General features: G+C 40.1%; 4 protein-coding genes across 11 annotated transcripts in view; all 4 read right to left on the minus strand.

The window, feature by feature from the left end:
* Nucleotides 1–14989, minus strand: part of CCL28 (C-C motif chemokine ligand 28) — a 16803-nt gene extending 1814 nt beyond the window's left edge. The window contains exons 1-2 of the mRNA XM_065905364.1: nucleotides 14832–14989; nucleotides 1523–1649 (exon numbers count right to left, since the gene is read on the minus strand). Of these exons, the coding sequence (XP_065761436.1) occupies nucleotides 1523–1649; nucleotides 14832–14901 (197 nt within the window). The 5' untranslated portion in view covers nucleotides 14902–14989. The remainder of the gene's footprint in view (nucleotides 1–1522; nucleotides 1650–14831) is intronic.
* Nucleotides 14990–36080: 21091 nt separating this feature from the next.
* On the minus strand, nucleotides 36081–54063 carry TMEM267 (transmembrane protein 267). 5 transcript variants are annotated; one of them, XM_065905561.1, is made up of 5 exons: nucleotides 53841–54051; nucleotides 52329–52452; nucleotides 44986–45165; nucleotides 41116–41504; nucleotides 36081–37976 (listed from the first exon to the last, which is right to left on the minus strand). In XM_065905561.1, the coding sequence occupies exons 4-5, from the start codon at nucleotides 41425–41427 to the stop codon at nucleotides 37641–37643; spliced, it is 648 nt and encodes a 215-aa protein (XP_065761633.1). In that variant the 5' UTR covers nucleotides 41428–41504; nucleotides 44986–45165; nucleotides 52329–52452; nucleotides 53841–54051; the 3' UTR covers nucleotides 36081–37640. The 5 variants fall into 5 exon arrangements, with proteins under 5 accessions (XP_065761633.1, XP_065761636.1, XP_065761634.1 ...); XM_065905560.1 differs by lacking the exon at nucleotides 44986–45165 and having other exon boundaries at nucleotides 36082–37976; nucleotides 53947–54050; XM_065905559.1 differs by lacking the exon at nucleotides 44986–45165 and having other exon boundaries at nucleotides 36082–37976; nucleotides 53841–54050.
* Nucleotides 54064–54968: 905 nt separating this feature from the next.
* Nucleotides 54969–86570, minus strand: C14H5orf34 (chromosome 14 C5orf34 homolog). 2 transcript variants are annotated; one of them, XM_065905505.1, is made up of 14 exons: nucleotides 86243–86570; nucleotides 83026–83334; nucleotides 82657–82890; nucleotides 82415–82504; nucleotides 79405–80051; nucleotides 75953–76054; nucleotides 72910–73033; nucleotides 67268–67359; nucleotides 66228–66297; nucleotides 65410–65580; nucleotides 65229–65323; nucleotides 63577–63675; nucleotides 59908–59948; nucleotides 54969–56612 (listed from the first exon to the last, which is right to left on the minus strand). In XM_065905505.1, the coding sequence occupies exons 3-14, from the start codon at nucleotides 82849–82851 to the stop codon at nucleotides 56419–56421; spliced, it is 1920 nt and encodes a 639-aa protein (XP_065761577.1). In that variant the 5' UTR covers nucleotides 82852–82890; nucleotides 83026–83334; nucleotides 86243–86570; the 3' UTR covers nucleotides 54969–56418. The 2 variants fall into 2 exon arrangements, with proteins under 2 accessions (XP_065761577.1, XP_065761576.1); XM_065905504.1 differs by having other exon boundaries at nucleotides 54970–56612; nucleotides 82657–83334.
* Nucleotides 86571–92553: 5983 nt separating this feature from the next.
* PAIP1 (poly(A) binding protein interacting protein 1) lies at nucleotides 92554–121491 on the minus strand. Of its 3 annotated transcripts, none has more exons than XM_065905255.1 (11): nucleotides 121358–121491; nucleotides 119878–120047; nucleotides 109652–109837; nucleotides 107374–107486; nucleotides 104794–104905; nucleotides 103196–103321; nucleotides 101910–102016; nucleotides 99787–99904; nucleotides 99003–99057; nucleotides 94319–94412; nucleotides 92554–92922 (listed from the first exon to the last, which is right to left on the minus strand). In XM_065905255.1, the coding sequence occupies exons 2-11, from the start codon at nucleotides 119974–119976 to the stop codon at nucleotides 92829–92831; spliced, it is 1104 nt and encodes a 367-aa protein (XP_065761327.1). In that variant the 5' UTR covers nucleotides 119977–120047; nucleotides 121358–121491; the 3' UTR covers nucleotides 92554–92828. The 3 variants fall into 3 exon arrangements, with proteins under 3 accessions (XP_065761327.1, XP_065761325.1, XP_065761326.1); XM_065905253.1 differs by lacking the exon at nucleotides 121358–121491 and adding an exon at nucleotides 120636–121162; XM_065905254.1 differs by lacking the exon at nucleotides 121358–121491 and adding an exon at nucleotides 120885–121157.
* Nucleotides 121492–121896: the final 405 nt, after the last annotated feature.

Consider the following 121896-nt stretch of genomic DNA (forward strand, 5'->3'; position numbering starts at 1 on the left):
CTGGTGGGCATTGAGCCCCTCAGTTGTGAATTTCTAGGTGAAGAGTTTGATGCTAAGAAACCACTAGGCTGATCTTTCGATTTTTCTTTTTCTACACATAAGAGTAGCTAGTGACAGTCCAGTGGATTTTGAAGGAAGGCCCTGCCATAGATTATAACTATAATTGATCCCTAAACTTTATTTCTTTGCCCATTTCTCTAAGTACAATAGCCTTTCAACAACCATTTTTGTAAAAGTACTCAAGCCTCCCAAACAACTTTATTCAATAATTCTAAATTTTCTTCCTAACAGATAACGTCTATGTGATTCAAGAAAACTCAGCCCTCTTCCCAAGATATACACCTTTGTGTTTTGTTTATGTGTAGAAAGAGCTAGAAACTCTTTAATGAAGTCACTGTAGACAAATTTTAAACAAGCAGACTGCTGTCTCAGACATCAGCTATTACAGTGATTGTGTAAAGGGTGTGAAAAGAAAGGACCTATTTCTAGGCAGAAAAGGACAATGAAATAAATTTGGTGAAATAAATTTAACTCACTGTGAGTTAAGTTGTATTAGTTAATTGAGATTAATAATGCATACTATTTCGGAATTGCCATTTCAATGCTTGCAATGGTTTCTGCATCTGAAACACTTATCTCAAACTTTATAGTCTTTATACATATTCAAAGTCAAGGGAACTAATGTTCAAGAAGAGCAAATTAAAATTGAGATGACATACCACTAAACACACTAAACTAAAATTAGGAAGACTGGGGGCACCAAAAGTTGGAAAACGTTGAAAAAAACAACATAGTTAAGGGACTACATTTTGGGTAAGTAAAAACATGTTCTGTAGTAAAACAATTTGGAAACAGAGAACATTTAACTTTTTATGTCGAATGTAAGGAAACACAAAAGAGATGATTTAACATGTAATCATGTAACTTATGATTACAAAATAAGACATAGTCCAATTTCATCTTACTTGAGAAGTAACCATCTTACTAAGTCATAAGCACTCTATATCTTTCAATGTCTTATCAGCACAGAGGTGTCAATTTATAAAACTGTACTTGAATGAAGTTTTTTTTAGATTCAAATGATTGGCTTCATAGTTTCCCTTTAACTAAAATTGAGTCCTTTTTAAAATGCTTTTGATCATATTTTCCATTGTTGAAGTGAAAACCTGTATCGTTTCTGTTCCTATAGAGAATCATCTTCTGTTTTCATTTGTTTTTTTTTTTTTTCATTTTAATCTTTCTCCACTCAGAACGTCCCTCGTTTGGCTGAGGAAAGTCATGCACATTGTCTGGTGACTAAAATTATTTCGCCTTCACCAGAGCACTGCAGTGCAGGATGCGGAGGGCTAACGTGGGGCTCTGGACATCCTGGAACTGAGAGAGTGCATTCACACCAGCCCCCCTCTCTTGTTCAAATAATGATCTGTATGTTGGGTAGCAGGCAGAGTCTCCCCAACCTATGGTTCACTGGTGGAGAAATGGTCATTCAGCAGGTTTAGCCCTCCTGCCAAAGAGCACTCACATGACAGCAGCCAAGTCACAATCCCCATCAGCTCTCTGGATGCGACATGTCGTCACTCTTTCCAGAAGCCTTCTGGAAATATGATGGGAAACCTCGGTGCAGCAGCTGGAGGCAATGGGAAGTATGGCTGAAAGAAGAAAAGAAAGAAATGTGAAATCGTATGGTTTATAGAACACATGTTGCTCAGTCGCCAACGCAGGTCCAACTCTGCAACCACCATTGACTAAAGCATGCCAGGCTTCTCTGTCTTTCACCATCTCTCGGAGCTTGCTCAAATTCATGTTCATTGAGCCAGTGATGCCATCCAGACATCTCATCCTCTGTCGTCCTCTTCTCCTCCCACCTTCAATCTTTTCCAGCATCAGGGTCTTTTCCATTGAGTCAGTTCTTCACATCAGGTGGCCAAATTAATGGAGTTTCAACTTCAGCATCAGTCCTTCCAATGAATAGTCAGGGCTGATTTCCTTTCGAATTGACTGGTTTTATCTCCCTGAAGTCCAAGGGACTCTCAAGAGTCTTCTCCAGCACCATAATTTGAAAGCATCAGTTCTTCGGTGCTCAGCCTTCTTTATGGTCCAACTCTCACATCTATTCATCAGTACCATAGCTTTTCTTATGGTTTTACCATAGGAAAAGCCATAGTTTTGACTATATGGACCTTTGTTGGCAAAGTAGTATCTCTGCTTTTTTATATGCCATCTAGGTTTGTCATAGCTCTTCTACTAAGGAGCAAGCCTCTTTTAATTTTGTGGCTGCAGTAACCATCTGCAGTGATTGTGGAGCCCAAGAAAATAAAATCTGCCACTGTTTCCACTTTTTCCCCATCTATAGAACACTGGCCTGGCTTTATCTTGGAGACTCCAGAGAAACAGAATGTTAACCTGCTTGAAGGAGGAGCAATCACTTACTGGGGGCTTTGTGTACGCAGACCACAGAGCAGGACACGCCTCCACCTTCCAGAACTCACATTGTATTTTGAGGAGATAAAACTAAGCACAAACAAAGACATAAAGCAAGGAAACATGAGGGTAGTGGTGTTGCGACCGGACTTGCTTAAGGAAGCAAGATTGATAGAGTGTCCCAAAAACTCAGAGGGGACCAACCACATGGGTCCCTGGAGCAGATTTGAAATTAACTGCCCAGGAAGGACTTAACTGAATCTTTGAGGATTTGGAGGGACGGCAAAAAAATGGAGAAGACTTGTCTAGGCTAAATGAAGTGCACGGTCAAGAGTTCTGAGATAGGAAAGTACAGGGCACACTTAGGGAATACAGATAAATAGACCTCTTTGTCTGAACTAAGCTACTCAGAAGCTGATTGATGAGGGATATGGTTCAAAAGATAGACTGACATCACATCATTGATGCCTTGAATGTTAGTCTAAGGAGGTTTATCTTTTTTGAAATGGACTCCATTAAAGATCGAGAAATGAAAAGAATGAAAAAAAAAGATCGAGAAAAGAGAAGGGTTTTGGAAAAATTTGTCTTGCAGTGATGAGCAAGTGGGGATAAGTGGGGTGTGATTAGGGCAGGAAGTCAAGTTAGGAGAAACTATGTGACCCAGATAAAAGGAGAAAAGGGCAACACAAATATGAAAGGAAACCTAGTCCCCTACTAAAATGTGTATCCGCAAATTCCTCCTGCACATGCTACCTGCACGCAATATTCTATGCTTCCCATTCCTCCAAGTGGGTAATACATTTTTTAAAAAGTTAGAAAATATGGCTGCAAGTGGCAGTCTTAACAGACCGAAGTTAGCCCCTAAATTAGGATTAAAATCCCTCAGTTGTGTCAGCTCTAAGCCACAGAGGTCTCTGATCTTGGGACAAGAAGAGATTATTAGTGAAAGAAATCAGGTTTAAAAAGCCATATATGGTATGATCCCATGTATATGAAATGTCCATAGATAAATCCATAAAGACATAAAGCAGATTAGTGTTTGCCAGGGGTGGCAGTAGGAGGGAATGGGGAATGACTGCTAACAGATACAAGGTCTCTTTAAGGGGTGATGAAACAGGCTGAAATTAGATAGCAGTAATAGTTGTACAATTCTGTGAATATACTAAAAATCACTGAATTGTATACTTCCTTTGTTCATTTTTGTTTTTGTTTTGGCTGTGCCTCACAGCTTGCAGGATCTCAGTTCTCCCACCAGGAACTGAACCCAGATCAAGGTAGTGAAAGCCCTAAATCCTAACCACTAGACCACTGGTGAACTCTCTACATTAAATGCCATTTTTTCTTGGCCACTCTGAACTGTGAAGCAAGGCCCATGACAGTAAAGCACTGAATCCTAACCACTGGACTGCCAAGAAATTCCCTATTTCAATTTTTTTTTTTTTAAAAAAGGGCAATGGGAGAACAGAACGCTGGTTCTCACATTTATTAATGCATTGATTTCCTGAAACTAATAGTTCCTTTCTTTGGCTACACTGTGCTCCTATTCTCCAAGTAAAGTTGTTTTAATACCCCAAACAAGATTTTGGACTTATTCATGTAACTATCCATTCATTCACCCATCTTACTATATTACTATGTGAATTCTATCTATAACTGTGTCTCCAAGTTCTTTTATATTGAATCAGTATGTTAGACCCTGGGAGGAGAAAAATGAACAGTTACTATTACACAGAACCCTCTATTAGTTGTCACGACTCTTTGTGACCCCATGGATATAGCCCACCAGGCTCCTCTATCCATGGGATTCTCCAGCTAAGAATACTGCAGTGGGTAGCCATTCCCTTCTCCAGGGGATTTTCCTGACCCAGGGATTGAACCTGGGCCTCCCACATTGCAGGCAGATTCTCTGGCATTGAGCCACCAGGGCAGCCCCAGTTGTGACCCAGACAACTATAAAATCTGAAATGGACTTGAAGAAGGAATTCATAGGGCCTGGACTCCATCTCAGGCCTGTCCGTGCTGATCGTGCTCGGCTGCCTCTCCAGTGGACTCTGAACTCTCTGCTTAGTGCCTGTGGGAACGACAATGGAAGGATAAGACCCCCTCCGGACAGGGGAACCTTGAAGATCATATCCAGGTTACTCATCGCCTAAGAGAAAAGAGACACTAATCACCCCTGACACTATCTATCAGAATGTAAGCACAGGCTTATCGGTTATTAACTGTTTGGAATGTAACTGCGGGCTGATTGATTATTGACTGTTTGAACACATAACACGGGAATGATGGGGTTATTGTAGTTGTATTTACCCTGCCTTTGTTTATGTAAGTCTCAAGGGAATTGAGGTGGTGGGTTTGGACACGTACACATGGGGTAGGTGGTGGGTTTGGACACGTACACATGGGGTATAAAAGATTTTCACAAATGCTGGACGGGGTCCTTGGCTAAGAGGTGACTCTGCCTTGGGCCCGCCGGTGTAATAAACTGCACTCCACTATCTGCATTGTCCTTCTGAGTGAGTCTGTTTCCCGGAAAGCGTGGCTATAACAGACTTTTAAAAGCTATGTGGGAATTAAGAATCATAGGTGAACTTATGTGTTTAAGAATTCGAGTTATCTGAATGCTGACATCAATTAAAAGCACAGTTTTAACCCAGAAAAGCACCGGGGACCTATATGTACTTAACAAACTGGATGACATTTCTCAGATATAAAGGTAAGACGGACTCACCTGGAGATCACTTAACCTATCAGATTAACTATCAAAAAACAAGAGGCAGGCAAGCATATTTGGTGTTTGTAGCTGTGACTGGTGCCCTAGTGAGGCACCTGGAAATACAATAGGCCAAGAAAGACCAAGAATCCTTTGAAGAGTACACAAGTTAGGCAATGAAGCTTGTGGGATGGTTAGGACTAGGGCGAAGGTAAGATTCTTGTAGATAACATCACCCCCCAGAGGTTTTCTCCTGCAACTTCCTGTCAGAATATTTCCACTTTTAAAGAACAATCCATGCTTCCCTAGCAGTCCAGTGATTAAGAATCCGCCTTGCAATTCAGGGGACACTGGTTTGGTTCGATCCCCGGTATGGGAAAATCCCATGTTGCCACAGAGCATCTAAGCCCAGGAGCCACAGCTACTGAGTCAGTACTTAGAGCCTTGGAGCCGTGCCCCACAACCAGAGGCCCGCACAGCACAACTAGAGAGCAGCCCCGGCTCATCAGAGCTGCCTGCTCACAGCCATGAAGACCCAGCGCAGCCCCCAAAAAGAACCATCAGGAATGTCCTCTGATTTCAATAATTAATGTAACTATAAAATCATTTTTATTTTTGCATTTTTATATTTTTGCATCTATGCTCATAGAAAAGATTAGTCTATATTTTAATCCCCTGAAGTCATCCTTGAATGTTTTGAGTGTTAACATTACATTAATCACCAACAATGCATCAGTTAGCTTTCTCTATTTTTCTATTATTTGGAAAAGTTTGTGTAAGACAAGAATTGCCTTTTCTTTCACTGTTTGGTAAAACCTGTAAAACCAGCTAGGCCTGGTGTCTATCTGAAGAAAAGATGTTCAACTCTGACTCAGTTTCCTTAAGAGTTATGTGTTTATTTAGATTTTCTATAACTTCAATCAGTTTTGATAGTTTTCTAAGAAATTGTCCATTTCATCTAAAATTTTTAATATTTTGTCCCTGAAAGAATTCAGAACACATGACCCCGAAGTATTCCATTCTGGCATGTTGATTATTTTAAGTTAAAGCCAGAAAAAGAGCAGATGCAAAAAGGGCACTCTGACCTTCCTAAAAGCAAGATACAAAACTTCCAAGTAAAAGGTACTCTCCCTGCATGCAGGGAGCCAACACACGGGACCCCGCCGCCCTTGGAAAGGCCATAGGGGAGAAAAACCTTACGGGCAAGGCGAAAACCTTACAGGCAAGGCGAATCAGGTTATCAGGGGTTTTTTGAAAAGGCCAGCTCACGAGATCCCACCCATGACAAGGTCATGAGGAGAAAGCCTGATAGGCAAGGCAGATCAGGTTTTCAGGGATTTCGGAAAGCTGCCCCCGGCTCTCACCTTAAAGATGATATCTGTCTTTCTGATGCCTGCCTCAATGGACTACTCCCTAATTTCTCTGACACAGGCAGGAAGGCCTTCCCCGATCTCTTCCCAAATAAGAATCAATTTAGAATTTTAATCAATAAGTTTCCCAGGTGGTGGTATTTTATGAAATTATTTAGGGTGAAAGGAGTGTTTTAATTCAAACTCCTTTGCTGGTAGTTTTGTTAGCCAAATGCATTTATGCGCTTGGTACTAATATACATGATTGCTTATAATATCCTAATCATAAAATAACATAAAGAACCTGATTATATAAAAGCCCTAATAGATATAGAGCCCTTTTAAGGGGTAAAGGAGTCCTATTGGAAAACATAAGAAAATTATTCTATAGGTGGTTATTGGGTTGTGATTTGCTGGCTATGTTTTACTTGCTGTGTTTTGCTTGCTGTATTTTTGCCTTTAATGTGCTAAGGTTGTGTTGTGGAGACCACTGTTAATAAAGTTAAAGATCTAGGGAAATAAGAACTTAGCCCTAGTGTGGTAACAATGAGATGGTTGTTAATTGTCAGCCAGGAGTGCTAGGTAGAAGCTGCCTAACTGAAGCCGCAGAGTCTGTATGGGGTAAACTTCTTAGATAAACGCAACTGACAACTTTTGCAGAAAGATTAATTTTTGTGTTAACAAGAATATAATTCTACTCTGTACTATTGCCCTATGAGACTGCTACCTTTCAGTTAAGGTCACCATAGAAACAGAAAATAGGTTTACAATCACCTGACCTGCAAAACTGTTGATAGGCCCCAAGGCCAAAAGATAATGTACAAGACCCTCATAAACAAAGAAGTATGCAGAAAACACCCTGGTTTTGTGAAGAACAAGCTGATGTAATGTTAAACTATCTTCCCCTTAGAAATGTACTAATGTAGGGTATAAAAGCCACGGTAAAAAATAAAGCATTGCCAGACTCTGCCAGACTCTCTGCTCTCTCTCTCTCTCTCTCTCTCTCTCCCTCCCTTGCAGACTTGGCCCTATCAAGGCTAGTCTCACGTCTCTCTCTCTCGCCGACGCCGTTCATCCTGAGGGTACCCCCTGGATCCTGCCGAGGCTGGACCCCGGCACCTGCACCTGGGGAAGAAAGAAATTTTTAGCATTTTCCAACCTTCTGGGTGAAATGAGATGGTGTCTCCATGAGACATGAAGTTGCAGCCAAGGAAAATCTGTACAAACTTTGTTAAACTAACCCTTATCTTCCTCGTCTCTTTCCCATGCTTAACTGCCTTAGTTCAAGTTCATTTTCTCACATTTTCACAAATTACCACTTTGTCCAACTTTATATAAAAGCCATGACTCAAACTGCTTCTTTGAGTCTTCATTTCCTTGTGAAGGCACCCATTAAATAAACTTTATGCTTTTTTCTTACTAATCTGTCTTTTGTTATAGGGGTCCTAGTAAAGAACCTAGAAGGATGAAACGAAAGTTGTTTTTTCCTCTCCCCTACATTACACCATTATTTGTAGTTAAGAGTTCTTTTTCCATTATATAGAGTTTTTAATAGGCAGTTCCTGTGCAAAGTAACCGTTTAAAAACTTTGATCTAAATAATAATGTATTTATAAATTTACAAATACCATTTCCTCAGAAACTAAAAAAATACCTTCAACTCATAGGCTAAATGAGAATCACAAAATATTAATTCTGGAAAACAATGGAAATGGTATTTATTATAATGGTGGGACAGAGCTAAGTCTAGCATAAGTGTATTTATTTAAAACACAAACAGGATAAAATAATTGAGTGTCAGCCACAAATTGGCACCTGCCATGGGTGCTTGCCATCTCCCTCTACAAGGATTAAATCCTGCTGGACTTCAGCTGCTGACCTCCAACACCCCTTGAAGGAGTTCAGGGTGGAGGGCAGAAGTGAGGCACTCCGCTCCAGGAAACTGGCAGGACAGGTCTTCAGAGAGATATTCTCAGGAGCTGATTTTATGAGTGCAATTCTTGTGGATCCTCATGTCTGGAAAAGCACTAAAATTCTTCATGGTGACGATTGTTTCTCACGTCTAGCAGAAGTTGCAGGAGTCCAGCAGAAACTTTCCACAAAAACTATGTACTTGATTGCATATAGTCCGCCTTTACCAAAATCACATACAGACTGTCTTCCCCCTACCTCTTTGGAACAGTTTCTCAGAGCTAGCTGAGGTGGTGTCTCCCAGGGTACAATCCTCATACTGTCCCACATGAAACGTAACTGGCAACTCTCAAGGTATGCATTTTCTTTAGTTGACAGGTGTTCCACTCATGTCCCTAGAAAAGCAAAATCAGAGGAAAAACTAAAACAAAAATGGGGAAAAGACACAAGCAGAACGGCGTCCCAGCCTTGACGGCTGGCCCAGCACACGTGTCTGCAGGCGAGGGCGCCGCGGGTCGGGAGGCTGGGTGCTGGAGCGGAGCGCCCAGCTCAGGGAAGGGGAGAAGCGGGGCGGAGCGCCGGCGCTGGGCAGCGGGTGGCGCCTGCAGCTCCCCTGGGCCCCGTCCGGCCGCTTTTCCGGCTCTGCGGCTGCGCAACCTGCCGGGCGGCTTTCTGTCTCAGCCCGCGTTCGGGAGAGCACCGGGAGCGGAGCCCCGGTCAAGGATAACAAGGACTGCGGCTGGAGGAGGGTGGGGCCCTGCGGCCGGCGAGGCTACTCCGCCGCCGCCATCCCCGGGAACCGCAAGCACCTGCGCCCTCCGCCGGGACTTCGCCGCCTCTGCCCCGCAGCTCCAGGGGACGCGTTCCGGCGTCCGGGGCAGCCCTTCCTGGAGCTGAAGGGGAAAGCAGATGTGTTGGGCATGTCTTTCCCACCTCCGTTAGTTTTGCTGTTGTTGTTGTTGCTTGATCTACCCGTTTCTGATGCACGCAGGTTTAAAAAAAAAAAAACCAAAACTTACACTGTTGAGATTGTGTCAGGTTTCGGGGGTTTTGTTTTGACGGTCTCCTTTTACAGGACATCGCTTGGGTTCAAATGCAAACGAATACTCTCCTCACCGGGGTCCGCATCTCATTTAACCATCATTTACCATTACCCAAGCCAGAAACTTGTATATCACTACCTCTTCCTGCAGTCCACAGCCAGTCACAAACACCTGTAAATTTTACTCCCTGGACATTTCTCAGATTTGTCTTCCTGCTTTTCGTCGCTGTTATCACTGCCCAAGTTCCAGACGTCATCAGATAACTACGGAGCATCCCAGTTGCCTTCTTGCTCCCAGTCTTGCCCTTTCCCCCCATGGATCTGAGGTCTTATGGTGCCATGTGCTTTTCTGGTTTTATATATTTATATATGTATAAATTTTAGGGTTTATATGACTATGCCTTTTGACTGTGAACTCCCTCGGCATATCTTTATGCCCACACCACATAGCACAGTGCCTGGCGTTAGTGCTTTTCTTTTTTTAAAAAATAAGTTTTTGGTCAAGGTCTTATATCCCAAGTGTCCTAAAACTGCACAGTGCTTTTTAAAAAACATGCCATCCTCCCACCCTCAAGTAATTAGGGGCTAATTCAATATGATAAATCATTTGTATTATATTTAATATTTTAAAGATGTTATTAGTATCTCATTAAAAGTATTATATTTTACTATAGTGTTCTTGCCAATGTTCCTGTTGCTTTGGGGTTGTCATTGTTGTTTCCAATATTAAGTGTCAGAGAGTTAAATGGTTAATTTGCTGCAAATGTCTGTCTCTGATTTGACTTTATGTCTGTGATGCAATTTTGGTCACTAAGAGAAGGCTTTAACTATTTCCTTACTCAAGACTTTATAAGACCAACAGTAAAACACTGCAAATTCGTGATATAACAATTAGATTCTGAGCTTTAAGGATTCTGTTACTGTAGAGGGTGACCCAGCTTCCTCTCTTAGATGTATGGCTACTCAAAGTGTGGTTCTCAGAGTTATGGTATGGTGTCCCCTGGGGGCTTATTAGAAATGCAGTTTGGAAAACACCAATACAAGTAACACTTTAGAGAACACAGTAGAATGGAAACAGAACAAAGGCACATGCCATTGTTAGAGAAATATTCCCAGGATAAAGCTGAAAATGATAAGAAAGATTCACTTGGCTTCTGTCAGTATCTCAAGTCTACAAGTACAATTTAAAAATGGCAATAGGTATTAAATTTTTTAAAGTGAAAAAAAAAAAACAGAATGACAGCACTTAAATGTTCCAATTATACTTGGTTGGGGACACATTTCCGCTTCTAGTGAATTTCATACTTTAATGGAGCCAAATCATACGTCGAATACCTACAAACAAATGTGTCCACTGCTGCACCACATAGGCAAGAAGGACTCACTAAACCATGATGCACGAAACTGCTGTGTCCAAATAAAGTCCTCTCAGATACTTCTTGGAGCCCTGAGATAATGTTTGTGTAACAGGGAATGAATGAAAGTCGGACACGACTTGGTGACTGAACAACAACAAATATATATTTATATATATGTATTTAACATACATAAATTTATAATTATAAATTTATGTAAATATATAAATCTATTATGTTTATAATAAATTTATTATATAAATTTATATTTGTATAAATATATATTTATATATTTGCTGTTGTTCAGTCACCAAGTTGTGTATATATGGGGTCTATGCCTGGTTTATATTTATACATCAAGTGATGTAGTAAAATAATTTATATGTCATCATTAAGAATAAAAAGAATTTTTTCTTTACAGGAGTCCATATATGACTGAAATTTGAGACAGTTGCTACTGTGTTATAAGAAGTCACTCTGCTTCTCTAGACATAGAAAAGAACATAAAAAAACCAAATATGAGGGGAGTTTAAGAGGGAGGAGACATATGTAAGCCTATGTCTGATTTATGCTGATGTGTGGCAGAAACCATCACAACATTGTAAAGTAATTAACCTCCAATTAAAAATAAAATTAGATTAAAAACAGAACACACTGAAGGGCAAACTTGAAGAGAAACCAAGGTTACTGGGCATGTCATGTCTGGCCTCTTGGGGACCACTCCTGATGCAATGGAGAGGCCCAGTTTACAAGCACAGATGTATATTCTTGGCAACCCTCTGCAGTGAATCTGCTAAAACTGAAACAAACAAAAGATAAAGTTTTCTTTCAGGATTCAAGCAGCAAGTCCCTAGCACATATCTCTAATCAGGAGCCATCCTACTCTGAGAAGGCAGATTATCAGAAGAAACTTGAAGAAAGCCAATTTGGAACTCAATGAAGCAAAATCCCCCAACTTGTATCTGCTGGACAAAGTGGACATTTAGTCTTTAATGTAAAATAAAAACAGTAATATCCACAAACCTTGGGTTGTGACTTCAAAGAATCTGGCTTTTGGCCATTGAATAATAGACATTTTTATGGAGTCAGAATTGATTTCTGGGAATTGGCAGCCACCTCATTGGGGGTGGAGTATTGCCCTATCTTTGGGTAGAATCCAAGACTTTTAATTATGGGTAAGTCAACCGCTTCCTGATTTATACAGAACATTTGGGGAATGCCAGTTACTAAGCCATCACATCAAGATGGCCACTGTAGGCACCATTAAGATAATGGAACATTTAATGCCTTAGGAAACAAAACATATTTTCCAAGTCTCAGACTGACAGAGACCACTTCCTTATTTCCCTGAGCCCAAGGCAATAGCCATAGGGAGTGTTCACCTCCCTTCCTCCCATCCTGACCTTCCTCCCAGCCTGCATTCCTTACAACCTCCACAGGGTACTTGAGACACACAGACCCTTGAATGGAAGCTTCCTACAAAAAGCACTGGACAGTGACTGCAGTCATGAAATTAAAAGACACTTGCTCCTTGGAAGAGAAGCTATGAAAAAACTAGACAGCATATTAAAAAGCAGAGACGTCATTTTGCCGACAAAGGTACATCTAATCAAAGCTACAATTTTTCTAGTAGTCATGCATGGATGTGAAAGTTGAACCATAAAGAAGGCTAAGTGCCGAAGAATTGATGCTTTTGAACTGTGGTGTTGGAGAAGACTTTTGAGAGTCTCTTGGACAGCACGGAGATCCAACCAGTCAATCCTAAAGAAAATCAATCCTGAATATTCACCAGGACTGATGCTGAAGCTAAAGCTCTAATACTTCGGCCATGTGATGTGAAGAACTGACTCATTGGAAAAGACCCTGATGCTGGGAAAGATTGAAGGTGGGAGGAGAAGGGGACGACAGAGGATGAGATGGTTGAATGGCATCACTGACTCAATGGACATGAGTTTGAGCAAGTTCCAGGAGATGGTGAAGGACAGGGAAACCTGGCATGCTGCAGTTCATGGGGTTGCAGAGTCGAACACAACTTAGCAAGTGAACAACAATATATATTGGGGTGTACTTTTAAGGTTAACTTAATATTAATACATGTCCCACCAAAAAAAGGAAGGTACATCACTTATTTCTAAACGGCAGAAACTTGGAGATTCCCAGACAATGTGATTTTCCTGTGACCCAAACTGCGTTGGCTTCCCTGGTGGCTCAGATGGTAAAGAGCCTGCCTGCAATGTGGGAGACCCAGGTTCAATCCCTGGGTCAGGAAGATCCCCTGGAGAAGGAAATGGCAACAAACTCCAGTATTCCTGCCTGGAAAACCCCGTGGACGGAGAAACCTGGTGGGCTACAGTCCATGGGGTTGCAAAGAGTCGGACATGACTGAGTGACTAACACACAAACCACCTTAGGAGAAGCCCTGAGACTAACTCAGAACGTTAGTCACATCTCCTCAGCTCTTTCTTATCATCACCAACTGTTCCTTTTCAAACACCCCAGTGTTTTGTTGTTCCACCCACTTTGCCAGAACTCATTCCCAAGCAGACCTTGGCCTTGGGTCTGGCAGGGCTTTCCTCATCACCCTGCTCCCTCTGCCTGCCCTTCCCTCCCGCCTCTCCTGGAGGAGTGCTGCTGCTGCCTCTGCCACAGGGAAGGCTAGAAACAGGCCAAGAAGCTGATGGGGGAGACATATACACCTTTGTTTCAAAGCTTCATGTGAAAAGAGAAAAAAAATCGCATTGCCAATACTAGGAATGAAGCCTTAGCTGGTAGACTTTTGGGAAACAATGGATCTGAGTCCTAAAATCTCCATGGTGAAATTTTCTGAAAAATTTACAGAAACATAAAATGAAAACCTTTTTGCCTTGATAAAATAGAAGGATAGAGATGAAGAACTGTGCTCATTAGTTAAGTTCTGCACATTGGGGTGCTATATTGGGAGTCCCTAAGCAAATGCCTACAGGAGCCAAGCAGTTAATAGGATGTTAATAGCCAAGCAGTTAGTAGGATGTCCTTCTCTCTGTCCAGAGAAGGAAAGAGGCTAGTCTGCTTTAGCTGTTTGTTTGTTTGTTTAACTTTTTATATTGTATTGGGGGATAGCTGATTAATAAGCCATGTTGTGATAGTTTCAGGTGAATGGCAAAGGGATAGTATGCTCTATTCATTCTTGCCAGAGAAAGTGGAACCAGTGTTCCCAGACTTGATTTTTCAGGAGAAGCCCTAAAATCCAGTTTTTATGTGTGTACACACCACTATGTGTGTGTGAAACCGTCAATTTAAAATGCTGCCTGAAGTTTTCAAAAAGCAGACCAAACAAAATTTACATTTTACCTCTGTTCTGAATTTAGAGAATCTATTCAGGGTAAAGTTTCAGAAAAGAAGATAGTGGAAAAGAGTCAAATCAGTCAAGTATTAAATACCTATATTTAGGGTTTCCTAAATACAGTAGAAAAGATTGCCTCCAGTCTAAATGCAGTTATAATCTTCATTATAGATGCCAGCAACTCAAAATAGAAGTTCTCTCTGATATAATTTGTATGGTTCAATCTCCTTTTTCCTGAGTCCCTTTTGTAAGATCAGACTGAAGTTTTGGTTTTCAGTATCCATAGGGCTGACTTTGGTCTGAAAGCTTGCAACTTGCCAAATCCTAAACCAGAGGTCAAGTTTATCTTTCTTCCAGGAATGTGCACACTTGTATTTAGATAGTTTAGCAGGTAGAGTGAGGGGGAGATAGCTGAAGACAGCCTTTAATAGGCTCTCGTTCAGCCTCTACTGGGGGATTTTCTAAGATAGTATCATCAAAAAAAGGAAGCACTGCTCAAAATTACACAGGTGGCAAATTACTGATATTCCTATTCAAATGAGGTTCCTTTCTGAAATTGCCTCTTGGAGATGAGGGATTGAAATGTGTGCCATTCTCATGGAGATAACTGGAAATTCCTGCCCCTAACTGCTGGCGGTACCTCGTTCCTTCCAGCTCCATCTTGGAGGGCAGACCCCCTCCTTCCATTGGAGGCTGAGATAGCCGGACCCCCCACTCACCTTCCGAGGGGCGAAAAGCCGCACAGGCAGCCAAAGCCAGGAGGGCAAGTCCTGTCTGCTGCATTCCCATCTGCCCCCGAGTGCAACAGCAGCAGAGGCGAGGCGGTGAGATCAGGAAATGAGGCTAAAAGAGTCCTTGGGTGCAGAGAAAGAGCGTGGAGGAAAGCAAGCCAGAAAGCCCCGCCCTGGGAGGTGCCAGGGTACCTCTTTCTCATGTTTCTTTCCTTGAAACTGGGCTCTTTCTCAGGACCAGAGCTGTTTTCCACCACCTGGGGCTCAGGCGATGTCAGTGGTGATCTGTGATCTGCCATCTGGTGAGGTTCTTGTGAGTTTGGAAGTGTGCCCCAGAACTGGGAGACAATTAAAAAACACCTGCCCACATGAATTCCTGCACAGAGCTATAAATCAAAATTTTGGAGCAGAGGCCCAGTAATTTGAGTCTTAAGAAAAGCTCCATAGGGGATTCTGAAGGACACCTCTACTGAGAACCGCTGCATAAAGGAATCAGGGTTTTTAAGTAGTTTGTTGAAACTGAGCTTCTAGGGACAAAGGTGGCAAGTCATAAAAAGCATTATCTGGTGGAAAGATGGGAAAATTCAACTCCACTCTGGTCTTGGTTGGCAGCCAACGTGTTTCCAGTGAAGCTGTTAGCCTCACTATTTAGGAGAAAGGTAATATGACAGGCAGAGGGGCCATGCTTGATTTAAAAAAAAAAGGGCCCCAGCACAGGTGTGAGCCAGGAGTGGGGTTCTAGTCCAACTTTGTCACTAATCAGCTTTGTGAATAAAACTATAGGGTAAACTGAGACTGTTGGATTCTACTCCCACCTTTTCTACTCACTGGTTGTATAACTTCAGCAAATGTTCTTAACCTTTGTGTAAGTAAGAAATCCACTGGATGGTCTCTGAAGTCTGGCCAAGCTTCCTCTGACTGCACTGTGTCATGCGGTAGGCCCCGTTTTTTAATTAAAAATATTTATTTGGCTGTGCTGGGTCTTAGTTGTGGCAAATGAGGTCTAGGTCCCTGACTAGGGATCGAACCTGGGCCCCCTGAATTTGAAATACGCTAGTCCAAATTCACACAAGCTACAAGTGTAAAATACACACACAAAGTGTTAGTGACTCAGTTGTGTCCGACTATTCGTGACACTATGGACTGTAGCCCACCAGGCTTCTCTGTCCATGGGATTCTCCAGGTAAGATTACTGGAATGGGTTGCCATTCCTTTCTCCAGGAGATCTTCCAGACCCAGGGATGGCACCAGGCCTTTTGCATTCCAGGCAGATTCTTTACAATCTGAGCCACCAGGGAACTCCTATAAAATACACACTAGATTTGAAAGATTTGGTACAAAGAAATATAAAATATGTTGTCAATAACTTTGTGTTGATTATATGCCAAAATGGTATTTGGATATATTGAGCCTGGTATTATAAAGCAAACCTGATGTCTACCAGCAGATCAGTTTGACTGGCGTGAGGGCAAAACTGAATGATGGAATTTCTGTCTGGAGAGAATATGGTGCAAGCTGGGATTATTGGGCGCCTGGGTCTCTGGGTCAAAGGGTATTTATCAGGCAGCCATGGGCCAGAACTCACTGGGAAGGTGCTTCAAGAGCGGGTTCAGACACACATGTAAGAAACAATCTTCCGGTTGTGGTCATTTTCTGGTGTTTATTCCTATTATGGAAATGCTGCGATAATCAGTTCTATGTACTTTGTTCACTCATCTCAAAATTTTTTAAAATTCTTAGAAATGGAACTTCTCAAACAGTATGCACATTTTTAATATATATTGCCAGCTTATCTCACACTGTTGTAAATACGTGTGTGCCTCTGCCCTCCAATAGACTGGGACTCAGTGAGGGCTGGGCCTGTATCCTACTCATCATTATACCCCTAGTGTCTCACTCAGCGTGCAACAAATAGTGGAGGCTTTGTGTTGAATGAATAAGAAATTGGATTATTCAAATAAGCCTTCATTACATGGGCAAAATCTTGCCAATGTGGTCACAGAAGTCCACTGTTAGTACTTGTGGCCTCTTCTGAATATCTGTAGTCCAACTAGTAATAATATTTCAAATGGTCATTTCTCAGAAGGAGAAGGAATTATTTTTCTATACCATACTGAAAAGAAAAATTATGCATTGAGTTTTCCTTAAAGCATGGAGGATGGTTAGTTATTAAAAACCACTTGAGGACTTCTCTGGTGGTCCAGTGGTTAGGAATCCGCCTGCCAATGAGGGGGATATGGGATCAGTCCCTGGTCCAGGAAGTTTCCACGTGCCTCAGGGCAAGTCAGCCTAACGCACCACAACTACAGAAGCTGTATGCCCTAGAGCCACGCTCCCCTACATGAGACGCGCTGTCTGAGCCACAAGGGAAGCCAGAACATATATATATATATGTATAGCCTGTACACACACACACCCACACCCACACACACACACACACACACATATATATACACTTATTTATTTATTTCACCCACCAGGGAATTTGTAGACTTGAAACAAGGGCCAAGTATGGGTAACTGACTGAGAGAGTGAGTATGTGATATTCCAGAAATCTGTATTCTTTAGAAACCAGATAGAACATCTTTCAGCTGAGATGGTTCTAAGGAGTGCAAGGCTGGGTCTCTTGCAGCGCGGCAGTTTCTGACTTGGGCTCTAACTAAAAGTGTGCCGCGGCTGGGCGTCAGGTATGCCAAAGTAAACAGAACAGAGAATGCAAATGCGGGACGAAGTGGAAACCGTATGACCCGGGAGCCTCGGTAGGGAAATTCCCTCTCACTGGATCCTTATTCCTGGTTAACACTGTAGTTTCTGTTCCAGACTTCAACTTATAACTTTTCTTTTTTAGCATTCATGCTTTCCATATATATAAATAATCCAGATTCAGTCCAATAGCATCCGTTTTTTATGATGGTGACATATAGAAATATAGTCACTTGCCTCAGATCGGTCAATAAATTGGGAATCAGAGCAGAATAGTAACTCTAAGAAAAACAGAATGTCCTCCAGAAAACCCGAAAAAGAACTGTGAGTGATGACTAGCCTTTCTGGGTGTTGAAATATATTGTAAATCGACTCTCATGAAGAGTTATCGTAGGGACTTCCCTTATGGCTCAGCGGTAAAGAATCCGCCTGCCAACACAGAAGACACAGGTTCCATCCCTGGTCCAGGACAATTCCACATGCTGTGGGTCAGCTAAGCCCGTGTCCCACAAGTACTGAGCCTGTGCCCTAGATCCCGGGAGACAAAACTCCTGAGCCCACGCGCCGCAGCTACTGAAACACACCTGCCTAGAACCTGCGCTCCATGGGAGAGGGCACCACAGTGGGAAGCCCCCGCACCACAACTAGAGAAAAGTCCATGCGCAACGAAGACCCAGCACAGCCAAAAGCAAATAAATTAAACAAAAGAGATTGTAAAGAGTCAGAGCAGACACAAGACACCAGTGTATAAATCCAGAAAATAGAATGTTGTATGAATTTAACACATAGTAAAGTTAGCATTTTACTTCAGGAAAAACTGAATTACTCAATGAAATGTTTGCAGCAACTGGTTAACCATGTGGGAAAGATAAAGCTGAAGCTTTAGATTCCAGATGTACTATGTATCTAATGTAAATAGTTAAAACATAAAGGTATCCAAAGGAAATACAAACTTTAAAAAAATGGAGCAGCAAATGACTTTCTAAGCATAAAAAAAGACTCATAGAATAACACTCAAAAATAAGAAGCATGAAAAGTTTTACTGTATAAAAAGTGAAATTCTTTCACAGAAAAATAAAATTCTGTAAAAGACAAATGGCATAAAGGTGCATGTGGTGGGGGTGGGGGGTGTGACATTTGTAAGACAACAGACAAAGGGCTATTATGTAAAGAGATCTTGAGTATCAATAAGGAGAGGCCAGTGACTTAATGGAAAATCTGGCTACGGATATGAACAGGTAGTTCATAGAAATAAGACTTATAAACGTTACTCAGCATTATTCAACATTCAAAACTACTTAGGCAAAAAGAAAGTAAAGTGAGATACATTTTTTCACCTATGAAAGTGGCAAAGATCAAAGTGTGTAAGCTAGTGTTTATCACCAGTGGTTAGGAATGTAATTTGGTGCAAAGTCTTAAGACATTAATTTGGTAATACTTATCAATTTAATGTGAAGCTATTCTTTGACATAAGATTTTTACCATCAGAGTTTATTCTACGATACAGACCACAAGTATGCAAAGATGGACGCATAAGAATCTCATTTTAGCATTTTTAATAGCAAAATATTAAAGACACCCTACACACCTATCAGTCATATCCATAGGGTATTAGAAAAATAAATTATGCCACACCACACAATGGACTACTGCAACAGTAAAGATAATGTATTGTAAGAAAAGACTTGGGATCTGTAAGTGAAAGGAAAAAAAACTGCAAAGCAGTGGAAAATAGTCTTTCCTCTCTGTTTGATTTGGCAAACTGATGCTCAACCCCATCGCACATTTAATTACAGACTGTAAATCATGAAGCCACCTAAGCACTTAAAAGGACTTAGCCTGGCTCTCCTAAAAGTCATTTCAGCTGCAAGATGTTTTATACTGTTTCTAAAGAATGCAGATTTCTGAGATAACACATATTCACTCACTGCCCTTAGCCTAGGCTTCAAGGATATTATAAATCTACATCTATAATATCTTGTATGTATATCTTGTATGAAATACATATGCATGCAGACATTTTAACATGCATAGAAAATTTCTGGAATGAGGAGGGCCAAGTTCTTCCAAGTGGTTGCCACTGAGGAAGGTGAATGTCTACAATGGTAGAAAAATCTACTTTTCATTGTATGTACTTTTTTATGGTTTGAATTTTTAATTATATTTGTTTTTTTTAATTTGTTTTAAATCTTCCTTATTTTTGGCCGTGCTGCACAGCATGTGGGATCTTAGCTTCCCAACTAGGGGTCGAACCCATATCCTCTGCAGAGGAAGCATAGAGTCTTAACCACTGGACCAGCAGGAAGGTCCTTAATTATGTGTGTGTGTATATATATATATATATATATATATATATATATATATATATATATATATTTAATTGCTGAGCAACATTAGCACAAACTTAGTTTACTTAAGACAACATCTGTTTATTGGCTCACAGTTTCCATGGGTCAGGAGTCAGGTATGACTTCCTACCTGGATCTTCTGCTCAGCTTCTGACTCCCATTAATATGTCCGCAGGGGCTGCACTTTCTCCTGAGTCTGCACTTCCTTTCCTCACTCACATGGTAGTTGACTCATTTGCTCACAGTTGTTGCACTCCTTGTGGCTGGCTTCTTCAAGGCTAGCAAGAGGGTCTGATCTCTAGATTCTCTTTTAAAGAGCTCACCTCATTACGTGAGGTCCATCTAGAAGAATCTCCTTTTTGATTCACTTAAAGTTAGTTTTAGGGACTGCACATCTGCAAAGTTTCTTTGTCTTTGCCATGGTCGACTAGAAGCAAATGACAGAATTCCAGGAAGCCAGAGTCACTGGGGTCTTAGAATTCTGTCAAACACACCAAGATTACCAACTATAAAACCATTATCACCACCAAAGCAATATCTAATCCTTGTTGTTCAGTTGTTAAGTCGTGTCTGACTCTTTGCGACACCATGGACTGCAGCACTCCAGGCTTCCCAGTCCTTCACTCTCTCCCAGAGCTTGCTCAGACTCACATCCATCAAGTCAGTGATGCCATCCAACCATCTTATCCTCTGTCATTCTTCTCCTTTTGCCTTCAATCTTTCCCAGAATCAGGGTCTTTTTCAATGAGTTGGCTCTTCGCATCAGGTGGCCAAAGGATTGGAGCTTCAGCTTCAGCATCAGTCCTTTCAATGAACATTCAGGGTTGACTTCCTTTAAGACTGACTGGTTGGATCTCTTTGCTGTCCAAGGGACTCTGAAGAGCCTTCAGCACCACAAATGGAAAGCATCAGTTTTTCAGCGCTCAGCCTTCTTTATGGTCCAACTCTCACATTCATACATAACTACTGGAAAGAAAACCATAGCTTTGACTATATGAATTTTTGTTGGCAAAGTGGTATCTCTGCTTTTTATTATGCTGTCTAAGTTTGTCATAGCTTTCCTTCCAAGGAGCAAGTGTCTTTTAATTTCATGGCTGCAGTCACTGTTTGCAGTGATTTTGGAACCCAAGAAGATAAAATTTGCCACTGTTTCCACTTTTTGCCCATCTATTTGCCATGAAGTGATGGGACTGGATGCCATGATCTTAGTTTTATGAATGTTGAGTTTTAAGCCAGCTTTTGTACTCTCCTCTTTCACTTTCATCAAAAGGCTCTTTACTTTCTCTTCATTTTCTACCATTAGAGTGGTATCATATATATATCTGAGGTTGTTGATATTTCTCCTGACAATCACGATACCAGCTTGGGATTCATGCAGTCTGGCATTTTGCATGATGTACTCTGCATATAAGTTAAATAGGCAGGATGACAATATACAGACTTGACGTACTTCTTTCCCAATTTTGAATCAGTCTGTTCTTCCATGTCTGGTTCTAATTTTTGTTTATTGACCTTAATACAGGTTTTTCAGGAAGCAGGTAAGGTAGTCTAGTATTCTCATCTGTTTAAGAATTGTCTATAGTTTGTTGTGATCCACACAGTCAAAGGCTTTAGCATAGTCAATGAAGCAGAAATAGATATTTTTCTGGAATTCCCTTGCCTTTTCTATGATGGAACAGGTGTTGGCAATTTGCTCTCTGGTTCCTCTGCCTTTTCTAAATCCAGTTTGTACATCTGGAAGTTCTCAGTTCAGGTACTGCTGAAGCTTAGCTTGAAAAATTTGGAGCCTTATCTTGCTAGCATGTGAAATGAGTGAAATTGTGCAGTAGTTTGAACATTCTTTGGCATTGCCTTTCTTTGGGATTGGAATGAAAACTGACCTTTTCTAGTCTTGTGGCCACTGCTAATCGAATCCTTATTTAGAGCTTATTCCACAGTGGGCACAGTTCCAAACACTTTGCACATCTTAAGCCCCCTAAATAATTAGCATCATCCCTATGAAGCAGGGACTCTTACTACCTCCATTTTACAGATAAGAAAACAGGCATGAGGTTAAGTAATTTATCCAAGGTTGACAGCTATTAAATATTGGAGCTAGCATTGGAACCCAGGCATTCTATGTTCAGAGTTCTGTGTTCCTTACTACACCATGTATATATTTTTCAAATGTTCTTATTTAGTCACTCAATCGTGTCCAACTCTTTGTGACTCCATCAACTGTAGCCCACCAGGCTCTTCTGTCCATGGGATTTTCCAGGCAAGAATACTGGAGTGAGCTGCCATTTTCAACTCAGGGATTGAACCTGTGTCTCCTGCATTGGCAGACAGATTCTTTACCACTGAGCCACCCGGGAAGTCTCACAGCAAATATGCCAACACTGGTGGCTTAAACAACCACAGTATTGGGGAATTCCCTGGTGGAATTCATGCTTCCAGCTGCAAGGGGCATGGGTCGGATTCCTGGTTGGGGAATTAAGATCCCTACAGGCGGTATGGAGCTGCAAAACAAACAAAAGCACACCCCAGCATTTTGTTTGCTCCTGAATCTGCATTTGAGGAAGAGGATAACTGACATCTGCTCCAGTTGGCATAATCTGGAGTAATTTGGAGGCTGGGAGCCTGAATGCTCTGGAGGGCTCACTCCCGTTACGGGGTAGTTGAGGCTGGCTGTCAGCTGGGGACCCGGTTGCTGTCTGCATGGGCCTCTTCACGTGACTGTCTTGTCTTTCCCACAGTCTGGGCGCTGGCTTCCAGGGCAAGTATCCCACGAGTGAGAGACTGAACCGGATGGAAGATTTATAGCCTTTTACGACTTGTCTTGGAAATGTATGCAGGCTCGTTTTCACTGCATTCCATTAGTTGGGGCAGCCACGAAGTTCTACACAGGATGAAAGAAGGAGAAACAGACTGTCCCTTTCAATGGAAGGTGGGAAGGTTCCGGAAGAGCATGAAAATCTGAGAGATTGCTGTCAGCTGCCTCTAAAAGGGAGATTAATGTATCCCTCTGTCTCACATCTAGCTTGTACCCAAACCACCCCAATAATTTAGCAATTATTTAAAAGCATCAAAAAAGACCCCACAATTTTAAATAATAAAAACATCAAAGTAATGTCCATCTTTCTTTTTCCTGTGTTTGGATTCCTTGATCTCCTTTCCCCTTATGTCTTCCTTAGGGTGGAGAACAGATGAAATTTTAAGCTCCCATCAGGTCTTTGGTGCTGGCTTTGAAACTTTTAATTATATTTTCCTTTTTTTTTTGGTTGACATTTCAGGAAAGAACCTTGAGTTACAGCCAAGACATGTCAATGCCTATCTTCTAAGAAGATAGTGGAAGGTAAAATTGATATAACCATTCAATCAACAAAAATGCACAGGCATACCTTGGAGATACTGAGGGTTTGATTCCAGACTCTACAATAGAGCAAATACAACAATAAAGTGAGTCAAGTGAATTCTTTGGTTTCCTGGTGCATATAAAAGTTATGTTTATACTACAGTCTGCTAAGTGTGCAATAGCATTATATCTAGAAAAACAATGCACATACCTTAATTTTAAAATACATTGTTGCTTAAAAAAATGCTAACCATCATCTGAGTATTCAGGGAGTTGTAGTAACAGCAAAGACCACTGATCACAGGCCACCATTGTTGTAGCTATGCGTTCCGGGAAACAAACTCACTCCGAGGGACAATGCAGATAGTGGAGTGTAGTTTATTACACTGGCGGGCCCAAGGCAGAGTCTCCTCTTAACCAAGGACCCTGATCAGTTTTTCTGAAAACCTTATATACCCTAAGTGTATGAGCCCAAACCCACCTCCCCAAATTCCCTGAAACTAGTCTGAACAAAGGAAAAGAAAGATACAATCAAAGTTAACCCATGATTCATATGCCTTAAGCCTAGGTAGTTAACAGTGGACAATTATCAATAGGCCTGTGGTCATACCCCAGTAAGCATAATAGAATTTATGACTCTATTCAGTTACACAGATAATTAGGGTATTCTTTTAGGCAATAGAGAGTCTAGGTACGAGCCCTGGGGCTCTTCCATCCAGGGGGCCTGGTTTTCCAGTTGGTATGTCATTTCCATACATACTGGGCATCTAGTTCAAAGTCCACAGTCCAGCCCAAGACGGAGTCCTGCTTTCAAGATGGAGCCTGTTCTGTCTGTTTCCTCCTTCATTCCCGTCTCTTGATGCTTTTAACTCATAGTATGAGCATCATTCATAGGGATATATTGCACCCTGACTCTCTGACCTCCAATTTGGGAGAATGACATCAACCTTTGAGTTACAAAGTTCATAATACATTGTAAAATAAAGGGTCCACAAAGCAGAACTATCATGGCAACTATAACAATGGTAAATATAGTTTTCCACCAATCACCCTTCACCCAAGATAGGACCAAAGTCCAAACAGGAAGATTATCATCAGACATAACTTTTACCTGACCTTCCATGTCATCCAGGGTGGCTGATATATAACCAGATAAATCAGGAATATATACACAACATCCAACTTTAATTATAGCACAGGTCCCTCTTTGTTCTGAAACTATGGTAAGTCTCAGGATGATACCAGCAAGTCCTTTAGCAGCAGTTGATTGTAGAGCTTCATCCCTTTTTCTTCTTTAAGATGATCTTGGTTTCACGGGGATCAGTGGGGTCCTTTTGTGTAGTCCCCTCAGCGTCCTCCAGGTCTGCATGGTATGAGCTCTTCACCCTCATGCGGTGATCCAGGGAGTGACACCTGCAGTCAGGCTGGTTAGAACAACAGTATAAGGACTCTTCCAATGTAGGGCCAAGGAGTCGTGTTTCCAGTCCTTGACCACACCTGATCCCCGGGCACACATTCATGAATCTGTTTCCCAAGGGGAATGGCACCCTTTCTTGTACAAACTTACTTACCTGATTTATTACCTTACCCAGTTGTTCCATCTGCTGTGAAATCTTATCTCCCCTTACCTGAGGCAAATTTGTGGACACCTGTTTTATTATGGGAGGGGGCCTCCCATACACAATTTTGTATGGGGAAGAGCCTTGGGACTGTGGGGTTATCCTGAGCCTGAGCAGAGCCATTGGAAACACATCCATCCAGGAGCAATCAGTCTCTAAGATCCACTTGGAGAGTCTCTTTAAGTGTCCGGTTGGTTCTTTCCACCATCCCAGAACTCTGGGGCCTATATGCTGTATGTAATTTCCACTTGATGTTTAACGTTTTGCTTACTTGTTAAACTAAACCAGCCACGAAAGCCGGGCCATTGTCTGATCCAATGCTGGTAGGAAATCCAAATCTGGGAACTATCTCCCTAAGCAGGCACCAGGCTACTTTTGATGCTCTTTCAGTCCGGGTAGGAAAAGCTTCTACCCATCCTGAGAAGTACATACTATAACCAGCAGGTAATGGTAGTGTTGGTGAGGTTTCATTTCAGTGAAGTCCACTTCTAGGTGTTCAAAGGGAAGCGTGCCTTTTAGCTGAATCCCTGGAGGTTTCTGGTCTGTGCTGAGAGGCAGCATTGACCTGTGAGCAGGCAGTGCAGTTCTGAGATTCTGTCCTGCATAGGGAAGAGAGGCGGGGAACCAAGAAATATTTTCAAATTAGCTCTTCCAGTTTATCATGGCCTAGATGGGTCGCTTGGTGTGTTTGGCTTACCAGAGTGGGTGCCAGCCCCTCTGGTACCAATAATTTGCCTCTTGGCAATTCCCACCTTCCCTTTTCAGTCTTGATGGCCCCTTCTGTTTGGCTAGTTGGTTTGGGGCTTCAGTGTATTTTGGAGAGTCTAGGGTTAAGTCAGGCAGCTCCGCCAATATGAGAGCTTTAATAGGGGCTTCACTTGTCACCCCCAAGCCCTTGGCTGCTTGTTTAGCCGTCTTATCTGCCAGTCTGTTCCCTGAGCCCAGGGGGTATCCTCTTTTTGATGTCCTCAGCAGTGTATGACTGCAACCCTTTCAGGTTCCCAGGCAGCATCTAATAGGGTCTTAATTTCTTCCTTATTTTTAATTGCCATTAATATCTTTCCCTTTCCCTCTGGATACAGAACCTTGTCCAAGTAGGAGGGTCTTGAGCTAACCCTAGCCATGAGTCAATATATGGATATTGATCCTGGTGTCCTCGCTCGCCTGTGACTACTGTAGAGACTGCTTCCACTATTTTTAAGTTCATAGTGTTCTCTGGTGGCCCTCCTACTCCCATAGTGGGCCATTCGACCTCACAGAGTACGTGGAGGCGGTTAGGCCTCATCTTCACCCCATAGTCTCCTCCAAATCCCTTCTTTAAATTTTTAATCATGCACTCCAATACAGTTGCCTTAGATTAACTTCCCCCCATCTTGCTTATCTTCTTGGACCTTCTTCTACTTTTCCTTTTCGTTCTGTCTATGAAGTTCTCAGTACCCTATGTACTTCTGATATTTCCACTCAATGACACTTAAATAGCCATTCTGCCTCCTTCCTAATTGGGGTGAGAACAGTCTTACCTGCCAGACCCCAGAAGGAGACAGGGGATCGGCGTGTCTTCACCTGCCGGTCAGCACAGCTGAACCAGAACACCACGTGGTCCAAGACTGTTTCTCCCTTAACTTTTAAAGTCCATTCTGCCTTGGTAGGCTTGATCAGGTGCAGATGAAAATACAGATGGGTTAAATATTCCACGTCCCAGGCCATCTCCGGAAAAGCCAATTCGTACTCACTTATGTATCCCCCTCCTTCTAGCCTGACAGCTCCGAGGGGGTCAAGAATTTCATAGCAGACAGGACACCTCCTTGGGGAGGGCAGATTATGAGTACACAAAGACGTTTCTTCTCCTTACAATCCCCTGGCAATGTTTGGTAATAATTTTCCCCAAGACGGCAAGATGGCGTGGACACCGCCTCCTAAATGACCTTCACAAATTTCTTTCCTAAGCCCTAACACACTCATCAACCTGTGTACCAAGCAATCATCACCACCTGCCTATTCCAGGCTCCTGTGGGTCTGTGCCCCTTCTAATCCTTCCCAGGGGGGTGATCAGGCCCCCTCTTCCACCCTGCCAGGTGGGTTCCTCTGCACCTGAGCGCTCAGTTCTCCTGCTGCCATCCACTACCTGCTAACGTGAAAGGTCCAGGCATTGAGAAGCAGAATCTTTCCAGAAGGGTGAGGCGCCTTCCCCCCTCTAGAAGATTCAAGCCGCAAGGGCTCGGAGTAGTCCCAAATGGGACTTGTCTCCTCAAAGTGAGGAGTTTCCCGGGCCTCCCGCGTGGCAGGCAAGAATTCTACCACTGAACCACCCATGCCAATGCACCAAATGTTGTAACCACGAGTTCCGGGAAACAAACTCACTCCGAAGGACAATGCAGATAGTGGAGTGTGGTTTATTACACCGGCGGGCCCAAGGCAGAGTCTCCTCTTAGCCAAGGACCCCGACCAGTTTTTCTGAAAACTTTATATACCCTAAGTGTATGTACCCAAACTCACCTCCCCAAACTAGTCTGAACAAAGGAAAAGAAAGATACAAAGTTAACCCATGATTCATATGCCTTAAGCCTAGGTAGTTAACGGTGGACAATTATCAATAGGCCTGTGGTCATATCCCAGTAAGCATAATAGAATTTATGATTCTATTCAGTTACACAGATAATTAGGGTATTCTTTTAGGCAACAGAGAGTCTAGGTACGAGCCCTGGGGCTCTTCCATCCAGGGGGCCTGGTTTTCCAGTTGGTATGTCATTTCCATATATACTGGGCATCTAGCTCAAAGTCCACAGTCTGGCCTAAGACAGAGTCCTGCTTTCAAGATGGAGCCTGCTTTGTCTGTTTTCTCCTTCACCATAACATATAACGATGAAAAAGTTTGAAATATTGCAAGAATTACCAAAATGTGACATGGAGACACAGAGTGAGCAAATGCTGGTGGGAAAATGTCACCAAGTGACTTGCTCAATGCAGGGCTGCCACGAACCTTCCATTTGTAAAAATACACAATACGTATCTGCAAAGTGCAAGAAAGGGAGGTATGTCTGTACTGAGTCCCCACGTTGTGCAGGTCACAGCTCTAGGGAGAGAGTAAGAGATGCAGATCGTGTCTTTGCCCTCAAGGAGTCCTTGCTGGTGGAGGGAGAAAGAAAACCAACAATTTCAATGTTAATTCCCAGGATAGGCTCCATCCTATTCTGTTCCGTGGAGCAAGCCCTTGGTTACTCTGAAGTGGGGAAAATAAAAATCATCAGCCTTTCAGGGCTCGATGAATCTTTGTCCTGTCTGGAATGGGTGCTTCAGAGAACCCAGGTCCTCCAAAAGAAGGCTGCTGTTGCATTGGTAATGTAGTCCTCAATGTGTGTGCCAAGGCCCACCCAGATGCTGAAACTAACTCTTAGGGATGGCGTGGGATATTCTGAATCATCAAGAGACACACAAGGACAACTCTCGGACATCACACAACTACTACTATTAATCATTTGGATCTAACCAAATAACAGGAACTGTTTGGTGTTTCTTTTGGCCTAGTGGTATGTTTAAAAAATTACTGCAACATTAAGAACATCAACTGTAAGCCAAGAAAGTTTGGGGACCTTGAGTACCTCATCTGTCAACTTTCCTGATACTTCCTGACATTTTTCTGCACAATGAACACATACCCTTTGAGCCATTCTTTCTCGGGGGCAAGCAGGGACTTTCCCCTGGACCTTGGGAGGGCATCTTCAGGTGGGCATCGTTTCCCATCTCAGAACCACCCACCCCAGCAGCCTTCTCCCCTCAGTGCTTTGCCATTTCAGTGTCCTCCACCCAGGGGATGGCACCTCGGATGGAACTCTCTCACCGGTGCCTTGTGACTTGCAAAGTTTGCATGCCTGTCGTTTCCTCCTCTGCCTAGTCACTGACGCCCAGCAAAAGGTAAGTGTGAGGGAGAAACTGCAGGGTTATGGTAGGTTCAGAACCATTAATTCCCATGTGAACCTCTGGTGAGATGACAAAGTCCTATCCCTTTCACCGACATATCTTTGAACTGGTTTCTTGTTAATTACTATCCGGGGACTGCTATACTAAGGGCTTCCCTGGTGGCTCAGACGGTAAGGCGGCCGTCTGCATTGTGGGAGAGCCGGGTTGGATCCCTGGGTCAGGAAGATTCCTTGGAAAAGGAAATGGCAACCCACTCCAGTATACTTGCCTGGAGAATCCCATGGACAGAGAAGCCTGGGAGGCTCCAGTCCATGGGGCCGCACAGAGTTGGACACGACCGAGTGATTTCACTTACTTTTCACTCTCACTATACTAAGGTAGTGTTTGCCTTGCCGCGTATCCTGCATTGGTTATAAATGGTGCATATCCGGATCTAGTTTGCTTTTTGTTCTTTTTGGCCTCACCCTGTGGCATGTGGGGTCTTATTTCCCCCATCAGGGATTGAACCTGCACTCCCTGCGCTGGCTAAGTGTGCAAGCCAGAGTGTGCAAGGCAGAGTCTTAACCACTGCACCACCAGGAAGTCCCCGAATCTGTGCAATTACAAGGCTCCTCTAGCCTTTGTAGTGGTGGTGGGTGGGGGAGGGTGAAGCACCTGAATAAGGATAGGAGAGCGTAGTGTGATAACCGGGAAACAGAAGAATGCAGAACACTTCACTGAAGTGGAGCCCTTGCTCGACCTTGGAGGGTGGATTGAGAGGATTTAAAATGATTTACTGACAGGACACAGGGCTTCCCAGGTGATTGAATGGTAAAGAATTCGCCTGCCCATGCAGGATGACGCAAGATAACGTGGGTTCTGATCCCTGGGTTGGGAAGGTCCCCTGGAGGAGGGCATGGCAACCCACTCCAGTATTCTTGCCTGGAGAATCCCATGGACAGAGGAGCCTGGTGGGCTACAGTCCAAGGGGTGGCACAGAGTTGGACACGACTGAGCGTACACACGCAGGCACCTACTCGCACCTACAGGACACAGTTGAGGTGAGTCTTGAAGGCAGAGTAAGAGCTACCCTGACACTTAAGTGGGGAAGGAAAAGGCTTCTAGTCCAGTGCACAAAGCTGACTAGAGCACAGTTCATTCTAGGCACTGCAGAGAATCCAGTGGTCCATGCAGAGCTCAGACCTGAACCAAAGGGCTGCAGTCAACTGGAGAGGGACCACGTCCCTGATCTGCTTAAGGTAGGGGTCATTTTGCTTACATGGTATTTCTAGTGTTTTATTCTTAGATTATGAATAGCCAGATTCAGAGGCTAGTGGTACTGAGTACATAAACTTCTTCCTGCTGCTATGCCTCTACCTCCGAAGTTCTTCATGGAAAGTCCACACAGTTACATGATAGCCATTAAAACACAGGCACTCTTGTATCTAACTCCCAGTTAAGAGTCTCCAAGAAAAAAAGGCAAAGCTGATTATGCCAACTTCAGGCTTAAATATTTCAATGCTTCCACATTGCCCTCAGGATAAATTTCAGCTCCTTAACAGGTAAACAAGGTTTTCAGCTGACTGCCATCAACCCTCACCACCCTCCGCCATCAAACACCCTGCTCCAGCAAATGCTGAAATTATCTACAATCCGCAATCTCTCTAGGCTTTTGTGAACACTGCTTGCTGGTCCTTCCCCCAGCTAGTAACACCTCTCTCATCACCTCACTCTCTCTCATCACCTCACTCTCTCTCATCCTTCCACCCTCTCTCATCACCTCACTCTCACCTTCACTGGGGCCCTCCTGCTTTTCATTTGGTTTCAGGGAACTCCCCTTCCTTCCCTAGTGGGACGTCAGAGACCCTGCACTTGCTCACAGCAGCACTTACCACGCTGTACTGGAAAGTCCTGTCTCCTGCATGCCCCACCACTAGCCTTGCTGTTCTTTTAATACAGAGATAGTGTCCTTTTCACCATTAGAAGATTAGTTTTTAATGCAAGGCCTGCAATACAGCAGGGACACATTAAGCATTTGTTCCACGGCTGACTGAACCAGTGTTATGTGAGGGCTGGTACAGTGTTCATTTTCACCCAGAGGAATGATGAATGTTTAACTGGCCAAGACTTTTATGAATTAAACAGTTTTTTTTTTCACGGAGAATACAGAAAGCATTTGTATGAAGATTCGGTAGTTCTACATGGAAAAAATAAAGAGAAATAACAATCAGAGGTGTTACTAGGTGGGGGGAAAAAGGCCATTATTATCCCAAGGTTAAACTTAACTCAGACAAGGCAAGTTGGAGGTCATTTCCCCCAGGAAGTGAGGATACCCACGATTAGGACAGGAGGTGAGGAGTAGGGGAAGTAGAGCAGGGCTTCCCTGGTGGCTCAGGGTAAAGAAGCCACCCGCCAGTGCAGGAGACACAGGTGTGATCCCTGGTCCAGGAAGATCCCAAATGCCACGGAGCAGCTAAGCTTATGTGCCACAACCATCAAGCCTGTGCTCTAGAGCCCAGGAGCCACAGCTACTAAAGCCTTAGTGCTGAAAGCCTGTGCTCCACAACAAGAGAAGCCACTGCAATGAGAAGCCTGCGTACTGCAACTAGATAAAAGCCCACACAGCAAGGAAGACCCAGCACAGCCAAAACATAATAAATAATGAGATCAGACATTAAAAAAAAAAGAGCAGAAAGGGGGTCTTGGAAAACACCTGGCCTGTCACTGATTTTTAAAAAGGATGAATGGCTTGTTCAAAGACACCAGGGCTCAGTTCAAAGGGCAAGCAGAATAATGGTCCCAAAGATCTCTATGTCCTAATCCCTGAAACCCATGAGTGTTACCTTATGCAGCAAAAGAGACTTCATAATGTGATGAAGAACTTTGATGAGGAGGTTAGCCTGGATTATTTAGATGGATGCAATCTAATCCCTTGGCCCTTAGATCGGAGAATCTTCCCCAGCTGTGGTCAGAGGGAGACATGACCATGGACAGAGGAGCAGAGGGGTGCAGTGTGAAAAGGAACCTGACCTGCCATTGCTGGCTTTGAAGACGGGCGGCGCCATGAGGCAAGGAGTGCAGGTGGAGCCTAGAAGCTGAAGGAGGCGAGCGAACTGCTCCTCCCCTGGAGCCTCCAGGTGGAAGGCATCCAAGCCAATGTCTGGGTTGCAGCCCAGTGAGAGCATATGGGGTTTCTGACATACACAATTGTAAAGTAATACATTTGTCTGTTTTAAGTCACTGAGCTAATGGTAATTTGTTATAGCAGCAAGAGAAAAGTAATACAGGCTATACATATCATACACAGGCCAGATAGGCAGGCTCCCCATCTCTACTTTCTTCTCACTCTTCTGCAATATTATTACCCTTTCAGAGACCTTTGGGGGTTATTTAATCCCATCTCACTTGGGTTGATCTGTCAAGATAGGAACATATGGTTTGCGGAGTGGTTTGCTCTGTCTCACACGCTAGAAATGGCAGAGCCATGACTCACCTGGGGATCCAGTAAGTGGTTAAGACTCCGAGCTCCCAATGGAAGGGGCCTGGGTTCAATCCCTGGTCAGGGAACTAGATTCTGCATGCTACAACTAAGAGTTTGCATGCCACAACTTAAAAAAAAAAAAAAAAAAAAAAAGATATGGCATAGCTGAATTCATTAATCAAAATACATTTGAAAAAAGAAATGTGGCAGAGCCCTTCCCAGAAGGATTGGCCTGGGGCTTGTGCAACACTTTGTGAGGCCAGATTGACCAAGAACAGCCCTGTGCCAATCAGTTTAGAATCTAGAGAAACGACATAGTCTTTGCTGGCCATGGGACAGGCCTAACACTGAGAGACTATTGTTATCGACTGGGCAAACAGCCATGAAGGTCCAGGAAGAGGGAACTGTGATATTTGCACATGGCTTTCCAAGAGCAGGGCCTCTGCATTGTGGTCCTGATAGGATTTCTTATGAATGCTTTATATTACCCCTGTGTATCAGTTCAGTTCAGTCGCTCAGTCATGTCCGACTCTTTGCAACCCCATGAACCACAGCACACCAGGCCTCCCTGTCCATCACCAACTCCCAGAGTCCACCCAAACCCATGTCCATTGAGTTGGTGATGCCATCCAACCATCTCATCCTCTGTTGTCCCCTTCTCCTCCTGCCCTCAATCTTTCCCAACATCAGGGTCTTTTCAAATGAGTCAGCTCTTCGCATCAGGTGGCCAAAGTATTGGAGTTTCAGCTTCAACATCAGTCCTTCCAATGAACACCCAGGACTGATCTCCTTGCAGTCCAAGGGACTCTCAAGAGTCTTCTCCAACACCACAGTTCAAAAGCATCAATTCTTCTGCGTTCAGCTTTCTTTATAGTCCAACTCTCACATCCATACATGACCACTGGAAAAACCATAGCCTTGACTAGACGGACCTTTTTTGGCAAAGTAATGTCTCTGCTTTTTAATATGTTGCCTAGGTTGGTCATAACTTTCCTTCCAAGGAGTAAGCAACTTTTATTTTCATGGCTGCAATCACCATCTACAGTAAATTTGGAGGCCAGAAAAATAAAGTCAGACACTGTTTCCACTGTTTCCCCATCTATTTGCTATGAAGTGATGGGACCAGATGCCATGATCTTAGTTTTCTGAATGTTGAGCTTTAAGCCAACTTTTTAACTCTCCTCTTTCACTTTCATCAAGAGGCTCTTTAGTTCTTCTTCACTTTCTGCCATAAGGGTGGTGTCATCTGCATATCTGAGGTTATTGATATTTCTCCCAGCAATTTTGATTCCAGCTTGTGCTTCCTCCAGCCCAGCATTTCTCATGATGTACTCTGCATATAAGTTAAATAAGCAGGGTGACAATGTATAGTCTTGACATACTCCTTTTCCTATTTGGAACCAGTCTGTTTTTCCATGTCCAGTTCTAGCTGTTGCTTCCTGACCTGCATTCAGGTTTCTCAAGAGGCAAGTCAGGTGGTTTGGAATTCCCATCTCTTTCAGAATTTTCCACAGTTTATTGTGGTTCACACAGTCAAATATTTTGGGTGTGGTCTGTTATATAACCTTTATACCACACTTTATACTTTATCATCACTTAGATATTTATGGAAATTTCATTTGACTTCCACTTCATGAGCATAGCATCAATACTGCTGATCTGAGAACCTGGACAGTGCTTAAGTCAAATGAATACTGAATGAGTAGGGATGTGTGAATTCAGATGGGTGCTCTCTAGGTGAGCTCACACAGATGTCTGAAGAAGATTAGAGTGTTAGAGCCCTTATCTGACATTCCCCTCCTATTCAGCCTTGGGCCTGATGGGATTTGAATGTTGCCAAGACCTTGAAGCAGCATTAATTGGTGCTGCTGGGTATGTAAGCTAAATAACTCCTTGCAAGGTCAGTCAAAAGGGTAAAATGCTTCAGAAACCCTTTGGTTATAATCATGATTCCTGGGAAGTAAAAAAATGCCTAGGGAGACATGTGGCAATACCTTGGACTTATGCAAACTAACTGTGGAGATTGATTATTAACAAGAGTTTCTCAGATCAGTGGAATGCTTTGAGCCTGGCTTGTGGTTGCATCTACATGGACAGATATTCTGAGCCTTGGCTTGTCCAGTACAATATTTTGGGAAAAAAACTGTTGGGCAGTGAGCAAAGTACTAAATACCCAGTTGAAGTTAGTTGGCATGAACTGTAGTCAGCGTGGTTCCATAAGTACTTTAAAGACATGTGATCTTAAGGAGAAGGAACTGGGGAAAGCAGACTAAGGATTATTCTGGGTTGACTAACTGGATAGTACACAGGGAAGTCTGGAGTATTAGGGTGTTGCAATAGTAACTTACAGCATTGCACACGTAGGGGTCAGGACAGAATTAAATGTACCTAGCAACTACCCGCTCCGGAGTATTCTGGCCTGGAGAATTCATGGGCTGTAGAGTCCATGGGGTCACAAAAGAGTCGGACATGACTGAGTGACTCACTTCACTTTCAGCAGCAGGCTAGTGGACCTGCTGATAAAGGAAAGTTAAGAAAAAAATTAAAGGTATCACTGAAGAGAAGGGATGGGAAGAAAATGAAGTTAAAGAAACAGGATGGGTCTGGAGTAGTGGCTCTTAAAGGATGGTTCCAGAACAGCAGCAAGAGCTGCTGGGAGCTTTCTGGAAATGCAAATTCTGGGGTGGGTCTTAAGCAGTTCCTGTTTTAATAAGCATCATAGGTGATCTTGTTGTATGTTAGAAAACAACTGGTCTAAAAAAGGAAACAGAGTTGGAGATCTCAGAGGTGCGTGGTGTCACCTGAAAAAGAGGCACGGAGGCCTACTGCCCTAGTCGATGGCTGATGTGATGTGGTGATGAAACTCAGTGGCACAGAAGAAGAGATACTGAAGTCTAGCTTTCTGGGTCATCTGAAGACTGAGGATAAAATCAAGGTTAAAATAAAAGGAAAAAAGTGATCCAGTTGCTCATATCATCAAAGCAGGTGAAGCTTGAGTCTTAAAAAGGTCGCTTGAGTGAGTGAGGAGGATTTGGAGCAAATAATATAATGAGATATCAAATGAAGCAGACTGAGAATTGTGATGGATAAAAAGTTTAGCTGTGACAGTAGTGAGCATGTACCAGAACAGCCCCTATTCCTCTCTCCTTCAGTTGGGAAAATGGGAAAAAACTAAGTAATTGTTCCACCAGCCAAAAGAGAAAGGAGCCAAGAAGTATGTGCCTGATTGGGAGGAAGAGGATGCCTGGGAGAAGAGAGGTCTAACTTAAAGAAGGGAAGTGAGGATAAATGGGAGTTTTAACCCATACACTACAGGGGTTCCTAGTCTACTGCTAAAAGAAAGTAGCCCTGGGATGAATAGAAAACAGTTCATTGGTGGAAGTTCTCCTGAGTAGCCAGCATAATGGAAATGGCTCAAGAAAACAGTAGGCTGGGAGGTCAGATCAGTGATATAGTCGAGAGAAACATTACAAGAAAGGAGAATGTCTAGAGAATAGAGAAAACACACACGTACAACGAAGACAGAACATAAGTTGTGTTGACACAAGCTCTTCCACTAAGAGAAGGAACAAAATGGTGGCATGAGAACTTGGTCACTACATCTCTACAGGTTACAACCACTGCTTTCAGAGATCACTCAGAGGACAATAAATGTTTCTGATGGTAGAGGTAGGAACAAAGATAAACCCACACTTAAAATCTGAAGTTATTGTTTAAGCAAGGAGACATGGTCAAAGTGAGTTCCCACTCTAATAAAGTTAGGACAACCCCCAAAATGCCCATGTGACATTCTTATTTAAGGCCCTATATTTTTATGATATTAATTTGTTTAATACAGGGAAGGGAAAAAAGGGAGAGTTTTGTAATTCAGTCAGAAAAATCACACAAGATAACTTTATTTCCATGGATTTCTAAAATCATATGCTTTTAAAAAATCTCTTACCTTAATCAATTTACCCCAATTATATAATGTATACTATTAAACCAACCAAATTGACACAGTAATTACTCTGGAAAGACAAGAATGGGTTGTAAGGGTGAATTATTTTATAAAGTATAACAGATTGCAACCAATTAGTTAACAAGAAGAAGAAAAACTAAACAGCCTGACCCTTTATAACAATTTACAGAACTCTGTTTAACTTAATAAGAAAAATCTGCTTTGGATTAGGCATCGCTTCATCACTTCTCAGAGATTAAGGCACAAAATCACCAGCATTACAAACTCAAATGTGTAAGAAAATCTGAAGACAGCAGCTGGTACAAATGCTACAAAAACAAAAACAGGTGCTTTGGGGGCACTGACTTATATCAAAGTAACATTAAACTGCAAATGTAAAACTTACAGCAACTCAATTTTCCTTCTCCAATGAAGGTTAATCATTTTTAACAGAAGATCAACTTAAAGAACAGAGGAAAAAGCCAATCTCTTAATACTCCTTTTTTGGGGGGGAAAAAATTGTCTCTCAGTATCAGGCAAATTTAAAAAAAAATGATTTAGCTGGTATAGATTTTAGAATAGCATATAAACAAACTGATAGCAACTAAAGCAATTTTAATGGCACATTCAGGAGCTTACATTTGAAATGACATTATTGGTGAGGTCCTTTCTTGTGAATTCTATGGTGATGGGGTCAAGTATCAATATTTTGTTAATGTTAACTTTAAACAAATATTTTGTTAAATTTAGTTATGTTTTTCAAAACAGTTAAAACTCCAACACATGAGATTTGAGGGCAAAGATACTGAAAAATAATACTTCAGTAGACTGTTACTACAGCCAACATGTTATAATAATTTCCCAAAGTTATTTCTGAAATAATAACCTAGGTCTAATGCTATTGTCTTTTAAGAATATTATAAGTGCACTAAAGCAGTTTCTGCCAGTAATCACAACACACTAAAGCACTTGGCAAATGAGTCAGGATCAAAATATATGAAATGAGGAAACGTTAGCATTCATTATACATCTTATTCATAATCTCATTTACTTTGCCCATTTTATTGTTTCAATATCTCAGGAAAACTTGGATCCAAATAGCATGCTAACGTTCCACAAATTAATTATCCTAAAATTTGAGCTGTTTTTCATCAGGAAATGAATTACCTTAAAGGTATATTTCCAGAAAACTTAATTGGATGTTAATCTAATAACATTAGTAAAGCCAGATAAACAAAAGAAATAATAAAATATACCACGGAGTGAATGAAACTCTGATATGACACTCCAGTGTTATAGAAGAAAGGAATACAACAAATACAGATAATTTTTTAAGAAATGTACATGCCTCCTGACCAAGAGGATTTAGGAATTACAATAATTAATATAAGTACCTAATATGTGTTTTAAATTCACTTTAATGTTGGTTGTCATTGTCTCAACCAGTGGTTCTCAAAGATTGCCATGTGGTTATGTCACACATCAATATGAATTCCATGTTTTGAAGACATCATTTGTCTGGTCCCTGTGAAATACATAACGAACGAACAGATGTGAGGTAGAGATGATGTGATTATTACATAAAGCCAAAATGGCAAAGGAGAAGTTTTTCCAAATGGGCATATCCACAAGCCATGGCGAATTCCATCTCGGATGTGGTGTGAGGTCCAGGATATAAATAACATCCAGGGGAGAAAGCACCAGGAGTCTTTGAGCTTGAAAAAGTGCATTGTAAACTTCAGGGTCAGGGCCACAGTGGGGATCACAGTAGAGCAGTGAAGGAAAGGGCGTCGCGGGAGACTCAGAGCAGCCTGCAGGGAGAAAGCAATGGCTAGCGTCATCTCCTTCTTGGCAAACAACACTCTGTAAATGCTGCCTGACATCATAAGTACGTGCTTTCCTGCGGGCTACTGGGAATGCAAAGGGAACATTTTCTATGTCACCTCCAAATACACTTTGCACTAAAAATGAAATCAAGATCTAAAGAACATATGACTAACTTTTTAAAGTTCCCTACTATGTGCTCAGAAAAGTCACAATACAGTTTATATCCTAAATGTATGGTTAGAGTAAATTTGGAGTTTTAAAGAACTGTTTGGGGCCTCTAAGAGCAATGAAAAAGACTCACATTTGAATAAAACACTCTTCAATTAAACATAAAAAACTGTGACATATAGTTGATTTACAGTGCTATATTAACTTCAGATATACAACATAGCTATACAATATTTTTATTGGTTGTATTCCATTTAACATTGTTATAAAATATTGGTTATATTTCCTACTCTGTACATTACATCTTTGTATTTTAATTATTTTATACTTAGCAGCTTGTACCTCTTAATCCCTTTTCCCTATCCTGCTTCTATCCCATTCCATTCTTCAATTAATAAATGCATAAAAGGGGAATATTTTTTGTTGTAACTATTGTATATTAGCCTTGAATACTTTCAAATTTATTTACAAAAGCATTAGAAAGAGCATTGAACATGATTTGAAAGTTGAGTTAAATAAACCAATAGAATTTCTAAACCATTGTAAAAATGTAATCAACATCTAAACAAATAGAAGTTTTTCAGGCTTAATTCCTGAAAGATCCATGGGAAACTCTTGGAGATGATGAAGGACAGGGAGGACTGGCGTGCTGCAGAACATGCTGTCGCAGAGTCAGACATGACTTAGCGACTGGCCAACAACAACTTGCTAAACATCAATCAGAGTTTGTTTATTCTACATTCTTATTCCCGCTCCCTTCTCCCTACTTTTAGTTGCCTATTTCTATTTTGTCAAAACATAAAACATTTCTGCATTATGCCATTTTAGTCTCTACCTTTAAGTTCTACGCTCTGCTGTACTTAGCAGCTCAGTTGTGTCCGACTCTGTGACACCATGGACTGCGGTCTGCCAGGCTCCTCTGTCCATGGGATTCTCCAAGCAAGAATACTGGAGTGGGTTGCCATGCCCTCCTCCAGGGGATCTTCCCAACCCAGAGATTGAACCCAGGTCTCCTGCATTGCAGGTGGATTCTTTACCATCTGAGCTATCACGGAGCTACTGGAGAGAGTAGCCTATCCCTTCTCCAGGGGATCTTCCTGACCCAGGAATCAAACCAGGGTTTTAAGTTCTATGCCCACAGCATAACATGCTCCCCAACAACAGGGTGGGATGGGGGCACCTATGGTAGTCACTGCTTGGAGGAGAGCAACAGCCTCCTGTTGAGATGATTAGTAGTTATGCTCTGGATGTGTGGACAGATATTGACTATTCACACTTTCATTTGTGAAGCCTATTTATATTAATAGTTTCTAAGGAAGAAACTTCCCTGGTGGTTCAGACAGTAGTCTGCGTGCAAGGCGGGAGACCCAGGTTCAATCCCTGGGTCGGGAAGATCCCCTGGAGGAGGAAATGGCAACCCACTCCAATATTCTAGCCTGGAAAATCCCATGGACAGAGGAGCCTGGCAGGCTACAGTCCATTGGGTCGCAAAGAGTTGGACACGACCGAGCGACTAACACACACACACAAGGAGGAAACAAGATACTTCTGTTGCTTGCCTGATTCCTAAAATATTCATGCAGAACCTTTATTCATAGGTAAATAATAAAAGAAGGATATATCATAAAATATAGAAGTAAAAATAGATAGGGCTTCCCAGGTTGCATCAGTGGTAAAGAACCCACCTGCAATACAGGAGACTTAAGAGATCCAGGTTCCATCCCTGGGTGGGGAAGATTCCCTGGAGAAGCGCATGGCATCCCACTCCAGTATTCTTGTCTGGAGAACCCCATGGACAGAGGAGCCTGGTGGGCTACAGTCCGTAGGGTCACACAGAGTCGGATATGACTGAAATGACTTAGCTCGCATGCAAAAATAGGTAAATTCCTACCAGTCCTGCTCTAGGACATGATTTTTCCTGGTTCTGTTCTTCACTTAGTTCATATCCTGTGCTTGTCATTAGTATGTGAAATGCGGCTCCGGTATTATTCAATTAGCATTTGTCTTTATATTGCTGCCCTTGCTTACTGCATATGTCACTTACAGAAGCAGTTTGAGAGGCTCTACAGGGCTGGAGAAACCATGCATTCAGGAGGCCTGTGTGCAGCTGGTAACACCAGATATATGCCTTATGAAGGCAGTCAGGAGACAAATCTGTAGGTTTGCTTCTCCACATTCTGATACCATGAGCTAATGAGAACAAGGTTTAGGGGGTCTTAGTGTGCTAATGGGCTTTCCAGGTGGCTCATCAGGTAAAGAAATTGCCTGTAAAGCAGAAGATGCCAGAGATATGGGTTCGATTCCTGGGTTGGGAAGATCCCCTGGAGGAGGGCATGGCAACCCATTCCAGTATTCTTGCCTGGAGAATCCCATGGACAGAGGAGCCTGGCGGCCTACAGTCCACAGGTTGCAAAGAGTCGGACATGACTGAGCAACTGAGCATAGCACAGCACAGAACTTTCCTTCAAGACTTGGCTAATGGATAACCAACAATGTCCTACTGGATAGCACAAGGAACTCTATTCAGTATCCTGCAATAAACCATAATGGAAAAGAATATCTTTTTTAAAAAGAATGTATATATATATGCTTAACTGAACCACTTTGTTGTACAGCAGAAATTAACATTCTAAATCAATTATACTTCAATTAAAAAAAAAAAAAGACTTGGCTAAAACATCTCCTATAAAGCCAGAATGGAACCCCTCAGTTACAATTACTGAACCTTTGCTCTGGGCACATCCACGGCACTTTGTGATGTGATATGCTGTGGTCAGTAACATATCTGAACCCTCAGGAAAGTGTTTGGTGCTCAAAAAAGTTGGATGAATGGGCTTTCTTATTTTAAAATAAGGCTAATCTTCTCTAGCTCAAACTAAACTGATGCTATAAATATCAATATCATGGCGTCAAAGAAATCAAAGGCCAGAAAAATTAAACATATAGGCTTCTTACCTTTAAAGACAGGGATCCAGATAGCAAAAAGTGGTCTATATCAATAACAGAGGCTAAAAACCCAGCTAAAATGATTTCTCCAAAGTCAGTCTTCTTCCTGATTCCAATGACTATTGCCCATGACCACATGCCAATCACGAAGTGTACTGAGTTATCTGAAAGTGCACGAAGCCAGGCATTTTGTTGAATTACGGGAAACTGAAGAAGTCTGTCAGCTACTGCACAGAATAAGCCCAGACCAAGGCTGGAAAGAAGAGATTCAGTGCTGCACGACTGGAGTAAAGCATGAGACTTCTCCGTCTCCGATGCCATCGCAGAGCAGTATGTCAGTGCATGCTAAGAGCCATCACAAAACAGACAGCCCGTTCTTGTGTACATTCCCAGTCATCCTAAAACAGAAAGGAGAGAAAAATACTAATGAAGACTATGGGATGCCATATGATACATACATTTAAAAATACCAGCAGTAATTCTAGAAGTATAAAGTCAAGTTGTAAAAATTGGTATTTCTTCTCTTTAACTGTTTGCTTATTTTTGGCTGTGCTGGGTCTTCACTGCTCCTCAGGCTTCTCTCCAGCTGTGGCGAGCGGGGGCTCCTCTCGAGTTGTGATGCAGGGGTTTCTCACCGCGGTGGCTGCTCTTGTGGAGCTCAGGCTCTAGGCACAGGGGCTTCAGCAGTTGTGGCAGCTGGGCTTAGCTGCTCGGCAGCATGTGGAATCTTCCCGGACCAGGGATCAAACAAGTCCCCTGCATTGGCGGGTGGACTCTTACCCACTGTACCACCAGGAAAGGCCTTTTTTCTTTAACTGTTATCTGTAATTTCATCCCCCCCCAGCTTTATTGAGATATAAATGATACACAGCACTGTGTAAATTCAAGCTGCAGAATGTGATGATTTAATATACATATATATTGTGAAATGATCATAATACAGTTAGCATATCCATTACTTCACATGGTTACCTTTGAGTGTGTGCAGTGAGAACATTTTATGATATACTGTCTTAGAATCTTTCAAGTATTGAAAGAAATAGTATTTCTTAAGTTTACATATAATAAGCCACGTGGCCCAAAGAGAACAGACTAGCCTTGCAGGAACAACCGTTTAGATGGTCGCGTATATCAAGGGAAATTTAAGAAAACCCGCTGACTAATCTATTACTTTGAAGTCATCAAATCTTTCTTTCAGCAATGTGTACCAGAGTGGTGGGCATCCACCCCAGCAACTGCTTTCCATACTTTTTTCTGATAACAACATCACCTTCCTTTGGGAAAAGTACTCATCACAATACCAAGACTCTGGAGCTGATCAATTAGAACTGTCTTCCTTACTAGTAGTAGTGATTAAATAGCAATGAATAATTAGTAATAATTTTATAGTAGTGAATAGTAGTGATTACTCTGCTGAAGAAGGTGACCCCAGCTGGGCCAACTGGGCTCCTTATCAGAATTTTTCCAAGTGGAGCTGATGGAGAAAGTTCCTTTACTTCTTATAGAGCATGGACTCAACTACATGGAAGAGCCTAGGAAAAACGAATCATAAGGACATCAAGTTCTCAGGACCAATCTCTAAGGTTCTTAGAGCTTCCCTGGTTCCTGCAAATCACCTTTTACTTCCATGAGCTACTTCAGGATTTTCTCAGTAAGTCCCCTTTTCCTTACTGTCACCTCTAACCAAAGGATCTTAACTGACATAAAAAGGCAATCGTAATTCTGAGTGCTCACCTGGCATACAATATTGAGATCACTTATCCAGTTAAAGTTATTAACATTGTGTGATACCTGAAGTTTTTGCTTTGTATTGTTGTGTCTTAGTTCTGAGCATTAAAGACTAACTAAATGATTTATTGAGAATGATTCAGCTTCCATTCTGTAATGAAAACTATACAACACAGATCACTGTATATATTCTAACAATTTATAGAGAAATGCAAAACACCTAAAATAGGACCTTTAAAAAGGTCTAAGTTGAAGGACTTGCACCATCTGACTTTAAGTCTTACTATAAAGCTACATAACCAAGAATGTGGTACCATTATGAAGATGGACAAGTGAATCAATGCAATAGAATAAGAGAATGGGTTCACAAACAGATCCACACGCATGGTCAACTGATTTCTGACAAATATGCAAAGGAAAGTCAATGGAGAAAAGACTCCTTTCAACAAATGGTGCTAGAACAACTGGATATCCATATGCAAAAATAATGAACCTCAGTCCGTACCTTCCTCCCCATGCAAAAATTAACTCAAAATGGATCACAGACCTAAAAGTAAAACAAATCTATAAAACTTCTGGAAGAAAACACAGGAGGATATCTTTGTCCTGGGTTATATAAACAGTTCTTGGTAGCAGTATCAAAGCTCCATTGTTTAAAAAGTTAATAAATTAAGCTTCATTAAACTAAAGAACTTCTGCTCTTTGAAAGACAATGTTAAGAGAATTAAAACACAAGACATAGATTGGGAGAAAATATTTGCATATTTCATATTTGATAAAGGATTTCTACACAGAATAAAGAATTCTGAAAACATGATAACAGAAAAACAGGCTGATATAAAGATGGATGAAAGATTTGAAAAGGTACTTTACAAAGATGATATACAAATGGTCAATAAGCACATGAAATATGCTCAATATCATTAATTATTAGGGGAAGGGAAAGTAAAACCACAATGAGATTCCAAACATAACTATCAGAATGGCTAAAATTTAAGGCTGATCATTTCCAAATGTTGGCAAAATGTGGAGCAATCAGAACTCTCATACATTATTGGTGGAAATGTAAGATGATACCACCACTTTCCAGTTTCTGAGAAAGTTAAACATGCTCCTACCACATGACTCAGTCAGTCCATTCCTAGGCATTTACCTAAGAGAAATGAGAGCAAACATCCACACAAAGATGTGCACAGCAATGCTCATAGCAGCTTTGTTTTTAACATTAGCTTCAAACTGGAAGAACCCAACTGGATAAACAAAATATGGGGGGAAAAAATAAATTAAAAAAAAAAAAGCCTACAGTAAAAGCCCGTAGGGTGCTTTCTAGGTGGCACTAGTGGTAAAGAACCCATCTGCCAATGCAGGAGGCCTAAAGAGATGCAGGTTCCATCCTCGGGTCAGGAAGACCCCTTGGAGGAGGGCACTGCAACCCACTCCAGTATTCTTGCCTAGAGAATCCCTTGGGCTGAGGAGCCTGGCATACTATAGGCCATGGGGTCACTAAGGGTTGGACACGACCGAAGCAACAGCACAAAAACTTATAGAACTGTACAAAGAGTGAACCCTAATGTAAACTGTGGACATTAGTCAATAATAACATATCAATACTTGTTCATTAATTGTATCAAATGTGTGTGTGTAATGTATGTGCATGATCAGTTTTGTCCAATTCTTTGCAACCCGTGGACTGTAACCCTCCTGGACTGACCCGGGAAGATCTCCTGCATCTCCTGCATTGCAGGCAGAGGCTTTACCGCGGGGCCACTGCGGAAGCCAAACAAACAGGCCACACTCTTGGAAAAAGTTAATAATAGGGAGAGATGTGTAGAGGAAGAATGGATATATGGGAATACTTTCTACTCTGCTCACCTTTTCTGTAAACCTAAAACTGTTATAAAACAAAGTATTTTTAATAAGCAAATAAAGTATGGGAAAATGTTATAATTGTTACATTTAGGTAATGAACATACTTTAGTTCATTATACTCTACTTTTATGTTTGAATTTCTTTATCTAGAAATGTTTTTTAAAAAAAGTACCTAGTATGATCCCACTTATATAAAATTCTAGAAAATGCAAGAAAGGAGGGGCAGGAAGGATTAAAAAGGAGCGTAAGAAAACTGGAGAGACAGATTCATGACTTCATTACCTTGATTGTGGTGAGTTTCACGGTTCCTAGTTTCATACCCATACCAAAATGTATCAAACTGCACATTTTAAATATATGCAGTTTATTATATGTCAATTATACTCCAATAAAGATGTCAAAAAGTTAGGAAAATATACTTTATTGTCAGTAACAATAGCAGCCTTTCATGTAAGGAGCAATCTGAAAACAAGAAAGAGATTATGGAAATAAAAAACCTGACTGCCCAAATAAAAAGTCAATACAAGCAATGCATAGTAAAATGAATGCTTCAAAGAACACAATTAATAAAAATACATTCAAAGAATTTTCTAAAAGCTTGAGGGTGAAAGAAAGGACAAAGAGTTGGACATTGAAAGAAAAAACACACACACAAAAAAGAAAGAAAAAACAAATTCAAAAAATAAGGAGAGGGACTTCCCTGGTGGTCCAGTGGCTAATACCCCATGCTGCCAATGTAGGGGGCCCGGGTTTGATCCCTGGTCAGGGAATTAGATCCCACATGCTGCAACTAAGATCCAGAGCAGCCAAATTAAAAAAAAATTATAAATATTAAAAAAATAAATAAAGAGAAAATCCTTAAGACCCAAAACAACAACAATAGTTATCTGCAAAAGAAACAGAATGCAATTAACACCAACACCAAACATTGTTGGACAACAATTACAGAGCTCTGAGAGAATGGGATTATGACAACAGGAACTCTAAACATAACTAAGTTATAGCATCTATGTGACAATTATAAATTTTAAGATTTTTACCTTAGAAATTGTAACACTTTATATAATGTTTTGGGAAAAAATAATCAAGGAGCAGGTCTTTTAAATTTTTATGGGAAGAAGAGAAAAATACATAAAACTTGCTCAATATAGCAAAGTAGAAAAGTAATCTATGAAGAAGAAAATTTTACTCCCACCCTTACACACCAAAAATAAAAAAGAAAACAAACATGTCAAACACAAATACTATAATCGATGTGAATGTATTAAATTTCTCTATAAAGAGACAGCTTGGAAAAGAAAGAAACCTCTATGAAGTTACTGTTCATAAGAAAACATCTCAAACAAAAAGTCTCAGCAATATAGAAAATAAAGAGCTGAGAAAATATCTATCTAGAAAACACAAACACAATGAAGCAGCAGTGGTATTAGGCTGGTGCAAAAGTAATTGCAGTTTTGCACTGTTGAACTTTGCCATTTGATGTTGGAATACACTCTTAAATGTGGTTATGTTATATACCATTTTAATGTACATCTCTCACTTTATGTTTTTCACCAATGACTTATTACTCGCTGTTTCCATTCACTTCAGTTCAGTTGTGTCCAACTCTTTGTGACCCCATGAACCATAGCACGCCAGGCCTCCCTGTCCATCACCAACTCCTGGAGTCCACCCAAACCCATGTCCATTGAGTTGGTGATGCCATCCAACCATCTCATCCTCTGTTGTCCCCTTCTCCTCCTGCCCTCAATCTTTCCCAACATCAGGGTCTTTTCAAATGAGTCAGATCTTCGCATCAGGTGGCCAAAGTATTGGAGTTGCAGCTTCAACATCAGTCCTACCAATGAATATTCAGGACTGATCTCCTTTAGGAGGGACTGATTGGATCTCCTTGCAGTCCAAGGGACTCTCGAGAGTCTTCTCCAACACCACAGTTCAAAACCATCAATTCTTCGGTGCTCAGTTTTCTCTCAGTCCAACTCTCACATCCATACATGACCACTGGAAAAACCACAGCCTTGATTAGACGGACCTTTGTTGACAAAGTAATGTCTCTGCTTTTTAATATGCTGTCTAGATTGGTCATAACTTTCCTTCCAAGGAGTAAGTGTCTTTTAATTTAATGGCTGAAATCACCATCTGCAGTGAATTTGAGTTCCCTTAGGGCTCAGGAATTCACAATGGAGAACTGGAGCAGATGATGACTGTGATATCCTTGTTTACTAGCAGAAAATACTCCGTTTCTTGGGGCTTCCATCTGCCTGCAATGCAGGAGACCAGGGTTTGATCCCTGGCTCAGGAAGATCCCCTGGAGTAAGAAATGGCAACCTACTCCAGTATACTTGCCTGGAGAATTCCATGGACAAAGAAGCCTGGTGGGCTACAGTCCATGGGGTCACAGAGAGTCGACACAACTGAGAGACTAACACTTTCACTCCATTTCTCAGAAGAGAGAGAGGGAGGGAGAGTGAAAATGTATCATTACACTCCTCAGGAAGAAAAGGAGAATTACATTAACTTTTAAGTGAAATGACTGCCTATACAAGATAATAAATTGAAAATTGTTAGAATTTAGAGCTTCCCAGGTCTTGCTAGTGGTAAAGAACCCGCCAGTCAATGCAGGAGACATAGGAGATGCATGTGGGTTGGATCCCTGGGTTGGGAAGATCCCTTGAAAGAGGGCATGGCAATCCACTCTAGTATTCTTGCCTGGAGCAACCCATGAACAGAGGAGCTTGGCAAGCTACAGTCCACAGGGTTGCACAGAGTTGGACACAACTGAAGCAACTTAGCCTATCCTAGAATTTAAGTTGCAAAAGGTGGCTTAGCCAAGCCTAGAATTTCAGTTGCAAAAGGTGGCTAATTCAAGATAAATTATTAATATACCAGCAATAATCGAAAGGGGAAACTACCAGAAAATGAACATTCATAACAGCAATAAAAACTCAAATATCAAGGATAAACAGATAATGCACCGCATGTGAAGAAAATGACAGAACTGTATTATGTCAATCAGCTATGCAGAGCTCTTGTGGCTTTGTGCTATGTTCCAGCTAAGCTGGAATACACTTCCCAGAATCCCCTTCCTTGTTATGTGTCGTGCTGGCTACAGGAGCCTCTGTACTTGGAACCTCGAAAGCAGAAGTGAAGCAGCGGCCGTATTTTTTTAACTCTGGAGGTTGGTGCTGGACGTGGGGCTTGCACGTGCTGTTGCTGATTTGTCAGCTCACCTTGCTGGCATGGACAGGCTAGGCCTGCAGCTCCTTCAGCTCCCACCACATCTTCCTTCACCCTCTCCAAGTCGTGGGCCTCTCCTGCAGGTCACCCACAGCATCAAAACTGAAGCTGGTGAGAAGTCAATGCAGATTGCAATGTCCTTGTTCTCACCCACATCCACCTTCCCTTCCCAACTGTCTGGCTGACATGCTTCAGGCCCAAAAACAGACTCAAAGGCAACAGCCTGCTCTCCCAGTCCCTACAGTTACAGCAGCTCTTATTCGTTAGCATGCAAAGTAGTTTTGCTTTTTTGATGGAACTTCACTGAAAACAAGAGCCAGACCATTTTACTAAGGATACCAGATGGTATTACTGTCCTCAAATTAATCTAGAAATTTAACATATCTCTAATCAAAATTATAACAGGGATTTTCTTTTAGCAGCTTCACAGAATGTTTTCAGACTGGCATTCAATCCCAGGTGGCACTAGTGAAACAGAACCTACCTGCCAATGCAGGAGACAAAAGAGAAGCAGGTTTGATCCCTGGGTTGGGAAGTACCCTTGGAGAAGGAAATGGCAACCTATTCCAGTATTCTTGCCTGGAGAATTCCATGGGCAGAGGAGTCTGGTGGGCTACAGTCCATTAGGTTGCAAGGACATGACTAAATAGACTTAGCAAGCAAACTTGCAAAAGCAGAGTGATATGAACACTGAAAGGTGAACACAAAATCTGAGACAGATCAAGTGTGTATTTCCAGAAGGGGAAATGTATGTACCATTCCAAATTGGTAAGGAACAATTATTATTTTACTCAGATCCTGTGTCAGTTAGGTTTCTTGAGTGCATGGAACAGAAAGCACTCTGGCAATAAAAGCAAAAAGCATTTATTAAAAGGATATTGGGAAATCACAGTCTTGCCTGGTTTCAAGAAACAAGTTACAAACTATGCCTCGAGCACCTGAGTGCACATGACACCAGACACCTGCAGTGAAGACCTCTCTGCCCCTGAACCCCTGAACCCAGCTTGCACTGCTTAACCCATCACCAGATATTATCACTGGCATTGCTGCTAGTTCTGTCTTATCTGCTGCTGTTATAAAGATTCTTGGAGTTCTGTTTCTTTGCTCTCAATACAAAATTCAGAGTTGGGCACTGGCTGGGCCTAGATCACATGCCCATTCCCTAGCTGCAAGGGAGGCTGGAAAAGATAATATTTGGCCTTTTCAGCATAACTAGTAGAAACTGGTTCTTTTCTCCTTCTACACGTTAGAAGAAGAATCTCAAAAGTATACTATGTTGAGCAGGATAATGACCAGACCAGTCTGCAATGGTAATGGGTCTGTTACAAAAGGCTTTAATTGCTAAGTAGTACTGAAGAGTCAATCATCAGGTGAAACCTGAGATTGGATCATCTGTGCAATGCTCAGTTTATACGGCAGAGTTGTCTAAACAACTTTAGATTTCAAAATGTCACATTCACAAGGATTAGAGTTTTATATTAATAATACAGACTATTTCTCTGGTTAAATTAAGAGAGAGAATCAGTTTGACTGACTAGATGCCTTGAGATTTTCCACAGTCAAGACAGCTTTTGTAATCAGTTTGGTATCAAACTTGGGATATTTACATGAATTTGTAAACAGACTTCTACAAAGTCCAACTGGCTAGACTTTTAGAGAGGAGCTCAAAAATATTTTAAAAATACTGATAGACATGACTGTATAAAAATGTAAACTCATGCATGGCAAAGTTAAACACTAATACATGGAGGAAATTTTGAACATTTATGATGGAGAAAGATAAGAAGCCTTACTTTACAGAGGGTTTTTAAAATTAATGAGAAGGTGGGACTTTCCTGACGGTCCAGTGGTTAAGAATCCGCCTTGCAATGCACGGGATGCAGGTGAAGTCCCTGGTCAGAGGGAACTAAGATCCCACATGCCACAGAGAAACTGAACGCCCATGCCACAGCTGCTGAGCCTATGAGCTCTGGTGTCCGCACACCACACACAGCTAGGGTTTGTGAGCCACAGTGAAAGACCCCACGAGACACAGGGAAGACCCCGAGGGCTGCAACGAAGACCTGATGCAGTCAGATAAAAAAGAAAAAGTAAGTATCTCAATAATAACATGGCTATGTCAAAGAAAATGCAATTTGGAAAAGGAAGAAATACAAAGATCAAGAAAAGCATTAAAATATTTCAACTTTATTGGTAATCAATTGAATTTAATTTAAAACAATGAGATTTCAATCTAAGATTGACAAAAGATTGCTAATGATCTGTTAGTGGTGGGGAAATGATCACCCTAATAGAGTATCAGCAGTTGCATAAATTGGCATAACTTTTCTCAAACAATTTGACAATATGTACCAAAAATGATTAATAAATGAGCAAATACTTTTGACTCAGCATTTCCATTTCTACAAAATTATCCTAAGAAACTAATTAGATAAATACAAAGAGTTACACATGGATGTTCAGCATGGCATTGTTTATAAGGAAAAGTTAGAAACTGTGTGCCCAAAATATAGGACTACTGAAATAAATTCCATATTATTATGCAGTCATTAAAAAATACTTATTCCCCAATTTATTGACATTAGATATTAAAATTTTAAAGGTATCCTATAAAATCATATATAAAATATTAAATTTTTGTTAAAAATACATACATACATGTAAAAAACCTGGGAGATTGTTCATTCGGCTTGTCTGTCACTGGTGGGCTTACATGTGATCATTATTTTTTTCCTTTCTTTGATTTCCCCCAAATTTTCAATATCATGAACATAAAACCAATAAAACTCCTCTGAAAAGTTAGTTTGAAGTAATTAAACTCAGACCACAATGATAAACTCAGCTTCATAAAAGTGTAATTTTTTAAAATGTAGAAATATATTTATAACATTATAAATATTAATAAAATATTAGAATATACATTAATAAACATTAATAAAGTTGTATGCATGCATGCATGCTGTCACTTCTGTTGTGTCTGACTCTGTGTGACCCTATGGGCTGAAGCCTGCCAGGCTCCTCTGTCCATGGGATTCTCTAGGTAACAATACCAGAGTGGACTGCCATGCCCTCCTCCAGGGTATCTTCCCAACCCAGGGACTGAACCTGTGTCTCTTACATCTCCTGCACTGGCAGGCAGGTTCTTTACCACCAGTGCCACCTGGGAACCTGTTAAGTTATATGCAAATCTCCTAAGTCCAATTTATAGTACAATATAATGTATTCACATTTATGTATTAGTTGGCACATGAAGTCTATATGAAAGAGTTCCATATCTCTAGATGAAATAAATTTATGAAGGTTCCATTAATATTTTTAACAGTGTGAAGAATACTTGCTTTGTAGATAACATTTTTTTTTTGATAACAACTATTTTGTTAATGATATTGGACCCTACAACAATCCTCAAATTCTTTTGTTGCTGTTTAGTCCCTAAGTCGTGTCTGACTCTTTTGTGACCTTTGTGACCCCCTCATGGACTATAGCCCACCAGGTTCCTCTGTCCATGGGATTTCTCAGGCAAGAATACTGGAGTAGGTCACCATTTCTTTCTCCAGGGGATCTTCCCAACCCAGGGATTGAACCCTTGTCTCCTGCATTGGCAAACAGATTCTTTACTGAGTCACCAGGGAAACTCTTTCAAATTCTTAATCATTTGCAAAAATGAAAAAATGAAAATTATTCTCTAAAGCACAAAGATTGAGTTATAGTCTACAGATTCTTCCAGGATTAGGAAATAATGATTTCAAGGTATTTTCAACCAAGGGATACAACCAAAATGCAAAAGACCTCCAAGGTCATGAATCCTTTCTATATACCTTAAGATTTATAGCTCCATAAGTCATGAATCATTTGTGTCTACTTTGCAAAGTAAGCATTTGACACCTGAATGGATAAAGAAGTCAATGGGTTTAAAGGCTCAGTATATATAAAGTTTATAAAATATTCCTTGAACCAAAGATAACATCATTATCCACTCAGCTGGATGGAAACTGGGACACACGAAGCTTGAATTAATGACCAGGCCAGAGAGGTGCCACACCATCAACATCGCCCTCCTTCAGTAAGCTGTGGCCTGTAAATTAGCCCTGAGGACAAAGGCGGCCAGTCAGGTTCTCCAGACGAGTGTGAGGAGAACGTAGACTGGGCACAGTATACACAGAGGCCTAACAAAACAGCTCTTCTGCCATTCAAACTTTGCTTCTATATGCATTTAATTACAGATTCACTGTCAAATCTCATCCCAGAAAGCACACAGAAATAAAAGGCCATCATCCACCTAACTGCAAATTGCATGATGTCTCTGTAAAGCCATTTCATTACATCTATCTTTTTTTACTCACTAAACAATTTTCAACCATCAATAAATATATTTAAATATTACTCACCGTATATTTTACTTGATGAATTCAGATACAAAAATGACCAGGTAGCTAATAAAGTGTCATGAGCAAAATAAAACAAGAAAAGATCACTTAAAGTATTTAAATGATGATCCAAATTTAAAGTGATCTGAAAAAGAAAAAAATGTTTACAAAATAACTATACAGTAGTTTATGAATAGGAACAGATACACATAATAGGGTGACACAAATTGCATTTTAAATGGAAGGTGTAAACAGCTTGCTTGATGAGAGAGAAATAAAAAGCACACTTCAGTAAACTCCGAAGCAGATCCTTCAGCCCCTGTCAAGCCTTCAGATGCCTGCAGCCCTGCCAACATCTAGAACTACAACTTTGAGACCCTGAGCAGAACCACCCAGCTAAGCCTCTTCCAAAAGTCCTGGCCCAAAGATACAGTGAGGTAGTAACTGTTTACTCTTTTAAGCCTAAAAGCTTTGGGGTAGTCTGTTTTGCAGCATGGATAGCTAAAACAGTAGTTTCTCTTTTCAAGAAAGGTATAATTATGGCCCTAGAAACACACAACTGGAACATCTATTCCACTGCAACTATTGGTGCAGATGTATAGAATAGATTCTGGGTGTAAGAAATTTAATAGGTGTACTTCCTCTTATTATCTCTGATTAGAACACCCAGACCATGGGGTCGCAAAGAGTGATGTGATCCATGGGGTCGCAGAGTCTGACACGACTAAACGACTGAACTGAGAACACCTAAGTGTCCCATTTTTCTTCATTTCCCTTCTTCCTGTTTCCCCACTTCCTGCTCCTCCCCCATAAACAGAATGGGCTCTAGAACCTCTTAAACTGTAAAACAGCTTTATGTTTATTTTACATATTCACTTTTGTTGGGCAAGTTCATTACGAGAATTGTAATTTTCTTTTAAACTTGTCATGCATGAAGCTAATGTGCTCAAGGTGTCATTATACTAATACAAGGAGAAAACAAGTTAGCAATCCTCAGCCTGTGAACTAAAGATACTATTTGTAATGATATCTGCCATAACAGCCAGTTACCCAGATCATAAATTTCCATGACTTGCAGGAGACACTTTCTGCAACAGCCAAACTCTACCACACACCATCTCCATTACAGTATAATGCCATCAACTATGGGGCCTTCAGGGCTTCCCAGGTGGCGCCAATGGTAAAGAACTCGCCTGCTAAACCACGAGACACAGGTTCAGTCTCTGGGTCAGAAGATCCTCTTAAGGACACGGCAACCCACTCCTGTATTCCTGCCTGGAGAATCCCGTGGACAGAGGGGCCGTGCGGGCTACAGTCCATGGGATCGCACAGAGCCGGACACGACTGAGCGACTAAGCACTTGAGCCGGGTGAGGATGGCAATGGGCAACTCAGGCAAAAGCGCCGGCACCGCGCCCAGACCCAAGGAAACGCAAGGGGCGCGGAGCTTAGGTGAGGGCTGGACGCCTATGGGATCTAAAGGGCGCGACAAAGCCGAAGGGCTCCGGGCCACTGCCGGTCGACCACACTTCACCTGCTCCCGGGTCCCGTGCGCCTGACGCCCCGACACCCCTTCCCCACAGGGAACCTGGATCTTCTAGACTTTCAGGTTCAAGTGGTCCCCGCTTCCGGCCTCGCACCTCAGGGCGCAGTTTCGCGGCGTCCGTACAGTCCGTTTCTCGCTGAGGACCAAAGGCAACCACTATCTGCTCCGCCCGCTGAAGCAAGCCTGCGACGCGAACGGCGGCCCCGCCCCCCATACCCTCCCCACCCTCCTGTCGGTACTATAGAGATGCCGGCCGCAGGCCAGAGCGGCTACGTCACCTCGCCACTCCCCCCTACGCCGTTACGGGAACCGAGAGGACGCCGGGATACTGGTCCCATTCCCCCGCCGACCGGAACGCTGATTTAGTGTTCGTTAGATGAGAGGGTGGGTGTCTCGTGTTACCCCGAAAGTCGTGCTCCCTAAAAGGAGACATTTGGGACAGTGGGGTGGGAAGTGAAAAGTGACTTGTTGGTTTCCATCTTGAACCTGAGGATTTGTTTTTCGGCTTAGCCGCAGCTGTCCACAGCGCACCCAAGCTGCGGCGGGAAGCGCGGACAGACACGTAGTTAACCTCACCAAATGTGGGAAGCGTGGCCTTAGACGCTTGAGCTCGGAGACACCGGCTCTCCCGGGTGTATTGAGATGTTTCCGACTTCCTGCAAAGGAGCCTTTACGGCGGCCGTAGGAGTTTTTCACTTCGCGAGACTGCGCGACTTTGCAGGCCTGAAGCTCTTTTGTAGCGCTCCACCGCCCCCTTGGGGAGTTCTTGGTAATTATTCTGCGTTTGTGCAGTGGACTTTGGGGGCCGCTCCTTGTGGTCGGCAGTGACAAGGCCGGAAGGCTTAATCGTGACTACTAATTCCCCCGAGTCGAAAAAGACAACATAAAAGGTAGCTTGACCTTGATTAACTGGGCTGACAAGGTGCAGGTGTTTAGTAGGTCTGGCCAGCTCCCATCACGCCTTGGGAGTGGTGGGTGCTCTCCAAGCACCAAGGAGACATCTAGCTTGACATTTGACCCTAGGAAGTTCTGGCCCAAAAGAGGGGACTCAAAGAGGAACATTTTTTTCTCTTTCTTACCTACTTCCTCAAAACAAGTGTTGATGTAACGCAGGGGCAGCATTGGGATTGTATCAATACTGATAGATAGTGGAAGGAGACGGTAGAAAATTGGAATCTTCCATCTCAGGTACACTTCTAGGTCTCCCACAGAACCTTAAGGTGTAGCTGTTTTTGCTATAGAAGTTTTCATTGCGTGACACACTCTTGGTTCTGAGCTAAGGAGGGAGGAAATTATACATATTTTACCTGCACAGCTTAAAAGCTTATTAAACATATTTATTGCTGAATACATTAACCACAGTGCTCTTAGTCATGTTAAGGGCAGTTTTTTCTGTCTGAATGCAATGACAATTTGGCATTACCTTTATGGCAGCATGGGTACATGTCTTACTATAGTCGAGGCTTTCTGCAGTTATTTAGGGACGACATAGGTGGTTTCCTGCGACCAAAACAGAACTTAGTTATTTCTGTAGTCAATCTACTGCCCAAAGGGGCTGTTCATTTACACACACTATGCTTGTTAATAAGACTATAAAATAACTTTATGGGGCTCAAGTTCTAGTGGAAGATATAGACCATAAAGAATAAATATGGTGATGTAACAGTAACTGGGGGAAGCCCCTCTGAGGGATATTTGTGCTGATACTTGAAGGTGGCAGGGAGCCCAGTGTGAGAGAAACTGAAGAAAGCATTGTGCTCAAATTGCTTACATTTTATCTCCTAACCTATTACACTCTTTTTTTTGCTGTTTTTCTTGTTATTTCCTTTGTTACTTCTTTTATGTGAAGAGGCTGGTCTCAAGAAATCAGAAGTTAATTTGAACATTTCTTGTTATATTTGGTATAATCCTGAAGTCTTTTTGGAAGTATGGTTTTCTTCTCAATAGACAGGTGTAATAAATAGTACTTTTGGTGAGCTTATTTCTCTTTTGGTCTCATGTATTTTGTAACATAAATCTTTTGAGATGTTCAAAACAAATGAAAATATTTGGTAACGAGACAAATTCAGATAAAATTTAGTCTTGGCTGAAGTGCTCCATTCTTAGCTTGCAGTAATATTGTCCACATTAAGGTTTGTTTTTTTTTTTTGAAAGAGCTGATTCTCTTTTCATAGATCTGCTGAAAAACACTTGGTGTAGAGAGACTAAATAGCGAATGACCAATGCACACAATTCTGCATATTAAAATTAAAAAAAAAATCTTGATTAATAGTGAATGCTCCACAAGATAAAACAGCAACAATTCTACAGTTTTATAAAATTTTCTCAAATCTGAGATAAGAAATTGTTCAGATTTTTTAAATGGTTCTTTATTAATAATATACAAATATATATTTTAAAATTTACAAGTTAGATAAAACACCTCCTAAGTTAGATATCATTTCTCACATACTCATTGTACACAAGTCATGTATATATATAATTTCTTGGTTTTCTAGTAATATTCTACCAATCGCTTGAAATAATATCCGCAGGGTTTAATAATATATTGTACTAATTCCATTTTTCACCATTTAGAGTTTGATAGAAGATTGTCAATATCCTGAAGGATTTCAGAGGTTTTTTTCAATGCCACTGATACACTCTTTTCATTAACTTCTTTTAGCAAGGTTTCTGAAGATTTTGGTTGACAACGATCCAAAGACTGTTCATTTTTCTTGTGAGAAATCTGGTTTAGGACACCACTATTCTCCAATAACACTAAGTTGCTTAGTTAAGGAGCTTTCCTCCTATACAGAAAACCTAGCCTTCATATTAAAATATTATTTTTCTATTGGGAGGAAGATCTCTTGGAGTCATAATAAAGTTGGGACTTCAGAATTTATCGTCTATCCCTTATATAGATGAAGAAACTAGTTAGGATATAAGAAGGGGAAAGGAAAAGACAGTATGTATGTCTGTATTTGGGTGAAAGTTTGGTGACAGGGAGGAAATAAAAGAATTAAAATCTCAGTAACATTTCTTTAAGGGCTTCCAGGTAGCTAAGAATCTGCCTGCAATGCAGGAGACTGAGGTTTGATCCCTGAGTAGGGCAGATCCCCTGAAGGAAAAGGCAACCACTCCAGTATTCTGGCTTGGGAAATTCCATGGACAGAGGAGCCTAGGGGGCTACAGTCCATGGGGTCGCAAAAGAGTTGAACATGACTTAGTGACTAGACATTTCTTTAAGTGATGAAGTGATTCGGGAATGAAAGGGAACAAAGTAGGGGTGAGAGGAATATGAACAATCTGTGTAGGGTATTTTTAAATAACAAAACATCTAGAGTGAAAATAAATGTGTCCACTATTTCAGAGCTACTTTATTATTTGAATAGGATTACGGAAAAATAAGAGGATAAAAGAAATTTAGATGAGTGGGGTAGGAATGCACAGAACAAAAAAGGTTTAACAACAAAAAGAAGTAGGAGTCCAGTCTAAGCTGGTAACAGAGGAAGTTCCTGAACTCACCTCCTCCCACAAAAACACTGCATCTATGCTACATACAGAGCAATTCTCACTGTCAGAAATGTAGGAACTACCCAAGTGACTGCTATACACTGAATGAATAAGAAAACATCCACAATGAAAGAAATGGGTAAGAATGAGACAGGCTTTCACTATAAACCCTACCCTCAGCACAACAGCGGGGAATTCACAATTCCCAGCTTCACCTTGAGGAGTAAAGTGTTTGGACCCAAGATCTAATGCTTCAGTTTTTTAAGACTTTCAAGTGTGGGACAGGCGCGTAAAACTCCTAGCTCTGAGCAGACTAACACTCATCTCCCAATCTTTCCCTAAAAGCGGCCCATCTGCTGCTTTCAAAGCTTCTAGGACTTCCCTGGTGGTCCAGTGGCTAAGACGTCACTCTCCCAATGCAGAGGGCCCGGTTTCCATCCCTTGTCAGGGAACTAGATCCCACATGCTGCAACTAAATATCCTACATGCTGCAAAAAAGATCAAAGATCCTGCACGCTGCAACTAAGACCCAGCACAGACAAAGAAATTTTTTAAAAGTTTCTAATTTAGCACACACCTAGGGGCAGAGTATGATCCCCCACAGAGGAAGGCCGGCAGATGATATCTCCATATTCCTTCTCTGGCCTACGCTAGGTTGTTTCTGTCTCCCTGGAAGGAGCTTATACACAATAGAAAAGATCAATGAAAAAAAGCTGGCTTTGTTTTTTTTGGGCAAAGATAAACAAAATGAACAAAACTTTAGCTAGACTTATCAAGAAAAAAAGAGAAATAAATTAGTGAAAGAGGAGAAATTACAACCAATATCATATAATACAAAGGATAATATACTATGAACAATTACAGATCAACATATTGGACAACTTAAAAGAAATGGATGGATTCCTAGAAACATACAACCCACCAAGAATGAATCCAGACCAACAGGTAGTAAGGAAATTGAATCAGTAATCAAACACCTCCCAACACAGATGGTTTCACTGGTGAATTCTACTAAATATTTAAACATGAATTAATACCAATCATTTCCAAAAAATAGAAGAGAAGAAAATACTTCAAAACTGATTTTATGAGGCCAGGATTACCCTGATAACCAGAACCAGATAAAGACACAAGAACACAAGAAAAGAAAATTACAGGCCAATATCCCTGATGAACACAGATGCAAAAGTCCTCAACAAAACATTAGCAAATTGAATAAAATTATATTAAAATGGTCATACACATGGTCAAGTAGGATTTATTCCAGGGATACAGGGATGGTTCAACATATGAAAATATGATACACCACATGAAAAATGAAGGACAGAAGTCATATAATCTCAATAGATGCCGAAAAACACTCAACAAACTGGATATAGAGGCAACATACTTCAGCATAATAAAGATCATATATGATTATCCCACAGCTAATATAGTCAACAGTGAAAAGTATACCACAACAAAAGATCCTCATGATGCAGTGAAGATCCCATATGTTACAACTAAGACCAGATGCAGCCAAATACATAGACATTTTTTAAAAATAAAGTTTTTATATATATATGAAAGACATAATGAATGTTGGTAAGGATGTGGAGAAAAGAGAACCACTGTGTACTTTGGTAGAAATATAAATTGTTACAGACACTGGAAAACAGTATGGAAGTTTCCTCAAAAAATTATAGACAGAACTACCATATGATCTAGCAATCCCACTTCTGGGTATATATATCCAAAAGAAATGAAAACAGTCTACAGAAGAGAGATCTGCACTCCTCTGTTCACTTTAGCATTATTCATACTAGTTAAAATATGGAAACAACCTACTGTTGTCCATTGTTGGATGAATGAATAAAGATGATTCCCACATATATACACAGAGTACTATTCAGCCATGAGAAAAGGAAATCCTGCCATCTGCAACAACATGGATGGACTTTGAAGGCATTTTGCTAAGTGAAATAAGTAGAGAAAGACAAATATCAATACTATATGGTGTCACTCATATGCAGAATTTTTTTAAAAGTCAAACTCATAGAAACAATGCAGAGTAGTAGCTGCCAGGGGCTGGGTGGTGGGGAAAGAGGGAGAAGTTAGTAAAAGCATATAAACTTTCAGCTATAAGATGAATAAAGTCTGAGGATCTAAGGTATAACATGATGACTGTAGTTGATAATATTGTGCTATATGACTGAAACACTGAAGATGTTCTCATCCCTCTTGTCCCCAAGAAAAAGAGAGGTGGAAGATACGTGAAGTGATGCTTGGGTTAATTAACAAGATAGGGTGATCCTTTTACAATGCTATGCGTGTCAGGTCACTGTGATGTGCTATTTAAATACCTTACAGTTTCTTCAATTATACCTCAATGAAGCTGAAATTAAAAAAAAATAATAGTAAATAAAAATCATACAGATTTTACAAAAGAAAAGTCAGAGATAGTTCTCAGTTATAATGTTAGAACATAATTATATAAGTGTGAAAGTCTCCACAGGCTAGCTTAAGGCTACAAGGGAAACAGAGAAATTATGCAGGACATTACATTATGCTTAAAGGATACAATTAAACTTCTGTATCTTTTCAAGTTCAGAAGCCACAGACCTGTGCCAAAAATAAAAAAAAAGGTTAATGCCAGTTGTCTGATTCTCTTATATCCACAATATTTCAAATAAGCATAGTTAATTTTTTTCATAATGATTAGAATTTTTAACAGAGAAGAACCTAGAAATTAAGCATTCTCTTTATATTGACTTTAGCCACAGATCACCTTGACTCAACTGATAGTCTTTCATGAGTCAGGCGGGCTTCCCAGATAGTGCAGTGGTAAAGAACCTGGTTGCCAATGCAGAAGCTGCAGATTTGATCCCTGGGTCATGAAGATCCCCTGGAGGAGGAAATGGCAGCCCACTCCAGTATTATTGCCAGAAAAATTCCATGGACAGAGGAGTCTGGCAGGCTATAGTCCATGGGGTTGCAATGAGTCGGACATGACTGAGTGACAGGGGATGCACCCAACCATGAGTAAGGCAAGTGAATAGAAATCCTCCATCTCAAGGACTTCTGAATTCAGTGTAGAGGTTGGAAGGTAATGAGCCTTCCTGGTATAACTCAGTACTGATCTGGCATACCTTCTACTTTCCTCCACAAGGTTTACTCAAACTTTAAAAACCTACTAAAATCTCATCACTTCTATGACAGAAAAGCTCTCTCCTTTGAATTCCTATACTGTTATGTTAATTAATAAACTTCTTTATAATGCCTTTTCTTGAACTATTTACCTTTTTAATCTTCATACCTAGATAGTTTCTTTGGAGGAGAAGGAATCTTACACATACAGTAAGACTTCATTTATATGGAACTTTTAGGGAATGGATGGTCTCTAGAGCTAACTTTTTATACAATTGAATTAGGTGTCCAAACATAACTATTTTCTATTAAATTTCTTCTGGAATAGACTAATTATTTCATTGTTTTCTTAAGCGAAGTATACTAAACATTGTCTTCTCTTTGACTTGAAGGGTTAACATATGAATACTGACTCTTACCATGTTCCACAGAAACAGACACTGTGGCAACCAGTATTGAGTAGAGGGCTGAATGTATACAAATCCAGGAGAACCTTTTATGTGTATGTTGCCTTGTCCCTCATCACTAGGTGAAACATGAACACTGGCAAACAACTAGAAAATAGCGTAACTGGACTAGCTCTCTGCAAAATTAATGAGGACATTCACGTCTAAAATATCTCTCTATTCAAGTCACTAGAAAAGTCTTTTCACAGTTCACAAAAGGGTATAAGACTTGTCTGCTTTACTGACTTTATTATATACAATGGACCATATACATCTTGTCAGCCTGCACTCTTTCCTTGTACTCCAGCCTATGGATGGAGAATAACAGAGCTCTATCATCATTTTAAGCATCTGTAGTAAAGATCTGGATGTGACTTACTCTAAAACCTGCTGACTCTTCATCATTGCAAAACACACACCCCCTCCACCCTTTCACACATGAGAAACATTTTCTGGGTGTAAGCAACAACACAAACTACCTTTAATGCTGTTGCTCATACGATAAGCCAATTTCTTATGAAATATTCTATTTTTTGACAAGCATCCTTATTAAAAAGTTGAACCAGTAAGCTAATAATAGAAGTTGAATTGGAAAAAAAATACTGAAATACAATTTAGGTAGTTATTTATTATGTGACCTCTTCTCTTCCTTCAACTCTTTCACTTTTATAAGAAAACAAGAATCACAGTGCAGACGTCTTAGGCTTTGCGAGGGGAATGGAGCTGTTGCACACACTGTATTTATTTCCCTTCCCCACTCCTCAATTTCTTGTCTCCCCTCTGCTCCGCATTGCTTCCACCCACAGCTGCTTTCACCAATCTGTACTTCTCTCAACTGCTCAATTCTCAGTTGGTTTTGACAGCTACCCTCTTCTAAGCTTTCATATAAAAAGGCTAACGTTTACAAATTTTGACAGCTAAGCAATAATGAAGTAACCAATTTTATAGCCATGCACAATTTCCCTTTCTTCCCAACCATATTTTTTGCTAGCTACTGAGGCAACATTTTTTTTTGTGTGTGTGAAGCCTAAGCTTTTATTTATTTATTTTTTTCATTTATTTGTATTAGTTGGAGGCTAATTACTTTACAATATTGTAGTGGTTTTTGCCATACATTGATATGAATCAGTCATGGATTTACATGTGCTCCCCATCCTGAACCCCCCTCCCACCTCCCTCCCCATCCCATCTCTCTGGGTCCTCCTGGTTCACCAGCCCTGAGCACTTGTCTCATGCATCAAACCTGGACTGGCGATCTCTTTCACAATTGATAATATACATGTTTCAATGCTATTCTCTTAGATCATCCCACCCTTGCCTTCTCCCAGAGTCCAAAAGTCTGTTCTATACATCTGTGTCACTTTTCCTGTCTTGCATATAGGGTTATCGTTACCATCTTTCTAAATTCCATATATATGCATTAGTATACTGTATTGGTGTTTTTCTTTCTGGCTTACTTCACTCTGTATAATGGGCTCCAGTTTCATCCACCTCATTAGAACTGATTCAAATGTATTCTTTTTAATAGCTAAGTAATATTCCATTGTGTATATGTGAGGCAACTTTTCTGTTCCTACATAGCTGAAGAGATGGACCAAAGCTGAATCCTTAAGATACCTGGATATTCAAATAACATCCACTGATTTGACTGTACCTCTTTCTCTAAGTAACTCGAAAGTGTTATCACCTTAATGTTTATATTTTTCACCACACTATGCTAAGTACCTTACAACTTAGTTTATTTTTTCGCCACACCACGTGGCATGTAGGATCCTCCTCAGCCAGGGATTGAACCCACACACCCTGCGGTGGGAAGCATGGAGTCTTCCACTACTGGACGGCCAGGCAAGTCCACAACTTACTTAAATTAAAGCTTCCTAAATTTTTCCTGGTATCCTTCTTTTGTAATACACCCACAGTGACACTAACTTTCCTAAGGATCTTTCTTCTTGTCATTTTTTTCCCATATAGGAACTTACAGTTCTGTGCAGTCTGAATTCCCCTTGTAAGATCTATTCCTATCCATCACAGTCACACTACACTCAAAAGACAAGTGTCTGCTCCACAAAAACTTCTTACTGTTTCCACAAGCCAAAATATCCTTTTTCATTTCTACACTTGCTTCCTCTCTTGCTTCCTCTCTAAATGTCTTAACTCCTTCAAGACCCAGTTCCAGTCCTCTGCACACAGGAAGGACTGAAGTCTTGCTTTATTTGTTGATTTGTCAATTAATTTGATGGAGACAATTAATAGAAATTATTTAAAAATCAAGTTTTTCTGAAAGCTTGTTAGTCAACATTTTATTTCCTTTAATATTACTAAAATATATATATAAAAAACCTCCTCTAAATTTTTCTATAAATGATCCAGGATGAACTTTTTACGCTAAAAGAGTCACCCATTTTGATATGAAGTTTTCAATGCAGTTTTCTGATCTTTAGATGAAACATACTATGATGAAATGTAATAAATGAGATATCCAATTAAAGATAAATTATTGTCAAGATTTAAGCTATCAAAAAAAAATCAAACTGGTTAAATATATTTAACTAAGAAAGTTTTCTTGGGAAGAAGAGTCAGTTTACCATTTAACATTTTAATAACTGAGGATTAGTTGGCTCTTCTACACTGATTAAGTTTAAAATAAATATAAATACCAGCTTTCTTCAGGAACAGAAGATGAAGGATGTGTGAGTATTTCTTGCTGACTAATCTGGGTCAGCCTTCTGCACCATGATATTACTGTTGTCACATATCTAGGTTGAACACATTAAGAGAGGTTTAAAAAATGAAAATGTAGAATATTTATAAAAATCTTCAAAAAATTGTAAAAATTATTAATTTGGGGAAAAATTCTAAAGTAGGGCTATTTGAAAAATTTTTTTCATTGGTAAAAGAAAAAGGCCAGTTTTTCTCATTCATCAGAAATGATTTACATTCATGATTAATAAAAATGAGATTTAAGAAACAGAACAAAGGTAACACTTAGATTTCATTCAAAGTTCAAATGCCTAAATTCTCCTTTTAGTTTCTAAAGTAAAATGAGGTTCATTAAATTTTATCATGAAAATATCTCTACATATATCACGAAGTGAGCATTTGCTTTCTAAAATTTAAACCAGAACACACCTAGTAACACACACACACATTCATAATTATATATAACTCACTGGATTACAAAGTAAGTATCAAGTTCAATAAAATGAATGATCTGGAATAACTGGCTGAAATAAACAGTATGCTTGCTAAATACAAATTTGCTTATCTTTTGAGGCAAATTATTCAAACTACCAATAAATGTTGGAGCATTTAAATTAAAATGCAATAAATCCCAACAGGAAAATAAATTAAGAGGTAAAATAGCAGTTGTTTTGTGAGGATCCTCAAGTAAAATTGCTAACATGTCAAGAACATCACAAGAATGATTATTATAACAAATTCCATAAGCCAAAAAAGAAAAAGCACATTCATGAAAAAGCTGATTTCAATAATCTTCTCCATTAAAAAAAATTAATTAATTTATTTATCTGCTCTTAGTTTGCAGCATGTGGGTTCTAGTTCCCTGACCAGGTATCAAACCCAGGTCCCCTGCATTGGAAGCACAGAGCCTTAGCCACTGGACCACCATGGAAACCCTAATCTTCTCCATTTTAAGAATAAGCATCAGCTAGTTTCTCTTTATAGAAATATCCGTAAGTTTAGCTATTTGTGGCTGTAAACTTTATTTCAAATCGGTTAGGGGTTTAATAGGCTTCCCAGGTGGTGTAGCGGTTAAGAATCCACCTGCCAATGCAGGAGATGCAGAAGACACGGGTTATATCCCTGGGTTGGGAAGATCCTCAGTAGTAGGAGATAGCAACCCACTTCAGTATTCTTGTCTGGAAAATTCCAAGGACAGAGGAGTCTGGAATGTTACAGTCCATGGGGTTGCAAAGAGTCGGACACGACTGAGCATGCACACACTAGGGGATTAATTACTTAATTCGTTAACACAGCTGACCACAGTCCAACCTCCACAGCAAGCCAGTTATAACATATTTATTTTGAAAAATCACTAGAATACAAATGGAAATGATTAAAGCTGACCTGATCTATTTAGTTATGCTAGAGGACAATATAATTGTAAATTCTGAAACCTGGTGAAATGACTTCAAGCCACATGGAAAAACTAAAAGTATATATATAACATTTAAATGTTTATATGCTTCCTCTTGGTCTAAAACTAAGTTAAATAATATAAATGCATCCTCCATCTAAAAGGAAGTTATTTGCTAACATGAAGTTATTTTTTAAAATTACTTTTCAGTACCTTTCATATGGTCTGGGATGTTGAATTTGAATTAACTGATTTTGTCCATCAGGAAAAGTTAACTTACACCAACCTAAGGTGAGACCTTGATTTACCTGAAGAAACAAGGAGGAAAGGCAAGTTTTATTATTCCAGAACTGAAAAACGATAAAAGAGAGGTTTCAGCCTGAAGTATAATTACCTGTCTCTTTTCAATAAAAGAGCTGAAATTCCAATTCAGGGTTAAAGTAATGCCATCTAAAAAGATGGCATGTACTTTGTCATCTGAGTACGCAAGAAATCTTCCCACGCCAGGCATAAAGGATTCTCTCAAAAGCAAAGGCAGTACACTGCTGTCATTTATCCCAGGTACCTAAAACCAGAAAATAAAAACAGCAGGAAATAGAGTTATACACTAACAAGACTGAAATGATGAATGAACTAACTCTGAGGCAACTTCAGATTCTCATTTAGAAGTTTAATATTGCAGAATCCTTAGGCATGTTCTGACTTTTCCAGAAGTGGCTATCCAAGAGTCCATTATAAGCAGATTAAGTTCTAGTATCTTTGGAAAGTTACCATTCTGCTAAACTTTACATAGAAAATAGACAAAGAATAGGAACTACAGCAACATAGAGATTTATAATCAAAGTAGTATAAATACAGAAATCAAGGTCTGAGAATCACTTCCTCCAAGTCAACATTAAAAAAAAAACTTACTTTTACAGTTATGAACAGAGTAGTGTAATATGTTTTAAAAGAACTATGTATTTACATACTTCAAATCCAATCAAGTCCCCTGCCCTTCCCCCTCTACTAAGAAGAAACAAAAACAAACTACATACAGTAAAAGCATAATACAACAGACCAATTTTGTTGTATTTATTAAGTGGATTTTTTAATAAACCAGTATTGTGACAAAGAATTTCTCACATGACTTGGATGAAAGTAATTTGAACTTATAAGTATATACACAAACAACAAAACGATTAAAAATATCTTGCTTTTAAAATAAGATACCATTTTCCAGCAGCATATACGATAGTTATGGCTTAAAGAGAGCCTCATCTTGGCACAATGCTGAAGAATTCTGTGAACAAGAAAAATACTTAGATATTTGCAAATACTGTCATTTTCCAATTCTAGCAACCCATGCTCACTGCTATACAACTTGAGGCAAGTAACTCATTTCCACAAAAATATGTTTGGACCTCTTTTCTTCCTTAAGCCCCTAAAAGGAAACTACCACTGTTGCTTCTCTTTGTGCTAATCTTACACAGTTAAGGTTATTCCTCTAATTTTGGCAATGAAAAGAATCCAAATGGAGGGAATTTTCAGAATTTGCTCTTTTTAAGAAGTGACAGACGCAGAGCACACGGAGTTGGTGATGGACAGGGAGGCCTGGCGTGTTGCAATTCATGGGGTTGCAAAGAGTCGGACACGACTGAGCGACTGAACTGAACTGAAGGGTGGTGGGGACGTGAATCAACTGTCCCTGGAAAATCAAATGACCAATTCTGCTCCTTCAAATCTACTTTGGAAGTTGGTTAGACTTAAGTCTATAAAAACAATTTAGTTGAACAATCCACTTTCATCCCTCTAGGCACCACAGATGGATTAATTAATTAAAAAACACATGAACCAGAGAACCAAACTACAGTTTGTCTTCTGTGCACTCCCAGAAATCAAGATCACTTCTAGGACAATAAAGAAGTATGATAACATAAAAGTATCATCACACCTTCAGCTTGATACCAAGGAACGATAATGATGCCACACGTGCCCAGAGAAAAGAAACATATGGATGTTTCTCCATATTTAACTTCTCCTACCAGAAACATATGGATGTTTCTCCATATTTAACTTCAAAGCCAGAAGTACTGTTATAGTGACATGGTGAACACTTTATTTTATAAATGATGAGACCACAAAAGCTGACAGATTTTACTAAAGACATTTCTACTATACCTACCAATTCTTAACCTTATCCTAAGCACTAGAAAATGCATCATGTTTCTCAGACACACAACACTGAATTCAGTTGAACGGGAAGCACTTACCTGGTTGCCTGTTTAATTAGAGAACACACAGAAAACGGATTTCCTGGCCTATCCGGAGGAAGGTTATTTACTGAGTAAGTTTTCTCTTCTCTCTGAAAATTAGTTTAAAGTTAAAAAAAACAAAACAAAAAACCTCAATAATAAAATTTGGTCATTATAACTTAGCTATTTTTTTCTTGAAATATTTATCTACATAGTGACAAGGCAAGCAGTTATTTTAACTTAATCAAAAGTCCATAAAAGGTAAATTTTAAAGGTATTTTGTGATGCTTTTCTACTTTCCCAATTTTTTTAAAGTCTAAAATTCTGCCTATCAAAAGTCATCCTATATAAAAATTAGTCTAATAGCCTACAACTTACTGCTCAGTTTAAATCTTGGCTATAGTCAAATTAATAAACTAATTTCCCTGTGCATTAATAGGAAACCTACTACATAAGTGCCTCAACAGCCTACAACTTACTGCTCAGTTTAAATCTTGGCTATAGTCAAATTAACAAACTAATTTCCCTGTGCATTAATAGGAAACCTACTATATAAGTGCCCTTTTCTCTTTAGATATACCCAAAAGGCTACTGTATACCCAAAGATATACCCAAAAGGCTTACAGAACTATTTTAATTGAATGAATATATCATTTTGTCATTAAATTTTTTTTTATTTATTCGGTTGAACCAGGTCTCTGTCGCTGCAGGCAGGATCTTTAGTTGCAGCATGTGTGATCTAGTTCCCTGACCAGGGATCAAACTGCACTGGGAGCACAGGAGTCTTAGCTACTGGACCACCAGAGAAGTTCCCGTTTTGTTGTATTTTATTAGTGGAAGAACAACTGCTAGTTTGTGTAAGATAATATTATTATTTACAGGCTCAACTTCTTGAATTAGAAAAAAAATGTTTTTTGTTACTCCTTTGAATAAAGAAATATCACAACAGCAACAAGTAACATTTATTAAACAGATACTATGTGCTGGGTGCTATGCTATGTAGTTTGCAAAGGAGTATCTCATTTACTCCTCAAAACAATCATGAGGGATATGAACCTAATGCTGGAGGGCGAAGTAGCAGTAGAGATCTGAACTGAACCACAAGAGAATGTAGCTCATAGTTTACTATCAGTGATAGAAGATGGGCTTTGAAGTCAGACAGAGCTGGATTCATTTCACAGGTGTGCCGCTCACTAAACTACAGTGATGGGCAGGTTAGACAAACTTTTGTAAGCCTCAGTGCCCACAACCTGTGAAATGGGAATACTACCTACAATCCAGATTGTCCCAAGGATTAATGAAATAATGCATTTACAAAGCACCTGGGACAGAATTTAGTCTATAGTAGGTAGGCAAAAAACAGTCTCTCCTCATTTATCCTGGACTATAGACTCGAGTAGCCAAGTCTCTACTGGATATCACAAAGACATTTCAGCTTCAACATGTCAAAAATGAAATTACCTTCACTTCAAAATCTGCATTTCCCCCCCTGCTTCTTGGTTTTCACTATAATTTCAATAGTTTTATACTGAACGTTGGTCTGCCCAGCTAGAATGGAGCTCCGTGAAGGCAGGGGCTGTATCTGTTTGCTGACTTCAGTATGTGCTGTGCTTAGACGCTCAGCCACGTCTGACTCTGTGACCCCCTGGATTGCAGCCCGCCAGGCTCCTCTGTCCATGGGGATTCTCCAGGCAAGAATACTGGAGTGGGTTTCCACGCCCTCCGCCAGGGAATCTGCCCAACCTCAGCATCTATTAGCACAGTGTGCTAAGTCACATGGTAGGCACTCAAAATATCGCCCTTCAATTATTTATGTTTTTCTCTGTTGGATACTGAGTCCCTTGAAGGTACTTATCTTTCCCATTGCTCTATTTCATCAATTCTAAAATGCTTATTTTTCACAATTTAACCTCTCAGAAATAAAGACATATTATAATTATGAGTTTCTTATAACTGCTATCATGAAGATGGGAACGAGATATAATAGAATTTAAATCTTTTATGGACATCTCTTGGTAAGACCAAAAAGGGCCATCATCAGTACACTTTAGGCTTAACAAGTTTTTTATTTAATCTAGTGCCTGGTACCCATACTCATTGATTAATTCAATAACTTGGCATTATTTTCAACTCTCTCCTCATCTCCAATATCCCATCAGTCCTTAATATTTCTTGGGTCCATTCTTATCTTTCCATTCTCAGGACCACTGTCTGGCCCTCACACTTTCTTGTCTGCACTACAACAAATGTCTTCTAACTGGTTCTATATCTTGAAGTGCACCTCTTCCTCACCTCAGTTCATCTTCCTCTGAAAACATCTAACAAAAACAGGATGTCACTTCCCTACTTAAATCCTTCAGAGGCTCTCCAAAAGCAATGCCCCATTTATAAACTGGCCTACCTCAGGGTCTAAGCTCTTCTCTGGACATTTCCCCTACCATCCTACCTGTTTTAGTCTACTACAACCTACCACAGCATTTCATTTTTTCAGTACTCAATACCTGCCCCCAGCCTCTAGCCTCCACTTAAATGGCATTTATCTATCGTTCTATGTGCTAAAAAAGTAGTGTGTTAAACAAGACAAGGGTTACCTCTTGGTGGGTAAGTTAGTAAACAAACATCAATCAATAAGAAAATGTCACAATACTAAATGTCCCAAGAAGAAAAAAGAGGAAGGTGTTAGCAGTAGCTTCTTTAATTTGGACAGTCAGGAAAAGCTTCCTTAAGGTGACTCTTAAATAGAAATGATAATGACAGAAAGCCAGACAGACAGAACTAAGCAAAACCAGTGTTCCCTTAGCTATATGCTCCTCAAACTCTGCCCTCTTCTGTATAACTCCTCCTTTAGAATGATAAACCCTAGCTTAGCAGAGACTTCCTCCAGAACGCTTTTCTGGAGCCTTGGAAACTGGTCAGGTACCCCTCCTTAAGTGGTCGCAAAGCACCAAGGTTTTCTCTCTATGGAAGCACTTATATTGTAAGTTCCTGTCAATCTTTCCTCTTTAATTTTTAAATTATATAAGCAATGATACATTATTATATTTTGGGAGGGGGAGAGGGAAAGAGTTAAAAAATACAAAATTTAAGTCCCTCCTGACTTCTCCCTCACAAAATCCCAGACTCCTCACCAAAAGTAACCACTTCAGTTTTTTAATCTCCCCAGATCTTTCCCTGTGTTATATATACAGTAATACAATTGGGTTTGGAGTTTGGTTTTTGTTCTTTTTGCAAAAGATATCATTGTACATGCTTTTTTTTTCTTTGTGGCCACTCCACGTGGCTTGTGGGATCTCAGTTCCCTGATGACCAGGGATTAAACCCAGGTCCACAACAGTGAAAGCACAGTCTTAACCACTGGGCCACCAGGGAACCCCTGGTGCGTGTTCTTATGTAACTTTTTTTTTTCACTCAACAGCGTCTTGGAGATCTTTCAATTTCTTGTCTCTCTACGTGTCTACATCTTCCTCATTCCTTTAAACGGCTCTGTGGCATTCCCACGATCTGCCAACCATAGCTTAGTTCACTGTTTCCCTACTGATGAACACTTAGATCGCTTCCAGTTTCTGCTACTGCAAACAAGACCACAGTCTACATCCTTGGCCATGCTTCTCCGTATATATGTGCTGATATTTTTCTAGGATAGATGTCTAAGAAGAATTTCTAGCCAATTTCACTTAATATTATCAAGTTGGCCCTCATGAAGGCTGTAAATTGATTGAGGAGAGCACCCCTTTTCACATACCTTTGCTGGCAGTGGATATTATCAACCTTTTGATAATTTGATGAGTGAAAAATGCTATATCATTGTTATCTTAATTTGCATTACTTTGATGCAAGTAGTAAAGTTGAATATGTTTTCAAATACTATGGGTTACACAGCACAACCATTCTTATCCTTTACTCATTTTCTATTAGGTTTTTTTTTTTTTTTCAGTCTTTTAATCCATCTGGAATTTATTTTGGAGTGTGCATTCAAGTAAGGAACAAACAATTTTACTCCAAAAGAAAGCCAACTGTTTCTAGATCTTTTCACTCAAGTAGACAGAGAAGAGTGAATGTGCTGTACACAGGGGTCTCAGATGTGAACCCAAAGCAGTCCACCACAAAGGCACAACTTGTCTTGAAGTTCTGTTTTATCCCCAAAACACATGCTGCTATTCCATGATACATTTGCTTCATTATAAAAATTATCAGCCCCTCCCTAGGATACCTTTGAGTAAAACTGAAGCTCCAGGAAGATATTCTGTATTTATCGTGTAATTTTTTGCACTCTGACAGATGGAAGTCAGCAGTGTAGATATTTATGCATACCACTCTATTTGCCTGTTTATTATCTCACACACTATATGTGCACATACGCACACACACATACTACTGGTCATGATTTTATCTCATCTGCCTGTTTGCCTACTGACTGACCACTAGATTGTGGACTCTTGAGGACAGGAGCTCTTTGTCTCTACCCAGTACTTAGAAGTGTCCTGCCTTCGAAAATTCAATTAGTATTTACTGAATAAATAAATACTTTCCTATAAATAGACTTCAGGAGGGACTCTGCTTTAATATATAGTAAAATATTTATGAATTTACTTAAAAATAAACAGGGCGTAGAAGGGGCAACGGGAAGTACAGATGGAACATACTGGGTAATGGGTCATGAAGGTCAGTTACACTTGTCTGCATATATTTGAAATTTTCCCTAGTTAAAAAAAAAACTTTTGCTTAAGTTTCAAGTCTCCTCCCTAGCAATCTAACCACTCAAATATGCCACTCTGTAATAGATAGAAAACATATTATATTCCATCCTGCAAAGCAAAGCTGTGTGATACTATGGTGACCCTTAAAAAAGGGTGGATTTCAAGTGTCAGGCTGGGGACAAGTAAATTTAGATTATTAACAAAATTTCCACATGATTATATTTTTGTCTGATATATTAAATATATCATGTTGTGTTTTTAGTGTTTTCAATGACAGAACAATTCTGTTCAACTTCCTAATTGTATATAACGATTTAAGAGTTAAGAAGTATTTTAAATACCTGTGGTGGGGGAAAAAAAGAATGTGCTTCTTAATGTGCAAATATTAATTCAAAGAAGTATCTGTCCGTCCATCCTAAGTTGTGTCCAACTCTGCAACCCCGTGGACTGCAGCCCACCACGCTCTTCTGTCCATGGGATTGTCCAGGCAAGAATAATGGAGTGGGTTTCCATTTCCTTCTCCAGGGGATCTTTCTGACCCAGGGATCGAACCTGCGTCTCTTATGTCTCCTGTGCTGGCAGATGGGTACTTTAACCACTAGCACCATCTGGGGAACCCTCAAAGAAGTATACTGATTCAAATATCACTAGTTTCAGTGTTTCCATCTGATGAGGTCTATGACAGAAGAAGTACTGGCAGTAAAATTATATTAATTACCTAGACTAAGAAGTAGTAGCAAGAAATGTTATAAAAGATCAAGTTCCCATATATGCATTCAGATTTATTTGGAAACAGCTATCTATCAAAAATCTTCTTGGATCTCCCTGGTGGTCCAGTGATTAAGACCCTTGTTTCCACTGTAGGGGGCAGGGATTCAATCTCTGTTTGGGGAAGTTTCCCATGCACACACTGTGGCCAAAAAGAAAAAAAAAAAAATCTTCTTGATCTTATTGTCAACATACCTCTTCTGATTCTTCTTGAACGGAATAATATGTAAAATAGTTCCCCAAATAAGCTCCTTCTGATTTGAAAACAGATCCATCTCCAGGATAAATCTCTATTGAGTTCATATGTTTATGGATAAGTCTAGGAAAAAGAAATAATCATTAAAAATTTTTTTTCTTATTGAGATTAAAACATACATGAAGGCAATTTATAGAAGTCAGGCATCTTGTCTTATCATCCTGGTATCCCACTGACAGTCATAGTGGCTGGCACAGTAAAGTCACCAAAGCAATGCCTACTGTATAGGAGTTAAATATGACAACTCTAGAACCTAAAAATAATATTATTCTGTAATAATGAAACTAGCAGAATCAATACCTGATGAATGAGATTAGCTATGTGTAAATGGAGCCACCCTATAAGAAGGTGACTGTACCTGGAGCAGTCAGGCACAGTAAAGGTATTGGGTATATTATGTATAAAAACTCAAGCCAAGTCAATTTATTGAAACATGTATGAAGAATATATTATCAGAAGTGGGTGGGTTTAGGTCCCATTTGTTTATTTTTATTTCCATTACTCTAGGAGGTGGATCCAAAAAGATACTGCTGTGATTTACATTAAGAGTGTTCTGCCTATATTTTCCTCTAGGAGTTTTATAATATATGGCCTTACAGGTAGGTCTTTCAATCCATTTTGAGTTATTTTGTATATGGTATTAGAGAATGTTCTAATTTCATTCTTTCACATGTTTTCTAGCACCACTTCTTGAAGAGACTGTCTCTTCCATTGCAGTCTTGCCTTCTTTGTCGTAGATTAATTCACCACAGATGCTTAAGTTTATTTCTGGGCTTTCCATGTGTTCTAGTGATCTATGTGTCTGTTTTTGTCAGTACCATACTGCTTTGATTACTGTAGCTTTGTGGTATAGTCTGAAGTCAGGAAGCCCGTTCTTCCAGTTCTGTTTTTCTTATGATTGTTTTGGCTATTTGGGGTCTTTTGCGTTTCCATACAAATTTTAAAATTATTTGTTCTAGTTCTGTGAAAAATGCCATTGTTAATTTGATAGGGATTACACTGAATCTGTAGATTGTCTTGGGTGGTATAGACATTTTAACAATGTTGATTTTTTAAATCCAAGAACATGGTATATCTTCCCATCTGCTTGTATCATCTTCAAATTCTTTCATTCAGCGTCTTATAGTTTTCAGAGTACAGGTCTTTTGTCTCCTTCAGTAGGTTTACTCCTAGGTTTATTGTTTTTGATGTGATGGTAAATGGGATTGTTTCCTTAACTTCTCTAAATGAAATTTCTCTAAACCTAATTAAACATAAAAGGTTTTGCAGAGCAAAGGAAATCATAAACAAAATGAAAAGACAACCTATGAACTGGGAGAAAATATTTGAAAATGATGCTACTGACAAGGGATTAATTTCCAAAATATACTAACGGTTCATGCAGCTCAATATAAAAAAAAAATAACCCAATCAAAAATGGACAGAAGATCTAAGTAGACATTTCTCCAAAGAAGACATACAGATGGCCAAGAGGCACATGAAAAAATGCTCAAGATTGCTAATTATTAGAGAAATGCAAAACTATAATGAGATATTACCTCACAGCAGTCAGAATGGTCATTATTTAAAAAATGACCACAAATAAATGTTGGCAAAGATGTCGAGAAAAGGAACCCTTATACAATGTTGGTGGAAATGTAAATTGGTGCAGTCATTATGGAGAACAGTATAGTGGTTCCTTCAAAAACTAAAAGTAGAGTTACCATATGATACAACAATCCCACTCCTAGGCACATGTCCCAGGAAAAAAGATAAACACACCCCCAATGTTCAATGCAACACTATTACAATAGCCAAAACATGGAAGCAACCTAAAAGTCCATCTACAGATGAATGGATACAGATGTGATCTACCTACCTATCTATGTATATACAATGGAATGTTACTCAGTCATAAAAAAGAATGAAATACTGCCATTTGCAGCAACATGGATGGACCTAGAGATTATCATACTAAGTGACATATGTCAGACAGAGAAAGACAAATATCATATTTTTTTCACTTGTATGTGAAATCTGAAAAAAAAAAAAAAGATACAAGAGATACAAAGGGACTTATTTATGAAACAGAAATAGACCCACAGACATAGAAAACAAATTTATTGTTACCAAAGGGGAAAGAATCAAGGGGGTGGATAAATTAGGAGTTTAGGACTAATAGATACAAACTACTATAATAAAATAGATAACTAACAGGGACCTATTGTATAGCACAGGGAACTACATCCAATATTTCGTAATAAACCATAAGGGAAAAGAATCTGAAAAAGAAAAAAAGAATATATACATATGTATACTGAATCACTTTATAGTACACCTGAAACTAACATTATAAACCAATTGTACTTCAATAAAATTATTTTAATAAATTTTCTTTTTTAAAAAAGAGAGAAGGGGGTGGGTTTTCATGCAGGAAAAGGAGAACCCAAAAGAAAAAAAATTTCACAAATTTCTTCTAGCATTATTTACAGAAGTGAACCTCTGAATCTAGCCAACACTAAGTACTCCAATCACTAGAGGTATACTTTGTGGTGGAATAGGGATAATTCTATCGAATAGTTTAGATAGAGAGGAGACCGTCAGTGAATATTTGCTGCATGAATGATGTCCAAAGTCTCTCCTGGGCTAGTGAACTTCTTCCCTAATTCCATGCTCAACAGGCAACCCTCTGATATGTCTAAGATGACAAGGTCCCCTTTTCTTAGAAGGGGTATCCTAAATAACTGGCAAAACACATCACTCTCAAGCAAAACTAATCCCTCACTGGCTTTGGTGCTGTCACAAAAATCTTGTGATTATGGTTAATGTGAGTCAGTCACAAAACCCCTAGGTGCACTATGAGACCTGTAAAACATATGGCCAACATAGGAAAATGGAGGTCCTGGCAAAACTGTATCCTCTTGGGGGAGTCCATCCTCTAGGCTAGTTCTATACCCTTTGTGATATTGCTAAATAGTTCCAAATGTAACAGAAGAGCCTTACCTATAGGTAACACCCTTGTACCAAACCACTTTGACTAGTTCATGGTAGGAATATTCTTCTTCACCAAACTGTTCCTGTGAAAGTGAATCAGAAAAGCTCCACCTGTGAAGGACAAAAATCCGAACTATTAACTCTGCCTGCTTCATAGAATTACCTTTAGAAGTCAACAAAACAGTGCTGCTGTAGTAAGACTTATTTCTTGCTTATATTAGATTAAAAAAAAAGTAAAAATACAAAAGTACATTAGTGAAATTTAAAACTACAGTTGACCCTTGAACAACATGGGGGTGGGGGCACTGACCCCAGCTGTAGGGAAAGAGCAAACTAGCCACGATGGCATGGTCAGGCTGTCTCCCCATGGCCTCTTGCTCTTGTGCCGTTTTGTAAATAATGATTATGTAATAGCTGAGATAATTTATAATCATCAGGATTTTATAACCATCAGGAGGTACTTGCTTGGTCACGGGTTACTCTGTGCCATATGCCTATATGAGCTCCACCATGAAAGCCCTGGCTGCTGCTGCATCAGGGTTACATTGGAGTGGCATGATGGTCATGTTATATGAGGTCATGTTATGCCTGCGTTATGGCCACACTATGGTTATGTTATGGCTGCTACTCCGGCTGCTGCATCAGCCAGGAGAGACGCTGTGTTATGCCAACCAGGAGAGAATAACGTGTCTGCAGTTCGTTCCTACAGCTCCTCAAGTCTTCTTCCAGCCTCTTAACTCATGCCTTGCCTATCCTGGGTTCAGCAAACAGTGTGAACAGCAAGACAATTGGTGCTGTGAATGGGATCAGCACTACACCAGTGCAGTAGGAAACCAAGTACTGTTATCTCTGTTTCAAAAACAAAGGAGCTGATAAAGGACTCACCCACGGGCAGGAAGCTGAAACACTTTGGCTAAAATCAGGACTCAAACCCTAGTTCTGCTGATTCCACAAACTGTGATCTCTAATCGAACACAAACTCTCCCCCACATCTAGTGATTTAAAGATCTAAAAAATAAAAATGCAGGTACTATATTTATTGAAAAAATCTGCATGTAAGTGGACTCATGTAGTTCAAATCTGTGTTGTCCAAGAGTCAACTGTAATCTTATTTTTCCACATATTTTCTTAGTATTTTTAATAATCTCATTGTTGAATCTCAGCATAAATACATGTTAAGTTTTACAAACCTTAAAACTTTAGGATTCAAACAATAAATATTTACTGAAATACGTATGGTGGGCCAGATATTGTGCTACACACACTGTGGCTATTACACTCAAGAAAGCAGACATGGTCCCTGACCTCAGTGGCGGATTTTATCTAGCACAGATATTAAACAGTAGATACTGAACATAAAGAAAGAACTACCGGATGCTACGGATTGTATGGGCTTCCCTGATGGCTAGCAGTAAAGAATACCCATAATGCAAGAGACCCAGGAGACGTGGGTTTGATTTCTGGGTTGGGAAGATCCTCTCAAGGAGGAAATGGCAACCCACTCCAGTATTCTTGCCTGGGAAATCCCATGGACAAAGGAGCCTGGTGGGCTATACACCAAATGGTCGCAAGAGTCAGACACAACTGAGCGCGCACACACACTCTGGGCTTCTCTGGTGGCTCAGTGGTAAAGAATCTGCCTGTATACAGGAGATGTGGGTTCAATCCCTGGGTCAGGAAGATCCTTGGAAAAGGAAATGGAAACCCACTCCAGTACTCCTGTCTGGGAAATCCCATGGACAGAGGAGCCTGGCGGGCTACAGTCCATGGGGTCACAAGAGTCAGACACGACCCAGCAACTAAACCACCACCATGTATTGTATACAGTCTAGTCCTATCTAGGAAATGAGGCTTATGCTAAGACCTGGAAACGAGCATAAGTTAGTGAACTTAGAGAAAGGGAGTGTTTCAGGCACAGGAAAGAACAGGTGGTAAAAGAAAGTGGTAAAAGAAAGCTTGGGCAAACATTTGAGGGATGGCGAGAAGTTCAGTTTAGGGATTTCCCCGGTGGTTCAGTGGCTAAGATATCATGCTGCCAATTCAGGGACCTGGGTTTGATCCCTGATAAGGGAACTAGATCCCATATGCTGCAACTAAAAACATTCAGCATGCCACAACTAAGACCCAGCAAAGACAAACACACACACATATTAACGTCCAGTTCAGTATAGAAGGAGCAAGGGCAAGAGTGGTGAGGATTACAGATCCAGGAATGGACCAGATAATGGAAGGCCTGTTAAGTTGTGTTTAAGGATAATCAAATTATTGAGAAATTGTTCATTTAGAAGCGTTAATATCTTTTCATGTATACTAACAATATTGGAATTCCCAATTCTAACTAGATAATAATGACAAGCCTAAAAGTAAGTCCTGCATTTTGTTTTTCAGTAACAAATAAGTACTCAGAAAAGGACCTGAGATCATATTCCAATTCTACAAGCACCAGCTGTGAGACTTTGGTTGGGTTAATATTTCCATGTCTCAATTTCCTCTACAGTGTGGGGAGTGATAATAGTACTTACCTCAAGGGGTGACTATGAGGATTAAACAGGTAAAGTATAACTGCACTTCACACAAAGTCGTGGTTTGTGCTAGCGATTATCATTATTACTACACTACTTACACAGCGTTCATGTTATAAATCTGTACCCATTAGGGTATCCATCTCTTAGTGATGGTAACAGGTTGGTACCTAGCCATCCGGAAGCCTCCCCGTGTTTGCCCCTTTTGAAATGGACACATTCGTGCAGCTGCTCACGTGCTCAGCACTTCACTGTGTCCGGCTCTGGGGTAACCCTATGGATCACAGCCCGCCAGGCTCCTCTGTCCACGGGATTCTCCAGGCAAGAATACTGGAGTGGGCTGCCATGCTCTTCTCCAGGGGATCTCCCTGACCCAGGGTTTGAACCCACATCTCTTATGCCACCTTCACTGGTAGGCAGGATTTTTACCACTAGTGCCGCCTGGGAAGCCCAGACATATTTACACTGAATTAACCAAAGACAAGGGTGTTCTCTGAGGCTGTGTATGAAGAAGGAACCCATGATCACAAACTTGTCAGGTCCATGCTCTAGCAACAGAAGTAACAGGTGCCACTGAGCAGCAGCTGACATGTCTTAGAGCTGGTTCCCACAGAATTCTGTGCCATCACTTACTGCACTTTAACAAAATTTTTGGTGACAGGGATCCTTACTAGACTCTAAGCTCCTAGAGAGCACAGACTCTGTCTTAGTCATCTCTACAGTCTCTGTGCTTAACAAAGTGCCTAGTGTAGTATGTAAAGGAAGAAATATGAGTAACACATTAGCTAGGGACATTATTTCCTATCTATTATAAGCAAAGTTTAAGATCAACTGAACTTTCCTTATGCACGGTATCAGATGATTCAGATAGATAAATGATCCTTAGGTGAGGTCTGGTTTTGACAAAAGTGTTAGGACAAATAAGTGTTCTTCCATTACCTGTGCAAGTGTGGGGCAGGACAGCTCAGCAACAGGGCCTTGGGAAGAATAGAAACTTCTTTTCCTCTTTCTTCAGAAACATCAGAAGTTAACATTCTCTTCTGGGTGATATCTGAATCAGTTCCAGACATACTGCTGATTTTATTATGAAAATGAAGTGCTAAAGACAAAGGGTATTTCCATTCCTCCGGACAGGAGGCCACAGACCAGCACTGCTTTACCCATGCGTATACACATGTGTCTTTCGTACCAGGAGAAGACAGCACCTCCCTCCCTTCGGCTGCATTCACACAACTCTTCTCTGAAGGTCCTTTGGATTTCATGATTTGATGATAAAGTTCATTTTCTTTATTCTTCAGTTTCCTCTGTCCTGATAAACTTCCATGTGTACAGATTTTGCCAGCTTTTTCAACCTGTTTGTCCTTTTTGCCTTTATTATTTTTTTCGGACACTACTATAGATGAGTCTGGCTTCTGGCTTACTTTACACAAAAAATGTACTGCAAATTCATGCTGAGATTTGGGCAGGCAAAGGTATGCGTGACCATCTAAAGATGATATCCTCACAGTGCCATTCTGCATACACGTCATGCCATCATCAGTGTCAAGACTGGGCCATCTCACTTCTGAGACATCAATCAAGATACGCTGAGATGAGGGGAAAAAAAGGAATGGTATTTTCTGTTAACAGTCCACGTTTTCCATCCATTTGATACTTAACATATTATGGAAGGAAGCTCTTAAAAGTTTTGTCCTTTACCATTTAGAAAGAATGAAAAATGTCAATCTATATACGGTTTTCCAGAGAACATTTGATATTATTATCTCTCTCTGAAAAGTAGAGACAAAACACACACACACACTGACAAACAGGACAGAAAAGAAAAACAAAAATCATCTTGATTATTTTTAATGTCAAACATATTCTGATTTAAAGTGCACAATGCATCAGAGATACAAAGATTTGCAGCCCTTCCCAAAAAGTCTATTCTGTAAAAAGAATATAAATGAGAGAAGACCAGCACAACTGTATGAAAAAGCAATCACACCGTAAATGGTATGGAACTAGCATAAAAATCATCAACAGAACAATTTAGAGAATACAGAAACAGACTCAACCATATCGTAAAATGTTACACATGGTAATATGAGGTTTTCAGAACAAGGGGGTAAAGGGAGAATTAAGTATTTAACAAATGGTACTGAAATTATTCAATAGCATTGGGAAATGCTATCTCAAAGGATTATCACATGGCCTAAAAAGGATAACATGTATAAGGTACTTGTCCTACAGAGGTACATCACACACTAAAATAAATTCCAGGTGCCTTAAAAGGTAACACTTAAAAAAAAAATCAAATTGCTCAAAGGTAAACTGATCTGAAACAACAGGAAACAGATTTGTAATAGGTAATGGAGCCTGCTGCATCTTTTCATATAAGATAAAAACAGTGAGTGTCATATGACAGTCTTTTAATCAGTTAAGCTTGCCAAATCACACATTTCATCCTCCATTTATATAAAACCTTAAACTTACAAAAACTATTGTCAAGAAAGCCTTGTAAATTTACAATGCTGTCTGTGTGTACAGATGATAGCGTGCTAACATTAAGAGCAGTAGTCACGTCATTTGCAGCAACATGGACGCAACTAGAGATTATCATACTAAGTGAAGTAAGCCAGACACAGAAAGACAAACACCATACGACAGCACTTACATGTGGAATCTAAACTGTGGCACCAATGAACCTACTTACAAAACAGAAACAGACTCACAGACACAGAGATCAGACTTGGTGAGGGAGTGGGGGAGGGATGGACTGACTGGGAATTTGAGGTTGGTAGATGCAAACTATTACATTAGAATGGATAAACAATGGATACTGCATAGCACAGGGAACCAAAGCCAATCTGCTGGGATAAACCATAATGGAAAAGAATATTTTTAAAAAATGTATATACGTGTAAAGCTGAGTTATTCTGCTGTACAGCGGAGACAGCAGAGACTAACACAATATTGTAAATCAACTATACTTCAATTAAAAGAAATATAAAAAATAAAAAAAGGCCAGTATTCATTGATGGCAAAGCTGCTTTATAAGGATTATCAGTTAAGACAATCATTTTTTCTAGAATTAGACTATCGAATACAGCATCAGCAGCATGCTATGTAGTTTCAGTGAACTGTCACTCAAAAGATACAGTGGAAAAATGACCCTGTAAACTAAGTTACTGGCTTACAATTTTTGACTCTTGTGCCATCAGACAATATAATAGAAAATTACTCAGCAGGCAGGCAAGCATCATGTCTATAGCAGAAAGTGGTTAAGAGCCAGTCTTCAGAGTCAGATAGACTGGGTTCAGATCCTGACTTTGCCATTTAGAAAAATTTCATGGATAAATTAGGTAAACTCTCTGAGATTTAGTTCTCTCATCTGTAAAAAGGGGCTGATAGTAGTCAATATACCTGTTCTGATTGTTTGAACATCCATTTTGATGAGCAGATACCCATGCCATATTGAAGCTATTAAATTTTTCTATATCATTCTTAGAACTTGGCACATAGTAACCCCTCAAGAAATGATGGCTATTATTACTCCTAAAAGTTGAAAATAGAATAAAAGAATAAAACGTGTATACCCATAAATGATTACACATCTCTCCTACACATTAACTACACATAAGCTACTGAAAATGGCCACATAATTTCTGAATTTTGATACCTTTGAGAATCAGGAAGTCACCAATCTATAAAGTTCTGAGTATAATCCTCTGATACAAAAAAGAGAAAAGGGAAAAAAGGCACAGAGATACACTATGTAACTTCTGTGTCTCAAGGAACAAAATATCAGTTGAAAATGTCAGTCTGTTGAAATGTACGGGTCTATGCATTGTATAGCAACATGTCTATGCTCAGTGTCATGAAGAAAAAAATGTAAATATTAAACTACCTGTTTGTAATCACTTGTCCTCAAATATTTGTTTTAAAAATGAAGTTTAAAAAATATTACCGTTTTCATTTCAGAAGGTATGATGCTTTCAGATAAAAAAGGACAGGTAGCAAAAGAGTTACGAAAATCGAGGGCTCGTTGTAACTGCTCCTACAAAAAAAAACACAAGGTAATTTTTTAAAATGATTTGAATATCAATTTAGAATGACAGTAATCCAGAATACTAGCCACTTTCTGTATTCTGGACACCTCAACAATATTTTAGTATGAAAAAGAGTAGTTTTTGTGCCATCTTTACTTACTCGGTAAGTGCTAATAACAAAGTGTGTCCTTTGGCGAATTCTTTCTGGCTGTTGTAAAGGATGTGCTGAAACAGGAGGTGCCTTTTCAAATAAAAATTCAGAGCCACAGGGAGAAAGCTGCAATCTGGAACCATCAATATATTGCACTTGCACTGAATCATCTTCATAAAGTACCATTTGCACTTCAGCCGCCATTACTGTGACTGTTGATAAAATGTTCTTCCAAGGCAAAGGCTGAAGGAAATAGCAAATATAGTAGCACCAATGGTTCTCTTCACGTACAAAAGTTCTATCAAAATAAATGGATGAACATAAGCAAAACACACTGCCACTGAGCTTACTTTTTTGGATGAAAAGTGATTATCTTACCCTGATCTGACCTGAATGCCTTGATTAATCCCGAGGGCTTTACCTCAGTAGTGTGGGAAGATAATTGGGAGGGAGAAGACAGCCCACCAAGTTATAACTGCCCTTATCATTTTAGTAGCTTTAACTTCTGAAAATTGGATGCTCAGGATCTCACTTCAAATAACAAGCAAATTCCATCTTTGCAAAAAGAATACATCAAATCAGAGACTTCCCTGGTGCTCCAGTGGCTAAGACTCCACGCTCTCAATGCAGGGGTCCCGGGTTTGATCCTTGGTCAGGAAATTAGATCCCACATGTTGCAAATAAGACCTGGGGCAGTCAAATAAATAAATAAATATTTTTAAAAAAGAAGAAGAAAAATGTAGCAAATCATCCATAGTACATGTAAAAGGCAGGCCAAAAGTAACTATTTGGCCCACTTGAAAATAATACCTGGAATCCTGTCACTAGCCTGGCATTATGGAAGTAGCTCCATGTCACAACTCAGAAAGCTAACTAACCACCTAGTGAATTAGATTCATCTTGTTCACTGAATTCAATTTCCTCCTCTTTACCTCTAAAATGTCTCTGTATTCTCACCTATGCTTTCCACATAGGTATGATGGAAGGGGAATGAAAGGGTTGGGTTCCATTCACACTCTATCAGTTCCTAGCGTTGTTTCCTTATTTGTAAAATAGGGGTAGTAATAGGATTGCTGTGAGGATCAAATGAGACAACATATATAACAGTGCCAGTAGTGTGAATGTTGCTTTGCAGGAGCTCAATAAATTTTATAATTCTTTCTAAAACTAACTGCATCCCCTACTAGGACATTATCTCCTTCTGCTACCCAGGTGATCAAGTTTCACCTGACCAAAAAAGAAACAAAAAACAAATAGTAACTTTCCATAGATACCATTTTCTCCAGCTTATCTCTTTTCCTACCAATAAACTTCTCAGGTGTAGTATTCACTGTGTCAACTTTCTTTTTTCTTTTGGCCGAGCTTCGAGGCATGCAAGACCCTAGTTCACTGATGAGGGATCCAACCCAAGCACCCTGCATTGGGAACATGAGTCTTAATCACTGGACTGCCAGGCAAGTCCCAGCGTTCACTTTCTCTCCCAACAATCTTCAGTGCATTGCAATCCAGCTTTCTCTGTCACCTCACCACTGAAATTGTTTCACAATGGTCACCAGTATCTTCCTACACTCAATGACTTCCGTCTTCATCCTACGAAAGTAGCCAATATGTGATGGTGTTGTCTGTCTTCCTTTGCACCAAACTCTCTTCTTCTGTCTTTTATGTAAAAGGGTTGGGGTGCCATGGTCCCTCCCCCCCACCCCCTCTATATCTGTTCTTCTTAATAGTTTAACCATTGTTCTTCTTCACCATTCTCTTAAATCAAGGGATTCATCAACACCTGACCTTAGTTAGTCCCCATTTTATCTCTTCCTCCTAGATACACTTATGTTGCTTTTATGCCCACCCTTAAAAGGCTTTTATGCCTTTTAAAAAAATCTTACCCATTTCACTGTATGTAATTAGCTACATATGATATAGCCTACAATCTTTGGCGGAGTATGTCAATATATAAATGTTAAACCACATGATCTCTCCTGAGGAAATTTACACAACTTTAATCATTCTCTTTCTCTAGAGAGCTTCCAAATCTACCTGACCTCTCTCCAGAGCATTCAGCTGCCTGCAGGACCTCTCTCCATGTCCGGGTTCCACAGATAAATCAAACTCAACATCACTTCCACTCAAGGAAGACTTATGTTAATACCCTCGAATTCACTTTCATTCTTAACTCCCTCAAGGCCAATCTACAAACAGTAGCTAGCAGGACCTTGTAACATAAAAATGATATTTAACCCCTTCTGACTTACAACCCAACATTTGCACTTAGAATAAAATCTGGATTCTTAACCACAGCCTATAAAAGCCATATAATCTGCACCTATCTACTTCTTCAATGTCTTCTCCTAACTCTCTCCTTGTTCAGGACACTTTAGCTACATTGGCTTTTTAATGTTTTTTTTTAAGAAGTTGTAACGCATCTCAGAACCTTTGTACTGTTCTTTCTGCCTAGCATGACATTTCCCTGACTCATCACATGACTGGCTCTTTGGCACCAATAATATCTCAGCACAAATATCGAACTTCCTCAAAGGCCTAACCTGACCAGTTAAAAGTTGTTCCCAACCATGACTTTTTATCCATTTCATCGTTTTTCTTCATAACATCTATTACTATCAAAATGGGTTCTATCTATGTACTTGCTTTTTGTCTTTTTTCATGGGACTTCCCTAGTGGCTCAGATGATAATCTGCCTGTAATGCAGGAGACCAGGGTTCGATCCCAGGGTCATGGACAAAAACTCAACAGAGCAGGTACTTCATCTTTCTTATTCACAATTGTATCCCTGGCATCTAAAACAATACTTGGCCAATAATAATAAGGGTGCAATAACTATTAAATCATAAATATATAAGTAATATATAAGAATATATAAGTAAATTTTAAAATTCTTGCTCCTCCTGAATTGCAATTTGAGTCAATGGCATCTCAGTTTGACTTCTTAGTGTTTCCCTTCACACCCTTGTGACAAGTCCTGTTGATTCAGTATGTCTCTCCCATAAATCTGGCTCTTCCTTTCCTATTTCTGGTCAACTTTTCCCTCCACTCCTGTAAACTGTCTGGGACCTTTTCCCAGTTTTCCCCCTCTCCAATCCATTTCCAGCATTCCCCTCATTGGTAATTTTCCACAACCCAGACCATACCAACCACTTTACATCACTTGTTTACATACTTGTTAACGGGCAATAAATACTCATAGCATTAAGCATATTTATATTGCGGCTATATGTATCCTATATACGTACGAGGTCTACTTGCTATTTCAGAAAAAACAGGTGCAGGCACACAGTCGAAAAATGTATTTTCTCATACCAACTGGGAAAAGGCCTCTATCTTAAGTCAAGATTTTTTTCCAACAGCTTATTCTGGTATAATTGTTGCTTGGATTATTTAAATAATCAAGCAGACACAAGAAACAGTGAGAATATCTTAAGTTCCTGCCATCATTAATAATAATAATAATCTGGCTCCAACCCACACTGCCAGCGTCATGTCTACTTTGATCAAAAAATTTGTTCTCGACATTAACGGGAACTTCATCAAACGCGTATCTACAGAAAAAGCCTCATGCAAACAACCAACGTCTTCGACTCACACAGCAAGCAGTTCTGAGCTTTAACGTCGTGGAAACGAGGCCAATCAATGGCCCTTGTGCTTTAGTTTGCCAAAATACTCGGAGTAGCAGCTTGTGCTCCTGCCTACGACGCTTCTCGAGGAGTATTTCTTGAATTTGACAAGTTACCAGCAAGTGATGTTTCTCGATGAAAGAAAAATCATAACCGAGAGGAGTTAAGGCTACAGGGAGGAGGTCTGGCGGCCTCTAGTCAAGTCCGAGTAGTCGGAGACACCAGCAGCTGCGACCGCGAAGACGAACCGAAGACAAACAAACTGCCGCAATTCAAACCTTCCCGCACCCTAGGAAACCCGCCCGTTTTACAAAGGGAGACCGGAAGTCCTGACCTAACCGAGCCCTCCTCTCGCAAAGGGCGGGACCGGAAGTAGGGGAGGCAGGGGCTCTCAGTCCGGAAGTTGGTCTGATACTGTCCGGCTTTTACTTCCGGCATCCCCCACCCCCGCCCCGCCCAAGGAACCGGCTAGACCTGGTTGTGCTAAAGCTGGTCGAGGACGCACGTTCTGATGCTCTAGCCGAGATAGCTAAAGATTTGGAATTTAGTGGCGTGATGCTATTTAAATAATCTAAACAATTATACGTCAATAAAGCAGTTAAAAAAAAACCCGAAGATAGAGACCTCTGCTTTCCTAGTTTGATGTCAGAAAATGTCGTTCAGCTTTCTTTGCACCTTTAAAATTTTTGTTTACGATAGCAAGTGGACGCGTCTGCTATATTTCTTGCCACTGAAACAAACATTTGTGGAGCGTCTATATAGTAGGCGTGCTGTGGATAAAGCAGGGAACGAGATCCATGGTCGAGGACGGGGGCTAGAGATTAACTGTAAAGAAACGACTAGACAATAATTTAATCACAAGTTTGGTAAATGTTCCTAAAATAAAATACAGAGGTCTGTGAGAGTTTATGTGTGCGAGTCGCTCAGTCGTGTCCGACTCTTTGCGACCCCATGGACTGTAGGGCTCCAGGCTCCTCTTTCAGTGAAATTCTTCAGGCAAGAATACTGGAGTGGGTTGCCATTGCCTTCACCAGAAGATCTTCCCCACCCAGGGATCGAGCCTGCAGGTGGATTCTTTACCGTCTTGCATTGCAGGTGGATTCTTTACCGTCTGAGGCACCAGGGAAGCCCTGGTGAGAGTTTATAGTGGGCGACCTAAACCGCGGTTCCCTGGTGGCTCAGCTGGTAAAGAATCTGCCTGCAATGCGAGAATCTTCCTTGGTTGGGAAGATCCCCTGGAGAAGGGAATGGCTACCCACTCAAGTATTCTGGTCTAGAGAATTCCAGAGAATGTATAGTCTAGGAGGTCGCAGGGTCGGACACCACTGAGCAACTTTCACTTTAATCCAGTCTGAGGAAATATTTCCACTGAAATCCAGAGTTAAGTAGGTGTTAGCTAAATACAGTAGAGGGGGAAAGTGTTTCAAGGTGAGGTTAGGGCATATGTTAAGGCCCTGAGGCCCAAAGGAAAAATCTGGCCCCTCCCTTAAAAGTGTTGAAAGAAAGCCAGTTTGTTCTAAGTATGCTAAAAGAGGATAAAGAGACTCTTCTTGGGGGAGAGAAGCTTGAAACTGGATTATAGAGATAGGCAATACAGGTTTATGAATTATTTACCTTATCTTAAAAGCAGTGGTAAACTATTACAAGGGCTTTAAACAAAAGGTGGCAGCACTAAGGGATTGAGAGAAATATAACTCCTTAAATTCATCTCCATTTTAGGAACTCTGATATGCAAATTGACTTCAATCTTTTGTAAGGTGTAATAACCTCAAATAACCATGATCTGTAACCTCAGTTTTATTACACACTGCTTAGGTTCTATCAAAACCCATCTTTCCCCCTTCCACTGTGTTAAGAAACTCCTATATATGAATTTTGTCTACTAGAGGGGTTTGGTGGTGCTTTTTGCATTGGATTTTTTTTGCCAATCCAATCCTTTAGAAAAATTCCTGCAAGTGCTGAATGGAGAGTGAATTGAAGGATATGAGAACAGATGTGTGGCTCTTTCAAAAGGCTTTTGAAAGAGCAACAGCAGAGATGAGGGTAGTTCAGACTCAAGACTAGACAGTGAGAATGGAGAACACAGTTCCAGTATTTAGATCAACACTTAAATCTTGGGGATGACTTAACAGTAAGAGTTAAAACAATTCCAGGGGTTTCTGGTTGGGGAAAGTGGATAGGTGTCAGTGCCCTCAATGAGAGGTGGGTGTAAGAACAAGTTCAGGGAATAATAGTATGACAAATTTTGTGAGACCTCTCAGTGGAAACAACTTAGTAAAGGTCTAGAATCAGGATATTAGAAATAAATATGGAGGTCAGCAGTGACACTGACCTCCATATTTATTTGAAAGTGACAGCTGCTAATTGAAGCTTTGGGAGAAGATGCTAGTCCAAGGATATTGTGACATAAGAATGCTCGGGATTGAGCTTTGAGGAACACCAGTATCGAACATGAGAAACAGCACAAAGCTATGGAGGAAGCAAGCCGTTGTCTTCTAGATGCCTGTGTGTGTGTTAGTTGCTCAGTTGTATTGGACTCTTTGTGACCCACACAGACTAGAGCCCATCACGCTCCTCTGTCCATGGAATTCTCCAGGGAAGAATACTGGAGTGAGTTACCTGTGCCCTCCTCCAGGGGATCTCCCCGACCCAGGGATTGAACCCACATCTCTTGGGTCTCCTGCATTGGCAGGCAGGTTCTTTACCACTAACGCCACTTGGGATGTTTTCAGTTTTGGTGTTGACAGTGTCAGATATTGCCTAGAGAACAAGCTAAAGAATTAAGTGTTTATTCAATTAAATGGCATGGATGTCATCACTGACTGTAATAAGGGCTGTTGTATATACTAGTGGCAGAATATATAGTGGGTTTGAAGAGCAAATAGGTAGGGAAGTCTGACAAGGAAGCAGAGACAGGACTGTTATTGGGGAGAAACGTGAGGGCCAGATTTCTTTTGATGAGAGGAATGGCATATTCAAACTCATGCAAAGGGCCAATGGAGAAATATTTTTAAAAAAAATACAGACCAAGTAAGAACAGAGTTTGTGAGAGTGAGAGGGCAGGGAGTTCAAGCACATGTTGGAAAACTGTTCTTTAATAACAGGAGGGATACTTCCTATAGAGGAAGAGGAGGGATGAAGCATATTCAGATGCATTTGTGAACACTCTCCGATGACCTTTTTTTTTCTTTTTCTGTGAAGCAAATCATCAGGGAATAAAGAGGCAGACAGAGTAGTCTCTGAATTGAGCAAGAGAATGAAGAAACACAGTTAAGATTACTGGCAGCTTAAATGAAGGTGGTGACTATGGATTTACAGTAGTACAAACCTAACAAAACCATCTCCCACAGCCTGGATGCAGCAGCAGTGTCCAGTTCATCCCGGGCTGCCATTTCGCTAGGCTGACACAATACGGCAGTAGTACATGCCCTTAAATGATTTGTATCTGCTAAGGTCTAGTCAGCTCAAGACCACGGGGCTGAAGCCTTTGGTCTGACAGAATATTTGATGTGTAAGCAAGGAAGCACACTTCAAATGGGGCTCTCCACAGGGGGAGGAGCGCATCTTCCTTGAAAGGTCTGGGCTCCTGCTGAGGAATTCTGAGGAAGCTCTAAGGGGAGAGAGACCAGTTCCTGGTTGGATGCTCTTTCTGTAGCAGGATTAGAAACAGGGTTTAACTAAGGGACTGGCTGCTATCCTGAGGTGAGGGCAGTTTAGCAACTGGGTATCCCCAGAAAGATGGATGAGAACTGCAAAAGCAGGTCTGGAAGCATCACTGATAACAAAGCCCTGGTCTCACACACACACTGGGGTTCATGACCTTGGGAAAAACATTTCCTATTAAGCTGCAGCTGGCTTTATCTGTGTCTGTCCTCCCAGCTTGATTAACAGGCAGGGCTGCTGCTTTTTCAGTTTAAGCTGATTTTCAGTCCTGGATAGGTTTTTACTCTTACATCAAGCATCCTCTCTTAATAAATGTGACAATTCTTAAAAAAAAAAACTGACAACTTAATCCATACCCTACTGTCCTCATGACAGATAAGACTGAATAAAATACCTCATCACAGAATTCCCCTGCTTTCTGACAGCATCCAGGCTAGAGCAAATCTCATTTCTTAGGCCCTCTCCCAAATTATCCAGCCAAAGCCCCAGTCCCACAATAGGTTCTTTTGAACCTTCTCGCTGACACACCCTACAGTTCCCCACGGTGGATACCCTGCCTCTCGACAAGCACTGGACTCAACGTCCTCAGTGCCGGTGTGGCCCCGGCAGCCTCTGGCTGCAGGGCACTGAGAATACAGTCAGAGGGTCTGGGCTAATGACCCGCTTCCAAGACTAACGTTTGCACTTTGTTACAAGACTAACACTCACTGGCACCTTTGTGTCCTTGCTCACTAAAGATTTGTACTAATAATCCCTGTTACAAAAGATGTACGGATCGGTATTTCTGTTGAAGACGTGGCAACCCTAAAGACCAACTCTTCCTTTCACTACGCACTGCTGAGGTTTTAAAACACGTCCCCTCGTTCCTTAAAGGCCCCCTATCTGATGTGGCTTTTCAGCGAGCTGCTCAGAACCCAGGGAGACTGTGGCAGACAGTGCTGCCTGCAGCTTCCGAATGCGGCTTCTTCCTGGGCACTCTGCAATGCCCCCTCTTAACCAGCTGTCATGTTGTGAGACGTCTAAGCCGCGTGGACAGGCCAGGTGTAGGTGCTTCAGGTCAAGGATGGCTTCAAGTCGCCTCAGCCCAGTCATCAGTCATGTGCGTGAAGACAACTCTAGAAGAGAACAGCAGCCAGCTGTTCCAGCCACCCCTAGTCCTTACTTTTCCCAAAAGGTGCAGACTAGAAAAATAGTACCCCTCTTGTACCCTGTCCAAATTCCTAAGCCACAGAAACATGAGCATGATAAAATGGTTATTGTTTGGGTGGTTACTTAAGTAGGACCAGTAACTGGAACATACTGATCCTATTGCTAGCTGTCCTAAGTATAGCATATTGGTAACATTTAGTAGATAAAACTGGGTGGTTATTCACAGAGCAACTGCACAAAGTTTAAAGTATATTCAGTGAGCATATTCTTGGCCTCAGCCTAATGTCCAGGCCTTTTCCTATGCGCCCTTCCCCTCATCCCTGAGATTCATTCACAGTAAGCACAGTCTTCAGAGAACTTTAGACTGAGGCAACAGCCACCATGTTAGCTATCATTTTGAAAAAAATTCTATTACAAATTAAAAAATCCCCATTACATATGTACTTGCCTTTTACAATAAGAACACTAAGAGTTTACATTTCATAATTGCTAGTTTTTCCAGGTAGATGTGAATGTGAATTATTGAAACTAATTCAACAGACAATGAATATCTTCTATCCTAGTAGTTTGATTTCAAATCTTAATTTTATGTCATGTAAAAAGATTCAATAGAAATTCTTTAGAATTCCAGGATACTACTCCAAAAACTTAGAGGAAACAAAACTATTTAAATTTTATTTTTAAAGTCTAATTTTAATCCAGACCAAACAAACAAGCCAAAAAGTGAGAAAGCTAGTCGAATTAGCAGACACAGATGTACCAAATGTAAAACACTGGGTTATTAACTATTTACATGCATATTTACAAGCAATCTTTTTGTACATTAAGTTTTAGTTAGTTGGAAAAAGATTTTTGACATAGGTAAAAATATTACTAAGGTAGGGCTGAGGTGGTACCACATTATAGTAAAAGTATTAGAAAAGTGGTTCTCAAGGTTTATCAATTATAAAGCAGATGAAAACTTGAGTGACAAAGATCTAGTAAAATTCTCTAGTAAAAAAGTCAATGCAACTTATGCTATAAAACAAAAATGAGAAAGCCATATAAATGAAGCAGAATAATATTCTAGGTTTTTAGAGTAATGAGGTTAGGTTTAAAAAAAAAAAATTCTAGAATTGCAACAAATCCTCAGTGAAGATCTTGGTTGTTTAGTTGGGAGTTCCTACATTTTTTTAAAATGCCATTTTAAAAGCCCCTGGTATCAAATAGCATCTGGACATGTAAGTCAGTTACTAATGACATTTCTAAGACTGCAGGTCCTAAAGATATTTGTGATTGTGATTCATATTTGAAACTCAATTCATTGAGACACTATATGTAAAACTAAGTGAAAGCTATAATACTCATATCTAAGAAAGTATGCTACATTTTGCAGTTATATGTATTTCCAGGCTAAGAATTTTTCCCTCAAGAAAAGTAGAATTTAAAGGATAAGCTACTAACCAGCTAGCAAAATTTACTTTCAACATTTTTCATTTTTTTCAAAATCGATTTTATTGCAGCCAAAACAGTGGAATTAACTGTACATAATAAACTATTATATATATATACACATTTTAAGTTATAGGGAATAAAGTTTATTTTGGCAGAGAGTGTTAAACAAAATTAAAGTTGCATACATTAGTAACATAACTCAACATCCTTAATTTGGTATAAGTGTGACACATTTTCTTGCTTTCCTGTGTTCTGCTAAATCACCATAACCTAAACTGCTTTATAAAACTGATACGCTGAAATTTAACTTTACTGTTTTCGCTTACGCTCTGATTCCAAACAAAACTTTTCATAAGCTTCTTCTATCTCTGGGTCCATCTCATCATCAATATCATCCAAGTACCTGTGAAAGCAGCACAGATGAGGTTTATTTTTTTTTAATTCAGAAAATGTCTAAGATACTAAGTCATGAAAGTTATGTGTCTCCCCACCCCCCAGGACCCTTTTGACCAACACGTGACAAAATTATCTTGCCAGTCCTACCAACTGCTGATGGGTCTTTCTCCTTCTTCCCTCATTTCTAGTACAAGGCCACATACTGACATGCCACAAGTTCATTAGGGCAAAGAGAATATAACACTTACTAAGCTAAACTTTAGAGGATAACCTGACATTGAATGGCAAGGACAACTTTCAATTTCCACTGGTCGCTCTCAGCAGGGTTGAACCTTCCTAACTGTGCTTGAAAGCACATCCCTGTATTTTTCTCTATTAAGCTAGTATATAACAGCAGGACACTATCAGAAAATCAGACTTATATTTAAAATGCCACTACCTGGAGAAAAAATAAATGTGATTCTTTTTTTTGTTAAACCTACAATACATGAGATGGGCTAAGAAAAACTAAAGCCACAGATTTATTTCTGCCCTCTACTTATGAAGAGTAGAATCTAAGTAGCCTGTTCAAATTCACATGAATTGTTAACAGAACTGGGAGTAAACCTCAAGTTCCTGGTCCTTCTATATACAAAATGTAGTATGATCTAATGATAAATGAGTAATACAATAAAAGTTTCTTTTGTCATAAAGAATGGCAGGTAAAGATTGAGATATGGGATACAGGACTATAATTTTTATGTCTTATGTGTCTATCAATCCAAACATTTTCATATAGTTATCTGTGGTTTAATTTTAATCCCTTAACAGCCAAGCTTTGAGACTTTTACTGTGTGCCAGGTGACTACTCCAAGTTATTTATGTATCTCATTTAGGTCTCAAAAAAATTCAAGGAGGAGTACTACTATTCATATTCAATAGATGGAGAAAAAGGCATAGAAGTTGCCCAAAATCTTACAGAACTAAAGTTAATAGAATCTATTTTTTAAAAACTGTTTGACTATGCTACATTAATAGTTTTTTCACCTTAACTATATTCAATTTTCAGTCATAGTGTTTAATATGATTTTCTGAAAATATCTGGTAAATAACTACTACATATATACTACTAACATCATTAAATCAAAATGCACATTCTTTCATCATCTTTTCTAGTCTAATAACTCCATCCACAAGCTGTGGCCACAGGAACTCACAAAGAAAGCAGCTAAAGATGGGAATTTCCTGGCAGTTCAGTGGCAAGGACTCCGTACTTCCACTGCAGGAGGGCTGGGTTCAATCCCTGCAGGGGGAACTAAGACCTCGCGTGCAAGCCACATGGCGTGGCCAAACCAAAAAATGAAAACAAAAATCCAAAAAAAACACCAAACCCCCAAAACAAAAAAAGGATCTAAAGAACTTACGGATCACCACCCCCTGATAAATCTGTTCCATTTTCTTCATAATCTGGAAAAAAGTCTTCTCTTTCAAGTAACTCTTGATATTTCTCTTGGTAATCTATAAAAAATAAAAAATTTTAATACTGAAAACTATTCATATGGAACGGCCAAGTTACCCCCCAAATTTTTTTTTTAATGTTATTTTTCATTTAAGTAGACACATTTAAATAGCAGTTAAGGTTCCATTTACATACTTTAAGAGTATCTTTTACGCAACCTACATTATGACTGGCTCGCTTTCTCTCTCCCCTGCACACAACATGCTCACAAATCACACAATTGACCGTCACTGGTCACTGACCTTCCACACTCTCAAAAATCCACATGTAACTTAGCTGGCACCCCTTATACATGGTTCCTTTGTATTTGCTGATTCGGCTAACCGTACATAAGTACTGTAGTACATATTTAGTGAAAAAAATCACATAGAAACAGACCTGTGCAGTTCAGAGGTGAACAATATAATATTCCTGTAAAAAGATGATGGAAATCAAAGCCACTATGAACGTATCAGAGGACACTTCACAGCCAACGTGTGTGCTGTTTACATTCTCTGTTTCTTTCCATCAGAAGAGATACTGTCCTAACTTGTTTCTTCCATACTGCTGTTTGTCCTTCCACAAGGAGGGATTTTCAATGGAACCTCCTAGCTTCTGGCTCCATTATTCCTTCTTAAGGAGGTAAAATGAGCTATCTGGCTAGCAGGTAAAAGCCATCATTTGCTTGAAGTTTCTCAGAGGAGGCTAACCTAGCAAATGTTCTGAGTAGAGATTTTCTTCCCTCTCCTTTGAGACAGATGGAAGGTGGATACCTGATAAATGTTTCAGCTATACCAACCTTCCCTTGGTTGGGCTTCCTAAGGCAGTAAGAAGGTGGTATTATAGGTCTCCATCTGCCAATGCCTTAAGGCAGAGTTACTGAGTTATCTTTTAAGATGAGCAAGTATGTATAAAGCCCTGACCCCTTATTAGTAAAATGGGTCAGTGTATATTAAAACTAGTTATCTTACAGTCAGTTTCTTGTGAACAGCTGCCTCAAATTTCAAGAGGATGATATAATTACATTAAACTTAACAGAGACCATGTTTTTCCAAGATTGTCAGTCTCTATAAAACTAATTCCAGTTTAAAGGGTTAGTGATATTTTTGATATCCAATCTTGGTATTTGAGATAATTTTAACTATAAGACTCTCCTGCAATAAATACTTAAAGCAACATATAAAACAATCTCCTAAATGTATGAATGAGTTCACATTCACTCACTCACTCATACACACACACCCGCTCACATCACCAGATGACATAACTCTTGTAACTGGGAGGCTGGTAGAGCAAGCGGTCTTAGGAACAAAGAGCTTGGATTTTAAAACCCACAGGCAGTCAGAAGGCAAGGTCTTGAGTCTATGTGAAACAGGGAGATGGATTCATGCCCCACGTCCATCTCACCTACACAAACTCAGGACACAGAACTGGTATTTCAAGCAAAAGGTGAACCAAGAAAAAAATGAAAAACCTCAGTGGTAACGGGAGATGGCAAAGAAGCTTGGTTGTCCCTGCCTGCATGTGGAATCAGGACAGAAGTACTGTGAAGAAACTGGTTCCCCAGATAATTTTTTGAAATTAATTTATTTTTAATTGAAGGATAATTCCCCAGAGAATTTTTAACAATGGGTATGCATTTCAAATTTCTATTATCCACATAAAGAATCTCTATGACAAGGAAAGAAAAAAATTTGTCCCAAGCCAGTGTTACCCCTGCGGCTCCTGGCACAGCAAATACAAACTCCCCTTTGGATACATGTTCCTACAATCCAAGTCTCAAGGCTTTTTCATAAAGAAAAACAAACAGGCAGTAGTTAGAATGCTGCAAGAGTCATGAAAGACCATAATATATGTAACTTAACTTCAAATGATTTAAGGAAAAAGACTGAATGTGGAAAGAACAAATGATAAATGGAAAACACTGTTAACCAAAGAGGTACATCTGAGTAAAAGGCAAATGGGTGTTTCTTTCTACTGTTTTTACGTTTGTAGCTTTACAGTAAGTTTGAAAACATTTCAAAAGTTTAAGAAAGCTAAATTATGAGATTGCAAAAAAAATCACAACATAAAGAAGTAATTTTGTATATGACGTAAGTAACAGTAGGGTTAGAATTAAATATATGAAGCAAAACTAAGCACGTTTAGAATAATGAGAAAAAAGGCCTTGAAACTTTAAGATCAAGATACTTTGAACAAAATTCAGAAACGAAACTGTTTAAAAACCAAAATGAATTTCCAGAGCCACCAGAAATAAGTAGGAAAGACAGATTAGACAAAGAGGAAGATCAAAGAACCAACATGAATCAAGGCAGCGTCAATGAATAAAGGGAAGAAGGAAAATCTGTCTCACCAGACATAGCAAGATTTACAGTATGTGAGAATAACTAAGAATGCAGTACTGGGACTGCCCTGGTAGTCCAGTGGTTAGGAATCTACCTGCCCATGCAGGAGACACAGGTTTGTTCCCTGGTCCAGGAAGATCCCACACGCTACAGAGCAACTAAACCTGTGCGCTCTAGAACCCCTGAGTCATGAGAGAAGCCACCACTCCCCGAAACCAGAGAAAGTCTATGCTGCAACAAAGACCCAGCAGAACCAGAAAATAAATAAAATTTAAAAAGAAGGCAGTATCGACGTCAAGACAAAAGATCCATGCTCACAGACACAAGAGTAAGACACAAATTTATTGGGAGTTACATGGTACACAGAGGGATATTTTATCCAAGAGAGGAAGCATCATCTCTGCTGAAATGAGGAACTACAGAATATTTAATTCCTACCATATCTCATATACAAAAGCTAGCCAGATGGATTAAACACCTAAATACAAAAAGCAACAGGGTTTAGAACACAACAGAATTTGACTGTAGTAAGGAAACTAAGTCACAGATACACATAAGACTCTAACACTCAAAGCTTCTACATGGTAAGACAAAAAATGGCAAGATAGCACATACTGGGAGAAACTAAGGATCACTTTCCAGACCATGTAAGTAATTACAAATCACTAAGAAAAACAAATGATTCAACAGAGGTATCTGAAAAGGACACAACCAGGTGATTCTCAAACAAAGAAATCAAAAGGTTAATAAAAACAGAAAACAAACCAGAGAAAGAGGTCTGGTGAAAGAAAACTAAGTCTGGTAACAGCAAGTGTTACCAACAATGGGAAACAGGAAATTTCATATGCTGCTGGTGGGAATATTAAGCTGTATAATCACGATGGAAAGCAGACTAGCAACATCTAGTGAAGCTGAAGATGCATGTTGCCTATAATCTAACAATTTTACTTCCTTACCCTAAGGAAATTTCTCTATATGCACAGATTCTTAAAGGTGTTTGCATGGTATTCTGGGTAGTAATAAGTGCGAACCACCTCCCCGTTGAAAAAAAAAGGGGGGGGGGCGGGGCCCAAGGGGGGAGGGAAATCTATAAATTGTGGTTTACTCTCAGTAGATTATCATTTGGCATTTATATATCTCAACACGAATAAACACCAAAAATACTGAGTAAAAAATAAGCTACAAAACCACATGCACAATAAGGTACCTTTTTAGGTTAATATTACTGTGGATGGTAATACCTATAACTTACAAACATATGTATGAAGTAAAAAGACAACACAATGACACTACCGTCAGGATAGTGATTACCGTAGGAGGGAAATTATGGAAGGACTGGACTTGAGGGTGAAAGATCAATTACAGCAACAGAAAATGGTTTAGTATTATCTATACAGTTTTATTTCTTTGAAAAGATTCAAGATATATAATGATATAGTGAAACTGGTTTATCCTGACAGTGAATTGAACTGGCCAGTTTTCTGGTGGCCAGTTTTGAAATACTCAACAATATAAAAACCACCAAAGAGGTCAAAAGAACGCTTAACTTTTCAACTTTAAATTGTACTTATGTCTGTAATTCATAATTTAAAGTTGAGAAGCTAAGCAGTTCTTTCGACCTCTTTGTGCTAGAGGCATAGGACAGTCAATGCCTGCAATCCAGAGCAAACAAATTAGAAAATTCTGATAAGCTGGCTGTAAGGTTGTACTAAGAGGGAAAATTTTCTCTTGCCCACAGTTCAGTTCTGTTTACCACAATTAAAGCAATCGTTTTACAAATGGCTCTTTTCTAGAAGTATGCATAGATTTAGATTTTAATTAACTGACCCACCAACTATTAATAAAATCCACAAATTCTCAGTATCTGCAAGTATTAACCTATACCAATGAAAGTTGCAGACTCTGTAGTGAACTAGAACTATCTTTCCCTTTCATTCTAACTACCTGAAAAGTTTAGAGTATTAAAAATAAAGTATTAGAGAAAAGATAAAAATGGTTGCATTTAATTGAGGGATTCTTCCAATCCTTCATTGTTAAGTTGACAAGGTACTATATACTGAATCAGATCTTCAACCTGAAGTGGTTCCAAATGGTAACTGTTCCAAATGGTAACTGTGAGAATATTCTAGTGAGACAAAACTTTACCCTATATTTTAGAATGATGTGAATTCTTCAAAAAGCTAAAACTTCATGCCAGTGAGGGTATGGTTTCCTGTAATTCAGTATCTTACCAAAAATGGGCAGAAAATGGCTGAGATGACATACCTGGATCAGCTGCAGTGAAAGGAACACCATCAGATGTATAAAATGTTGGCTCATTCTAGGAGGAATCAAGAGTGATTAAAATATGCTATTTCAGAATTGATTTTCTAAAAGCACATTAATTAATAGAACATGTCTGAGGTCACTTAACTGTACCTGATAATGCAATAACAAGCAAAAAAACTTCCTAGCAGCCACTTCCATTTCACTGGAAAAGTCTACAGTCTTTAGATGACTATTTTCTTGTCTCCAGTTCCTATGTCTAACCCTGCTGTCTACTGCCTGTCACACAAGTGACTTGGTCTGTTGTGCACTGTGATTTAAGGTCAACTGATTTTTAGCTGTCGTTCCCACCACCAATTTTTCTTTAAAGCCATCTCCAAGACTGGGTTATAATAAAAGCATTCCTCCATGGTTTCTTTATGCCTGTCCTATTGAGAGCTTCAGAGCATCACTGGCCTGGTAACCATTTTCATTTTCTTAATTTACTACAAAATGCCAGTACAAGTTTGAAATACAGGCCTTTGATCATGAATTCTCTGGAAAAATTGCTTCAAGGAATTCCTATACTCACCCAAGTCCAAGCCAAGCCTTATCAATTTCCCTTGCCTTTAAATGGCTCTTTCTCTAGTCCACCCTTTCACTGAGGATTCCATGACTGCCATGTGACCCTAACTCAGAGAACTGTTATATTAAATTCTGAGAACTGCTTTATGTAACTTATCTACAAATTACCAGAATCTGAATTCAAGCAATAACCAAACTTAAAATGCAACCACTGGCATACCATAAAATAATTAGGATCATTTTCAGGTGTTGCTTCCCTGTATGTTGAAGCTGCATGGACTCTACCCCAGTTACTTGACCGGAGTTCTACAAGCTTCAAAAGCATCTGTTTTACATCTCTGCAGACAAAAGTTAAAAATGAGTTAAGATGAGTATGCTAATATATCACATCTCTAATTTATCACAGATGCTTAAAACTTGGTTTTAAAAATTTAATATGCATTGATTTTCTAGACATTTCCTATAATGAAACAAATTTATCTCCTTTAGAAAACGAACATCACTACTTTATAATACTGATCTGGGGAAAAAAAAAGATTTAGTACAGTTATGCTCAAATGAGTTGTGAGCCCAAGCAACTGGAACAAGATTCAGTAATCAGGGCACAGTGAAAGACATACTTGGACTTGATCAAGAGGCATTTCACTGCCATAAAATAAGGAGGGGAGGGATTCTAACTTATATCAAAGGATGAACTCCTACACCTTAGAAGTTAAGGAGCTTATCCCATGGTGGTGAAAGGAATGGCTTATTTTGTGATGACCACATGTGATAATATTGCAACTGCCACCAGAAACCCCAGAATGTTTTTAATTATTTAACTTTTTGTAAAAATAAAGACGACACAGAAACATTCAGGATCGATCCCAATCTCCTGGAGCCAGGGAGGAAATATTTCTTTGAATCATCACAGGTTACATTCATTTCCCACTGTAATGACTAGAGCCACGCAATCACTTGACTACAGGATAGTACAGGACTGGCCCCTGGAAACATAAACAGGCTCTCCTGTCTCCCCTCATTGCTCACACCTTAACATGGCTATCCTACCATTACTCAAACAAGTCCTTATAATAAACAAAGCATTGACAAATGCCCCCGAATCACTACCTGTTGACCTTCTTGAACAAGGCTTCCCTCGGTTTGGATTGAGGACCCTGCCCCAGATATGCCATTCTAACTAGAGTGTATGAAGGGAGTGGGTGCAAGAGACAAAATAGCTAATACAAAATGGGGAGCCACCAGTCTCCATCTGGAGCTACCACTTACACGGATGTGGTCCTTGTGACATGTGCAGGGGGGAGATGCAGAGGAATGGGAGGACAGGGAGGGTGTCCTTGGGAGTAGTCTGCTGCTCGCTCATCCTTTCTGGCCTTGCCCTGGGCACACAGCCTCCATGGCTTTACATACTGTCTCCTCATGCCCTAGGAACTGCACAGACTTGCTGGGCTTCATGTTCCTGTCCAATTCATAGACAGTGGGAATGCCAGTTGGCAGGCTCTGCTCCCTGCCAGCCTTTTCAGAGACCCTCTCCAGATGCTTGAAAAGGCCCCAGAAGGTTGGTGCCATGGGCTACAGTCAGTACTTCCCTTCCTTCCTCTCCCTGACCTGGGGAACTTCTTCCTTCCAGAAGGGCGGAGCTATGGTGATAGTACCCCTCCGACTCTTGCAGAAGGGCAGCTGACCTCCAGTGAGACCTGTGTGCCTTTGACCCTCTGACGCCATGGGAGGAAGAGGGACTTCAAAGAAGCACTGCTAGATCTTGACCTGGGCCTCACCGTGCTCGGCAGCAACTTCTGCTTTCCCGAGGCCAGACTCCCACAGTGCCGCCCACTGAAGGGCGAGTCCTCACCTCGCAGAGCCACACCTGGTCAGCAGCATCCAGCACTGCTCTCTCATGCAGAGGTGAAAGCTACATGCTTGTACCCCACTGCCTAGCTCCCTCTGTCTTTTTCTTTTTTTTCTTTTTGTTTTTGAATAAACAGCCTTGACACTTGTTCCAGGCAACTGTGACTATATATGGTTCTCAAAGGCAGTGGAACCCTGCTAAAATTTTTATACCTCCAACTGGATTTATAGTTGTACTTTATCCAAGTATTTACTGAATTTAAAAGTATTAATCATTTCTTTTAATGGACTCACATTCCCCCAGGAATATTTTGACGACTTCTATTTATATAAGCATAATTAAAGGAAGTGGCTAGGTGAGCAGAATCCATAGGTAAAGGAAGAAATTTCTGTGGATCTATTAAGATTATTCCGATAAAGTACAAAAGATTAAAAACACCCCCAAAGAAAAAGCAAGGAATATCTTCTGGCTATCTATACTAGTTCTTTTCCTACCTGCTGCAATTTGCATCTAGGACAACATTTTCAATTCTCTGAATAATTTCTTCCATGTCAGTCTTTCCTTTTTCCTTCCAGGCATCTTCTAAAACTGACCCTGTCAACTAAACAAGCAAGTATCAGTTCAAAAAAAAAAAAGGAATTCAATGAAGTATAGAAATTCTAAAAAGATCTTAGCAGCAGTTCAAGCGTTCTTTAAACAGGATGAATTTAGAAACTTAAATATTCCCTATTATTTTCTACCATCTGATATTCAAGAATCACTACACTTTGTTCTTCTTGACATGGAAAAGGAATGAACTATAGCAGAGTTTAATCACAGGTTTTATATGCCAATGACTACAGCAGATTTGCTGTATGACTGAAATAGGTATAAAATTTTAACAACATCACTTTTTAATACATACAACATCCAGTAAGTATAGAAACTCAGAATTTAAAAAACACAAACTTTATCAGGAGAAAGTTAAGGATACAAACAGGTAAGTCACAGAAACAGTGGGAAAAAAAATTGCTTATAAATCAAAAAAAGCTTAAATTCACTTGTGATTTTCACCAAGGAGATGCAAAATAAAATGTTATTGTTTTTACTCATCACAATGATAAAATAAAATCTAGGATTGATTCTCCCATCACTGATTAAGGATATGAGGAAAGAGGTATGCTCATTCACTGTTGGTGGGAATACACTCTGGTTAATAAGCATTTGGAAGGGAAATTTGGCACTACCTATCAAATTGAGGTATACATGCTCCTTGAGCCACCAAATCTATGTGTAGTAATTTAACTTACATAAACAATTGCATATATAAAGATACAATTAAGGATTACTGACAGTGCTGCAGTGGCTAAACTGAAAGTAACTGTCCAAGGATGGAATGGATAGACAATGTGCATGCACACAATGGAACCCTAAGAAGCTACTGAAAAAAGAGCCATGCAAAATCCAAGATTCTCATAGGGTGATTAAAAAAAAAAAAAAAAAAAAAAACCACAACAGAATAAGATCTTATGAGAGCATACTTACAGAGAAAAGGAAGGAAGGGAACTTTACAGGAAGGGTGAAGAACTTCCATTTTTTACTTTTAAATTTCGCTGCTTATATTAAGCAGTAAGCATATATTGCTCTTCCAATATTTAAATTCGAGAGACAAAAAAGTGTTTAACTCAGATAACTTAATCTTGAATTTGTGTATTGTATGTATTATACTTGCCTTCCTCTAAGTTATGCACTAGAGGGATAAAACATTTTAAATTTTAAGAAAAAAATAAGTAAAACCCACCTTCAGTAATTTTACTGCACAAATTAAGTTGTCATCCACAGGATTAGAGAAGAGGGCATTCAGCAACTCCCGAAGACCAACCTGAAGAATGTCTGCCCTTGTAACCTGTCCATTTGTCCCTTTGATCTTTTGGGGCAAAAGAAAAGAAAAAGCAACCATGCCAAAATACAGATATATAAATGGTTTAACAAAATGTTGGAAAAATAAAGAGTTTTAACAAAACACACGGTCAGGATAATTTAAGCCTCTTAATTTTACTGCTTCATAAAGCAGTCTCTAAAGTTAACATCTTTTGGGGAACACAGGGCTTTTTCTTGGCTTTTTATACTATTTAAAAACACTTTAATTTATATCAGAATGGAACATGTATCTCAGCTCTCTGGCTTGAAGAACTATAAACTCAGGAGTCATGTTTTATCTTTATCATTCTCCCTACACATATCATTATTATTTCTACACAGGAAATTCAATAGCATTCTTAAAGTGACAATTCATTTAAAACACATTTGATATTGGTGCTCTTATTTGGCTTAATACCAAAATAAACTAAGATTAAGGCATGAGTTTTTTTTTTTTTTTTTTAAATTAAGGCTATCTGTGGTAAAAATGGACCGTAAATTAGGCACAAGACTGAACAAAGATCTAGATGCACTGAGACATACATTTGATGGTGGATTCAAGTGTCTTTTCAGTGGTATGTACACTACTAAGTCCCCAAATCAGGGTTTTAAGACACTATACCTGTATCTAGGAATAACCAGTCAAAAAAAAAACAAAACAAAAACAAAACAAGCAAATCCATTACAAAGCAACATTCAGCACTTATGTTGCCTACCAACAAGCATATACTCAAGTATACCACCAATTTAGCTGTAGTCTTTGTACAAATACAGTTTATGTGGAAAATTAATATATACAATAGGACCAAAAAGAACTACAGAGGGTGAGTTAGGTGGGAAAAAAAAAAAACCACCGCAGAAACTTTAATCTCTCCCCTCTTAACTCAAAGCTTTGTGCTCTGCAAGACAAGCTGCTTCTGAGTCACCACCTGAAAGTCAACAAACTAAATGTGCTAATATTTATGAAACAAGCATTCAAAAAAAGTGTGACTGTCTGTATTCCAAAAGCTTAAAATCACATGTAAACCATGGCTTTCCAAAAGTATATAATGACTTTAAAGTGCTTAGTAACCATCTCCTAACACCCTTCCCATGAACAGGAAGACAGAATGGTATATGTGTTCCATTTGAGGACAGACCCTGGTGGCTTAGTGCTAAGTAATCTGCCTGCCAATGAAGGAGATATGGGTTTGATCCCTGGGTCAGGAAGATCCCTGAAGAAGGAAATGGCAACCCACTCCAATATTCTTGCTGGGAAATATGGACAGAGGAGCCTAGTGGGCTAGTCCATGGGGTCACAAAAGAGTCAGTCACGACTTAGCAGCTAAACAATCACCACCACCACAACTACCATGAGTAGGCACTGAGACTTTTTTCCTCTCCCATTTCATCCCTAATGCTGTAAAAGACTACAGTAAACACAAATCCCTTGAAATTAATTTATATTCTTAGGCTTTGTCACTACTGAAAAGTACTCACCTCCAGGTTAAGATAAAGTTCTCCCAGAAAGAGTACAAACGCATGGAATCGTTTTCGAGTCACTTCATCCCCTTTTGCAGCTTGATCTTTAACTTCATATTCAGTCCGACATCTAATAAAGACATACCTTTTGTAATCTCATATTGCTTTGTTTTTTTAAATAATCAAGTAAGATAACCATTTGTCAGTGTGGTTGTTCACAAGCAATACAGAGGCAAGCACAATGCACCAACATTTTGATTTTCTGTAATAAAAGTGTTCCTGTCTATTGCAGAGATCAGAATATGTATTATCTTTCATACAATGATTCCTAGTTTTAAGAAATTGGTAACAATAGTTGAAAATAAGCCTATTAGATCAAGTTTGTAACAAGTTACAGCAGCACAGGTTTCATGAGGTTTATTGCATATTGGCACTAAAAAAACAAAACAAAACCCCAGCACCTCATTTATTGTCTCACTAGGCTTCTTAAGAAAGCACTGCTGGTTATCTTTTCAAACATATTAACTCATCAGAAAAAAAGTTGGGATATCTATAAATACAATACTCTGGTTAATAATGGAAAGGATCAGTTAATTAATGCCAATTCAGTTAACCAAGCGCCTTGGCTACTTTGTCATTCCTTTCATGACTTTTCAGGAAGGAGCTTTGATGAAGTGACCTTTTGATTCTATCAATGCTATTATATATTAATATACGTCAGTTATGTACAAATGTAAATCCCTACCCTTGTGCATGATTGATTATCTTGGTGAGAGGAAAGACCCTAAAACTTTAAGCTAAAGATCTTCAATTATAAAAGCAATACATGGTTATATTTTGGTTTTAACCTTTTTGAAATAAAAAGAACAAAGACAATACAACCTAGAGTTAACTGCTGCAAAGGTAACTTTTTTTCAAAGTATGTCTACATTTTTCAGTTAATAAGACTATTACCTTTTTGCTTGTTACATGAGTAGCATTTCTCCACATTAATAGCTTTGACCATATACCAATACTAGAGAGGCATACACAGGGGGTATATGATCAGAAGGGTCAGAAGACTGGTTTTCAGCCGTGACTACACACAGTAGAATCACTTGAGAGAGCTTTATAAACCATGCCCAGGCTCAATTTCAGTCTAGTATCAGAACTTCCAAGAGTGGGGGCTCAGGTCATTTCCAAGGTGAGCAGCACAAGGGAAGATAAGCAAGCCTTTCTGCCGTCCTACCTCTTCAAAGGCCTACTTTTACATCTTTCCAGCTCTAACTTGTACTTCTTTAAATATTAGGTAGATTAGCCATCTTTTTATAAATTTGTCACTTACATTTTCCCAAACTGCAGCTATCTGGAGTCATTCCAAATATTTCTACTAAAATACTTGCCTTTTTCTTACTCATTCCTAAGAGGGCCCTCTTTTCATATTAAATAAATGGGCTCATTGCCATGTGTTACAAATTTATCTATTTTTAATCTACTTCATATAAATTATGACCTCCCCCAATTTTATAATCTATATTTAATTAAGTTTAATCTCTTCTTTTAGGGCCTGTGGGTATTATGTCTTAAAGGGTTTTGCAACCTAATTTTTTTTGGTCAATTTTTCCCTAGTACTTGCTGTTTTACTTTTATATTTGAAATACATTTTGGTGTAGAGAGTGAGACAAGAACCCACCTTTGTTTTCGCCCACCCCAAAAGATTAGCCAGTTACGTCAGCAGCACAGTTTGTCTTCTACTAAAGTATTCGAAGTTTCACCTTCAGCAAAAGCTTAATTTTAAGTGTCTCTGGAGTGTACTTTTGGAATCTATTCTGTTAAAGTGCAGTTTAACCACACGATGGAATACTTTGCAACCATTAAAAGTATTTTCAAAGAACTAATAGGCAAATTATAATAAACTCAAAAACAATTTATTGATTAAAAAACTCAAATTATAAGAAAATTTCCCTATATTAGCTCATAAATTCAATGTCATCCCAAAACATCAATAAATACTAACAAGGTCTGTGTAATTTCACATGCTGATTCTAAAGTCTGTAGAAAACAAACATGCAAGAGTAGCAAAGAAGACCACACACACACACACACACAAAATGGGGAACAACTAGACTACCTGTGAGAAAACTAAGAGCTTTTTAATAGCATGGTAATAAATCAGGAAGAGAAAAAGTAATGAATAGAATACAATTAGTGCAGAATCAACCCAAATGTAAGGATGTAGTGCAATAAAGGTAGCACTTCTAATCAATAAGGTATGGATCTTCAAAAATGTAGTATGGGAAAAACTGGTTAAATGTGTGGCAGTAAGTGAAATTAGATCCTTATTCAAGCCAAAAGTAAGAACAAAGAAATATGTAAAGTGACCATTTTTAAGATCTTGGAAAAACAAAAGGCCATTCCTGGCACAAAACCAAAGGCAGAGACCGTTATTGAAAAAAGACTGCTATATATGAGTATAAACGTTTAATACTATATTCAAAATAAGAATGGTCTGCCCTATTCTTCCCTGAAACTTCCTATGAAGTGCAATCTTAGCAAGAAGAATGGTCAAATTCTAGCATGTTTAGGAGGAGTTCTTCACTCTCATACGTTCACACTGACCTTTGAAGTAGCAATTGGCGGAAGTTGCCACTCTGTGGACTAATTGTCAGATGATGGGACAGGTAGTTACAGAGGCGCGCTCCCATGTAAGAGAAATTGGGGATAGATGTGGCCTTTCAAAAAGAAAAAAGTTTTGTATGACACAGATACATCAAATCATTAATGCAAACACTTCACAGCAATATTCTAAAGAGGAAAAAACATTCCTACTCAGTACTATACAGAAAGGTACAAGGCATTTATGATTGTTAGGCATAAGGAAATTAACCCTCCCTCCCAAACTTACACCAAGAACCAGAATAAATACAAAGAAAAATATTAAGGCATGCTCTCCCCATCATTTACCTAAGGTTAGCAGAAAGCAGAGAGATAATCTCTGCTCATTTCTGCATAAAATATGTACAGGTACCCAGATGCATAGTGCTAATTAGGAAGAGTATTTGTGAAACTATTGATCAGAGGTATCTTTCAGGAATGGGATGACACCAACTTTGGCATCTAGCTGTCCAGAACAAGACAGGCCTGTTTTGTGACCTTGAACATTACTAAACCTCCCTGAGCTTCAGTTTTTGATTCCTATAGAGGTAATTAAGATACCTGATGCAAAAGATTAACATTTCGGCAACACCCCCAACACTCAAGATAAAGAGAAAATAAAAAGAAATAAAATATTTTTAATAAGACAATGGAAAAACACTGAATATCAAAGACGGTGATATAGCCAAGGAAGTACTCAGAAGTTTAACTTTCACTGCAGTTTTTAAAGAACAGTAGCGCACACACATTAAGGGACTTATCACAAAGGCAGTAGTTAACCAGAGTCTAGACCTAACAAATGGCCTGATGCCCCTCCGTCCCTATGTTGGGTCTAGTTACTCATGTGTAACCTTAGACAAGTCATGTAACCTCTGTTAAGCTATGTATAAAATGGGGATAAACGTAATACCTTACAACCACCAAGGATTAAGTGAGTTAACTACAGGTCAAGTGTTCAGCACTGCCAGGCATGAAGTACTTTATAAATAGAACATTTTATTTCTAATTACTTCCTTGCTCACATAGGCACCTGTACATTTCTCATCTAGGAAGAAAGACTGATTGTACTGACATTCATATACGTTTATCTGGTACCACAAAAGACTTAAAATTCAAATTTTATACTTTTCTCATTACTGGCACTGCCTATTTCCCTTTGCTCTTAAAATTTAAAGTAAATTTAAAGACAACAAAACTGGTCATTAAAGTTTCCTGCATCCCTGCTATATTCCAACTTTACTTCCACTGACAACCAATTTTAACTCTTTCAGCTAAAAAGGTTTTAACCTTTGTATCTCCATGCTCCATGATATGAGTTTAGATATTTCTTACCAGTTTCCCACCAAGGAAGATGAACAGTTTTCATGTCAAAGTAGGATTCAGGACAAACAGAGCAGTTCTATCTTCCTAAAAGCTCAGGCATTTAAAAAAAAAAAAATCTAAGAACTGGCGAGGTAATATTGGAGTCTAGAAACAATTGAGAACTGGAAAAATAGTCAAATGAAACACTAAGTACAGTTAAAAAAAAGAAAAATCGACCTGCTATCATAAGTTGCCCTTTCATATATCCAAGTTAGAGCTGCTCCTTCAGCAAAGACTTAAAGAGAAACATAACCTTAGGCGGCATTTATCTCCTCTTGTTTTTGGCCAGTCTCTCACTGACCTTAAATTTATCTTCAAGACTGAGTGCTATGTTTTCTCCCTTAAAATAGCACTAATGTATCAATGAACAATATGCTAAGATTAAAACTAAACTTTATGTGAATAACCTAGACTGATGTTAGATTTTTTAAGGAATTAAAATAAAAATCCTTGAAAATTTTAAAGACAAGCAGAAACATTAAGATTCAAGTCAAGAGTGTCTGTAGTCCTTTCTTTTTTTTTTTTTAAATAAAGAATCATTTACGAGGCAAAAAACTTCTCCCATAACTTTTTCTCCCCTACTCCAATAACGGCAGATTATTGTAAAACAGGGGTTTGGAAAAAAGCAAGATATTCATGTAGTGTCCTCATAAGTGTCCAAAGCTCCTTCCAAATGCCTGTACAGAGCCTTGGCTATAGTCCTGGATCCCAAACTACAGAAATTTTGTACAACAGAGACGTAAAAGCTCCCATGAACCATAAAGAGTCAAGGAATGTGGAGGCTGGTGAACATGAACCTGGCTCCCCTCAAGGAGCAGCCACCATCCTCCAGCATCAGGGAAGCTGTTCAGTGAGCGCCCCGTGCTGTCAGCCAACCTACCTGCTGATAGATGAGTTCCACAAGTTCTTGCAAAGCATCATCTGTTGTAACCCAGCCATTCAGGGTCTCTGCAAACTGTTCAATTTCAGTTTCAAAACTGCCAGGCTGTTCTGTAAGATGATTCAAAAAATCCTGAACATATTCTGATAAAGTAGGATAATCCTCACAGCCGTCCTCATAGGATTCCTATAGGTCAAAGGTTAAAAGAAAAAAAAATTAATCCATGCAACTACCTAAAATAAATATGAGGCAGCTTTAAATTGGAATGTCTCTAGCTCAAATGGTATTTTTAAGAATCTTTAACCTGATAAAATGTGTTATTTTCTTCAAAAAAGTTCAGTCCACTTTTTCCTTGCCCAACAGCCAAAACGTGGTAACAGAAGGGCTCCCTCTAGCTGGGTAGAGAACTGTCTTCCCACCTCTGGAAGATTTACAAGATGACTAAGAAGTAAAGTTTAAACCAGTATTTCACTATAAGACCAAGAAGAAAGTTAAGAGTTATAATAAGATTCAGGATTTGTTTCAAAATGGAAGGGGGAGAGGGGCCAGAGATACAGAAATGAGAAAGACCACATGTAGTTAATGACTGAGGCCATAGGCATTCATTATAACATTCTCTATCCTTGTAGACATTCAACAATTTCTATATTGGAAAAAAAAGTTTGTCAATCTCCAAAGATAAAAAATATATATACTTTAAATGACTACAAAATATCATAGCGTACAGTGATAAGAGACTTTCTGGCTGCCATGTCCAGCCAATCTTGAATAGCAATAATTTCCAATTAATATCACTATCATCCCAATGTTCATAGCAGCACTATTTACAACAGCCAACACACAGATGCAACCAACATGTCCATCAACAGATGAATGGATAAAGATGTGGTATCACATATAGCCATAAAAAAATGAAATAATGGATGAACCTAGAGATTATCAAAATAAGACAGAGAAAGACAAAGGTCATATGATGATCACTTAGATGCACAATGTTAAGTCTTTAAAAAATGACACGAATTTATTTACAAAACAGAAATGGGAGTCAGACAGAGAAAAAACTTACGGAGAATGGGATCAACATATACATGCTACTGCACACAAAACACACAATTAGTAAGGACCTCCTGTATTGCAAAAGCAACTCAATATTCTGTAAAGAGCTATATGAGAAAACAATCTAAAAAAGTAGATATATGTACAAGAGGTTCACTTTGCTGAAACTAACACAACATTGTAAATCAACTATACTCCCAATAAAGTATTTTTTAGCATTTTAAATAATGGCAGAATGTTGAGTAGGGTGACTGATGCAAAAGATAACAGATTTGAAATGTCTGGAATACCACTCAAAGCATTCTGAAGTCTACTTGAGTGTTATTTCCTTCTTCAGGGGATCTTCCCAACCCAGGGATCAAATCCAGGTCTCCTGCATGGCAGACAGATTTTTTACCATCTGAGCCACGAGCGAAGCCCAAAAGTTGACTGATGTCTGCTTCAGTATCTGTTTTGTTTTGCTTTTTAGTCCATGAAAGTGATAGTGTTAGTCACTCAGTCATATCTTGAACTCTTTGTAACCCCAGGGACTGTAGCCCGCCAGGCTCCTCTGTCCATGAGATTCTCCAGGCAACAACACTGGAGTGGATAGCCATTCCCTTCTCCAGGGAATCTTCCTAACCTAGGGATTGAACCCGTGGGTCCCCTGCACTGCAGGCAAATTCTTTACCATCTGAGCCACCAGGGAAATCCAATAATAACTATGCAGCTTGATAAAATTTACCCCTTTCCAAAAGAAGCCATATGCAGAGTACATCATGAGAAATGCTGGGTTGCAAGAAGCACAAGCTGGAATCAAGATTGCCGGGAGAAATATCAATAACCTCAGATATGCAGATGACACCACCCTTATGGCAGAAAGTGAAGAAGAACTAAAGAACCTCTTGATGAAAGTGAAAGAGGAGAGTGAAAAAGTTGGCTTAAAGCTTAACATTCAGAAAACTAAGATCATGGCATCTGGTCCCATCACCTCATGGGAAATAGATGGGGAGACAGTGGAAACAGTGTCAGACTTTATTTTTCTGGGCTCCAAAATCACTGCAGATGGTGATTGCAGCCATGAAATTAAAAGACGCTTACTCCTTCAAAGGAAAGTTATGGCCAACCTAGACAGCATATTAAAAAGCAGAGACATCACTTTGCCAACAAAGGTCCGTCTAGTCAAGGCTATGGTTTTTCCAGTGGTCATCCATGGATGTGAGAGTTGGACTATAAAGAAAGCTGAGCACCGAAGAAATGATGCTTTTGAACTGTGATGTTGGAGAAGACTCTTGAGTCCCTTGGACTGCAAGGAGATCCAACCAGTCCCTCCTAAAGGAGATCAGTCCTGGGTGTTCGTTGGAAGGACTGATGCTGAAGCTGAAGCCCCAGTATTTTGGCCACCTCACGCGAAGAGGTGACTCACTGGAAAAGACCCTGATGCTGGGACACATTGGGGGCAGGAGGAGAAGGGGACGACAGAGGATGAGATGGTTGGATGGCATAACTGACTCGATGGACATGGGTTTGGGTGGACTCCGGGAGTTGGTGATGGACAGGGAGGCCTCGCGTGCTGCAATTCATGGGGTCACAAAGAGTCAAACACAACTGAGCAACCTAACTGAACTGAAAAGAAGTTAAAATGAGAAACCACATGAAACAATTATGACTATAGTATGGAAGCATTTTATGAAGGAGTTAAGTTCCAAAGTCAGCAAGTAAAGAAAGAAAGGAAAAAAAAAAAATCACACCTAGTCAGAATTTGCCCTAGGAAACCCCATGTTGGAGCTGACGTATAATCTTACTGAGAAGACTAACACTGCTGGTAATGACCACTATTCTTAAGCTGACCACCATTTAGAGGCCAGGTTGCATGATTTTTTTATACTTCTAGACACTAAAGTGACATTTAACATGACACGCTGCAGGTTCTGTAAGAGGACTCAGGAGCTAAGAGCAGAGGCAGGAAGCGCAGAGCACTGCGCCTCGAGTGCTCAGACGGGGCCTGCTGAGCAGCAGAGCAGAGACACTGGCACACTTTACACGTCTGTCTGATCACACGCCTGCAGCCAAATTAACTGTACTGTGAGATAAAGCAAGCATTAGTGTTGATGAAATTCAAATTCATGAAGCATAAACATTACTGCTGTGTGACAGGATTACACGAGTTAATAAGTGAGTTAATTAGTAAACACCCTTGGACCAGTACACAGTAAGGTACTAAGTGTTCAACAAATTTTAAATTTCTAGGAAAGTACTGAAACACATTCCAAATACAACAGCCATGTTCTCACACCTAAAGGAGCTAAAGTGTAAAACCATCTAGAAAGGAGAATGATCAACTATACTTGTTGGTACCTAGGATGGTCCTCTATCAATAAACTAATAGCTACCAGTTGCAGATATACCATGTTGTTCACTCAAAACCATCTGAGTGTTGAGTGCTTACTTGACTGCTCTAGGTGCTGGGAATACTGTCACACCATGGATAAAGGAGACAAAGTCCTCCTTCCTCTCTTGGGGTTCTATTTCATAATGGCAGACATTTTTCAGATATTGAGATATAGTGGGGAAAAAAGGTCAGGGAAGAATTCCGAACAGTTAATATCTGAACTGAGAGAAAAAGAGTAAAACAACAAACCCAACACCAGCAACACAAATATTTGAGGAAAGATTTTATGCAAGAGGGACAAGAAGTATACAGGCCCTAAGGAGATATGCATTTGCCTAATACCTTTATGAGATGCCAGAATACACAAACTGAGGATAAAGCAGTTGCTAATGGGATCCATAAGGCAAATGGGGAGATCATGTGGGGTTTGGGCACCACACTAAGACCAGTTCAAGAGACAGTGAAGAAACCAAGCAGGGGTTGGGGTTAGGGTGGGTTTAGGCAAGGAAGGATCTTGTTCTAACTCAAGTAATCTATGCATGCTCATATAGCTCTTGTAGACATATAAGTTATTAAGAATTGAGTACAGAACAAAGTCTATGCTTTTAAGTTCTGTGCTATACTCCAAAAAAAGTCAAAAGCCTATAACCCAATTTTGACACATAAGCTTACTTATTTATAAACTTACAATAAGTTTTAAATTATAAATAAGTTGCCAAAAATTCATCTAACAATTCAAAGAATTCGTTAAGTATATTACCTTATATCCACATGACAGAATATCATATAGCCACTGAAAAGACACGTTATCAATACAGAAATACTGTCAACACAGTAAATTAAAAGAATACAGAACCATATTTTTGTACTATTTAACTGTTAGAGAGTTATAGAGAATGAAAATTTCTGTAAAGAGAGACAAGGAATAAGTTATCTCTGGAGTGAGGAAACAATTATAAATATTCACTCTTCAGGGCTTCCCTGGTGGATCAGAATCCGCTTATAATGTAGGAGCCACAGGAGACATGGGTTAGATCCCTGGGTTGGGAAGATACCCTGGAGGAGGGCATGGCAACCCACACCAGTATTCTTGTGGAGAATCCCATGGACAGAAGCCTGGCGGGCTACAGCCCATAAAGATTGTAGATGGCAGAGTTGGACATGACTGAAGCAAACGGGCACGGTGCCGACTTTATTATGAAATTGTGAAAGCGGTTCAGCATGACAAATGCATCATATTCAATAATTACTTAATGGTAATTACAAACATGTGAGTTTTACAATTAAAAACTAGTTTTATGATTTTTATATGCAATTCAAAATTTACACATTTGCGGTATCCTACTATTAACGACAATGAAAAGCAGGAAGTCTCCCAGCTAATGATATTGATTTCCTAACTGTTCTTATCACATGTCATTCACTGAACCAAAATGCAGGTTAGAACACTGACTTCAGTTTTTGATTTTTTTCCAAATAAGCATAACTCTTTTAAGCGAATCTGAAATGTGAAAGTAAAAGAGGAAAACAGAGCTGTTCTGAATAGAGCTGAACAGGGGATTCAGAGCCTGCTGTTTCAAGTGAAAAGGGTGGCACAGAGTATTCTGAACAGATGAGCATGCCAATGTTTGAATCAAAACTTGTGTTAGTTCTCTAGTACCGGATTTTTTTTAAAGTATAAATTTCTTCAGTCTTTAATGTGATGTCAAATGGCTTCCAAGTTGAGGAATATTTTAAGTTTTATTTTTCTTAGAATTCTGTGACAAGAGATTAGGAGGAACATCAAACAGAAAACTGACTTTCTAGTAGGTACTTTGAATACACTGTTAAGAGGTAAGCCCCTAAGCAAAGCAGTGGGAACAAAAGAAAATGATCAGATACTTAATGTGAACAGTCAAGACTATTTTAGTCAACTAGATCAAAAGTGGGCAAGACTGTGAAAGAGGGAAAGTGAGTCAATACACCATACAAGCTTATAGCCTGAGCAGTTAGTTAAAATATAAAAATGTAAGAAAAGGTTTGCAAAAGATGAATTTATCTTTGTTCTTGAGTTTGAATGTGCAATCCTCAGAAGAGGTCAAAACAAATGGAAACATAAGCCTGGAGCTGAGAGGAAGAATTAAATTCCAGAGTTATCAGCAGGAAGGTATGTGATGGTCAGATTCTAGGAGATATGTACTATCATCAAGGGAAGTAATAAAACAGTAAAAAGAATTCTCAGAGCCTGCAGTCTGAGGAGAGGAGGAATGGTCTAAAAATTGGAAGGATGAAGAACTGCCACAGAAACCAAAGGAAAAGGTAAACAAGTAGAGGTGCTCATAGGAGCAAATGCTGTAGAATAATTTCATTGGTTCAAATCTGAGACAATGATGGTTGCAGTCTTGATAATCAAAACTATGTAAAAAGAGAAAAATTTAAGACAAGATTCAATTCAGTTACTCAGTCATCTCCCACTCTTTGCGACCCCATGAACCGCAGCACACCAGGCCTCCCTGTCCATCACCAACTCCCGGAGTCCAACCAAACCACCCAAACCCATGTCCATGTACTCAATATGTCAGCAAATTTGGAAAACTCAGCAGTGGCCATAGGACTGGAAAATGTCAGTTTTTATTCCAATCCCTAAGAAAGGCAATGCCAAAGAATGCTCAAACTACCACACAATTGCACTCATCTCACACGCTAGCAAAGTAATACTCAAAATTCTCCAAGCCAGGCTCCAGCAATAAGTGAACCGTGAACTTCCAGATGTTCAAGCTGGTTTTAGAAAATGTAGAGGAACCAGAGATCAAATTGCCAACATCCACTGGATCACTGAAAAAGCAAGAAGAGTTCCAGAAAAACATCAATTTCTGCTTTATTGACTATGCCAAAGCCTTTGTGTGGATCACAATAAACCGTGGAAAATTCTGAAAGAGAAGGGAATACCAGACCACCTGACCTGCCTCTTGAGAAACCTGTATGCAAGTCAAGAAGCAACAGTTAGAACTCGACATGGAACAACAGACTGGTTCCAAATAGGAAAAGACAAGATTAGTATTATATTCAGTTTTTATAAAAAGGAGGAAATTTTGAAAGACTTAAAATGTACCCTTGGCACCTTGCTCAGGACCCACACCAGAAGTCAACCTCACAGATCACATGGTGTTCAAGAAGTCTATTTAGATGAGGGTTAAGAGGACAATCAATTTTAAAATAAAAACATCAGCTGTCACAAAAATAGTACAATTAAGAGGGTCAGTCTGCAGAGGTTTCAATGGTCAGTGAGGAGTAATGACTGACCAATTTTTCATTTTGGAGAATGTCATTATTAAAAGGAGAAGAAAAACTGGGCAGTAACTTGGAGGATGTTCTCAGAAAAAGCTGGGATTTTTTGTGCATGTTGGGGAGGGTGGGGGATTTTGTCTCTTAATAAATGCTTTATCAACTCCTATGTGGAATTTTTGGTTCTCATAAGTGAACTGCAATTAAATATTTAAGATGTAGTGGTTTACCTGAGAAAAAGCCATGGCCAGGAATAGATGGACATGGCAACTCATTGGTAAGAAGACATAAAAAGAAGATTCTAGTAGTGAGATTAAAGGAAGGTTTGAAGATAAAAGGACCTGGAGTTTTAGAAGGGTTATGAAAGAACAAGACTATCATAAAAAATGTAAAAAACATGCATTCTTGAGAGCAGATCCTGCTCAAGGATACCAAGCAAGAGATTCTCACGTGTATAACAAAGGAAGACAAGGAATTTCTGGAAATCCAGCCAGGAGACCACTAGAATACAGGCTCTATAAAGATAAGAACTTTTTATCCAGTGCTGTATCCCCAGCCCTGGATTCATGGTTAAGTATTCAATTATTTTCTGAACAAGTGAGTGAATACAGCTAACTCTGGATTATGGTTACTGTCAGGAAGAGTTTCTCTCATAATCAGACTTTATCCTAAGACTCAGGGGGAAAAAAAATCAAGGATATTGCTATTCTGTGACTAAATGGATTGAGAAAAACTCTTAGCTTTGACAGAGGGTAAAAGGGTAAGGCCAGAGAATATATCAGGGCAGGAGTAACAAGCTTCCCAGGCAGTAAATGGTAAAGAATCCGCCTGACAATGCAGGAGATGGGAAAGACAGTAAGGAATCTGCCTGCAATGCAAGAGACCCTGGTTTGAGCCCTGGAGAAGGAAATGGCAACCCACTCCAGCAGTCCTGTCTGCGAAACCCCACAGTCAGAGGAGCCTGGCCGGCTACAGTCCATGGGGTCGCCAAGAGTCAGACACGACCGAGCACACACGCACTCAGCAAGCCTGAATGCCTGTAGAAGCCAGGTGGATTACAGGCAAACGAAGTAAGCCGGTGAGCAAATTAGAGCTTACACACCATCTAAAGGGGCTGCCTCTATTCAGCTCCAGCCAACTTTTGCTCTATCAAAATAGCAGTCCAGTATGGCCAGATCTTATGATTTCAAAGAACCCTCAAAAAAAATAATAATAAACAAACAAATCAGCTTTGCAGTATCTAATATAAGTACTGGTAAATTATAAAGCCCCCTTTAAAAAAAAATACGCAGGGCCAAAGAAGACACACCTGCAGGCAACATGTAAGCCATGGGCTCTGGCAAACAGAGCCAAGCTGGAGCTGATCTACAAGAGATTTAAGGAGTGCCAAAAGGACGGCAGTGGCTCAAAGCAATCGACTAACATGGCTCAATACACCGCTCTCAGGGAGTCACTTGAACTATTTAGGAAACTGGCTGGTAAAGAATTATGAAAAACTACATCCCTCTCACCATGAAATAGCCTAAATCACTGGGAAAACAAACAAATGAGAAACAGTTTGTGGCTGTTAAGGTAAGTATCCTTAAGAGTCACTCAGCTACTCAAAGCTCTCGAATGGTTCCTGTCTTCTCTATGCCAAAAACAGTTTTGGGGCAAGAATCCAAGCTGCTCTCATTTCTACTTTACATGATTGATGGCCCATTCCACCCCAAGTCAACTGCTCTTCCTGCTATGCCTGTACTTTCCCCTCTCCATCCCCAAAGCTCTTTCCTAATACAGTCTAACTGCATGAAGTTTCTAAAATATGAAATAAAAAGTTCTCCTGTATCTTCTATCAAATATGGAAGTAAATTCCCTCCAACTCTCACCCCCAAAGCAACAAAAAAAGTGTGCCACTATTAGTTGATCAGGGACTTTACAAATTAAAAAAGGCGACACCCACCCACCAGAATAGCTAAACTTAAAATAGTAAATACCAAGTGCTGATAAGGAATTAAACTGACTGGAAACCATATGGTACTCAATGAATACATTGGAATCAGTCTTTTTGGAAAAGTATTCAGCAGTCTTTACTAAAGCTAGCTACCCTATGTCCCAACAACTTCACTCCTACATATATACCAAACACAAACAAGGGCAAATATCCACCAAGACATGGTCAAGAACAGCAGCCCCAAACATAATAGCCCAAGTGTGAAAGCCAACCAAATGTTCATCAACAAATATTCACAGTGGACTGCCACGAGACTAAATCACCTCCAGTAACATGCTACAATACTGATTAATTTTGATGTTGAATGAAAACGAGTGTATTCTATGTGACTCCATTTATATGAATTTTGAACAGAAGCAAACTTACTGTTAGATCAAAATAGTGGTTACCTTTGGAGAGCAGTGGGCTTCCCTTGTGGCTCAGCTGGTCAAGAATCTGCCTACAATGCAGGAGACCTGGGTTTGTTCCCGGGTTCCCTTCCCGGGTTGGAAAGATCCCCTGGAGAAGGGAAAGGCTACCTACTCCAGTATTCTGGCCTGGAAAATTCCATGGATTGTATAGTCCATGGGGTCACAAAGAGTCAGACACGACTGAGTGACTTTCACTTTGGAGAGCAGTAATGATTAGAAGGAAACAGAGTAGGCTATGGGGATAGTGATAATGTTCCTTTTCATTATCTGGATGCTGGATGCCCAAGAATTTTCACTTCGTGAAACTCTGAGCTAAACCAGAGTTACACTATCCCGTATATTTACATGTCAAAAAATGAAGAACAGGAGAGATAGGACTTATGCTAAAGTATTATCATTTCTTCAATCCAGAATGATCCCTGCCCTATTCATTTACAATTAATTGCTATGCATTTACCATCATAACAATGCTTTTCTTTATATCCCAACCATGCTTGATGTTTTCTCCTGATATTTAAGTGACACCAATTTCTAACATTTATATTATTGACAAAGATGAATCTGAAAGTTCTTTAAACCTACTTTATCAAAATTCCCTACATTTCTATATAACCGTTAATTAGAACCAGAAACACTTCTATTTTAACAGAGCCCAGATGTGTACTCCTTAACATTCAAACACCTACCACAATTAGCCTGCAGCAAAACCACTGTTTAATTTACCCTGAAGTTACCAATGAATATCCAGCTGCCCCGCTAAAATCAAATTAAAAATTAACTTTTCCAGGCCACTATTCTACAGGTCGTCCATAAAGTCAGGACACAAACTTCAGTTTTATAGATTGAAGATGTTCTTGACCACCGTAAATTTATTAAACTAGAGATGGTGGAAATACAGCAATGAACAAAATAGACAAGACTGTCTACTCTCAAGCTTATGTTCTGATACCTTGACTGTAATAACTACCTCGAATATAATAAATACATTATTGAATCACTGTTTTTTTCCTCATGATTTCAATACAATCGTGTTTTTATGTGCGGCACAGAAAGAACACCAGCATACTGATAAATGATGTAATAACCACATTCTTGCAGTAATATTAGAGTTACAATAAAAAGCTGTACTTACTGTATAATTAGAAGAGTAACTTGATGGGTAGAATTCAGGGGCGTTTACAGACAGCTTAGACATTAATACAGGAGCTACAACCACCTGGGGTTTAGCCATTGCTGACTCCGAATTCTGCTGTGGGATGTTATCCGGCGAACTAGATGGAGCTCTCAGGGGCCTCGTTTGTTCTGAGAAAGAAAAAAAAAAAATTGGTGTGAGATACTTTCGTTCCTTTGGATAACAACTTACAAATACGGAAAAGCCATTTGAGCAAGACTGGTTTCTAACTCAAACAAAAACCACCACGAATTTTAAGGTTATCGCCAGGATAGGTGCAGAGAGCCTGCAAAAAGGAACAATAGACTTGCTTTAGCTCATTTTATGAACATACTGCTTTCTAAATAAACACGTGAGGGCTTCTTTTTCCTTTTTTCTTTTTTAAAGAGTCGGTTAAAAAGAGGTGGGCGCCCGCCTCCGGCCTCCCCCTCGGGGGCTGGGGAGGGGGAGGCGAATTTTACTCCCTCCCGGGACAGCAGAACTCGGAGGGCGCCGCGGGCCCCTCCCCCCGCCGGGGCGCACAAAGGATTCCGGCGGCCACCTTCCAAACCCGGTTCTGGGCCCGTCCCCACCCCGAAACAAGCAGGCTCTTCGGGAACGCTCTCCGGGAGGCGGGGGTTAAAGAGGAGACAGCGCGCCTCCCTTGGGGGGCGCGCGGAGGGCCGCGGTGGGGGAAGCGTTGGCCCAGGAGGACGGGGTCCCCTAGAGCGGCTCCGTACCTGGGAGCGCCCCGGGCCGGGCAGGCCGCTGGGGGCCGGCGGGGACCTCGCACTGGGCCCCTGGCGGCGGGGCCGTCCTGGGCTGGCGCAGCGGCGGCGGCTGCAAGAAGCCCGGAGCTTTGGGTTGAGGCGGCGGCGGCGGCGGCTGGTGCCGCGGCCGCTCAGCAGGCCCCGCTCCGTTCGGGAAACCAGCGCCCTCAGGCCCGCCCCCTCCGCGGCCCAGGCCCCGGCTCCGGCCCCGACCAGCACCTGGGGCCCGATCGAAACCGTCCGACATGCTCCTCCTCCTCCTCCGGGGGCCGCTGCTGCTGCGCTCGGGAGAGGACACGGGGGGAGGCGCCGCGGGCCGGCTCTCGCCGCGGCGCTCACTCAGGCCTCATGGAGGAGGAGGGCGGCGGGTCCCCGCTAGTCTCCTCAGCGCTTCGGGCGGGCGGAGCGGACGGCAGCTAAAGCACCCGCCGAACCCGCCGCTCCGGAGCGCCCGCCCCCCGCGGATAGCCTCGGCTTTCCGATTCTCCCCCCAAATCCGGCTCTCCCGCCTCCGGCGCGGCGGGGGCGAAGGCGGGTGACAGCGGCCCCCCGCGGCCCGGAGGCCCCGGGCGCGCCGGCCTCGGCTCCTCCCGTTCGCGGCGGGCGGGCGGGCAGCCGCGGCCCAGCAGGCGGTCCGGCGAGCGGCGCCTAGGCCGCGGGGCCCGGGCGGGGGGCCTGAACGCCGCGCTTACCCCTGCTAGGCCCGGCCTGCGCGATGGTTCTCGAGAGAGAAGTGCGAGACTGACGGTTGAGGCCAGGAAATTAAATTACGGGGGGAGGGGGCGTGGAGCCGGCGCCAGGGTTCGCGGACGCGCACCTTCCGGGGGCGCGCAGGTGTGTTCAATGTGCGGGCGCAGGCGAGACCCGAGGGCGGGCGGGGAGCGGGGCAGTGGAAGCTCGTCTGCGAGCTGCTACGTGAGCTGCGGGGGAAGGGAGGAGGAACAGGATCGAAATACGCCCCCCACCCCCGCCCCTCTCAATTCACTGTAGGTGTTTATCACAGTGGGTCACGGTATGATCAAGCTTTACCCTCTTCTCTTTTTCTCTTACCCTCAGAAATGTTAAGAAAATACACTACCTTTCAATGAAACGCCTCTCTTTTTCATCTTCTGCCAGTGCTGTCCAATCAAAATATGAGAGCCACAAATGCAAGCCACTTTACATAATTATAAATTTTCTAGAATGCACCTTATGCGAGTGAAAAGAAACAGGTGAAATTAATTTACATAAT

This window comes from Muntiacus reevesi, chromosome 14 (assembly GCF_963930625.1).
Source record: "Muntiacus reevesi chromosome 14, mMunRee1.1, whole genome shotgun sequence".
In the NCBI taxonomy this organism is placed as follows: domain Eukaryota; kingdom Metazoa; phylum Chordata; class Mammalia; order Artiodactyla; family Cervidae; genus Muntiacus; species Muntiacus reevesi.

What these genes read in the sequence shown, in the direction of transcription:
- PAIP1 (XM_065905253.1), bottom strand. Translation starts at nt 120,912, where the DNA reads ATGTCGGACGGTTTCGATCGGGCCCCAGGTGCTGGTCGGGGCCGGAGC. An exon ending in CTAGATGCAAATTGCAGCAG is followed by an intron (nt 99,905 to 101,909) that starts GTAGGAAAAGAA and finishes TTTTGTCTGCAG; the next exon opens with AGATGTAAAACAGATGCTTT. An exon ending in TTTCACTGCAGCTGATCCAG is followed by an intron (nt 94,413 to 99,002) that starts GTATGTCATCTC and finishes TATTTTTTATAG; the next exon opens with ATTACCAAGAGAAATATCAA.
- TMEM267 (XM_065905564.1), bottom strand. Translation starts at nt 41,427, where the DNA reads ATGGCATCGGAGACGGAGAAGTCTCATGCTTTACTCCAGTCGTGCAGC. An exon ending in CTGGATCCCTGTCTTTAAAG is followed by an intron (nt 37,977 to 41,115) that starts GTAAGAAGCCTA and finishes TTCTCCCTGCAG; the next exon opens with GCTGCTCTGAGTCTCCCGCG.
- C14H5orf34 (XM_065905505.1), bottom strand. Translation starts at nt 82,851, where the DNA reads ATGGCGGCTGAAGTGCAAATGGTACTTTATGAAGATGATTCAGTGCAA. An exon ending in CTAATTAAACAGGCAACCAG is followed by an intron (nt 66,298 to 67,267) that starts GTAAGTGCTTCC and finishes TCTTGTTCACAG; the next exon opens with AATTCTTCAGCATTGTGCCA. An exon ending in CATCCCAGACCATATGAAAG is followed by an intron (nt 63,676 to 65,228) that starts GTACTGAAAAGT and finishes TGTTCAACCTAG; the next exon opens with ATATGTGACAACAGTAATAT.